At 43.5% G+C, this 139643-nt stretch overlaps 7 protein-coding genes across 17 annotated transcripts; 3 read left to right on the plus strand and 4 right to left on the minus strand.

Moving 5' to 3' along the window:
* Window positions 1–36787: 36787 nt before the first annotated feature.
* rspo3 (R-spondin 3) lies at window positions 36788–48570 on the plus strand. Of its 4 annotated transcripts, none has more exons than XM_076971663.1 (7): window positions 36788–37332; window positions 37447–37477; window positions 42065–42247; window positions 42333–42476; window positions 43445–43591; window positions 43888–44061; window positions 47658–48570. In XM_076971663.1, exons 1-7 carry the CDS (start codon window positions 37150–37152, stop codon window positions 47870–47872), a joined length of 1077 nt encoding a protein of 358 aa, XP_076827778.1. In that variant the 5' UTR covers window positions 36788–37149; the 3' UTR covers window positions 47873–48570. The 4 variants fall into 4 exon arrangements, with proteins under 4 accessions (XP_076827778.1, XP_076827779.1, XP_076827781.1 ...); XM_076971666.1 differs by lacking the exons at window positions 36788–37332; window positions 37447–37477 and adding exons at window positions 40324–41000; window positions 41544–41606; XM_076971664.1 differs by having other exon boundaries at window positions 37191–37477.
* A 1698-nt stretch (window positions 48571–50268) lies between these two features.
* Window positions 50269–55020, minus strand: fez2a (fasciculation and elongation protein zeta 2a). Of its 3 annotated transcripts, none has more exons than XM_076971662.1 (9): window positions 54200–55020; window positions 53093–53201; window positions 52863–52979; window positions 52623–52740; window positions 52284–52390; window positions 52005–52085; window positions 51757–51832; window positions 51616–51681; window positions 50269–50906 (listed from the first exon to the last, which is right to left on the minus strand). In XM_076971662.1, the coding sequence occupies exons 1-9, from the start codon at window positions 54505–54507 to the stop codon at window positions 50890–50892; spliced, it is 999 nt and encodes a 332-aa protein (XP_076827777.1). In that variant the 5' UTR covers window positions 54508–55020; the 3' UTR covers window positions 50269–50889. The 3 variants fall into 3 exon arrangements, with proteins under 3 accessions (XP_076827777.1, XP_076827775.1, XP_076827776.1); XM_076971660.1 differs by having other exon boundaries at window positions 52284–52549; window positions 54200–55016; XM_076971661.1 differs by lacking the exon at window positions 52005–52085 and having other exon boundaries at window positions 52284–52549; window positions 54200–55016.
* Window positions 55021–55768: 748 nt separating this feature from the next.
* On the plus strand, window positions 55769–58593 carry cnih4 (cornichon family member 4). 2 transcript variants are annotated; one of them, XM_076971673.1, is made up of 5 exons: window positions 55769–55903; window positions 56409–56477; window positions 57122–57234; window positions 57342–57482; window positions 58365–58593. In XM_076971673.1, the coding sequence occupies exons 1-5, from the start codon at window positions 55835–55837 to the stop codon at window positions 58390–58392; spliced, it is 420 nt and encodes a 139-aa protein (XP_076827788.1). In that variant the 5' UTR covers window positions 55769–55834; the 3' UTR covers window positions 58393–58593. The 2 variants fall into 2 exon arrangements, with proteins under 2 accessions (XP_076827788.1, XP_076827789.1); XM_076971674.1 differs by lacking the exon at window positions 56409–56477 and having other exon boundaries at window positions 55823–55944.
* A 2292-nt stretch (window positions 58594–60885) lies between these two features.
* Window positions 60886–69872, minus strand: wdr26a (WD repeat domain 26a). Of its 4 annotated transcripts, none has more exons than XM_076971670.1 (14): window positions 69162–69872; window positions 68486–68585; window positions 68074–68130; window positions 67840–67976; window positions 67245–67342; window positions 66607–66763; window positions 66314–66452; window positions 66008–66148; window positions 65801–65920; window positions 65549–65694; window positions 65357–65435; window positions 65126–65255; window positions 64583–64777; window positions 60886–63683 (listed from the first exon to the last, which is right to left on the minus strand). In XM_076971670.1, exons 1-14 carry the CDS (start codon window positions 69443–69445, stop codon window positions 63643–63645), a joined length of 1824 nt encoding a protein of 607 aa, XP_076827785.1. In that variant the 5' UTR covers window positions 69446–69872; the 3' UTR covers window positions 60886–63642. The 4 variants fall into 4 exon arrangements, with proteins under 4 accessions (XP_076827785.1, XP_076827787.1, XP_076827786.1 ...); XM_076971672.1 differs by having other exon boundaries at window positions 60886–63873; XM_076971671.1 differs by lacking the exon at window positions 60886–63683 and adding an exon at window positions 64245–64401.
* A 758-nt stretch (window positions 69873–70630) lies between these two features.
* Window positions 70631–86006, minus strand: adcy3a (adenylate cyclase 3a). Of its 2 annotated transcripts, XM_076971667.1 has the most exons (21): window positions 85653–86005; window positions 83798–85048; window positions 81633–81782; window positions 79502–79632; window positions 79289–79400; window positions 77845–77972; window positions 77550–77708; window positions 77293–77458; window positions 77061–77180; window positions 76646–76788; window positions 76298–76459; window positions 75736–75823; window positions 74376–74492; window positions 73872–74143; window positions 73519–73600; window positions 73255–73413; window positions 73015–73161; window positions 72757–72873; window positions 72484–72610; window positions 72276–72400; window positions 70631–72120 (listed from the first exon to the last, which is right to left on the minus strand). In XM_076971667.1, exons 2-21 carry the CDS (start codon window positions 84470–84472, stop codon window positions 71938–71940), a joined length of 3363 nt encoding a protein of 1120 aa, XP_076827782.1. In that variant the 5' UTR covers window positions 84473–85048; window positions 85653–86005; the 3' UTR covers window positions 70631–71937. The 2 variants fall into 2 exon arrangements, with proteins under 2 accessions (XP_076827782.1, XP_076827783.1); XM_076971668.1 differs by having other exon boundaries at window positions 77061–77177; window positions 83798–86006.
* A 2244-nt stretch (window positions 86007–88250) lies between these two features.
* On the plus strand, window positions 88251–92399 carry preb (prolactin regulatory element binding). The gene is made up of 10 exons (XM_076971675.1): window positions 88251–88386; window positions 89195–89355; window positions 89489–89684; window positions 89892–90124; window positions 90216–90296; window positions 90455–90582; window positions 90700–90873; window positions 90969–91041; window positions 91161–91320; window positions 91514–92399. Exons 2-10 carry the CDS (start codon window positions 89221–89223, stop codon window positions 91606–91608), a joined length of 1275 nt encoding a protein of 424 aa, XP_076827790.1. The 5' UTR covers window positions 88251–88386; window positions 89195–89220; the 3' UTR covers window positions 91609–92399.
* A 16620-nt stretch (window positions 92400–109019) lies between these two features.
* On the minus strand, window positions 109020–113638 carry lyplal1 (lysophospholipase like 1). Its single transcript, XM_076971676.1, has 5 exons — window positions 113523–113638; window positions 111928–112027; window positions 111405–111574; window positions 109651–109766; window positions 109020–109337 (listed from the first exon to the last, which is right to left on the minus strand). Exons 1-5 carry the CDS (start codon window positions 113605–113607, stop codon window positions 109092–109094), a joined length of 717 nt encoding a protein of 238 aa, XP_076827791.1. The 5' UTR covers window positions 113608–113638; the 3' UTR covers window positions 109020–109091.
* Window positions 113639–139643: the final 26005 nt, after the last annotated feature.

The raw sequence follows: 139643 nt of genomic DNA on the forward strand, positions 1-139643 counted from the left end.
AACTACTCCGTCCATTCCACCAGGAGATCACTGGTCACTGCACTCTCTAGGCCATGTGGCTGTGTATTGCCACGACATCATTTGAATTGGACTCTTAATGGTATAATGCAACCCTCACAAGCCAGCTGACACAACCTTGACATTCTTTATAATAAGAAACTACCAAATTCCAGAAACTCAACCCTGAACCGCCAGTAATTCCAAAGTAAAGCTGCTGTGCTAAACTGCTGTGTGCCTGGGTGGACCCTGTAGACAGGAGAGAGTTGTACTTCCACATGTGATATTGTTCTGGGTAAAGTAAAAACTCTTCCACTGCTTTTGCAAAGTTTTGATTCTTCGTCCAAAATGGTCTCCAAAATGACTAAGTGTTTATCTTAGAAATTAATCAATACTAACCTCAACTACCTTCAAGCAATTTTAACGTGTGTAAGTTAGTGGTAAGTGTGAATGTTCATTCGTGTACGGAAAAGGCGTTATCTTCAAAATACTTACAGCACAGCTCTGACTATGAAGATTTCACTGAGTCTTATGCTCAGGCTATTAATTATACAAACTGCTGTCCAAATGACAGCAATGCACATGCACATATGATCAGATTAGCTCAACGCGTCACACTTACAGCTTAATGTGTTTCTTTTCTTAAATGCTTTCTGATCAGAGGCAAGTCCACTGATCCAAACCAGGGCTCGGGTAGCTGAGACACCTTCACAACATCTGCAGAACAGCTGTGCAGGGAGAGGTGAAAGCTCACCGGGGACAGAACGAGAGTTCTTGTGCGCCGTGCGCATTTTCTTTTCAAAACGGTGTGTACAGTAAGTGAACTGTGTGAAGCATGTGGCTGCCATTATCACCCGGTTTTCCAGCAAAGCATCCTGGGCAGTTAAATGGAAACACTTAGCAGCACCTGTGATGTGCTTGACTGCAGCCCTAATGTTCCCTCAGCGCCCACCACAGCAGCAGATATATGCTCCTGCGCTGCCACAGCAAGAAACGGCTCTACGCCACATTTTAAAATGAACATCTTAATAGATTACAACACTACATTATCATTGATTTTCCTTAAGTGTTTGTTAATTAAAGTCCAATCATCTTCAAGAACCTGTTGTTAGTTCCTTCCTGTTAATGGGAACCCCTGTGGAGGTTGGTCACGTTTTTAGAGACTACGCACTGACTCTTTTCTAGTCTATTACTCATGCTTTGCTCTGTTTATTTGTGCGAGGAATAAAGCATGACATTTATAGCTCACGCTGGTTCCATAATCCTAAAAAGAATTTCAAGGCAGTTAAAGATTTCACTATCCCCGTAGCTCTGTTTGCGTCCAGCCTCAAATGAAACCACGCTTTTCCGTTAATGCAGGGGAGGGTGGTTATTGTTATCACAGTGACAGCTTAATTTGCTTCATTAGACAGTAAGATTCTTTGAGCTCCTATGGGGGGGCGGGGTTTGTGGTCAAGAGAGGGCGTGTGTTTACGAGAGAAAGATTGATGACTGAAGACATCACCAAACCAGAGCTCTTTATTGCGGGACGTTCAAGTACAATGCGGGCGATTTAATTGACAGATAATTCAAATACTAAATTATTACTGTTCATGAGAAAGGGCAGTGTCTGAAGATGACCTTATTCGACTGGTACTAAAATGTCCTGCTGCAGAATCAGACAGTTAAACCCTGTAGTGAACTGAGTGATGTGTATGTTGGACTTGTGATCCTGGGACAGCTGATTTCACCACTGGGCTCTAATGACCATGTGTCTTCCTATTAACAGCACTGGCCATTTTGTTTTCATTATTTTCATGGTTGGAATCATTACAGTTTATTTCATGTTTGGTTTGTTATAGTCTCATTTTGGCATCACCAAAAAGTCCTATAAGTTATGAATATTTCATTCTGGGAATATGTTTGAACTGCAGCTATTGAGTGTAAACTTTAAGAAAACATATGGGTATGCATTAGAGTTTGATGGTAAACATTAAGGCACACTTTTATTTAGATATAATTTAAAATTTATATATTGCTTTTTATGCCCATCAGCCAAATCCCCCACCCTTACTCCCCTACACACACACACACACACACACACTTCTTTTTCATTCTTTTGTCTAAGCGTGTTTGTGAATTGACAGGGCCTTTTGCGGGCCCTAAGGCGACAGACCATACCCAAAGCCCTCACCATTATCACTGAGGAAAAAGACTCAGGTGATCCCACAGCTGTCGATAAGATGTTTTGTTAAACGTTTCATGTGGGAATAGGTAAAACAGTTTCCCCCGAAGCCTTTGTGCTAAGATGAAATTATGGTTTATTCATTCCTGGGGAAAAAAAGGGTCAAACCCAACATAACATTACGTTTTTAATGGTCCCAATAGCAAATAATTGGAAAACATTTTGAATATCCAGATGTGTTCATCTGAATTTTATATCAAACATTTAAATCTTTTCATGATTTTATGATTTTATCTATGCGTATGAGAAGGTGGTGTGGGTGAATGTATCTGTTGCCAGCCCTGGCAGTTTGGTGCAGCAGTGTGCAGTGATGAGACCATGGTGAGAGCACGGTGAGAGTTTGGTGAGAGCATGGTGAGAGATTGGTGAGAACTTGGTAAGAGCACGGTGAGAGCACAGTGAGAACTTGGTGAGACCATGGTGAGAGCACGGTGAGAGCATGGTGTTTGGATTTGGCCCATTTTTTTTTTGAAAACACGACAACACTAGCATGAACTTATTTTGAAAACAAGATTATTAAATTGTACTTTTCTCCCAATCTTACTGTAATACAACATAGTTTATGTATACGCTGAGGGCCAGATTTATTGGCACCCATTGTAAAATTCCTCTGGAAGAACACTGCTGATTATGTAAGGTGCTAAAAGTGATGTTTCCTGATAAAAATGACAAAAAAAATGTTGACTTATTTTTGCAGTGCACCCATTCAAATACTAACTAATCATTTTTTCTCTTTGCTCTTCCATCATAAATACAAGAAGATATGAAAAATGAAAAACTGTTTGGGTGGTTTGACAATGTGACATACCTGTTACTTCACCTGGCCTATAATTTAATAAGGCATAAACCTAATGGATGAGCTGCAATAAAGTGGGTATTTCCTTTCCCCACGACGAGGCTGTAATCCAATGCAGCAGAGCAGTGGAATTTTAAGAGCTGGTCTGGGCCATGGGCAGGATATACTGCCCTGTGGCCTAATGACTTACACTTCACCAAGTCACCTAGGACACAGTGGTCTGATCTACTCACTACATACATATGAAAGAGGAAATGTTTCTTTTGGGAAACCTTTCTTAACAGACATGTGAAAATGTGTTGATCAGAGGCTCTGTCATTTATCTAATGTATCTATATAAAACATGCTACAAATGTAAGTACATGTCTAAATGGTGCTTCTTTGCAAGATACATATTACAAGAAAAGAAATGGACAACATAAAGCATCTCATGTGTTCTTGTAATAAAAGAGGAAAATGTAAATTAAGTTTAATAGCATAATTTTGACTTGAACGTACACCCCTGGGCATAAAACAAAGCCAATAATTGCATAATAAGATTTTAATAGACTTAACAGTTAAATAATAGTTTGTATTTTATATCAAGCATATTTGTGTACAAGAAGAATTTATGGAAAAAGATGCATCTGTGTACAAGAAGACTGTAAATGCAGTCTCTGTGTACAAGAGGACTATGTAAGTGAAGTCTCTGTGTACAAGAGGACTATGTAAGTGAAGTCTCTGTGTACAAGAGGACTATGTAAGTGAAGTATCTGTGTACAAGAGGACTATGTAAATGAAGTCTCTGTGTACAAGAGGACTATGTAAATGAAGTCTCTGTGTACAAGAGGACTATGTAAGTGAAGTCTCTGTGTACAAGAGGACTATGTAAGTGAAGTCTCTGTGTACAAGAGGACTATGTAAGTGAAGTCTCTGTGTACAAGAGGACTATGTAAGTGAAGTCTCTGTGTACAAGAGGACTATGTAAATGAAGTCTCTGTGTACAAAAGGACTATGTAAATGAAGTCTCTGTGTACAAGTGGACTATGCAAATGAAGTCTCTGTGTACAAAAGGACTATGTAAATGAAGTCTCTGTGTACAAGAGGACTATGTAAGTGAAGTCTCTATGTAGAAGTGGACTATGCAAATGAAGTCTCTGTGTACAAGAGGACTATGTAAATGAAGTCTCTGTGTACAAGAGGACTATGTAAGTGAAGTCTCTATGTAGAAGTGGACTATGCAAATGAAGTCTCTGTGTACAAGAGGACTATGCTCAATGAAACAGCAGTAACTAATAAATGGTGGCACCAAGTCTCAGTATGTATGCTACTTCTTGTATTTGGTTCTTGTTCATTTTTTTTTACCAATTGTTACATTACATGTAATTTTGGGTTTGCACAGATGTATATATAAAAATTATTATTATTATTTAAAAAATAATATTTTAATAATACACACATGTAATTCAAAGTGCTTAAATGATGATAAAATGTATATTGAAATAAGTTTAAAATAAAAAATTAAAAAACTAAAAATAATTATTACGATAAATAGAAGAAAATAAACATAAAATGTAATTGAATTACATAAAATAATTTAATAAAATTATAAAATCATAGAAATTCTCTAAAGAGACGCAGCTCTAAACAGGAAGCTTTTGAGGCTCTTCTTGAAGGTATACAGGGATAAAATATCTCCTCAGGAAGAGAAAGTTTCAGAGCTTTGGGCCATAGTTGCTAACTAGGCTTTATGAATCACCACTAGATGTTTGAAGACCTGACAGAACATATCTAGCAATCATTTCACTAAAGTAAAGGACCAAGGACATGAAGTCATTTAAAAACCATCACTAGAACCTTAAAATCTCTATATGAATATATCTATGATTAATCAGTGCTGTTGTTGATGTTGTTGGTGGCGTTGTTATTGTTGCCACTCCCTCCTTGGTTGTCTGTCTATGTCTGTATCACTATCTCGGCTTTAGTGACTTCCCAAATTAATATCAAACTGTCTATGATACAGCTTTGATCGAAACCAGCTCAGTTTAGTGATGGTCCAGCCTGTGCAAAATAAGGTTCTCTCTCTAGATAAGAGTGTCTACTAAATGCCATAAAAAGGTTACAGTATCAAAGTCTTCATCCAGCTCAAAAATAACTAGAAGTGTGATCAGAACTAGCTCTCAGTCACAAATAATGTTAATCCTCTGTGCTGTGACAATATCAAAATCCATATTGAACATTTTCAGACACATTATTTGAAATCAGAAAGTCACATAGCTGAATAATAACAATGTTATAACTACTTTAAAATAAGTTAGAAATGGGTCTAAAATGATCACAGAAAGCTGTAAAGGTCTGAACATACGTTTAGAACGTTTGGAAATCACACAACTTTATATATCAGTGTTACTGGATAATGCTGCGCAGTAACTGAGAGGACATGCGTCAATAAGGGTAACTGTTCTATGTGTATATTACCATGTTCCCATGAAGGATAAATCCAAGCTCATGGTCAAGGACTAGTTCACAAATATGATCTGTTTTGCTGGTAGTAGACTTAATATGTCATGAGGTCTGTTAATATAATGAGGAAAAAGCTGATCAGGGTTTAATGTGAATCAAAATCGATTTATTTTTCTCTAATGAGGATTCTTTGTGTGTATGATAGTTTTTTTACTAAGATGTATAGAAGATCTATTTGTCAAAGGTATACATTAGGATATATTGGGATATATTTTGTCTGCTAAAATCTGTGGACCAAATCTGCTAGGCTGAGTACCCAAATTTCTAAAAAATAATCTGTGATGCCTGTAGATTAAAACTGTCAATAAAGTGGTCTTGAATGCAGTACATGTATACTGAAGACCGCTTTGTAAGCTTAATAACTTACTAAAATAGCCAGTGATTCCCCACATGGGAACTGGGCCAGAAATCAAAACAGAAATGTACCCCAATCCTAGAGAAACCTGAGAAGAGAAGCTGGCAGTTCTGATGTTTGGTCACAGATATCATTACGCTCAACACAGACAATCATTACATACTGTGTGAGATTTTTACCACTGTTAGACTGATGCATTAAGGAACCAGGTGAGTTCATTCATCAATGTAATACTGATTCACATTATTTGAGATCTTAAATGAAATGCCTAATCACATCATTTTGAGCTATAATACTTTTGCCCACAAGAATTCCTAATCAAATAGGCTCTAAAGGGAAGTGGCTCTAAAGTGATGGACCAGATGCAGACAGCATCTACTCTTCAATCTTCTGTTCTCTGTCATCAGTAGAAGACACAGGTTGTTTGTTTGTGTATGTTGTCACAGCACAGAGAGGGGAGGGGTATTGTGAGTGGTCAGCTCCCTTTTCTCTATAAGCCCCAGTCTTGCGTGGTGACTTCAAGTCTAAAGGTCACCATGCCACTCAAACAGCTAAAAGCCAGACAGGTCTGTATGGTTACTGTTACCAGGAAACCTAAATGGGCTTCGGATATGGTCCTGTGTCAGCCAGCAAGGAGCAACATTTCCTAAGAGCTCCTTCCTCAAACGTGGAAGATCTCCTTCCTAAGATCTGTTTGTAGTTAATGTAGCTTGCCATCAGCAGTGTTAATGTCGAAATGCAATGGAAGGATTTTTTTTTTCATTTTTTTCTGCCTGACCTTCTACAAACGTGCTGCAAGTAGCAGAGGATGTTTTCTTGGTCCTTCTAGGTTATCTTATCCTGCACTAGTGGGCCAATCGCAGGCATCACAGAGATATGTGTGCTTTTTCAGCACAAGATGCTTCATAAACATTCTTTGGGTAATATCAACAAACACTCTAAATAATGCAACGGTCTTGCCAGCATTATTACAGCTCATAGATCTGCTCGTATTCGTCAGGATGTAGGTATGCATGCATAATTCTTCTGGCATAACATGTTTTAAAATCGTGGTATTTATACATAAATAAGGAAAGCCTAAATGTTGTTTTTAAATATTATTTCATTTGTAAAAACATATTTCAAAACCTATAACATGGAATTATGTAATCTTGCTTGCCAAGAATCTAGACTTCTGGAATTCGATGGCCTGAAGCCCGAGAACGTTTCTCCTGCCACAGATCTGCGATTAGGCGTCTTTGTTTGCATAGGCAATCATTTTTACACGCATTGACTGACAAAGGAAATAAAGAGCGATAAGCTTCATTAAGAGGCAATCTAAGAAATCTGAGAATTCTGATGTTAGCAGCCTCATACACAGTGTGGCTTAATTTTCAGGAATAGAGTAAAGAAAGCATACACCTCATCATGTACTAGATAAGCTGACTTTGATATGTGTTTAGCTTTTTGCCAGCACAGGAACTAAATGGCCTTGCTGAGAGAAAAGGGGAACACATCAGACAATGAAGCTGAACTGAGTTTGTAAAACATACACAAATGGAAAGAAAATAGTTATGTAGTATATGTTATGTATACGTTAAGTTTCTATATGTTATATTACAGAGAACCAGTTTGCAAACAACCGAAAAGTACAGTTGACTTTTCAAAGTAATGAAAAAGTGTTGTTGAAGATCATGAGCAGTTTCTGAAACTCAGCAGGATTGTCAGGAAACTTGAAAAGTCAGACTATTGTTCTTGCCCATTCTTATACATAATTGAGAATTAATAGAAAATATTTAAAAGATTTTTGAAAGTCTTTTATAATTCCACATATAGTCAATTTTGATCAATCCACTTTGTCCTGCTTTGTCCCATCCTAAGACACACATCTTGCAATAAACTCACCTTGTACAATTCCATCTGTAAAAGTTATTCATGCTTATTTGCCATCTGACTGTTATTGATTTCTAAGTGATTTGACATTTTTGCATCCCCAACTACAGTGAAGCAAAAGGCAGTTTTGCAATCCATCAATGTAATAAGATCTGACAGCACGTAAAATACACGTTAGCCTAACCAGTCACATTTACCCAAACGCCATATCTGGGCATTCATCTCTATACCACCAAACATACATTTAGAGTTTAAAAGAAGAGGTTTCGACCTCTCTGGTGGACGCTCTCACATACCAAGTGTACTTGTAAGCTAAAACCAAGTAACGTGCAATGTTGGACCCATATATGTATAGGGAACTGATTTGCAGCAGAGGTAATCTAACGTTTAAAGATTCCTTGCATATCACACATTAAAATTGCCATAACAACTTAGCCAGACTGAAACAGTAGAGCTAAACAAACCAAAAACTCCAGGGTGGTCAACCAGGCTTTAACTGCAGATCAAGAAACTGAGAAACCCACTGAAAATCCGTCTAAAGCATGTTTATGTGAACAAACCACCGCCGCCCCCTTGTGAAAAATGAATTATGGTGGGTGATGTAGAAGTTCAACTTTATTTTATCGATGGTCCAGTACAAATGCCAAGCTGAACGAGCGTGGGAAGGCACATTTCTTGGTTGATCACACAGTGCTCCCCCCACCCACCTGGATTTTATGACCTAAACAGCTCCAATTACCCAGGCACTGACAGACAGACAGATGAGACGCTGCTCTGGGGGTCTGCAGGTAGGGGACAGCCCGAGAGAGGGGCCGTAAGGAGACGAATGAAGGATAGGGGGAGAAGAGAGAATGATGGAGAATGCAAAGTTGATGGTGGAGAGCGAGCAGACAGTGAAAGACTGCACTGACGGAGCTAAAATAAATCTCTCAGCAGCCAAGATGGAGCGAGACCTTCGTCCACCCTTTTGCCCAGACATCGTCATCAGGTGTTCTCTCCACCTTGTCAACAGGCATGCCTTCTTCAGTGGCAGTGTCCCCATCAACCTGTCGATTTCTGCTGACAGTGAAGCCCTACAACCCTTCAAACCATGCTGCCATTATAGGCCAGGGTTAAACTTACCTTGGTACAACATATTATCACACCTGAGTCAGTGGTAATGCAACTCATATACCCCAGCAGCCAGAGACACTGAGAAACAAACTTCCTGTTTCCAGATAAGAGCTCCCCACCAAATAGCAAGATAAATGGGAAAAAATATGTATCTAATTTTAGTCAGAAGCCACGCATACCCATGTTTTGAGAATTTGTTTCTGTTAGTAGATACCAGTAAAAGACAAATCTACTGCAGTACAGGAAAATAGAGATTTGTCCAGCTTTTATTGTTTTCTAAATGCATTCATCCTTTTTTTCTGACTTTCAAAAAAATATTCCTAGACTTTTCAAAAAATAGAGGTTACAACTGGAATTTGTTTCAATTAAGCCTGGGTTTCAATAGACTGTGGATAAGGTGATGACAGAGGATACCATGTGTTGGAACATGGAGAAAAGTGAAGCCTCATAACTCTTTGAGTAGATTAAAACAGTAACTCCATTGTCCAGCATCAATACGTGATTCCTATTAAAACACCCCCTCCTCTTTTCTTAGAACTCATATAGAGCACCAGAGGTTTTCAGTGCAATATTCTCTCTCATTACAACCGATCTCGTATGGACCCTTGGTGCTTGTCGTGAGACAAGCCGGAGAGAATTTCTGAGACGAATATTTAATGTCATGAAGATATTTTGGGCATAGTAGGCTGATGAGAATGATTATAGTCATAGATGGCCCCTTTCCCTTTATGTAAACAAACAGATATGAGAGGTGAGTTAAGTACACAGTCTGGATGAAACACACTTGGTGAACCCAAAAGATTTGCTACTGGTGTTGTGCTACTATAAAAACAATGCACTTCTATTCTGAATGTAATTCCTGGTTAATTGGTAAAGTTCTTATTGGGTTTATATCACCCCAACATTTATTTTTCATCAGCAGTGCCAGGACATGGATAAACGAGGACACTAATTAGCACTCCGTTAGCAACAGGACTAAACTCTGTAGTGTCTGTAGAGCAGAGTGGTGAGTGAGCGCAGATTCCCGCCACTGCTTCCTGTCCTCTTCAAGCATCTGGTTACAAGGCTCTCTTTCCTGTTTATTTAGAGAGCGAGAGAGAGCTTGGCAGGATGGTCCGTCAGCAAGTTCACCAATCAGAGAAACGCTCCTCATTGGAAACAGATGACAGTTCTCAGCACAGCACCAAGAGTCGGATGAAAAAAACCGCGGCGAGCCGAGCGGCTCAAAAGCAGAAGAACCTCATTTAAGCCAGACGTCCAGCCATTGTCGCTCCATGCATTTTCGAATATGAAACCTTTTGTTTTGGTGTGTTTACTGAAGCATTGGAGTTTTTTCAAATCAAGTCCCAGCTTTCAAATGAATGATCCCACTGTGTGGGTGATTGATATGACAAGCTGTGATGATGTTCTTGGCATCTGAGACATTATCAGTCAGTCATTCATCAATGTCTGCAGTCTCTGACCAGTATAGACTATATTTTCTATTTCCGTTATATATATACTGTCGTTTATTGTCTCTCTGACATATCCTAAACTTTTTATATCACTTTATTTTATATATATTTTTTAGTAAATAACAGTTAAATCATATTTAAACTGAAGAATTTTCAAAAACAACTGCAATTTATTTGACATTTTTAATATGAAACAGTGGAGTCAAATCTCACTTTGACTGGCCAGATCTCACTTATCTGCTAGGTTAGAGTAGAACACTAATGCATGACAACGGGAGTGCATGTTAATGTCAACGTACTGTAAAACAGACGTGCACATAGAGTTATACTACTAATGGCACAAACATTGGCCTCAAGTGCTATTTATATTGCTATTCATACCTAATGATTCATAAGAATTCATAAGAATTTTCATGACCCAACTAGTATAAAAGTTATGAATGGATAAGGTTGGGGTAGTATCATGTTCTATGTTTGAACCCTTATTTATGGATTTATTTGTATGCCATGCAATGATGTCTCTGGTTGTTGGACCTAATATGAATTTTGGTGAGATCCCACATGCCAGAAAGCCTGGAACTGTTTTTTTCACTGTGGATATAAATATTAAAGATTCACATAAGTTACAGAATATCTAGTTTTTTACATATCTGAGATGCTGTGATGTTTAAGGTAATATGTTTAAATGATGTAGAAACATGCTAAAGAGGACCGTAATGGCATCTTGTAAATGGCACCTCACCGTTTCAGTTTTTTATGTGAAAGGTGAGCTTGGGTGTTGAAGACCAGCTTGAGAAACATAAAGAGCTTGAGGTCAGTTAAATATTATACACATGCCTGCAGTTTACCCAGTTTACCCAGTGTACCCAGTTTACCCAGCTGCCAGGCACATCTGAAGCAAACGGAACATCTGCTTTTACTTCATGTACATACAAGGGGGTTGAGGACAATACGCAGAAAACAGTGTACTGTTCGTGAAACGTGAACACTGGTTTCTCCTAAATGGCACAAGCACGGAGGATTTAACACTAGAGCTCCTGAGATTTCAAGATCACAGAAGGAGAGTGATGCTGGCATTGGGTTTCTGTGAATGGAAACATCTCACTGCTGTGTGCTTGATTCTGCATGATTGGAATGCATTGAGGTTGAAGACCACAGACACGGTCAACAGGGAGAAAGTGCAGTCTTGACCCCCCCCCCCCCCCCCCCCCCCCTCCTCCTTTTTCTTTTGTTATCCCTGGTGACAATTCCATGGCGCTGCCACCATGGCGATGACCTTTCCTTCTAACCGCATTACTGACTAATCACCCCTGCATTCACCAACATGCCAGGAAACGATGGATGGTCTGTTTTTCCATCATTCTCTTAAGCTCCCTCCCTGCTAATTACTCATCTACAGAAAAGCAAACAGCGCATTCACGGTGCTGTTAACAGTTTTGCCACTTAAATCTCCCCTGCTGTGTGATTGTTTTTTCTCTCACTGAGAAGAATCTGATGGTTTGTGGTTGTAAACATTCAGCCTGTCTGGTCCATCGTGGACATGATCGTTACCTCAGCTGTAGCTGTTGTACTTGTGCTGTTACCAGACGTGACATTCATGCACGCCCTAATAATAGCCCTAACAATAGGGAGGGTGTTAATGATGAGGAAGTGTTGACAGTGAATTTGACAAAGTAATGTCCCTCCTTTTCTTCTGTAGTGGTTGCAGTGGTGTGTCAGAGGGAGGGTGTCTCAGACCCCCAGGCACAGGTGTAGATTAGCAATGTTTGTTTGGAAAGTGATCAGCACTCCTCCACATCTCTCTCTCTCTCTCTCTCTCTCTCTCTCTCTCTCTCTCTCTCTCTCTCTCTCTCTCTCTCTCTCTCTCTCTCTCTCTCTCTCTTCCTCTCATTTTCTCTCTCTCTGTCTTTTACTCTAGAATGTCTGGAATCCCTTGCTCCATCCGATGTTGTGTTCTCCTGCGTTGTGCATGTGTTTTTCATGTGCGTATGTGACAGAGAGAGAGAGCTTTCCTTAACTGCATATTTGCTTCGACTGCTGTCCCAACAACTATGCATTTAAAACGCCACTTTTGGCTGTTGATGGAATACTGTAAGGCGGTGGGATTGTGAGCGAGGAGGTTGAGCAACTAGAGAAGTCCCAAATCCAGACATGTCTGGCATGGCCATGCTGGAGCAGAGGGCTGGGCAGAGAGGCTCTGACAGGACTGTGTGGATGGCTGCTCCTGATGGAGATAAGGGCGGGTTTGGCCCTGACCTGCTGAAGGTAAGTCAGCTGTGCTATGGAGTGAAGAGGGCAGATGGAGCTCACTGAGCCACACCCCCTCTACTAATGAGCCACACCCCCCTCTACTGTTGAGCCACACCCCCTCTTCTTCTGAGCCACACCCCCTCTACCCCTCTACTACTGAGCCACACCCCCTCTACTACTGAGCCATACCCCCTCTACTGTTGAGCCACACCCCCTCTACTTCTGAGCCACACCCTCTCTACCCCTCTACTACTGAGCCACACCCCCTCTACTACTGAGCCATACCCCCTCTACTGTTGAGCCACACCCCCTCTACTTCTGAGCCACACCCCCTCTACTGCTTGTGGTGTGGCTTGTGCCAGTGCTGCTATGTCTTTCGCTGACTACATTACTAGGCAGAAATGGTTGTGGGTAAAAAAAAAAAAATTCTGAATAATTGTCTGAGAGAAATGGAAGAATGTTGTTTATACCTCATGTTGCATGACTTTACATATTGGTCTTACAGTAACATCGCTGTTTCTCACATCCCAGCTATTTGCATTTCATTTATTGATTGTTTGTGTTGCCCAAAGGAAGTATAAGTGTTTCTCACAGCCTTCACCACTGTCCTTTTGGTCCTTTCTGTAAATACTAACTGAAAGTGACGTTTGATATTAAATTATCCTACAATAACAAAGCACATATGCATGTGTGTGTATCAAACTCCCTGCAGTTGACAGGGCAACGTTTTATGGCCCTGCTTCAAAGTTCCATGATGTCTTCTGAGAAAACAGCATCAAAGCACAATTGGGAGCCCTGCATTATACACAATGCCTGCATTATAGCATAAACCAGATGCCATCCCTATGTCTATGACAGCCTTAAATACAGTCATCTATATGTCTATTTGATAGCAGAAAACTCCACCTCTTTCTCTGTGACAGCCTAAAACCACATGCCATTTGTTAATGAGAAACATGTTTTTCTCTGACTTTTACGTTAAATGCATTTTGTAACTAAATCTGCAATATTAATTTAATTGTTTGTACATTTTTTGAGTTTTTCAGAAAACATAATGCAACCCCTGAACATTAAGTGAACACACAGGTAAACGCTGTGTTAGCCCTCCCACATTTGGAGGTGATGAAAGGCTGCATGCGAGCTCTCTTTTATCTTTGAAGTTCACCAAGAAAGGTTGATTTTTGGCACACAGATGAACACCCACTGACCATGATGACTACAGCCATGTTTAATGGTAGAAGAAAATTCCACCCACAACCAAAAATAATTACAATAATTTACAAGACACAGGAAATAGAGTTGTTTCTAAGAACCTTGAGGAAAATTCTATATCTGTAATCTGTTAAAGTGCATCCAGAGATGGATGTCTTAAGTGAAACTAATTTTTTTACTGTTCATAGCCAGCTTATAGCCTAGCTACAGCTCATGTTTTTGTGTAAGATACAATGGAATCTAGCTAGCCTCACGGTTTATGATAGCTAGCTAGCAAGCCTGCAGTTCATCTAGTCTGTGCCAAAAAAATAAATAAAAATGCTCCACTGTAGGCTGTGATTAAAAGTGGGTTGCTTGCCTACTGTATAGCTAGCTAAGCTGGCAAGCTTGCTGTCTGGTTTGAATGAATGACATAACATAATTGAATGACAATGGCAGGTTTGCGCCAATTTTGGCCGTACGCAGTTTTGAGAGTGACAGTGCAATGTCACAGGACTTCAAAACTAGAAATGTATGTTTGGCAGGAAGGATTATTATTATTCTACATACTTGTATACGGTTTTCTTTTTTATTGTGTACATATTAGATTGCACATTGAATCTAGGCTATATGTTTGTGACTTGTAAACTCTGTACAGTTAGATATATTTTGTATTTTCCTGTGATGTTGCAGAAAGTAGTTTTCACTAGGGGACAGGCAATAAAAGGCTTTTCAATTGTAAAAAGATTCAATAAAATGTTTTGATGAGGGGAAAATGATGAAGTATTTATTGCATATGATATAAATTCCCTGATAGTTGATTGAATGTGTCTTAAATTTAATAGGACTAGGTTAACAGTTCAGTATAAAAACTGATTTTAAATCGTCTCATCCTGTGATTCAATGCATAAAAAATCCACACAAAGCAGGAAATTAAGTCTGAAATGTACATTTGTCTGGTTGTGATCACCTCTACTGGAACCTGATGCCACCCCAGTTAAAACTTGCTAAAACTGCCACTATTATGTTATTATGTTTCATAGCCTTGTGAAGTGTATATCATTGCAATACTAATGTAATTACTAAAGTAATAAGCTGCAAGTACTGCTTTGAGAACTGATAGGAGAAATATGAAAAATATGTCTTAAAATGTCTCCAAATCTCCACTTTCATGTGTATTGTTTCCCAATAGTTTATTTAATAAAATATCAGGGTTCATAAAGTCATCAAGAAACTATTTCATCAGGATACTTTCTCATCAGGATACTATCTCATCAAGAAACGATCTCATCAGGATACTATCTCATCGGGGAAGCAGGACAGTGGTCCTGATCCAATTATCTTATCTAATAATTTAGTGATTATTCAAAATTTGCTTTGTAACAAACAACAACAAAAATGTTGTTAAGAAATCTGCAATTTCTCTCATTTTTTCTGAAATAGTTCATAGCTTGTCAAATTCCTAACACTAGGAGCCACTTGCTTCTTGAAAAGCACTTTCAATAAAAGTTATGTGGCTATGTGAGACTGGTCAAAGGATTTTGGGCCACTGTGGAAAAAAAAATTCTTTATGCATTCAAATCAACATGCATATCAAATTAAATCAACCTATATGAATCCAAAACAACTGATAATTCCAAAGATTGCTTGGTCAATACGTGAACTGTTTGAACATAGTTTATTAAAATATAGTAAAATACCAGTTAGTAAGTTAATATAACTGCTGACTTTCCAACAATGGTAGTTGAATAGTTCCGTGTCATATTGTCCCACTTTTTGCTAATGATCAATTATTATCAGGACAAACAAGGTACCAGGTATGAACCTCCATGCCTTACATATTGGCCCTGCTGCTGTGGTGTGCAGTGCAGAGGGCCTTTGTGGAAGTGGTTTCCAGAGTGACACACCAAAGCTAAAGCACTTAAAGCCGTACATATGCCTGCGATTGCGGCTTGACTGGAGAGCAAGTTGGGTGCACTGGGGATCCTTTTGATTTTCTCTGCACTTGCACTAATTTTCCATGAGTAAAGGCATCACTACACTACGTTTGCCTGGTTGGTTTGTGGGTTTAATTAACCACCCTTATTGGCCATTAGAGGCAGTTCATGGTCCTCACATAGACAGTCCTCAAAACCAGGGTGTACTTTAAAACAAACCATCTGGCACAGTTTTGGCACAATCACTTTGGTGAACATACTTTTTGAGTTTTTGGAAAGAAAACATTGATCAGGATACACATTGATATTGGAAGGGGTACAGAGTATTTAACTGTTTTGCTTGGTTTTTTTTTTTTTTTTTACTGATTTTGGCTCCACAATGAAATGCTTAGCATGCCTTTCATGACAGGTGGTGGATAAAAATGCTTTGACTGAGCTAGTACGGCAGTAAAAGATTCGCTGGATGGACTCTTGTCCTATGGGGTTCAGAAATCTCAATACCAGTCTGCTGAAGACATAATCTCTCCCATTGTGCCTATAAACACCTGTAAGCTCACTGAGCTGCTTTCACATTCAGTCTGCCTGAGACAGTGAAAGTGTAGCCCGTGAGGAACAGGAGAAGCCATGACTGTGGTCGAAAGAGCTGGCAGCTGATATAAAAACCAGTACAAATCTGGTTTATATTCCTAACTATGACACGCAGGCTTTTGTGTTTGAAGTGGCTTGAATATCCAGATCCTGCTGAATATCCTGAACAAAGCATTGTAGCAGTAGACCTCATTACCCACTGTGATGCTGAGAGCCTGCCCATTACTTAAGTCTGGTGTTGCTGGCTACAATAGCCATGGATTAGACACGTAGATGGAACTGATATGACTCACGAGGCCGTGTATTTGTGTTCAGTCTGAGCACAAAGGCGGCCAAAGCACAGTTTTCTAACAGTGCCAGGTGCACACATTTTGAGAAAATAACATCCCTAGGTTGTGTGCATTGAACGTAATGGATTGAATGTCTGATTGAGCAGCTCTGGTGGGTAAATGAAATCCAATGGCACACACCGTCATTAATATTCACCCTGTTGGAGAGAATTCCTAATATCTATATACATCAACACGCAATAGGCCTTTACAACTAAGTATATTAATAGACTATTATGTAATGGTTGATAAACATTATTACTTTAGGTGTTTGTGTATTAAGTAGACAAGGCTTGTGGTTTATGATTCAATATGGTTCCAGCAACAAGGCCTATGGGAAAATGTCTGTGTTGTTTTTGTCATTAATCTTACACCATAAATTTGCAAAAAATTCACTGAGGTCAAATTATTCAACATATTCGTATAAACATATTTTTTTTCCAAAAAAAACGTGTCACTGTTACTGGCTGCCTGGCATTTAGTACTTTGTGCAAACTGCCAAAATAAAAGCACGGAGGCTTTTAGTGCTGGGTGAGGTAGGAAAACACATATAAAGTGATATTAGACTGTTCCTCCATTTAAAATGTCTTTTTCAGAGTCCTCACTGTTCACTCGTGTGCTCTGCTCCTCAGCTCCCAGGGTTTCAGTGGGGCTTGGTGCAGAGCCTGGGTGTGGCACTGGGAGACTTGGTGACGTCTGATCTGCTGCAGTTCAAACCGCGCATCAGAATGGGGAAGAAAGGTGATTTAAATGACTTTGATTGTGGCATGGTTGTTGCTGCCAGACGGGCTGGTCTGAGTATTTCAGAAACTGCTGATCTACTGGGATTTTCATGCACAACCATCTCTAGGGTTTACAGAGAATGGTCCAAAAAGAGAACATATTCAGTGAGCAGCAGTTCTGTGGGCACAAATGCCTTGTTGATGGCAGAGGTCAGAGGAGAATGGCCAGAATGGTTTGAGCTGATGGCAACAATACCTCAAATAGCCAGTCGTTACAACCGAGGCATGCAGAAGAGCATCTCTGAATGCACAACACATCAAACCTTGAGGTGGATGGGCTACAGTAGCAGGAGACCACACCGGGTACCACTCCTGTCAGCTAAGAACAGGAAACTGAGGCTACAATTCACACAGACTCATCAAAATTGAACAATAGAAGATTGGAAAGACGTTGCCTGGTCTGATGAGTCTCGATTTCTGCAGCAACATTTGGATGGTAGGGTCATAATTTGGCGTCAACAACATGACAGCATGGATCCATCCTGCCTTGTATCAACAGTTCAGACTGGTGGTGGTGGTGCAATGGTGTGCGGGATATTTTCCTGGCACACTTTGGGCCCCTTAGTACCAGTTGAGCCTCGTGTCAACTCCACAGCCTACCTGAGTATTGTTACTGACCATGTCATAAAGCACGAATCATCTCAGACTGGTTTCTTGAACACGACAAGAAACACTGTACTTGAATGTCCTCCACAGTCACCAGATCTCGATCCAATAGAGCACCTTTGGGATGTGGTGGAACGGGAGATTCACATCATGGATGTGCAGCTGACAAATCTGCAGCAATTGCGTGAAGCTATCATGTCAATACAGACCAGACTCTCTGAGGAATGTTTCCGGTACATTTCCAAACACACTGTATACCACTAATTGCATCATACATATCCATACATATCTGTATCAGGTAGTGGAAGATGGTTTAATACAAAACCCTGTTATGTTAATCACTTATAGTGTGCTATGTGTACTTCTAAGGGTGCTTGTAGGAGCAGTTTCATGTGTTCGTTCTAGCGGTTCCATTATTTCTTCTGAAGATCAAACTCTAATTCTAACAGCGCAGAACATTCACCGAGTCACATGACTGAATGATGTAATTTTACAGGGTGTTAGAAGTCTACACTACACGGCACTACAAGGAGTCTGGGCAACAGGAGGATAGGAGAGAGGCACGGTGGAGTCTTAAATGCTACTTAATCACACCAAGCAGCAGGCCAGCACTTAAGCTTTCCTTTTTAATAATTGAGAGGTGCTTGATGAATGCTTCAGTAACTTGAGGAAATGAGAGCACTTATGTGGCCCATCACTCTAGCTGGAGAAGGAGAGAGAGACACGGGTTCCCAAACGCAGGGGCTGAAGCACCACTTCTCCATGAACTTTCTCCACATCTGAGGAGACAAATTGAGGAGGTAGAGACGCGTTTGGGGGTCTCTTTACCATAGAGACGGGTCCACTTATCTGAGAGCAAAGGGGTCATCGTAGGCACAGGAGAGAACACTAGCTAGGCCCTGTCTGTCTGCTGACTATCAGAACTTCAGAGAGCTGGAAAGGCTGTGAAACTGAGTGGTGGAATTAAAGTGCGACTGCAATGAAATCACGGAAGATTAAACAGGAGGAGGACCGGGGGATGGGGAGGCTGGGAATGTTGTCGTCTCTACTTTAGCACCGCGCCCCGTGTGTTCAGCTCTCTGGCTATCACTCTTTGCATGTCATCTCAAGGCTTCACACCTGGTTGTACATTTGTCAAATAAGCCTGAAACACCTTGTTCTTCTTTTTGTGGATAGTCTCACTTCCCACACTAATGGCCCAGAGTATTCTTTCCAACAGTCGAGGTGATCTGTACACTGCTTGAGTGAATCACATTGAGAATGCAATTCAGGTTGCACTAAGATCTCCACGGTCTGGCCGCACAAGACTGTGCCCTGGTGAGGACACAAGACTGTGCCCTGGTGAGGACACAAGACTGTGCCCTGGTGAGGACACAAGACTGTGCCCTGGTGAGGACACAAGACTGTGCCCTGGTGAGGACACAAGCCTGGTGTTCTGAGCTCTCTTTCCTGTCTCCTCCTGCTCTCCTCTTTTAGAGCCTGTTTAGCAAGGGCTCTGCCTTTCTGTACCTGCTTGGAGACTGAAGTGGTTCCCCCTGGTCTGGCCCCCTGCTCAAAACCTGCATCGCTGTGCCCTCAGTGTTCAGGATGAGGGCAGGATTAACCCTTCTTAGACACTCTCAAAGATGCTCGTGTACATCTTTAACATATTTTCGTGTTATGTTTGTGTGTGTGTGCCTGTGTGCATGTGCATGTACTTGCCTTTGTGAGTGCATGAGTGTGAGTGTGATGCGAGTGTGTGTGTGTGTGTGTGTGTGTGTGTGTGTGTGTGTGTGTGTGTGTGTGTGTGTGTGTGTGTGTGTGTGTGTGTGTGTGTGTGTAAGAGAGAGACAGATAGTGGAGAGCACAGAGTTTTTACAGTAAAGGCAGGGGAGAGTTTACGGGGGGGGGGGGGGGGGGGGGGGTTAGCTGCCTCTCATGTTCCAATTCCAACTGTGTGTTTTTGTTTATGATCAACAACATGGAGCAAATGCTTGTGGTGTTTGGGGAGGATGAACAGTGACTTCACTACAAAAAAGAGTGTGGTAGAGATGCAAGAACAGAAAAGATGGATGAACACCTGCTTGCAATTTTGGTAACAGAAACTCCAGAGTCTTAACCTAGCTGGACTGTGACTTCACATCATTTTTCAGAGAAATCCCTTATAAGTGCGGGAGCAATGAGACACAGGGATGGCCTTGGACCCTAGCCAGTGGAACATGAGATTGTCTGTATGAAAAGAAAAACATGATCAATACCTTTTCGATCTCTAATTCCATGAGACCTCTCCAGTCAAGCTGAACTGTATTTGTCATGCAGTAGAGCTAAGATGTTGGTATGAAGTTCTTAAATCTTCTCTTTACGAACAACTTGAGAAAGCTCTATGTAGGACCGCTCGTAGGCGTACAGGTTAGATTCAGAGTTTAACTGTTCCTGAGTCTGTTATATTCAGCTGGTTTTGCTTCTTGGCTTAAAAATTATGGCTAAAATTTGGCTTGGCTAAAAATTATTAGTTTTGTGTAATGTATTGAAAGAAGACTTTATTATTTATTAAACTGGAACATGTTGGAGAGTTATTTTGTTATTTCACATAAATCCCATTTTTATCCTTTAAAGAAAAATGAGGATATGAGAGTGGCTGGTGTGTCAGTGGAGGACACTCAGGACAGGGCCAGATGGAGGAGTTTGATCCGCTGTGGTGACCCCTAAACAGGAATTGCCGAAAGAAGAAGAAGAAGAAGATCCTTTAAAGAAAAATATAGACCCCAACACATAGGACACTGAACCGAATTCTTTCTAGAATTCAGCTCACCTGTACTAAAGGAACAATAAAGAAAATGCAGTCTTGGAATGAGAATTCCCAGACCGTTCCTCTGCCAACATAGTGAGACTAGTTTGGAATCCAGGCAGGGACTTCACATGTATTTAACTTGTGCCTCAGAGCAAAGAATTTTTTCTTTCCATCCTGATTCAAATGTCTTACATTTGAGCATTCAGTTCTGATTTCCTGAGTACCTTCACTGAGCCACACACATTTTGCAGCTGGTTATTAGTTTGGTATGTGTGACTCTTTTTCTCTGTGCAGTACCTGCTTTGAATTTGATGCAGATATCCACTTACCCAACCACACAGGCCCCTGTTGCCCCGGTATGTGGCTGGGAGCTTTTTCTTGCCTGATGCAGAGGAGTATCAAAGAACACACGACTGTTTCTCCCACTACTTTTCCTTCTGTCTTTTCCCAAGGAAGGTAGTTCTTGTGGTCTACTTACAGCGGGAATCCTCTCTGAGGCCTGTGGGTTTGTGTGCAAGGCATTAATGCCGGCCTTGTGCTGGTTATTTAGGGGGACACACGTATGCTTCCTCTGAGAGCTGGCATTAGGTTGGACAAGTGTTTGCAATATAAAGTAAAGAGGAAATGGATATGTAGTCAGTGTACTGCAGTTATATATTGTTGCTTGAGTTCATGTGTGCTTGAGGGTTAAACCATTGATGTGAACACACACATAGAAAACCAAAAAAAAAAAAAAAAAAAAAACCCCAGATCCGCAAAGTAAACACAGCCAGTGGTCTTAGCCTGTGAGTCTGAATCTTGTAGGACTCACGTTATGGTCGTGTAGGTCTCCTTTCCGACTGTGGTGAATCTTTCAACCTCAGGAAAGGTGATGATGTCTCGGAGGTGATAAAGGCGAGGATGGATGCCAGCGTGAAGCGTGGGTGACTGGGAGTTGGGGAAGACATGCCCATAAGGCAGCAGCTGGCACGGTGACGGGGCTGACACGCTGGCTGAACATAGTGTACATTTCAGCCACTGGAGAGGAGCTGAGGCTGGGCGTCGATAAGTGAGATGGAACAGTGCTTCTGTTTGTGCTCCACGGGCACCACGGCTGAGTAAGGAGCCGTGCAGGAATGCACACAGCCGGCACAACTATGAAAACAACCGCTTCTCCCGTCCCTCACACCCCGAGTGTGTCCTTAACGAGGGGCGCCATTATCGTCCGGTCAGCCCAGCTCTCCTGCCTTGATATTGAACCAGATCAAACGCGCTGCCTGGAGACAGCGAGAGACTTGCGCATTAATTATCTCCACCACATGCTTACTAGTGAGGGAGGAAGCTATGGAGATCCCATCTTCTAAAAGTTGTGCCTCACATTCAGAGGGGCAGATACTGCTATCTTATCATCCCAACGGCTTAGCATACAGGCCTCGTGGCGCACATTGCTGAATGGGTGTTTGTAAACTTTCGACAGATAAAGTTCAGCTTCCTCTGTGAGAACAAACCTCAGCATCAAGAACCACATAAAAGATGCTTTCTGGGGATTACGTAGAGGTCATCAGACAGCACCGTAGAGATCCATGCACTCTGTAATTGTACGTGCACATCTCTTATTATTGAAAGTTTGTTCCATGGAGACTCATCCAGCCATAATGGCTGAGGGAGATGATATCTTCCCTGACACAACAGGGAAATGCATAATGACATTTAAAGTTTAAATAAATGAAGTTTAAAGTTCTGTGCTCAGATGCATCAAACAGCACACATCAGTAAAATGGAATAACTCTTCAAGATCTTTCCTAGTTTGTGCCTAATGAAGCTGTTGTTATCCTGCTGTATTAGTTTACTCACCATCATTGACCGAGCTGCCAGAAATTCAAGGGAAACAAATGAGGTGAGGGAGGGAGATAAGAGGATAGAAGAGCGGAAGCTGTGTGCTGAGACTATCAGCTCTGCCAATCAGAGACAAGTGTTTGGCCCAAGGAAGTGTGGGAAATGGGGAAATATGGGCAGGGAGTCCCTGCTGATTCACACCATAGAAGACTCTGTAAAAATCTGCATCCATACTACAGTCTGTCGACCCTTGAATTGTACATTTACTATTAAAATTATGGCTAAGGCAGCATTTTTCTTGCGATAAGGATATGCAAAAACATTTCACTTGCTTGTGATAGGAATAAGAATAAAATAAGAAATACTTTATTCGTCATGAGGGAAATTTGTGAGTACACATTCTTAAGCTGGTTGGGAAGATTAATGTGGAAAGTAATGCTGACAGCTGGCAAGGCTTGAAGGCAGCATTTCTTATCTGCAGACTTGAACTCATCGTGTATGACACTGGAGGACTATAAACTACACCAGCAGTTCTCACCTTAAAGACATGGAAGAGTGCACAGTAACTGAACTGTAAAGAATTTCAATTGTAGTGTGACTTGACCAGTAGCACTCCAATTTACTCCAAGAGTACGCTTAATCTCTGACACTGTACCCAAACGTACTGCATGTTTTTAAAAATCTTGTCATATTAACGCAGTCTTTCACTACGCACCAGTGGAAGACAATACATTACCATCTCTTCCAAGTCTTGTGTCTCCGTGGTAAGAGTGAGCAAACCCGGCTCAGACAGCTGCTGGTCCAGCTGGTGGCCCTGACGTGCTGCTTCACAGTGGCTTCCTGGGATAGTGGTGAGTGCTGAGAGCTCACCCTCGTTCTCCAGTATAACTTCTCAGGTTCAGAGCAGATGAGGCAGCTGCAGAGAGCAATGCAGGCACACGCTGCAGGAGCGGCCGGTCCGCACACACGGGTCACGCACCGCAGTACGCCTCGCAACACGCACAAAAGAATTTTGGATCTGTTGCAACTTTGCTCAAGATGTTTAGAAAAAGAATGCAAAAGAGCATGGCGGAGTGAAGACAGTCAGAAGCCTGATCAGGGTTTCACAGCCCCCTCCTATGGGCAAAGCACTGCTTCCCCAAACAAACACACACGCACACACACACACCTGCACAAACTCCTGGGTCAGAGAGTGTTTTGTGCAATTAGGCCACATGATATGACTCAGGAATATAATATGAGCTTTGCTGTGTGGATCTGTGTTTCTGAAATTATCCGTTTTCTTAGAATTACATTGTTTTTTTTTTTATGATGTTGAGTGCATGGTCACTTTTTCGCAATGCAGACACAGTGAAAACTCCACTTAGTATTGATTTGGTATTTTTTTGAATGTTTGGGTTTTTATTCTGGTGTTTTTCTGAGCAGTCTCATCAGTCGTCACTGTTGCTAACATTTCCTTACTGCTCTAAAGCATTCCTTGAAGTCCCCCAACCTCCTCCACTGGAGCCTGGCCTACATGAGATGACGCAGATAGACGGGCAGTGTCGCAATGTACAGTGTGCACAGAGATGTGTATGCTCGTGATTTTAACCATCTGCTTTCTACTGAGATTGTCATTTATGGGGGCAAACAGAGGATTCTCTTCTTTTAAAAAGGATAGAGATAAAGAGAAAGATAGAGAGAGAGAGAGAGAGAGAGAGAGAGAAAGAAAAAAGGTGCTATTTCTCCACCTCCATTTCCCTCCATCTCTTATGGATATTCTCTTTAGCCAAAGGAACAGCGTGACCAATCCGCTTCCACCATCCTCTCTCTCTCTGCTTATCTGCACTTCTGATGATTGACACTTCTCCACTGACCAAGGACACTCCCTATGAGGCGGCTCAGCCAGCATGGAAATGCTCTTCATCCAAGGAAGATGTTTGGAACCCATTCCGGAAATGATCTGCACGCTGGGTGCTGGTGGCGTCTCGGTTCTGATGCACAGCGGTGATTACGTTCACCAGTTCCTGGCTGTGAAGAGCTTTTGGAGGCAGCAGACATCTCCCTACAATAGTGTTCTCGTAGCTGGGACGTCATAGGTCTAAGCTTTGTCTGCGATTCCTGCTGGTGAGGGATTACTCGGACCTACACGGGACACAAGGGGAAGATAATGACACAGATAATGACGAGATAATGACCTCAGATCCTATATGACACGTTCCTGCTCTTAATTTGATGTTGCCTTCCATTGTGCTTTCTCCTGCTCTGAAAATATGCCTTAAAGGCTGACGTTGATGAATGCCTGTAAGGGATATGCTGCAGGTAGTGTATGGTTACGGGGCTCACTAGAGGTGAGCTGGGCAGAGGGGAGAGCAGATTAAAAGCTGTGCAGGGAGGGCAGGATGTTTGTATTCCAATGAGGCATGACCCTGGGAGACTGGGCCAGGGTTCGACATCACGGCCGCGTGGCCTTTGAACACAGGTGAGTGCAGCGGACCAGCCCTCTCCTGCCCCCCAACAGCCCCACCCCTGCCTGCTGGCCTCTTTGATCCCTCCCTCTCCACGCCTGCCCCCCCCCCCCCTCCTCACGCCTGGCCCCCTCCCTTCTCACGCCTGACCCCCTCCCTCTCCACGCCTGCCCCCCCCCCCTCCTCACGCCTGGCCCCCTCCCTCCTCACGTCTGGCCCCCTCCCTCCTCACGTCTGGCCCCCTCCCTCTCCACGCCTGCCCCCTCCCTCTCCACACCTGCCCCCTCCCTCCTCATGCCTGCCCCCCCTCCTCACACCTGCCCCCCCCCCTCCTCACGCCTGGCCCCCTCCCTCCTCATATCTGGCCCCCTCCCTCTCCACGCCTGACCCCCTCCCTCTCCACGCCTGCCCCCTCCCTCCTCATATCTGGTCCCCTCCCTCCTCATATCTGGCCCCCTCCCTCCCCACGCCTGCCCCCCCCCCTCCTCACGCCTGGCCCCCTCCCTCCTAATATCTGGCCCCCTCCCTCCTCATATCTGGCCTTTGCTCTTGTTTAGTTCCATCTCCCCGGTCCCTTCACCCTCCGTCCCGTCGCCCTCTCCCTTCACTCCACATCTTCCTCACTTTCACCCGCTCCCCGTCTATCTCCTTCCTCCGGGGAACAGAGTGTTTCCTCTCCGTGGCCCCGCGTGGTCAGCTGCAGAGCTCTGGGCTGCTGACAGGTCTCCGTGGACACTGAGACCATGTTATCTGCTGCCATAGAGGCTGTCGTCGAATGTCCACACACCCTAAGTTTAAAGGAGAGAGTATGAGAGAGGAAGGAAGAGAGAGACAGAGAGACACAGAGAGAGAGAGAGAGAGATTGGGTGGATCTCTCTGCCCCCTGCCACCCTTATTTACTATTGCTCTCTAGCACTTAAAACAGGAAGGGTAGACATCCATGTGTCTTACTGCAATCTTCCTGGTAAAGAAAAATCATTGGTCCTATTCCAGAAGGAGCATAAGTTCATCCCAATGAAATGATGGAGATTATAAGAGACGTAAGCACACTTTTCCAAGCCATGCAGCTCATACGTTGGGTGATCAGAACCAGAACTAGAGGCTGTGAGATCTGTAAACTGTTCCTTCACATATAAACCTGCTCATAGCTGAGTTTTGCCCAGCGCTGTAGTTGGCCTCTGATATATTTAAAATATGTCTTCAGTTCCTCACTGTCGTCATGATTTTACATTACCATTAGATAGGATTGCCACTGTGCTACACACTGGTTCTGTCCTGAGATGTATCATACTGAGGGTTATTCATTCTGACTCAAACTGACTTCAGCCTGCATCCCCAGGCCTGCCTGTGTGAACACTACGGATAAAGGATCTGAGAGAGATCTCAGGCTCGCCTGGGAGTGCAGGTCAGAGAGCCGGGTCGTTTGCTGGAGGACTTTGCATGTGTTGTGTGTTTGCTGTATAGGGCAGCAGGCAGAGGACTGTGGGCACGAGGCAGAGGAAGAGTGAGCTTCAAGCTGTGTTTTTCCATCCTCATGCAACACCTCGCAGCAGTCATAAATCGCCTCTTCTTAACAACCAGCATTAAAACGTCGCAGATTAAATAACTACAGGATGACTCCATTGTTGATGCAAGGGAGTGGAAATCAGTCTTTATGGCTGGTCAGGCTTTTATCGGGAGTGTCCATGAGATCCCAGAGAACGTGCTGTAATATGTGACAGGGAGAGGCAGGATCTCACTAAATAAGGAATACCTTCAAGGTCAGTTCTTGTTAGCGGTGGCCTTGGTTTTCTAACATGCAAGGATGGTGGACAGTAGTTTTGGAGCTGGAGCTGACACAGTGCCTGTTGCAGTTTAGAGCTGCTGTGGTGCAGAAATGTCCTAAGAACTCAGGCATTAGTGCTACTACATTCTGATCTAGTAGGAGATCAGTGCTCAGATCACACAGTAGAGCGCAGCAGGGCAGAACTGGTGGGTTGCTGCTGTAATGTATCAGCATTGGCTCAGGCTCCGGACTGCAGGAGGTCCCTGTTATGAGGAACACTGCCAACTAGAAGGTGGCTTTAACGGAGCCAAACCAGTAGTCATGCAGTTGCAGTATCGCTGTTAGAGACTGCTGGAAAGCCCGTGACATCTGCAATAAGAATCACCATTGGATTAAGTTGCAGCCCTGTGAGGAAATAAATAAAACATAAGTGTAAAACATGGACTTGTGTAATTCTGTCCTCTTGTTCTGTAGTTGTTATCTGAAATCCCATTAAATGCCTACGCTTACGTAAGAGCACACGCACACGCTGCATCCAGTGCAGTGAGTACAACCTCCTTTGAACAATAACAGAGTGGCACTGACATACAAAAAACTCTGATGTCACACTTTGAAGGGTAACATAACATCCTATATTCTTGATATTTATGTATTTTGGCAATTTCTTGCCTTGTTGGGCCATGCAGTGTAGGTAAAAACAACCAGATAAATTCGTCTTAATTAAAATCAAAGATTAAGGCAGCCATGACACAATAAAGGCAGCGGGCCAGTTCTGACTTGTAAAACGATTGCAGTACAGTAGTTTTAATAACAAACACATTGGTTAATATGCCTCCCTGAAGTGAGATGGCTGTAGTGGTTTCTGTAACACCTCAGTTTGTTTTGTAATGTGGTAAATAGTTACAAACTACATTGCCAATTGGGGGAACGCAGCCTTTCCCTTGTTTGTGTAGTGGAAACAGGAGAAGGAAGCTTCGGGAATCACTTGTTGACAGAACACAACTAGCTTCAGTGTGTGTGGACCCCAGCAGTGGAAGTTGCTGTTGGCTGGGTCACAGTTACCACGGTTAGGACATAAAGGTGTTACAAATGGCCTGAAAACATAAGGGAGTACCTGCAGTGTGAGACGTGAATTTGACTGTTGCGCGGGACATCCTCAGACTGACCAATAATCCCAATCCAGTGGTGCCTTTGTTGCTGGTGAAGGCTTGAATAGCAGTGGATTAACAGTTGGATTATGCAGAATGCTAAAGTGGTGTGAATGATGACCGCGTGTTTTCCTGCACCGATTGTGTGTGTGGTGAATGTGTGATTTTCACTAGAGGGTCAGAAGGCCAGAGCATGTTTCCCATCATGCCACAATTCACAGGGCTTGCCCACACGGCAGGGGAAATACCCTGCTGATGGAATCCCACACACACAAAATCATGTTCAGGCTGTACTGTGACAGACGACTGGTTCCACATTTTAGTTTCTACATTTGAGTTGCATTTGTCTTTAGTTTCCTCTTTGTCCTTCTTTCTGTTTTTGCCATCTGTTTGCCATTAGAAAATTCCAGTAAGTTTCAGAATAAGAGAAAAATGAATCATCTGTGTTGAAGTCTGCTGATCTGCAGACTGTACCTAAAGGGTGCCCCCAAACCTCAGATTATGGTATTAGATCATCTGAACTGCTTCCACTGTAATGGCTTTTCCACTCAGCAGACCTTCTATTTCACAGGGATTTACCTCTCCCTCCAGTCAGGAGACACTGCACTAGGTGACTACGACATTAATTTGCTGGTGAAAGCTTGTGGTTTATATGCATTTTTTTTTTTTAGACGAGTCATGACTTTTTAAGTCAAATAATTTGATGGAGTAAAAAAATGCTCCATATCTTGCAGCTGCTGCATGTCAGGTGAATGGTCATTACTATAGTGTGGAGATGAACTGTAGTTGTAGGGGTTACAGAAAAAAAGCAGTTGTATTTAAGCCAGGGGTGCACAAACGCCAGTGCTAGAGGGCCGTGTACAGAGGTGGCTCACTGACTCAAACCAGGTGTCTGAGGACAGAGAGGACAGTAATGTGTGCAGTGATACTGGCCTGTAGGGCCGGAGCTGCCTACTCCTGATTGAAGCACAGTGACCCTGACAGACCCTCAATGCAACCGCATAGATTCACACGCAAAAACCAATGAGTTTACTTGAAAGACTTCATGACAGTCAGGGTTTGAAACAAACCAAGCACCTGAATTATTACACACAAGAGCATTTTCATGATTCTGTGATTGAGGTCATTAGAAAGGATGTGGTGATTTTACAAGATTTCAGAGTAGTTCAATGTATTTATTTCCGGAATTCCCAGCACATATATGTACATACTGTCTATGTACCTTCATCACCCTGCAGGTACCTCAGTGCTCAGCCATACGAACACACAATGTCCCGGTGCTAGCCAGACCTCTCCAATGTCCATTAGCTTGAAAAAAAGCATTGGTTCTAATTATTCATTAAGCTTGGTAATAAAAATCACACTTGGAATCATACTGTTTTAGAGCACTTTGCCTTTTATCTAATTGCTTTTCGTGGCCGTTCAGTGGACATATCTAATGTCTAATTAGCATAGTTAAATTTTTGTCCTTTCATTGTTTCTCTCACTTTATTTTATTAATTTTTTTAACAAAGGTATTTTTCCATACACTTCAACTGTGGCATTTTTTTGGACTAGGAATAGCTGATATGCAGTGTTTGATTCTGGCAATGTGTCACCATGTTTTGGTAATAATCTAGATCTGCCAGCTTTCAGTGTGGGAAATGAGGATTTGTGAGATATATTTAAACTGTCACAGACTTGCTAGTAACAGCACTCACTGGAACAGTTGTCAAAGTCTACAGTGAAGTAGCTGCACACACACTGAGACCACTACAAAAAAAAAATGGTTCAAAACACGGGTCTCAGTGGCTGATTCTGACTAGACTTGAGATTGGAAAAGAAGGACAACCAACACATGTACCTGTATGTAATTTCTGAGGGGGTTCTGTCTGTCACGCCTGAATTTTAATATGCCAATTAATATGCCAATTATGTACAATATTTTAAGCTATAATTTAACTGTAATTTAACTTTTGCTGTATTAGCAAAACATAGTATTCATAGAAAAACATTAAAAAGAAACATAAACATAAATATCCCTGATCATAACCATATGAAACAGCTGGTATAGATAAATATGTTAATGGTGCTAGGAAAATCCTGAAACAATGTAATGTTTATTGATCACCACATAGGTATTCGATTTAGCTTATGTACTATATAATATGCCTATGTAAATGGCTACCAATAAACACAATTATTTGTATTATATAATCCCTGACTAGCGGTATTGAAGTGTTTTTCTCAGAGCATAAATGCCACTAACAAAAATAAGGTTTGTGAACAGTTATGCTGACAGGACTGCGGTATGCACCTTCAATTAAGCGTAGTCATGTTAAAGTGATGACAGGTGATTTCTGAATAGCTTTGCTCTTTGGTTTCTCCTCTGTAGACTCTGAAACCACTGAAAGCATTGTGACTGTCTCACCATCAAAAGCAATGTTAGGCTAGTTGATATGAAGACAGTATGAAATCATTGTTCTGGTCTCCACTGAATATCTGCTGCCAGTTCAGATTCAGTGTTTATCTGAGCTGATTACAGAGTCATATATATTTCCAATTTTTTCATTTGACTGTCAAAACATTTTGATCAAACTTTACCATAATCCCTTGCATCAGCCCTTACAGTACACAGACGTTAGGTCACAACTGGTTGATTGATGTGCAACTGAGACCTTGGAAGCTCACAAGGTTTTCCAGTTCACACATTTCCAGTTTCTTTATAATTCTGATTCTTTAGCCCACTGTTTTAGTTTAATTACATTGACACAAAGCTGACCTCAGGTTTTCAAGCCTTAAACGAGTATTCAGAGGGTTTGCATTTGGCTGGAACAAATAATGAAATGCAGTACTATGAAAACTACTAGAAGAAGATATTTACGGCTCTAGGGTTAGGGTGTTAGGGTTACGTTAGGTTAGGGTTAGGGTGTTAGGATTAGGGTGTCAGGGTTAGGTTAGGGTTAGGCTGTCAGGGTTAGGTTAGGGTGTTAGGGTTAGTGTGTTAGGGTTAGGGTGTTAGGGTTAGGTTAAGGTTAGGGTGTCAGGGTTAGGTTAGGGTGTTAGGGTTAGGGTTTTAGGGTTAGTGTGTTAGGGTTAGGGTGTTAGGGTTAGTGTGTTAGGGTTAGGGTGTTAGGGTTAGTGTGTTAGGGTTAGGGTGTCAGGGTTAGGGTGTTAGGGTTAGGGTTTTAGGGTTAGTGTGTTAGGGTTAGGTTAAGGTTAGGGTGTCAGGGTTAGGTTAGGTGTTGGGGTTAGGTTAAGGTTAGGGTGTCAGGGTTAGGTTAGGGTTAGGGTGTTAGGGTTTTAGGGTTAGTGTGTTAGGGTTAGGGTTAGGGTGTTAGGGTGTCAGGGTTAGGTTAGGGTGTTAGGGTTAGGGTGTTAAGGTTAGTGTGTCAGGGTTAGATTAGGGTTAGAGTGTTAGGGTTAGGGTTTTAGGGTTAGTGTGTTAGGGTTAGTGTGTTAGGGTTAGGGTTTTAGGGTTAGTGTGTTAGGGTTAGGGTGTTAGGGTTAGGTTAAGGTTAGTGTGTCAGGGTTAGGTTAGGGTTAGGGTGTTAGGGTTTTAGGGTTAGTGTGTTAGGGTTAGGGTGTTAGGGTTAGGTTAAGGTTAGGGATAGTGTGCAGGAACAAATGTGGCCAACAGTAGCTTTCCCTGCTCTGGATAAAGTGAGTTTTAGTGAGGTTATTTCATGTGCGCATGCATTCATCCAAAGGACACATTCCCAATTATATTCATTAGTTCCTGCTTCCTGGACTGGAGTTCAGGACACTTTTGGATTGGTCGTCAGAATACTAATCTAAGACTTATTTAAGTCTTTCCTACAAACATATAATGGAACCGGCAAGTCAGATGTGAATACCTTCATTACAATGTAAGGTTGAAGAAATGTTTATTTAGAACTCAAAATCAACTCATTTTTAATTTGACCATTTTTCCACTTTGAGGTAATTTTTAAAACTTATTTTAAAACCATTTTAAAAATAACACTTAAGACTAGATTCCTCTGGCATCCTCTCAGGGATTGAGAGAAATTTGAGTTTATAGGTTTGATTCAGGGATTAAATTAAGTCATGAGTGGAGAGTGTATCCTCACAGAAATCACAGCTGTACTTTTATTTCCTTGTCTCCTTTAAATCTGTACTGAATTAAACTGCTTTATCTACTTTCCTATTCTTTTATCAGTTAATCGTTTTAATGCATTTATTTTTCTTTATATTAGAATTATTTTTCTTTATATTCATTTTAATCGTATTCTTTTTTTCCACTTGTATTGTCCTCCATGTTTTTCTTAGTTTTTTTTTTTTTTCATTTGAAAGGCACTTTGAATGACAGCGTTAAATGAATGGTGCTGTATAAATAAACCTGCCTTGCCTTGTCTTGATTCAGCATGTTAATCACCTCAGTGTAAAGACAGATAGGTCAGAAGGGGATTGAAATGCGTAGACCCTGATAACAGTTTATGTGTATTCATACAGCCATTGATTGAAACTGAAACAAGACCAGCCACTTCACCTCCAGGCCGTCACGTGATCTAATTGGAGACCGTGTTTTCTAAACCCGCTGGATGGCATCCTCTTTTCCTCCAGATGTCTCTCTTCTCTTCCGCTCTGGCACAATAAGAGCCATGTATAAAATCACGGGTGGCTTCATAAAAGTCCCACTGTAATGAGGGGCTAAGTGTAAATAAACAAACTTAGAGAGGACAAGGTCCCATAACACAACACCCAACATCCCCTGCTTTTACAAGGCTGGCAGAAAAATTGTGAGCTAACACAAGCAGGGGGGGGCATATCCCCATCCCTTCCAAACTTGGCCAGGTCAGAGAGTGATTACTCGGGGACAATAGCTCGGGCTAGACCAGACAGACCACCTGTGAGGAGAGATTAAAAAAAGCCTTAATCAAAGTAAAAGAATCTCTCAGCATCATACCGATTATTATAAACCGCCAGACTCTTTATAGACCCCTAACCCCTCTAAGGTTGGGACACCTAAGGTTGGGACCCAAGTTGCTCGGCAACAAGAAGCTGAATGAGGTGCTAGAATTCCCTTGATTAAATCTGCAGGGGGGTTTGTGTTCAACTCCACTGTACTGAGCTGCTGGTATAGTCTACACGTACTCAGCAGCTCTCAAATCCTGCACAAGTCTGCCTAGGGAGGGACTCACTGGGTTTGCTTAGATTAGAGCAATTTCAGAGACTTTTTAGCCTTTGATTCAGGACATGTGTTAACTGATGGTCACACAATGGTCAAGCTAACACAGATAATGGATAACTGATGTATTTCCAGTGAGTAGATCAGCTTTCTTTTAAACTCATGTTCAATTTATTCAAAACTTCAGTCCACAAACAGAAAGCACGACTAGGATGGAATGCGTGTATAATGCCACAATCATGCTCAAATTAGGTAGGGTCGCCAACATACTCTTCAGTGTTCTTTTGAAAGTGTGTGTGTGTATGGGGCGGATGGGGGGGGGGGGGGGGGGGGTGTCTGTTCTCTTTGCCTGTTTCAATGTCCACTGAGTACCTCAAAAATTTCAAAGATGTCTTTCAAAAACAGTTGTGCAGCAGATGTTCTGGGAGGGACAAATCATGATCATCTATAAGTTACAAAGTTACACTATTATAAAATTGTCATGCACTGAAGGCCACACTTTGTTTATCTAGAGGTCAAGCTCCAAGCCTTGATTTCCTGTTCTTCCTCCATCTTCCATGTCCATCAGTCCCAGCCACAATCGCCAGGCCCAACATCAGTGTCACCTCCATCCAAGGTGGTCCCGCTCCATCTTGATTTGATTTGACATCAAAACCTGTCTCTTCCACCATATCCTCTCCTGACTCTTTGTATGAACAATGTGAAAGAGTCATAGAGGATGAACACAGGTAGAATGACCCACTGCACAGTGACACAGCCGAGGATGGTTTAGCCTTCCTCGCCTATGGCAGGTGTCTGATGCTCAGTATGCCTCTCTGCACAGGAAGGTATGACTTCACTTTCACAGCTCTGGACTGTCTTGACTATGTAATACAACATTGCTGGTTTTTTTGTCCATTTCTATAACCACATAGCAGTGTGGTCGACTGCAATTTTTCGTTACCTTTGCTCTGTGCCGGAGAGGTGCACCTGCCCCATTTCATTTCGGGCTGCTGACGGCTCCTCTCATCAACCATCGCATAGAATGACCAAATGACCTCACCTCCTCTCCTACGTTCCTGCTAGTGTTCTTCCCTGGGACTCACTTATCAGAGGTGGGGGGGGGGGGGGGGGGGGGGGGGGGGGCACAAAGAGGGGCTTTATTCTACCCCCTGGAATTCCTACCCCCCACATTGACATCTACAGACTTTTAAAACTTTTTTTTTTTTTCGCTTGTAGCTGAATTAACCGAGTTCTTCCTAATCATCAAATTTAAGGGTAGAAAATATCTCCTTTGAATCTGAGATTGCAGTTCCCTCTCCAGCATTTATAGGGCACTAATGTCTTTGCCCTAAAAGATGTGGAAGTGGTCCTGCAGTATTCTGGCATTTTTCTCTCCGCCCCCAGCGTGATTGATAGAGCAGCCACAGAAGGGGAAACATTGGTCTGCCTCATGTCTTTATAAACATCAACACACTGCTTAGGAAAAGCAGGCCTCTGCTCCCAGTGCCAGACGTGTAAATAAGCTTCCCTGTGGGAAGAGGGAGGATCGCTGAACGGCGCGGTGCTCTCACGTACATCAGTAATCATTACCATTGTTTACGCTCCAAAGCATGCACACAAAAATGCAGCCGTTTGTCTTTATGTGGGCCTTTTGCAGCATATCGAATGAAAACGAATCTCAGGCCTTCCAGAAAATGAACGGACCACAGATTTCTTGGGGACCCGGCCTGCAGCCTCATGGGACGCGCTCATAGCTCTGACTCCCTCTAGAGGCAAAGAACGGCACCACTCGCCTCCTCCGTCTGAGTGTGCTGTAGCTCTTCACCAGAGTGCATCTGTATGTACATACTGGTCAATCCTCCCATTACATGTAAAATATAAAGGTGCTGTTTTTTTGTCTGGAATTCCACACTGCTGAGAGATGTAAGTAGATGAGTTCGTGTCAGACACTCTCATTGTACCCTTGAGCCAAAACCAGTTCACAAAGTTCTCCAGTGGTTCTGCAGCTTGACCAACCTGATCTGCGTTGTCAGTAACCCCCAGTGCCTCTTATTCCTTCTCTCTCTTAATCTCTGATATACTCGCTATGTGATAGACAAATTTCCAGGTTAAACGATTAACATTAAAGGTCTAATTATGTATATGTTTATCTTCAAGATCTGGTAAACATTCAGTTTTTAACAGCTTCTAACATCTTAGGCTAATCTGACCTTACAAACAAGCGATATAAGCAACTAACCACAAATCACAAAATCAGAGAAGAAACAACTAGGGTTACGGGTAGAACAGGGTGGATGTGACCAACACTCTGATCTCCAATGCTGGACCCATATTGTATGGCTGTTGTGGGGAGCATCACTAGGAGTGTTGGGGGAGAACGCTCTTGGCTGAACTCTGGCGCGCACAGAGAGAGAGAGAGGGGGAGAGGGAGAGGGAGAGAGAGAGGGGGGGGGAGAGAGAGAGAGAGAGAGAGAGAGAGAGAGAGAGGGAGAGAGAGAGAGAGAGAGAGAGAGAGAGAGAGGAGAGAGAGAGAGAGAGAGAGAGAGAGAGAGAGAGAGAAGGCATGTGTTTCTGCTAGATTCCTCCCAGCAACCACATCCATTCTTAGGCCCCCCAGATAGTGTAGGTACTGTAGGCTGCAGTGCTCTTCAAACACAGTGTAAGCCCCCTGTTTGGGTTGAGGTGTTATCTTACACCATATGAAAATGAATGGCGTGTACTAGATACTTGGAACACACTGCACATTTTAACTTTGAGTCAAACCTGCCTGATTATGTTATCATTTCACAGGCTTCAGTCCCACTGTAATCTAAGCCTTGCAACCTTAAAGCACATTACAATTGCTGTATATGAGGTATTCCTTTCTGAGAATACCAATATTACTGTGTTATTATAAAGATTATAATTTCTGATACATAAAGCTTTTATGTATTCATGGTGCTTTGCCATAGGGTTGCTCAGAGTACCTCTCTTTAGATTTGAGAAAGTGACAAGATGCATTGAAAAGCAACATGGCCTCAGGAGGATCAAGAAGGTTCTTCAAAACACAGCAGCACAGTGTTTAATTATCCTCTTTTATTAATTTATTTTTATTGATTTATTAACTGATTAATTTGAATGTTAATCGGTTGTGAGGTAGTGAACACTAGTTTGATATTTTGGCTTGGTAACTACCAACCTAGTTCTAATAAGATATGATGCAAAGGTATTAGCTTATATTTTTTCAACTTTATTCATTTTCTTTCTGGAATTTATTTTGAATAACTTTTGTGTCTGTGTTTGAACACATTTAGCAGTTTTACTGTCATGGATCTCAAACGCAATAACATTTTTTGTGGAACTTCACTTTTTTACATTTGTAAGAAGGTTCTATTTAATCGCAGTCTGTCCTAGAAGGAAAAAAAATGTGTTTGATATTTTATTAGTTAATCTGCAGTTATTTTGTCTGAATTAGCATGTAGAATATTCCAGCCGATTGTTAAGGTAGTCAGTACAAAGATAAAGAACATAACAAACCCCATTCTATGTTGGTAAGGTTGCTCTGACTTGTTTTAACATCTTTAAATGGATGGATGGATCATATGATCATATGCTCAGGTTGTATTATTTCTGTGCTGGTAGAGAGGCGCGGGGTGTGTGTGGGGTGGAGGGGGGGGGGGGTCTGACGTTGGGGGCTCGCCCTCTAAATAAACTTTCGAGTTCAGAAGGGGGGGAAAGGGACGGCATAGAGCTGAAGTCATCAGTTATCCAACGAGAGTGTGTTGGTCGGTGGACAGACAGCGAGCGCGAGAGAGAGTGAGTTGCTCAACCTAGAGATTGCGTCAGTAATTTAAAAAGTGAATTTGTAATGAGATTTCAAACAGACTCGCAGTGAAAGTTGCGGTTAATTCAGTGAGATGCTGCCGAAGCGAGGACCCCCTCCTGCGTGCCAAGCACAATAAAGTAGCGTTCACACCTGGACCCGCTGCCTTCGTCCAAAGAGGAATACGTGAAGAGGATTATCCACCTTTATTGTCATGCCAAAGTCGAATTTCCATCCCCACCTTTAGTCTTTCCTTACAGAGCGATGGATGGAGGACTAAAACTTTGATCGTTTCTATGAGATCAGTACCACTTTGCGGATACCGCCCTGACTCCAGATCTTTAAGTGGCACGTATGTGGACTGCTTTCAGGATGTTACTGCCGACACGGCCCAGGTGTTGTTGGGCCATTATAAATTCTGCCTTCTGCCCGGTGTAGGAACTTATATTGTATTGCACAGTCGGTGCAACAAATCACAGGTTTGTCGAAGACATTAATATTGGCAAGACAAGCATCATCCCTTGGTTACTATGCAATTGCAACTAATATCCATTGTTTTGATCTTGCACTGTATGGAATACATAAATTGTCAGCATCACGCGTCCAGGCACCGGCAACATAAACGTAAGTAGTGCGCTCTTGGTAAGATGCTTTACGCACACCTGCACATTGTCTTAAAGCGAATCCTGCACGTTTTATAACAGTGCTTTTGGCATTTTCTGTTTGTAATGTGCTTAAAAGTAAGTTTAGTGAGATTTGCTCTTGGTTTCACTTGACATTTTTGACATATTAATCATGCGCACATATCCTATGTCTTTTTTGCTTTCTCCTTATTGGAACACACAATACGAGTGTGTTCAAAACCGTAAATCGCATTTATATGTTTATAACACCGCATACAATGATTATTCGTTATAAAATATCTGCGTAATTACAATAAAAAAGAAATTATTCTCAGAAGACTACACTTGGATATTACTAAATTGGATTATAAAATAAGATTTTGTTTTTTAGCACAATCCTGCATTTCCATTTGTTGACGAAAGTTTGAAGCATGTCTGTAACCAAACATTACAAATGCCATTAAACTTCATTAATCGAGTAAATTAACCGGTTTGTAGAGACTCCTGTCTCCCGTACGTAATTAATAAAGTGGTAACCCACAAGTGCCTGTATTTACGATGCTATATCATCACTCAGTTACAAGGTTAAAAACTACACGCGTGAAAACTTAGTATAGGCTATTCACAGACGGCAGTCGCATTAAACCTTGTTTGCTGTCCGTCTCTTGGTTGTTTTCTCCGCTGTCGGGACTCTTCAATCCCTTGTTTGTGTCGCCCCTTAGCGGTCAGTGCAAACTGTGGACTAGGCCCCTTTCACGCGCTCTGGAGTGAACAGGTATCCCTTAGAAGTAGGTTAGGGATGTAAACGCTGCATATTATTAAAGTCATAAAGTCATAGATCCAACACAGACCGTTACCTTCGTTGATTAAAGCAAATTTATTTTGTGCAAAACATGAGCCCACATGAACAGAGTGGTTTAAAGCGTTAACGGATCTAATCCCTAATCATTGGGATTTGTGTGCAGAATGGTATTCCAAATTAATTTCGCAGTTGTTTGAGCGTGTTTGAAAACCTGAGCCTGTTTGTGTAAATATTGTACATTTGTCTCGACTTATGTTGTTAGAATATTAAGTTCTAGTCTGGGCACTCTGGCGCAGGCCTGGTCTCCTGCATATGTGGTTTGTGGTTTTATGTGCAAGGAAATATCCGTCTATCGGGAAAAACAGTAAGTTCAATAAGCCGCATATTTCAAATTTCTTTGGCTTTAGTTTTCGTACTTTTGTTTCACACTAATAAAAGATGAAAATAATTTTCGACACATGGCATCACATTTCTTTTGATCCATGTTGCACGAAACTTGGAGAGGTTTTCTATAAATTATACAACAGTTGGCATCATTCAGACTAAGAGCATTACAGCAGACTCTGCTGAAGTTTAATGCAATTTTGGTCACAACATTGATCAAATCAGCAACGGAAAAATATTAGTCTGTGTCATATATGTCAACAACGATTCGAGCGTGTTAATTGAGGGAGTCAAGATCAGCTGTGGTAGAGAGAGAGAGAGAGAGAGAGAGAGAGAGAGAGAGATGGGTGAATGACCTTCTCCGCAGAATGAGTTCACAGTGAGTGTCCCAGCGGCGCGTGACCTCAAACGCTTCGTATCTCCTGCAGGAGCAGCCGTGTATCTATGTGCAATTATATGCTATGGAACTGATAGTTAAGACTATGGTGGATGTATATTAATGCTCTTTTCTCACACGTGGCAACTGTATGAATTGATTTGCTCTAATCCCACTGAAATATATCTGTACTTAATAAATGAATAGGTATGTGTTTGGTACATGAGTATGTAAATCTGATTACATTCATCAGTGTGTCAAGTGAAACGTGTAACTGGTTGTTCAGCACATAATCAGCCTCCTGAAATGGGCTTCGTTTTTTTTTGTTGTTTTTTTGTATTTTTTTTTTTTTTGTTTGTGAAAGTATTACATCTAGTTTGCGGCCTGCTGGACATTAATCACACAGTGTGAATTAAATAGATGAAAAGATGCTCCAGCAACATCAGTGCATACAATATTCATCGATGTAAATAATTTCTCATGTTTGTGTGTGGCCGCCTCATATCATGAATGTGTCAGGAAATGAGAAGTGTTCTACGATAACACGGACTCCTGCTCTCTGGACGGGACTCAGATCTGGCCCTTTATTTCTGACTCTGAAATATTGCTATTTAATTATCTTTTAACCGCGCCACTAATCAATTTGTTTCTGCGAATGCCTGTGTTGCTGTCATGGCTTGAACCGTGGCAAAACAATGGGGGAGTTTAGGGTGCAGGAGTGCTCACGCTTGGCTGGTGCAGGTCGGCCGAGGGCCTTTCGTCGGGACGAGGGCCTTGGTTGGAGCGAGGGCACACAGCATTCCTCCATGTTAAGGGCTCTGTGAATTAGAGGCCTTGGCAGCAGTGCATGTGGGCAAATGGACAGCAGTTGTAAAGATTGCAGAGATATGTCAAACAGAATATCCATGATCTATTGCAATCTGGCAGCCAAGGCTGAACTCTGAGAAAAAGGGGAGAGAGAGAGAGAGAGAGAGAGAGAGAGAAACAGTTGCCTTAACACAGTTCAGTGGCATGGAATGCAAGGGCAGAGAGAGAAGAGGTTGGAAACCCCTCTGAGCTTGTGTGGTACGGAGAGGATCAGCCTCGTGTTTATCTCCATGTGTTTCCATGTAACAGGTCGAGTGTGGAGAGTACAGAGAAGGTTGTTCCTGAGGTTAAAACTCTGAGAATTATTCATGTCGTGCAGCTATCAACTAGAACTTTTAGAATGAGCTAATCATTTCTTTTTTTTTCATTTATGTTTAATGGGATCTCTGTTAGTTTCTGTGAAAGCATTTTTGCATTTGCTAGCTTGCGTCCCTTAAACATGACTCAGAGCGCAGGGACTGTCCACAAACCTCTCCTCAGAGAGCGTGTGTGTTCAGAGACATCTACCAACTGACCTGCGAGAAACATATGGAAGCAGTTGACTTTAATCAGTAGTCCTCTTTCACACAGCCAAGGAGCACAATCCATTTTTAGACTTGGGAATTCAGTGAGGTATTTAATGTAAATCATTTTGGTATGACTCTGTGGACGCCGCTATAGAGCTGATGTAATCAGCAAGTGTATGCTTTGTTTACCTGACTGCCCTGCTGGATACCTGACCAACTGTTTGACCGTCTTTCAACCGAAACAAAGCGACTTCACAGTAGACTTTGGTTCCAAGTTCACACTGTCAAAAATAATACACAAAGAAGTTAATAAACAAACAAACAAACAAATAAAAGGGTGTGATCATGTTAGAGCAGTGAAATGACTGAGCATGAGGATGACAGCATTAAGTGGATGTGGTGAGAGTGTTTCCCCATCATGTCTTGTTGGCAAGGAGAAGCTCTCACTCATGGCGTAATATAGGGCTGCTCTGTGGCCCCCCCGCTCTCATGCAGTGGGGGGGCTGATTTCACTGGTATCGCTGTCACCAGGGCCTGTTATTGCACTGAGGGACACCGCTACTGTCCTGGTGCTTGCGTGCAAGGCCCGGTATGCAGTGTCTCTGTTGATTAGCTTCTCTGGCAGGAGGATCCACAGATTCACAGGCTTCCTACGATGTTTATTATAATGCTACGTTAGGCTACGATGTTTATTATAATGCTACGTTAGGCTACGATGTTTATTATAATGCTACGTTAGGCTACGATGTTTATTATAATGCTACGTTAGGCTACGATGTTTATTATAATGCTACGTTAGGCTACGATGTTTATTATAATGCTACGTTAGGCTACGATGTTTATTATAATGCTACGTTAGGCTACGATGTTTATTATAATGCTACGTTAGGCTACGATGTTTATTATAATGCTACGTTAGGCTACGATGTTTATTATAATGCTACGTTAGGCTACGATGTTTATTATAATGCTACGTTAGGCTACGATGTTTATTATAATGCTACGTTAGGCTACGATGTTTATTATAATGCTACGTTAGGCTACATTGTCGCAGCCTTTAAATGATAATTCTGCTCTCTCAGCCAAACCTGAAACCATTTAAATGTTCCCAACATTGTGAGTTGTGTTTCAGAATGTAGAGGATCCAAGGTCCGGCTTGTTGGGTTCGTTTGGAACCATTTAGAAAAATACTGAGGTATATGGATATTATGAACAGTTGACTCATTGCTAATGTCCCGCGGCTGGTTTTTTAAGAAGTAATGTGAATGGCAGCCAATGAAATGGCTTGATTTCAGATTTTGATCCAAACCAGAACCCAAAACAAGATTAGACAGATTTTTTTTGAAGGAGAAACCCAGGAACTTGAGCAAAGAATGTATGGTGTGTTGGCATATTGACTGACTTTATCATGGTTTGAACTATGTAAAGGAAATGTGAAGATGGTTTGCAGTGACGAGTGTGTTCTTCAGTTCTAAATTGTTCCATTTTGTTTGTGGAAAAAAAACAAAATCTCATATTTTATGGAATATAGCAAGAAAGTCGTTCCCCAGATGAAACAACATATGTCTAAGGAGCACAGAGAAGTTTTTGCAGAACTCTGTGCTAATGTACTGCTAACGTAAAGCAGCTTTGTCTTCTGCTGTGTGAGTTCAGGAGGGAACCCAGGATGCATGGGAGGCTGCCTGACCTGCTCGCTGTACAACGGGTGCCTGACATGCCTGCCAAAGCTTTTCTTCCACCTGGAGAGGGACGGCATGAAACAGATCGGCGTGTGCCTGGCATCCTGTCCCAAGAGTTTCTTCGGAACCCGCTCCCCTGAAAAGAATTACTGCTCCAGTAAGCGGTGCCATTGCTCATTAATCAGAGTGTGTCTAAAGGCGCTGTGGCGTGAATGGTAACAGGTGTGTAACCTGTGTCCTAGAGTGTGACTCTGAGTGCGACACGTGCTTCGACAAGAATTTCTGCACACGCTGCAGAGCAGGCTCGTATCTTCACAAGGGGAGATGCCACGACAGCTGCCCGGACGATCTAGTCCCCAGCGACACCAAGAGGGAGTGTATACCTCGTGAGTATCCTTCCTCTCCCTTCGTAAATGTCTGGCAGCAGTGCCTAAAAGGGTATGTGGGGTTGCGGGGGGTACAGTAACACAATAACGTCATAATGGGGGGAGGGGGGGGGGGGTACAGTAACACAATAACATCATAATGGAAGGTGGGGGGGTACAGTAACACAATAACGTCATAATGGGGGGGGTACAGTAACACAATAATGTCATAATGGGGTGGGGGGGGTACAGTAACACAATAACGTCATAATGGGGGGTGGGGGGTACAGTAACACAATAACGTCATAATGGGGGGGGTACAGTAACACAATAACGTCATAATGGGGTGGGGGGGTACAGTAACACAATAACGTCATAATGGGGGGCGGGGGGGTACAGTAACACAATAACGTCATAATGGGGGGCGGGGGGGGGGGGTACAGTAACACAATAACATCATAATGGAAGGTGGGGGGTACAGTAACACAATAACGTCATAATGGGGGGGGTACAGTAACACAATAATGTCATAATGGGGTGGGGGGGTACAGTAACACAATAACGTCATAATGGGGGGAGGGGGGGGGTACAGTAACACAATAACATCATAATGGAAGGTGGGGGGGTACAGTAACACAATAACGTCATAATGGGGGGGGTACAGTAACACAATAATGTCATAATGGGGTGGGGGGGTACAGTAACACAATAACGTCATAATGGGGGGTGGGGGGTACAGTAACACAATAACGTCATCATGGGGTGGGGGGGTACAGTAACACAATAACGTCATAATGGGAGGTGGGGGGGGTACAGTAACACAACAACGTCATAATGGGAGGTGGGGAGGGGGGGGGGGTACAGTAACACAATAACGTCATAATGCATGCCTCAGCTGGCCTGCAGGTGCCGGAAGAGAGAGCTCGGGCTGCTGTGCGCCTAGCCGTGGCGTGACGGTGGTGCTGTGTGTTTGTGTGCTGGTTTTGCAGCCTGCCCAGTGGACTGCGACGCCTGCCTGAGCAGTGAGACCTGCGTGCGGTGCTCGTCAGGGCACTACCTACTGCACGGCCAGTGCCGGAGCAGCTGCCCCGAGGGCTACGAGCCTGGACCGCAGGTGCTGGAGTGCATCCCCACAGGTGAGCGTGCCTAATAGCAGCAGCAATGCTCTCGTTAGCAAAACAAGCATTTTGTGTGTATGGTGTGTGTGTGTGTGTGTGTGTGTGTGTGTGTGTGTGTGTGTGTGTGTGTGTGTGTGGTGTGTGGTGTGTGTGTGGTGTGTGTGTGTGTGTGTGTGTGTGTGTGTGTGTGTGTGTGTGTGTGTGTGTGTGTGTGTGTGTGTGTGTGTGTGTGTGTGTGTGATGGTAGTGGTGTGGCTAAAGGAAAGGAGAAAACTCCGATTGACTTTTCCTGACTGGTCCGTCTCTTATGGTAGTCCACTGTGAGGTGGGAGAATGGAGCGAGTGGACACAGTGCCCGCTGAGGAGGAGAGCGTGCTCACAGCGCACCCGGAAGGTTCTGCAGGAGCCCACCGCCCAGGGCAACCCCTGCCCCAGAGGGACAGAGGAGAGGGAATGCAACGAAAAAAGAAAAGAAAGAAAAAAATGCGGTAAGTTTAAGTTTAAGGCGTGACGGTGGGGGGTGACCTGCCATGTGAGGTAAGGCCAGCGCTCGGACGCAGCCCAAGGTGGAGACCTTTTCATTCTGACATGTTTTTTACCGACTGCTGCAGCTGTAGTCCTGAATAAAGACCCTCAGCTGCTCTAAGACTTGTGCGGTGGTGTAAACTGGTGTAAACCGTGGGGAGCCCGGGAAAAGAAAGCGCTCTGCTTCAGTCACATAAGCAGCTCCAGGGACAGGAACGCGAGTGCCGTAAACTCACTGACTTTCTCAGCTCTCGTGCTACAGCTGGTCCAGTTGTGAGTCTGTTTTTAAAGAAGTAAGGGCACTGCGGAGTTAGTGGGCAGTCATATACTTTTTTGTGTAAACACGTGCGTTCAGTTTAAGAATACAGCTATGAGTTTGCTCCAAATGTCAAAATGATTTTGATTTTGAGAGTATCAAATGGTTTCATACCTCATAAAAAGTAACTTATTTTATGTAAGGAGCAGAAATACTTTCTACTTTCTGAGTAAATCAAAAGAAATGTTAACTTTAAAGAGGTGGTCGTCTTGTTAAATGTTTAGGTGGGGAAGGTTTGGCATTTTTGTTAGTTTGGATAACAGCGGCTGACTTGATTGTGATTTGTGATAGATGGCAGGCTAGCTCCGAGAGCTCCCTTCATTAACCTGCAGGATTCAGATTTTTGTGTTCTGAGATCATTAGTGTTCTAAGATCTTTAGGGTTTTAAGTGATCTGCTAAGACCTCAAATGCCCTTACATGGGATATTGAAACAGATAGTGATCTAATCCCATCTAATCTAATCTAATCTAATCTAATCTAATTTAATCTAATCTGAAGTCAGGAATAATCATAAGCATTTTTCTGGGTCACCACCTCCCTCTGTCACCACTCGTTACATCTCATACACTAAATAAAAACACATGCACATACACACGCACATACACACGCACACGCTTCTCGCCTGAAGGGGTTTCCACGGTGCATTGATGTGCAGTGAGGAGGCGGCATGACGTCGATCCTCTGAGGGGCTGAGGGGGCGTTACACACTGCAGGCTCGGATATTGACCTCACCCCTGACTGTCATTACCCAGCTGCCCTGGCTCCTGGAATATCAACTGAGCACTAATGATCTGCTTGAGTTCCGTCCCATCCGTGTTTATGTTCTGTGTACACCAGCAGGGTCAGTGGTCCGACCCCCCGCCAGCTCTGAGTGATCCCAAGCAACCCACTGACACTGATACATCCTCCCCCTCACCCCTCATACACACACACACACACACACACACACACACACACACACACACTTTGTTTGTCATCCCTCCTTTCTCCTCTCTTTCCCCCTACCTTGTTCTTTTTTCCCTCTAACAACTAGCTAAACCTTTTCTTATGCAGCCTGTTCAAATCTAGTATCAGTTCCCTGGTAAGCCACATTTTAACTTTGCATTTTTATTTTACATTTAGCTTCACTTAACTTCAGAAATTCAGGATGATACAGTTCTCAACTCAGTCTGAACAAATGCCCAGATCAGTGGTATAAAACTTAATCAGTGGGTTGGAAACATAAAATTTGATTTCATGGTAATGTGGTCGAAAGTTAAACAAGGTAAATTTCTAAATTTTTACCTTTCCACCTGAAATTCTTCACCCCAGGCACACGTCTGCGATGCGATCTACCAATCCCAATGTATTATGGGTAACTTTAACCTCGGGACTCCCCCTTTTAGTTCCTGCTAGGATAGTCAAAGCAAGGCTTCAAAGCCCAGGTCACTTCTCCTGTGGGACAAACCTGATCCCATAATCCCTGCCTGGCTCCTGCCAAAACTCCTGCACCAAACACCACCATCATCATCATCATCATCACCATCGTCATCATCATCATTCTCATCAGTGTAATTGTGACCACGTCATATCTAATTTGACCCTTTTGTTGAGTCAGGTGTGAGGACTATAAATAAACGATTCTGTTTGTTTTTAGAATAATTTATAAGTGATGACCTACAGTAGTTACATCAGGTTTGGTATTCCCACTACTGATCCTTCTGTGCTCTTATTGTGAACACTGAGACACTCAGAGACAGAAGCAACTCCTCAGAGACAGAAGTACCTGGCAGTGAACTTCTTTCTGGGATTGCAACATGTTTACAAGAATGGCACAAATCAGATTTTGATCAAGTTTGTTGATGCACACGATGACTAGAAACCACTTTCAAGCTGCCTGTTGTGATAGAGAGCCTGTGATGCTGTCTTTGGTGCCAAATGGACTCCTCCCTGACCTCTAAAATGAATCATCTAAAAAGATCTTCCATCTGGACTAGCAGAGGTGACCAGAAATGTGTTTCTGTCCTAAAGAAAGTGTCTACATAATGATTTCCCATTTGGAACCACTGCATCGCCTGATAGTTTATAGGAATGGCAGACAGCCTTCCAGCTTTGAAAGGGCTCCAGTAAACACATCCATAATGATCTGAACAGCACCCTGATGATGTTATGGCTTGGTGTGTAGGAAACACAGAGATTATGACTAATCCACTGATCTCCAAATGGTTATGACAAAGAAAACACTGTGTGCAGAGGGGACTTCCTGTCTATAAAGAGCCGGGATGGGGAGAGGGCGGAGGTGGTGGTGTGGCTGAGTGATAGGGCTGGAACTAAAGCGTGTGTGTGTGTGTGTGTGTGTGTGTGTGTGTGTGTGTGTGTGAGAAAGAGAGAGAGATAGAGAGAGAGTCGAGGGGGCAAGAGGTGATTTGTCACTGAAGTGAGACAGCTCTCTCAGTGGGAGGAGTACCAGGGTTTGCCTGGTTTGCAGTGAGAGAAGGAGACTGGTGCTCACACCCTCCAGTGGTGCTGCTGTCTTCTACACAGCCGTGACTGGTAGGGCCCCGTATCGCCCTGGCTGGACCCCAGGAATGTACGGGTCAGTGTGGGCTGCAGCGGGCAGGCTGCCCTGATCCCCACAGCACCAGGGAGAGCAGCGCTGATTAATCGAGTCGGAGCGCAGGGCTGAGGGGGGAGCCGGGTGTGTGCCCACCTCAGCACTTTCCCAATCCTCCACACAACAGACCTCAGCCTTGCTCCACTCAGCCGCTGATAAGCTCCCGTCAGGAATTGAAACTGGCTGGTTGTGAACGTTGAGCAATACCAGATAAAGTAACATCAACAGGATTTTATTTTAAGTCTCTCTATTTTTGACAAATACAATCAGAGAAAGAGGAAGTTTTGTTTGCCAAGTGCACTGCTAAATCAAAAAAAAAAAAAAAACATGAAGAAAAATAATTGAACAACACTGTCACCTTGTGGTTGACCTGAGCACAGCAGATGCAACGATTTTTCACAAGTGCTTATTCTAAATAAATTAAATTGCATGAATTATTCACAAGTACCCCATGAACTGCTACCACTGTGAGGATTGTAAATGTGAAATTGCACTTCTTAATCCAATTGTAACAGATTGATTAGAATATAATCAGTTTTGTACTGTTTGAATATCATTAGAATGATCAGACGTTTCTATGAACTAACTGGAGATAAGGGCTATAGCCAAGTCCCTCCAGACCCAGCTAATGTTTGCTTGTGTTTATCAGGAAAGGAAGACAAAAGCAAAGGAGAGCGCAAGAACCGCAACGGTCGTAAAGAGAAGGAGAACGGCGAGGCCCGGCGAGAGCGGAAGAGAGAGCGGAAACGCGAGAGAGACCCGGCCGACCGGGAGGACTCGCAGAACGGGAACAAAACGGAGCAGCGGCGGCGCAGGGCCCAGAGCGGAGATCCCGCACACGTCCAGGAGGGGGCGCCGGCGTGACGTCCCAACACCCCCCCCCCTCCCCCCCCCCCCCAGCCGAACCCCACCCCCACCCCCCACGGCCCGGCCCGCTCCTCACACCCTACAGCCCAACCCACCCCTGGCTTTAGGGGTGCTGCTGCTACCTGTGTAATTTAAAATGTATACTGTATATGCACAAAAGAGAGGAGGCGCTGTTGATCTAAGAGGCCATAACCATTGCGGCCAACCCAAGCCCCTGTGTATCCAGAGTACCGGTGCACCTGCCGCTTGGCCTGCACAGACGGCCTGGATCATGGCTGGATTGGGACGCTTTGAGTGTCGCAGGACCTAGTACAGCATCGCTTCATGGTCGAATGTAGGTTTGTGTGACATGTAGAGTTGCTGTTGTATAAACGTATATATATAAGTTTTTTTTTCTTTCTTTTTTTTCTGAGTAAGTTAAAAGTGAGCATTGCTGGCATGGTTGACATTGCCTGCCCGTGGGGCCACGCCTACATGATGGACTGGCGTAGACGGACCAGAAGAAAGGACAGGCCGCCATTGCACTGGATGACGACGTAGTGGCTCTCCTTGCAATGTTCTCTTAATCTTTGTTCAAGTGTTCAGAACAAAGGGTGCATTTGCCTGCCTATAGGAAAAAGAATCGGAGCTTTCAATTAAGCCTTCTTACCAGAAATCAAACGCACCTGTATGTCCAATAAACAACAACATTTGTATGTTTTCACTGGTTTTTGTTGTCTCGCCTTAAAAGTGAGAAAGACATTTGGGTGACCATTCGGAGTCAAGCCCAAAAACCAAAGCACTGCTAGATGTTGTCTTCTGATCTTCTGAGCTTGCCTCCATACATACGTCTGTTACTGTTCTGTATATATATATATATATAAATCTAGACCTAGAACATGTGGTTGAAAAGCAACACGCTGCAGCCTCAGTATGAAACGCAAGGCAAGTTTATATGTGTAACACTTTTCTTACACATTGGCATTTCAAAGACATTGATATAGATTAATTTGAATATTAAAGTTTATCACATTCCAAGATCACCTCAGTAAGGTTTTTGTCAAAAAAATAAAGATAAAAAGGAAAAACTACATGAAACAAATTATATAAATTTAATTGAATACAGCTGATTTAAATGGAAAACATAACATTCTGAAATGTTAATTAATTTTTAATTAATTAAAAGAGGTAGCTATGTTAACATGACGGCTAATTGAAATCAGAGTCAATTAGAATATGTACACTGTGACCTAGTCCTTTTGATTTGAGGGCTATAGAGTCATAAACAGAAAGGAAGTCTACATCTCTTGTCTTTACTTACTAATAAATTAATATTGTTTTGCACATTTAGTTTGTAGATGTTAATTATAATTGATATCATCTGTATTTCAGTATCATCTGCATAGCCATGGTAAGATGTTCCATGCTCTTGGAAGATTTAGCTAAGAGGACGCATACAAAGTCAACAAAAGCCAGAACAGAACCCTGGGGGATCCCAGAGGTTATAGGCAACAGATCAGATACATATTTGACTATTTCAACAAAGTAGGTTCTGCCATACAGATTTCCCCCAAAGCTGTTTAAGACTGTTCCTCCAACCTCATTCTCAAGTCTAAGAGTCATTCATGATCAGTGGTATCAAAGGTAGCACGGAGACCAAGAAAAAGAAGTGCAGATGTTTTCTAGCATCTATATTTAAACAGATGTAACTGATAACCTTTATAGGTGCCGTCTCAGTGCTGTGGTTTGGATGGAAAACTGATAGAAAATGGTCAAAGACAATGTTTAAAGATAAGAATATGTTATTTGTTTGAAGACAGCTTTCTGTTTTTAATGCACTCAGAAAAGAGTCTGACATAAACGAAACATTTACTATGTGTAATATATCTGTTGCTATATAGATATACAGTATATATTTTTTTTTATTGGAAACTGTAGTTAAATAATTTGGGGTGTTTCACCGTTTCAATTATGGTTTCATAATCAATACCACTGAAGAGTGATTTTTTCACCTGTGTTATCTACATGTACTATTGAGACAGCTAAATTGCTGAACAAAGAATTACTAAGTCTGTCAGATGAAACACAAAATGCATAAGTTATGACTCACAAGGAGAAATTATTCATAGAAAGCAAAAGTGCTGGGAAGTGGTTCAAGTAAAGTACAGGTGGTCCTACACGAGGTCCTACATGTGCTCCTACAGGAGGTCCTACAGGTGTTTCTACAGGTGCTCCTACAGGTGGTTCTACAGGTGACTCTTGTGACAGTTTGCCTTATGAATGACTGAGGGGAAAGAATTTCATAGGCAACTATAATTATGAACATCAGTAAATAACAATAATTTGTAAATACAAAAACGTTATCTGCCACATACAGGTGTGTTTGTGATTTAAACAAGCTGTTATACAAACAATGATTCAACAGTAATTTATTTGATTTACTCAAGCATGATTCAGTATTAGATGTACAACTTTGCCGTTATTGTTACTTCAGCCTAATTTTCTTATTTGACATAAGAGTTTGATGTGCTGAGGTCTAAATAAGTCACATAAACAATAACTTGTGACAAGTGAATTATATTTATCTAAGGAATGTAATGAGAACAGCAATACCCATATAACACAGGCAGAGTGTATTATAGGAATACTAGTCAACCCTTAGGATTGGAGCTGCAAAAGCCCTTGGAGCGACGCTACAGCTAAACAAAAGAACGGTGTCAATTTCACAGCAAGGCAAACTCAAGCGGCCTATGGAATCACACAGTCTTTGCATTATCAGTACATCAGTGCAGACCCAAATGAAACTTACATTTTAACCAGAGGTGGTTATAAGAGCACTTTGATTTTTTGTTGTTTCATTCTGACATGAAGCGCCATCATCTGAGTGCTGCATGTCGGCGTGCTGCCATGACAACAATGACAGTCCTTATGAGGTGAAAAGCGAACTTTGGGTGATTAAAGTTGGAGTGAAAGCACTGAGAAAGCCCACTTGGAAATCCTTCTCTTCATGGAAACATTGTTCTTTTCCTGTCCTCTCATGTGGGGCAAAGCACTGTGAAAGACAGCACAGGGAACACCCTTAGCTTGATTTGACAACCTTGATTACATACCTGTCGTGATCATTTAGTATGAACTCAAAATCTTTCACTGAGATCAATGGCCATTTTCACAAAAATGTCAAATCACTCTGACAGACGATTAAATAGGAATGGTCCATGTAGGAGTGAACAGAATGATGACAAGGAGGTGAAAACTATTAACATTTAAGGTCTTGGAATAAGACTCTGCATAGCTAAAATTGCGCAAACATGCAGAAAAAAAAGAAAAACACTTGAAAGCCATCCAGGCAGAGATTGCCTAATCACATCTGTGGATGCCAGCCAAGTGAAGGCATCACAGAGGAAAAGGTGCTGATTGTGAGTGTAGGCACAGCTGCCTGAACTCTGCTGAGCTGTGCACGACTCTTTGCGAGTGAGGGTGTAGAGACTGTGACCGTGCAGCCTCTTACAAACCTCAGTCCAGCTAAAACTGACAATCCCAAGAGGAAAGAGAACAGAGGAAATAAAACAAATAGCAAAAGAGATGGATTGATTTTATAGTTAATAACCCTGTGTTGTTTATTAAGAGGTCTAAAGCCATATGGACTAAATTCCTTGTTTATTATTATGCAATAATTATGTAAAACCTATTAAACATATACAGTACTTGTAGCATAAAACTATCTACTGTTCCAGTTATGAAAGATAAACTGAAATGTTCACCTTTAAGGATGTAGTCTGTGAGGAGAGAGGGGACTTTGTCACTGTCGTCCCTCATGGCTTGAAGAACTTCGGAAAGAACAAAGAAATCATGAGATGAAAACGTTATTAACTCTCATATAGGACTGAACAGGCAAAACTCACTTTTTGTGAGAATCTGGAGATCCCCAACTGAGGGAGGTCCTCCCTTCTTCTCATAAGGAATGACTGTAGTGAGATTCTGTGAGAGGGTTGAAGACACAGGTTAAGACCAGTAATAGCCGTAGTTTTGATATGGCTGAAGGTGGAGTGGACAGTCCCTTGCAAAAAGAAACAGTCATACTTTAGGTTCCTGTTGGCCTTACATCTGTTGATGAAATCTGAGAGGGAAAGGAAGGGAAGACAATAGCCACCTGCTTGTTCCCGCCCACGTTCCCAAAGGTTTGGCGCAAGCTGTTTTGAATGGCGGTGGAGATGTTCTCCATGCTGAAGCGCTGAAAGAATCAGAACAGGTACAGAAGAGCAAAGAACACTAGAGGAACAGGACTGAAGAACAAGAGCTGAAGAATTACACCCAGAGGCGAAATAAGAAAAGAAGCAAACTACTGAATGACTGTAACAGCAAGGAGCCATTCAGATACTTTCAGCCTACGCTTTAATGAAGTAAATGAATGTAAATCATCGTTACTTACGTTTGTGGGTAATCTCTCCGCTCGACTGTGCTGGCCTCCCGCTCCGGTCTTCACTTTCCTCTTCTTTTTCAGGAATTCTCTGTGCTCCTTCTGACGGTTCTGCACATCTATTAGCACAGAGATGAAACTGTTCTTCACCTCCTTTTCAAAGTCCAGCTCATCTCTAAGTGCCAAGTTCTGGACCAGCTCCTCAGAGTGTCGGCGGATGGTCGTCTCCACCTCCTCCAGTAACTCATTTAGCTCTGCGAGACTAAGGTTCCTCACCCCTGCACACATACCTTTGGTTAGACACAGCCTAAGCACGTGCTCATATGCACACGGCTGCGTATGGGCACTTACTCTCCTCAGAGCTGTGTTTGCTACTGCTGGCTCTCTGGGTCAGGTCTGACTGGGCCAGGTTCTGTTCTGCTTCCAGATCTGGAGAGTACTGCATCATTTCCTCAATCTCCTCGATGACCTTTTAAGAATAAGGGAATGGAACCATATACTCAAAAGTGACCCCCTACATTAAAGGGCTACTATAGCTCAGGCAGGAAGTGCAGCTTTGGGCAGTAGTAAAGTGAACCTCTATAAAGGCACCTGCTCTGCGGTGAAGAGAGGCTCCTCATTGATGCAAGATACAACGATGGAGTGCATGTCCATCTGTTCCCTCAAGTCCTCATCATCAGAAACATCCAAATTCACATTATCCTTCCTCTGAAGCAACACAATAAGAACAAACATGTTAGACCATTCAAGAGCTACCATGTTCTCCTGACACATTTCACCAGGAGTGCTCAGGCAGAGAGGGATGTGGGTGTTTGACTCACTGGCCTGTCCTCAATCTTAAGGGAGGGGAGGTGAAGTGACCGAGTGCGAGAATGTCTCCAGTCAACGGGCATGACACTGCCATAGTTGTCTGTCAGGGCATTCCAGATCCTACGACAGAGGGAAGGTGCCTATTGTTAAGCGTCTGTCCCAAAACAGTTTTTCCTTCAACGGGGATGTGTAGAGTAGCAGTCATGGCCTGGCGGTTAGGAAACTGGTCTTGTGACCGGAGGGTCGTTGGTTCAATTCCCAGACAGGCCATGACTGAGGTGCCCTTGAGCAAGGCACCTAACCCTAACCGCTCCCCGGGCGCCGGGCTAGGGCTGCCCACCGCTCTGGGCACGTGTGATCCACAGCCCCCTAGTAATCACTAGTGTGTGTGTGTGTGTGTTCTGACTGCACAGATGGGTTAAAAGCGGAGGACAAATTTCGATTGGGGTGTAAAAATCACAATTGACAAAATATGGCACATAAAAAATATATATTGACATGGACAAAAAAAAGTGTAAAATGTTTTATCCTAAAACCGGACATTACAACTTGTTTAAGGGCAAACTGGTTTCTTCTAACACCTTTTGTAGACCCAGAGCTATTGGGTCTACTACCGAAGGATTCTTTATACTAATTAAAATTATTAATTAGTTCTAATATCATTACATCCAGACAATACTTTTTTTTTTAGACTGGATAGATTAAAATCACACTGCACAGTCTATGAACTAATTAATCAGTGCTTGAATATTCCCAGATAGGATACTACGTCACGTGGTAACATTTACAACGGGATACACTTCTCGCTTGTATTAATGGACAATGTTAAGAAAAATAATACACGTGAAACTTTTCAAATGCAATCATATATTCTAAATAGAATACTTTATTGATGCCGAAGGAAATTAGGGTATCTAGGGTAACTAAATGCTTCGTGTAGTATTCATTGAGGCGTTTATAACAGTTTGTAATGACGGTCGTTGGAGAATGAATGTAACCTCGGTCCACTGTAAACGTTATTGGACTGTTGGTATCATATATCCCACTATCATGCACTACAAACGCCTCAGACACCAGAGAGCCTCAACCATCTGTATTATAATACACACTTTACTTACTCGTCATTTTTTAAAACGGTATCTTCGGATATTGGTTTGACTGAGGTGTTTACTCCGCTGGTTGTATTGTTGACGTTTCTGAAGCACACGAGTAAGTGTTGGTCGAAATCCTCCACCAGGTCCGCCATAGACGTGAACCCGACGGTCTCGCCACACAGGCCGTTATCCGGTTCGGAGAAACTCTCCAGCAACTCCGATACTTCCTCACAGTTCAGGTTAACACGGTCCAGCTGCTTCTCCCTTTCCACAACATCCCTGAATCCGGCCAAATCTCTCCACTTATCGAGCTGGGCTAGAGGCGCCGCCATCTCTGCAGCACGGAGGCAGTTTCACACCACCAGTATATCCAGTATCCAATATCCAGTACCCAGTATCCAGTGTCCGGTGTCCAGTGAATTCTTAATGTCAGCACAGCATCCCATGACATTCCCACTACCCCTTCCCTCTTATTTTGTTTGTTTTTGCTCTTCTATCTCTTCTCATCTGTTTGTTTCACCGTAACTACCCGTGTGGGCTACACTGTAACCGTGACTGGAAATCAAAAAACATCAGCCGGTTATTGTAGATCTTCTCGGCCTGTAAACCACATTCATACTCGTTAATTCTCATTAAAATGCCAGTGTTTACCGAGCTTGTAAAAGATCATATCCAGTTGGTTTAAGTGGACACCCTATATGTTCATGCTGTGCTTGAATATTAATATGTTTTATCTAAGGCTTTAATACCGACTGCGGTGCAAGAAAGAAAATTATTTTTTTCCGCCTGCTGACATCAGTGAAGTAACTGGACTATTCGAGTATTGACCGGTTTTCTAACTATTGTGCTTAAACTGTTTAACTCGCCTCTGATAATTTTATTATTTGATGCGTAAAATGTGCAGCAAAACGACGAAGGAGTGCTCGCCAGTGTGTGGGAGGTACTGGTCCCACTACCGTACTGGTCCGGCCAGGTCCAGTTCTGTGACTGTACAGGTGATATCAGGAAGCTGTGAACCTCCCATTTCTCTCCCTCAAACGTTTACGAAGTCTTCTTACCTCTGGTTCCACCTCAGTCACTTACTAAGTTAAAAATAGCAAATTATGTCATTAGAAATTTGGAACAACCAGTATAGTGTTAATAATGTTTTTGTTTTGCTTTATTCTGCTTTATACACAAGTGTAAATTCTTGAACACGCTCCACATATTGCATGTCCTTGATAAATCACACAGCCTTAGTGTGACTCATGACTTTATTTCATTTTTTGAAGGATGTCCGTGTATATTTTTATAGCCATAATAGCCATACAATTCAATGCCCTGGCTTTATTAACTTGAACGTTTTTTAGAAGATCTATATTACATAATTATACACTAAAGCAAAAACCATCGTATCAGAAATAATATACGAACTATTAAATGAAATAAAATATTTTTTAACTGTTGGTGTCGAACTGAACTTTGCTCAAATATCACCTTCTCAAGATTGTCAATATATCTTAGTTAAGAGTATATCACATTTTTCAATTCATTTCAATCTGGTACTTAGGCGTGACAACCACATAAATCAGAAGCGCGGGCGCGAGCGCGGGCGCGAGCGCGGCCTTTACACCGGAAACAGTTCTCAGACGGGTCTCGCGATGGACTAGGAACTTGAAGATGGAAGCGGCGGTGTTTATTCTGTCGCTTGTCGACTGTTGCGCGCTCATTTTTTTGTCTGTGTATTTTGTATCCTTCCCTCGTATGTCATCTAAATGTAGACTCAAACGGTACTCTTCTGTTTCCATATTGCCTTTGCCTTGGTATTCTAGGCCGCGGCTCTGAATCGGTTTAACCACCGCTTGCCCTCAGTTGATTAGCTAGGTGGCTAGCTCGTTAGCTCGCGCAATCACGGAAACACCAACCGAGATGATGGACGCGCTTATTTTACTTTCTGTTAATTATTGTCTTTATCCGCTTGCAGATTTGAAACAAAGACTTTAAACACGTAGCCAGTTACCTAGTTAAGGTGTTTTTTTTAATCAGTGAGGGCCTTTAATGTGTAGTGACCTAGCTATGTTAATGATATGTTGATGATATGTTAATTAAATCTGAACATGGTAGAACCTGTTGGCTAGGTTGATGTTAACCACGCTGCTCGCATGTTCTGTTACTTTAGTCTTCTGTTTGATTTTGCTTCAGTTTTCCGTGGTAAATAATTCTAGCCATGAAATAACCTTAACTCCTTATGCAGATAATCACTCTGTCGGATCTTGAGTGTGATTATATTAATGCCCGGGCTTGCTGTTCAAAGTTAAACAAAGTACGTGTTGGTTGTGTTGCCTGTAACATGTGAATATAGAGGATAAACGCACCCGTTACTAGTCCAGTCTTACATGTTTCGCCAGGATGTCTTCTCTGATTGCATTTAATGTGTACATTCAAAAGCGTGCTATTTTCGTGTCAAACCCTTGTAACAGTTTAGCTTCAGCTAAATTCGTCAATAGGACACATTTTGTATTTTTCATCACATTATTCAAGTCCTCGTATAATTATCCATGGGCGCAGATGGAAATTCTGAAGTGAGGGGAACCAAGCTGTACAACATATATATTTATATTGTAGATGCTAGATTTCGGATGGGGTCAATATAAATCTGGAGGGGACATGTCCCCCCCCCCCATCCCCAGTGCCATCTGCGCCCCTGTAATTATCTGGGTCTTATTGATCTCAGATTTGCCTGTTGATGCACAAATTATGCTTGATATAGGATCCCAGAAACTGAGAAATAGGGATATTGCATAAGACCTTTATTCAAATTGTGTAGGATGCTTCTGTCTTTGATGTTCTCGTTGTAGATGTGCAGTTTTATATCGAGTCTTGAGTTTACCTTCATCAGTAAATGCTGTTCTAAATTTGATTGTGCATAAAGTGTAAATGGAACTAATCATTTCTCTGTGTATGTAGTGGGTCATTCCCGAACTAGTTGGCCAGGCTTTGGCCGCAGTATTGATGCTAGTCTCCATGCACTGGTTCATTTTCCTCCTCAATATACCTGTGGCTGCATGGAATGTTTACAGGTGAGCATTTCTAAGCCCTATAATCAGTATGCCTTTTAAAAGTTTCATAAACAGAATGTTGTAAGATGCTGTATGTCTAAATCTGTTCTCGCTTTCTTTTTCACAAGATATGTAAAGGTTCCTATGGGTAACATGGGAGTATTTGACCCAACGGAGATCCATAATAGGGGTCAGTTGAAGTCTCATATGAAGGAGGCCATGATCAAACTGGGTTTTCACCTCCTTTGCTTCTTCATCTACCTGTACAGGTAAAATATAAACCATGGGTCTTGCATGTAAGGTCTTTCAAATTCATTATGGTGAGTGAAAATAAAATGAAAATCTTAAGGTGGCTTTTAGACATTGTAAATAAAGGTATGAAGAAGAAACTGAAGCTAAGCACTCATTCACCAGCCACTTTTAAATGAACACTATCATCAGTGTCCATTATTTAGGTTTAGTGGTCAGTCTGTGACTTCAGGATCACTTTTGGCTGGCTGCTTGAGAAGTGGTCCACAGTGTAGTGATATTATTTAATTTGTATGTATATAAAAATCCCACAAACACTACCAGCTCGGTAGTCTCAACCATGCCACCGTCATGTCAGTGTTAATGCTGTGTTTATTGTGGTCTGCTATTCATGTAAAATCTGGTTAGTAATTGTCCACTAATGCCTAGTAGAAGGTGGCTAAGGACTTGTGCATGGCAAAAGATAGGCTTCAGTGTAATTATACAATTTATTGTAGGTACCTAAAAGATACGTGTACCTGAAAATGTGGATAGTGAGTGTAGGTACAAGGGTTCCTAATAGCCTGATGAATGTTTGAAGAATATCTTGTTTTACTCCATGCAATGTTTATTATATCTGAATGCATTCTTAACATTATTTTACAGATTACCTAACTTTGTAAATAGAGCTGAATTGGTAATAAAAAAACAATTTGGCAATGTGACACTATAAAATAGATTAAATAACTTGTAGAAGAACATGGTTTATTTTTCAGATTAAACGTTAGACAGTACCTAGCCAGAAACTGGAACCAGTTTGGTCTGTTTAGGGTTTCTACACAAACTGCCTCCTGTTTAACCTTTGTCTATCTATCCCCTTGCCTGGTTTCAACCATACTCACACTCTCTGGTTTCACTTTCAGCATGATCCTGGCATTGATCAATGATTGATGTCCTGCAGACGTAAGAATCATAAACTGTCTGCTCTGTGCTGTGACAATACTCTCATCTGTCACAGCCTGAACTGCATCAAGAAAGCACCATCGACCAGACATTTAATTCCCCAGCATAACCTTTCCCCGTTCTGAAAAAAAAAAACCCAAGACACGCAACCTGAAAGTTGCCCTGGATCAAATTGATAGACAGTTGATCCTACGTGTCCGCTGCTTGCGTATTTGCCAAGACGTCCAGCTCTGTGTAGTTGTTTTATTTAGCCATTTGTTCAAGTGGCTCTAAAGCCACTGCAGTGTTCCGCCATGCACTGCGTCTCAGGACTGAACCAACATGACAATCGCACTCATCAGAGTGATTGATTGGCTTATAGCTTGTGAGCATGTCATGTCGTGACAGACTTGTCTTAATTATGCTGTAATTTCTCTCAAAGACCCTTGTTCACCTGTCTTCAGGATGTTTGTTTGTCTATCATCAGTAGTTGCTAGAATACCTTTTTATACAATGTTTTATTGATCAATACTTGAGTAACTCTGGATAGGGGATGTACAATACTGAATGCCACATTACAGGCTTGTCCTACATTTGTACTTTCTAAATTACAATACTACATCTGTTTATGGTTCAAATACAATATCTTGTTTAATATAAATAAATAATATAATTCTTGTTTTCTAAAGGACTATTACAAAGTTTTCAGTTTGGCTGGGAATGCAAACTACAATGATTACCTCTGTGCCTTCTGGTTTTCATTTTAACAATTGTCAGATACTTTGGCAAGCTTATATTTATTGGCTTAAGAGCCATTGTTTCACTGTAGTATTGTTTAAAAGGTGCATCTTAAAGTTAGAATGAAAAACACAATGCTCAGGGGTAATAAACTGAGGAACTGTTGGTTTACAGAACTGCATGGCTTTTTAGTGTTAAATGGCAGTCCACACAGGTCTGTCCAAGACAAACGGGACTGATCAGCTCTCGTTGTCTGGTCTTCAGGTAATAGTTCTGCATGCGTTGCATCTGATTCTCATTAACGTTATCTAGATCATGGGTTTGAATCTAAATGATCAAGAATTGGTTTGAAATAGAAGTTTGTCTATACAGCTGGAAATATGCAAAGTATCACATCAGATTTAGACGTAAGCATATTGTTGTAATTTTGTTTTAGGAGAGTTGTTAAGTAATGAGCCATGACGACTGAGTGGAGCTTTTCCTTGCAAAGACAGCTGTGGAGTCCAAACTTTTCCAAACACTATATACCTACCGATATGCTTGAAATGGTGAAAAAAGGCATCCAATTCAGGTGAAGTTAGCCAAAGGGCCATTGAAATGGATGTAAACTATATTTGTCTTGCATTGAGTTTTAAATGTGATTATGGCAGCCTGTGCAGTAAAGTTAGTCTCTACCTATGCCCACACACCACTGCTGGCATATGCCTGATTGCCGCTGTGTTCACTTGTTTTAAACAGTGTCTACAAAGGGTTGAAGGAGTCACACAGATGTTGGCTAATGCAGACCTCCTTTTGCTTACACAGATTTAAACTCATTCAGTTACATGTAGGGAGTCCTCTCGTCAGTGGAGGAAAGTGAGACGCAGATATTTTGATTGCAAACGATGGTAGAGTATATTATATATATATATATATATATACATCCTAGCCCTAAAAATGCTTCGGCGCACTACCATTTTGCAGGGTAGTTATTTCTACAGTCTAAATTAGCAGTACACTTTTAATGCTGATTAATACCTTTTGTGGCATATAGGGTTATTCACAGTAACTCCAAACTCCATTAAAAAAAAGAGTTCACTAAGATGGTCATTGTCAAGGTGGATATGTTTGAAGCAAGAGGATTACATCACATTTAACATCTAGTGGGAGATCTATATTTTATGGTTAAAGTAAATATTTATAGTATTCAGTGGTATTTTACAGTATTTGCTGTGCTCCTCTTCCTAAACAGAGATTCTTTTCACAATGTATATAAAAATAAAAAACAGGAAAATAAATCTGTGCGTGCCCTTTTTTCACCCCTCTGCCCACTTGGATACATATCTGCTATAAATACTGCTTTTCACACCTGTAACCATAGTGTGGACATGTAAAGACTGGATTACATGTAGGATTAGCAATATTTAATTGGTATTTGGTGAAATTAAGATTAGTTTTGTTTGTTTTCAAATTGTCAATAATGTTGTAGGAGAAATACCAGTGACAGAACCTTTAATTCAGACTCGTAGCATTACATGTTCTAATAAGCAAAATTAAATTTATAATTGAGTAAATTTTCTTTGATCATACATTTATGGGGTAACACTTATGTACAAGTGTGTTAGACAAGAGAATCCAACTGAGTTTTACAGATATGCATCAATAAAATGTCAATGAGAGAACAGTGCAGTTTGATTTTTCAAGTATATGTACAGCACTTCAGACTGTGCCCTTATTATTGTCCCAATAGAAAGCTATAGCTGAATAAAACATACTGACTCTCAATGCTATTTTAAAACCCTGAACGCTTTATTGAAAATATGCATACGTAAGACTTCTCCTACACATTACATAACAGTACAATCACTTAGAATATTAACACAGTTAAATGCAAAACAGATCCTTCAGAACCTGATGCAAAACAAACTGAGTGTTTGCCTGGTAACTCCACCCTGGGTCTCTGTGGTTACTCAGCTGGCACAAAGCCATGCTTTCACAGCACAGGAAAGCAAAATCAAGCCTTTTAAACCAAATATGAAGTCACCAAAGAAAACTAATTTGCATAAGCAGAACATTGAATGTAACACTGGTGAGACGTCAGTGTTTTAAATGGTGCTAAGATGTGTCTCCCTGTGCGTCACTCCTCAGTGACAGAACAGGTTTGGCTGGTGAGGGTAGGGATAACCTGTACAGAAGAGCTTACCTGATGCAGGTGGGAAAAGATACCATTTGGGGAGGGAGAGGGGAGGCAGGGGTCGCTCAGCCTAAATGATATGCTTGACCAACCTTATAATACATGCCATAAAATACACACACTTACATAGCACATATTACAAAGCAAATTATAATGGGCAAAGCTCCTTAGGCTCGGTAGCCAGACTCAACACTCTGAATGCCTCAGTTTTGCACATCACCCCTGTGTGTACAAACAAGATGAAAAGCAAGGGTAAAAATGTCACATAGAAAACAAAAGGTAATAGGCCACTTCCCAAGAAATACTTTATATATAATAATTCAAGGAAAAGTAATGAGTAAAACAAATGATCAATAGAATTTTAGACAAACATCCTAAATCAATATCTGACCTTTGTGATGAATATCTTAAGAGAAAGCATAAAAACACAAAGACTAAGAAAATTTATAAAAAAAAACAGGACAACAGCATTCTGACATAAGATGATGGATTTGGGGGTAAAAAAAAAAAAGTTCAAACATACAGTGCTGCTTGAAAGTTTGTGAACACATGGAGTAGTTTATATTTTTCTGTTTTTCCAGTGATTCTCTTATTTTATCATTACCAGTTTTTGGGCGTGAAATGTCAGGTTTATGTTCATCAAGTCCATTTACTTGTTTTTAGATTAATTGAGTTGCCAGCAGACATGAAACATGGAATCAGAGCATGTTCAAAAGTAAATGAAAGTCAATTAGGTAAAAGATTCAGGTGGAACACGTGAGTGTTCAAGTGATCAATTAACAGACCAATCAAATGAGACATCCTTGGGAAAAGATTTGAGCCACACCCGATTGAAAGGGAGAGCAAACCAACCAAATCACTGTCGTGCCAAGGCGTAAAGCACACAGATCAACAATGCTAAGAGGAAAGGAAGCATCTGAGGATATCAGGAAGAAGGTAGTGGCAGCCGATCAGTCTGGGGAAAGCTACAAGACCATCTCCAAGAGACTCCAGATTGAGAAATGTAAAAACTGCATATAAAGAACCTCGTCCCTACGGTGAAGCATGGTGGTGGAGATGTGAAGGTCTGGGTCTGCTTTTGTGCTTCCGGACCTGGACGACTCCATATTATCCAGGAAACCATAAATTCCCAGACCGATCATCAAATTCCTGACTAGAATCTTGGGGAGTTGAAACTGGGACGGAAATGGATTATGTAACAAGACAACGACCCAAATAATTTCAGCAAAACTATCAAGGTATGGCTTAAGGGAAAAGATTTGCACTCTGGATTGGCCCAATCAAAGTCCGGACCTCAATCCCAGAGAACTGCTGTGGCAAGTTCTGAAGGAGGTGGTACAGGACAGATGTCCCTTCAACCTCTCAACATGTGGACTTCTCCAAGGAGGAGTGGCCAAAAATCCCAAAAAGCAGATGTGAGACACTTGTTTGTGGTTACAGACGACGTTTGGTTGAAGTAATGGCTGCAAAAGGAGGTGGCACAAGCTTCTACGTGTTCACATAATTTTGTACGTGGCAGAATTTCTGTTTGAGAGAGAAATTACTTTTGTTGAATAAAACATTTTATTCTGTGTCCCTTATTTGGAAGGTCTGCTTTACAAAATGAGATTTGCATGTTTATTTCATAAGGTTATTTCATGACCATGTTGGTGTGGTTCACAAACTTTCAAGGAGTACTGTGTATATCTATGTAAAAGGACTGGAAAGCTTGATATGACCTAGTTTATTTATGTTACCTTTAGACTCTATTCTTCTTTGTCCAACAGTACTGAGAAAGCCACCAAAACTCTACCCTATATGATAACTTATCTTCCGACAGGTCAGCAGCCCACTTATTCACTGGAGATACGTTGCCTTTGTGCTTACTACAATAACATAATCCAGATATAACCAATATTATCCACATACAAAGGGAAACGATTCCTTGCATTTCTTGCACTAAACATGGTATTTACATGTGCTCAAAACCTTCAAATATCAAAGGTCAAGGATCTTATGTGGTGCTAGCAAAGAGGATAACAGAGGGCAAGAAACATGCTGATGCGTCAAAATGGCCACTGGGGCCTAATCTGAAATCTTAAGTCTCGTTGTTGGATCTAACAGATTAGAAGATTCAAGTACAGAGCATTAAACTGCCTATTTGAGCTTCACTGATGGTAAACTATGATGTGGAGATAAATGTGCCAGTCCTGTCCCACTGTTCCTCCTCTTGCATGCTTACCAGTCATACACAAATTATAAACGGCGACTTTAGAAAACAAAGTACCACAATCTTTGATGGAGGAAAAAAAAAAAACCGGGATCATTTTTAAGATTTTCCTCAAACTAAAATGAGTCCGATCCCACTTTTAAAAATTGACGCTAAATTCAGTCAATTGCTTCCATAGTTCTAAACAAGGAAGAAAAATGACACTGTTACATTTTGCTGGTGAAAACACTTTTTTCAGGCATACATTCACACAGATAGCTGAAAAGGTCAAAGGTCATGCAGTAAAGGGTGTGATAGCCAACTTCTATGACCCCTCCAAAATCTCCATACCCCCTGCTGCCCCTGCAAACTCATCGACGCAGAGAGGGGCCTTGGAGATCATATCAACAGAACGAATTAAAATAATCATCATCATATAAATAAAAAAAAGAGAGAGTTAATATTGTGAGGAACAGAACACACCATCACTACAACTCAAGCCAGATGCCTGGACTGATTCACAACAATAAATAATAGAAGTAATAAATAATGCTTTGATTTGGTTTGTGAGGCTGCAGTGTGGAGGGCCGGAGACAGAAGTCACACTGAGGTCAGTAAGCCTCCTTGGTGAGGCCATGTGTTGCGACCAAAACAGGGATGCCACGCAGGTGTGTGGTCGCAGGGTAAAGGTCAGCGGCTGGGTACGTTTCATTCAAGTGGTCCAGCATTTTTGTTAGCTCAGCCTCTCCATTGCTAGGGGGGGGGGGGGGGGGGGGGGGGGGGGGGGGCGCCTCCAGAAAGTGTGTGTGTTTTGTTTGTTTTACTTCATTCATCCTTAATTTCTTGCAGTGTTTAAAGTGTGTGTCATTCATTTGCCTTCAGCTTCAGAGTCAATATCAACTGTCCATGCTACAGCATTCTATAGAGGGGGAGAGGGGGAGCCCATTCGTTTAATTCTGCACGTCTTGTTCTCTGCCTTTCATCAGCTACATCACAGCAGGACGCTCAGGTACTGCCCCGATAAACTAAAACTACGTTATTCTCACAATGTCCAGATCTTTAGACAGTTTGGTGCTGCAAGTCGCAAACAGAGCTCTTACCGCTTAACCCCTCCGCATCTTGGGAGTCGCTGAAAGGGGCAGGACCCCAGACCCTGACAGTGCCGTCGTCCGAGGCGCTGGCCATGAGGCCCGGCAAAACAGGGTTCCAGCTCACACAGTTCACAGTGCGCGTGTGACCCGTCAGCTCAGCGATGGGCAGCTCACTGCGCTTGTGCCAGATGTACACTTTATGGTCTGCAGATAAAGAACAGGACATGAACACTCCCTCTATTCAACTGGACCAGGAGGCATGATGGGAATAATGAGTCACGCATTACAGCGTCCTGTAAAATGGTGGTGTATCTTTTTCAGATTTAATTCTGATTCATATTTTTAAAATGTTAAAGTCTTGATATCTGAGGAAATAAACTTAACACAAGACAAGAAAGTACAAGAGTTATGCACTATAAATCAACTATAAGCAGAATTTGCTTATGGAATTTGCAGGTGGTATTTCAACGTCCTCGCGTAACCAAGTGGGAAACAAGGCCCCAAAACAGAAGTCACAGTTATTTAATCATTTAGTTCATCAGGTGTTCTTACCTTCACTCCCACTGGCGATGAAGTCCTCGTTATGGCCTCCAAAGCAGGAGTGGATGGTGTAGAAGCCCTGCGTCACACCCTGGTACTTTCTTACCAGTACCCGGTCCTGTAGGTCCCACAGATGAACTCCCTACACACAACAAGAGAGGAGCCGTGAGATATTAGTATTTTTAACTCTATATAAAAGACAGACACGCATTGGAATGAGTCGTTACAAAAGAAAACAAGTACCTGAGTCGCAACGTTTAATAGCGCTAATCTGCCATTCTTTGACACAGTAAAAGACATTATAGGGTGATCTTCCTGGACACTGGAACACAACCAAAAGACAGCGGTAAAGACTCCAACACTACCAGTTAGACGGGCTGTACAGGTACAGCCATTCCGTTCAGACCGAGTCTACAGTAATGTCCATGTACTTACATGTTTCTGTCAGTCAGATCTTCAAAGTTGTATCCGCGGATACGCTGGTGCGTGTCTGAGGCCAACACGGTTTTGCTGTCACTCAAGCACCACAGGCACTGAACACGAACTCCTTCCCAAGAGTCCAACAGGTTTCCATCTAGATCCTGATCATTGGCACATTATTAAAGTGTGCACAATAATTAATAGACTTTGTAGTTTTCAGTTAGCTAGCGTGATTCATGAAACACCTAGAATACTGAAGACACCTACACACTGGTAAAACTGGCCTCTCTGGCCCCCGGTGACAAAGCGTTTGCCATCTGGGTTCCATGCTACACTCGTCAGGCTGTCTTCGTGGGACTGACTCATTTTTGTCCTCAGTTCCCCTGTCTGAAAGACAGCAATAGGTGTTTAGTGCAGGCAAAACAAAGCTGAACCCGGACAGATCAGTGGTGTCTGTGTGAGGGCAGGTTGCACCTGAACGTTCCACAGCCAGAGCTCTGAGCAATCGTCAGGGCCGCAGGCTATCAGGTACGCATCGTCTGGGCTCCAGGCCAGGTAAGACACCCCGTAAGCATGGCCTTCCATAGTCTTCAGCTGCTTTAGCAGGTGTGTCTCCTGGCAAGCCATAGCAACACTAGTCAGAGCCACAGCCAAACTTCCTTCTCTTTTCCTCGCTGTCTGATAAAGCCCTCGTATCTCTATCAGTTTATTACTGGTCACTGAAATAACACTTTGCCTGTAGTTAATTTTTGTTGTCAGGAAAAAAACAGAAGCACTTACTGGGTCAACCTGCCAGACAATGACTGTAGTGTCTTTGGACCCTGAGGCCAGTTTGGTGCCATCGTTGGAGAATTTACAGAACCAGACCTCATTGCAGTGCTCCGTCAAGATTTGCTGCGTGTAGCATGGGAATTGTTTCCTGGAGACAACGGAGAGAGCGTTTATTAGAGAGGCCGTCTGTACAGCCTCCATGAGTCCATCAAATTAACAGCAGGAGCCATAAAAATGCTAACGAAGAAGAATCACTGGAATCTAAAGTGACGTGTAGGTCGGATGAAAACGGCACATTTCACCTGCTGCACACATGGTCCACCAGCAGAGACACAGACTCCAGGCTGCTGTCCAGTTTGGTGTTGTGGTACAAGCAGCGGTCTCTCTGCAGCTCCACCGCCTGACGCAACAGTGTGTGCAGACGGCGAGGGGGCAGCATCACCGAAGGGGGCAGGTACGCTACACAAACGGGAGAGAGAGAGAGATGGAAAAGGATGGAGTGGGAGGGGCAGATTGCCAAAACAGAGAGAGCGGGGAGATGAAGCTGATTAAAGATCATAAGCAGGGTTAGGGTATATTTCATTTCAGTTCAGCCACGTCAGATTTACTGAATTCAGTTCACCAATTTCACTACTGCAGCTCAGTTAGTTTATGTCCTGAATTCATCTGCTGAGTTGGCCGAATTAAAATGATACCAATCCAAACCCTGAATGTGAGAGGCAAAGGGGAATTACATGACACTGATAGACAGATAAGAAGGTAAAAGAAAGAAAGAGAGAAGGGAGTAAAATGAATGAAAATAAGGTTGGGTTGTTGGGTAGTTCGGTGTAAGGTTTTAAATGCAATGCGTACAGTGTAATATGTATTTTGCTCTCGCACATCACGTGAGGGGAAACGTGAGGGACACACGTCTGCTGAAGCGTGCGAGCACTATACTCACTCTGGAGTTTGTCGAGCAGCTTGGAGCGAGAGGACATCCCTTTACCCTCCCACTCAGCCTTGGCTCGGAGATCATCAGAATGACTGCACATCAGATACCTGAGTACATGACCAACAAGACCATCCGCATCACCAAACGCTACGTGATCTACAGCAGGTTCACTCCATCCCAGAAGAGAGAGTGTCCACCAAAGCATCAAAGCTGTCTAGTTTCTTGGGTTTTATCCCCTGCATTAGAACAATGTGTCTGGCAGCCTCTTTAACCCTGTTGGTTCAGCACATCTCACAACTGGCCACAGAAACATTACTAGCATCTCATTGTTATGGTTTTTAGGGTTGCAAGTTATTTCTCAATTCTGCTAAAATGAATTGACATCAGTATAATTCATTTATTATTATTGTCATCATCATCATCATCGTTAGTAGTAGATGTAGTAGAGGTAATTGTTTTTTAATTACTTACACACAACAGCAATCCATTACACATCGACTCATGAATAAGCAAACTGGCATCAAACGCAGAACAAATACACACTCTCCGTCCCAGAGAGATGAAAGGGCTTGGGTGTGAGTTAGAGTGAGCAGTAGCACTGTACCCGCTGAGCACATGAATGCGCTCCGTGTCGTACTTCAGAGGGGTCAGCTCCGCTCGCAGAACATGCAACGCCTCCAAAACCTTCCCGTCCTCCAAATACTCCAGATACTTTTGCTGCAATAGTAAGAACTTCATCCGCTAAAAACAGACAGAGAGGCGCATACGTCAAGCAGGCATCTGGGTGAGACGAAGTCCTGTATATATACAAGCACTTGTGGGGATAGTGTTGACTTACCACAACAGCATTCGGTGAATGCATCAATGTTTTCAACTCATTGAGATCACTTTCAGCCTATCAGGAGAGGGGAGAGAAGTTAATGCAGTTCATTCACAAGGACGTTATACCCAGTGCAGCGATTTTGAACACGCACCACCACCAAGTGGGACAATTATCTAAGGAACTGACTTATGCCTCCCCAGCCCACTCGCTAAAATTGAAAAAGGACAAAGTTCACACAGCATATCTAGAGTCACCTGACTGTGGATGACTTCGTTGTAACTAACACAACAAACAATAGATCCCGTACATCGGTTAAATGTGTATTTTCTTCCATGTAACATAACCAAGGTAAGTATAATGTGATATAAAATGACGTCAGGCACAGGTCACAGCCTGGGGAAGGTGTTGATGAATGTGGTCTCGGTACCTTGCCCCACTCCCCCTCCATTACGTGGTTGCGGAACTTGGTAGCAGCAGGATGTTCAAGTCTACAACCCGACTCCTGCATCAGTAAGTCCACTGTTTGACTAGAGAAGGCAGGAACATGCACGTTGAATTCACCGATTCCAAAGTTATCAATATGCCACAGGCAGCGTGTTCCTAATAACAACTCTAAATTGTTCAGTACGTAAACCAATGGGTACACAATGTAATAAATATATTGATTTCTGCTAAACAGGCACCAAAGCAAATTTAAAAGACTGTCCATTTTAAACGTGAACCTGAAGGACCCATTTTTAACATTTCTAAACATGACTTATGTTATATACGAACAGAAATAACACAGACGAGTGACAATTTCTAAAATTACATGTACTTGAAAAACTGGTATTTTCCACAGACTCATCTGGACATAAAATACTGCTGCTGACAGCCTTTTTTTTGCATTCTGCAAAATGGAGCCCCTGCGTCCTCCTCCCTGTGTGTGTTGATCATCCTCCTGTAGTCACTTCACATTAGAGGGCTTTGCATCCCACATAAGACCAATGTCAACACATGAACATCGCCACTAATAAAGTGGCAGTTTCTCCTGTGCTGACATGACATATTCATATCAAATATTATTATTATTTTATTTATTATGACTCTAAAGAACGACTTACTCGAGCCCCAGCCCGTGTAAATGCTGCCCTATTAGACGGATGACATCTTCATCTGACTGAGACAGGCGCTTCTTCTTCTTCATGCTGGAGCCCGTCTCGGTGGACACGGCAGGACTCCCCGCCGCCGGGACGCCGTTGTCGGTGGGGACGCCGGTCCCATTGTTCGTAGAGGATAACAGCCCGTTCGAGTGCGCTCCTCCGGCGGCGGACGACTCTCCGTTTTGGGCGCTATTTAGGCAGGACAGCTCCGAATTTTGTCCCTGTCCTGCCCCGTTGGCCTGCATGTTATAAATGCTGATGTCGGTGAGTTTGTGAGGGTTTCGGCAAATGGTAGAAACGACGCGGGGGCTCGGGGGAGAAGAGGGTCCCAACACCACCGCAGAGAGGCCTACACGCTCGGCGGAAGCCCCGGTCTCTCCTGCTCCCTCCGCCGCCGATGCTCGGTGTTTTTTCCGCGGTGGCGGCGGCGACGCTCCGCCGGTATCCGAGTCGGAGGTGGAGGAGGAAGCGGAGGCCAGAGTTACCTGACTAAAAAAAAAAAAAAAAACGACAGTGACAAGACGCCCGCGGTCTCAGTTTGTGCTGATGGTGGTGTTAAAATGGAAGTTGGACGGCTCGCCACAGTTTTCGCAGTTTTATTTCGCTGGGTGAGAGGCGCGCTGCTCTTGTTATTGTTTGTCAGAGAACAGCTGCAAGTCCATTACGGACGTCCTTGCGCGATGACGTCACAGGGAAGACCTAAACAACCTTGAGTTTAGATGCGGCGTTCAAGTGATCCCCAGGAAAGTTGAATTTTGAGTTTTCAAATTTATCAAAATATCGTTTTAAAAGGTTTACTTTTCGGCTTGCTGTTATCTTTGTTTTGTTTTTATTTTATTTTTTAAGTGTCACTGTTTTTCTCACATCGGAGGCGGTATCTTGCCTTTTTTGCCTGTTCACAACTATATAATGTTATATAGTAGGAACATGCAGAAAGACATACAGCTTTAAGCAGCATTTATAGCGAGGAAAGTACTACAAAACAGTGTTTATGTCCCACAAACAGCGAAATGTATTTTAATGGTTCTGATTAACTGAGCACTTAATTAGAATATAGAACTCTAATGTTGCGTTGGCTTGACTAAAAATTATCTTTTGAAAAATACTGTCCTCAAAATTTACATCCTAAATATTCAACATGACATGTCAAAAGTCGTAGCCAAATTCTGTACACAAAATGTAAGTGTATATTGTATGTCATTCCTTTACACCGCCTCTGTTAAAAGTTCAGTCACATGTCACGTAGAGGCACTAACATAACACAACATTTGATCAGTTTATCAGTTACCATTTATATATTGAAATATCTCGGCCTTGAAATTATCTTATTTAAACAAATAATGCATGTGATTTATTTTAATTGTCTATACACACTGTACGTAACAATTCTGGATAACATTACAAAGAGGTTACAACCAGGAGACATCTACTGTTCATTCAAAGTGCCATTTTATTCCATGTCTAAGGATATTTCAAAAATACAAATCAAATGTCAGTAAAATTCTTCATCAGTCTATAAAGACCAATTCCTGTACTGTTCCTTCATAATCCATTACAACATATGGGGATTCAGAAACAACAATTGCAATGCTGAGTGTGGTTTTTTCATACAATATCCCTGACATCTGCAGTAAATTAACAGAAGGAACTGTGAGAGGTGTCAGCCCCACCACTCCAGTGCTATATCTGCTCACACTACACAATACTCTGTAGCTAAAATGAAACATATACAATCATAATATAAAAATATGACTTACAGGCAGAATAATGTTTTTGCAAAGGGTATTGGAGAACAGAGCATCGTAAAAGAATAAACTATTGCACATTCACCTAATCTTTTAGGAAAAACTTTAGGGGGAATGAAATTTGAGCTAAGAAACACCCATTCTTCCAATACTGCCAAAAAGTCTTTAACCTAGATGCACTTCAATGGAGTGCATGTATACTGTACACAGACACTTGCATTTAACCTGCTCACAGTGACATGTCAGACACCCCAGGGTGGCATCCATACAGGACACAGAATGAGGATGTGGCACTTTTAGATGGCACATGAAAAAAAAACCTTTTTATTTGGGTAGAAAAATGCAGGTAGGTTGGAAATGGCCGTGAAGTTCAAAATCACAGAAAAATAGGGATACACGGAAGTTGAGGACGCATACACACCTTTACATGCATGCATCTGCACACATGATAGCAGCCCCGCTATCAGTGAGTTTTCTCATCCACATTTTAAAATGTACTCCTCAATTCCCTAAAACATTTAAATAAACTATAGACTTTCAACAGAATGTCTGATACTTACAGACTCGCCATATAAGTCTCAATTTCAAAAGCATTGAAGTGTGTAATATTCAATGCTGTATTTATATCCACTGTAAGTACTATGCGTGATTGGCTTGATCACAAGAGTACTCTTAAATAATATTTACTGATTGAGCATAAAGATTTTTGAACATTCATTCATTCACCATTCACTCACTCACTCATTCTTTCATTTACCTATTAATTCAATTACTCGTTAATCAAAAAGGTCCAAATTCAGCATGACCCTGTATTTCTCCAGTGTAACCAAAAGGAATCACATTTTTCACACCATTTCTGAGGTCTACCTCTACGTCTCAGTTTGTAACACAAATAAATTTGCTTTAGGAGGTCTTAGTTTTGTGTGAATAGTGCATGAGAATGATGGAGTTAAATGAATGCCAAATGAGTGTGGCTTTAATACGCATGTTGGTCAAGAACTGTCTACCACCTGGTGAGGCAGGGTGACGGAGGAGCCGTTGATGAAAGAACCCTGTTTTTCCCGTCCTTTCAGGAAATAGGTGAGCAATTCTCCTTTGCCCTTTACAAAAATGGGTCCCCTCCTTACAAAACGGAAGCCATAGTCCTTCAGGATGCTATAGCAATCTTCCACCACCTGAGGGCAATAGGCATTACTAATGTTACTGAAATTCTAATAAGAATTAATACAAATAATTTTCGTTTCCATTCACAATATATTTGCAACAGCTCTACAGCTGATCATGCCAACATTTTTCAAAAGATTTTTTTTCAAAAGCAAGCGCTGTTCACCTGTATATTCCCCATGACCCCCGTAGACTCCATGCGACTGGCCACATTTACAGTGTTCCCCCAGATGTCAAAATGAGGCTTTCGCGCCCCTATCACCCCAGCCAGAACTGCTCCTTTGTTCAGGCCTACAGGGAAAAGACATACGGCAATGTCTGTATATTCTGCCTCAGTTATATTGCACACCCTAAAAGGCTGTCTGTCCACTTACCAATGCGAAGCATGAAATTGTTAAAAGACTGGTAGTTGATGTTCATGAGAGTAACTTTCATGGCCAGAGCAAAATCGGCCAGATCTGCCAGGTGCTGCCAACGCTCCCTATCGGACAGATCTTCTCTCTGTTGGGCAGCAAAAAGATGTCAGGTCTTTTGATGGACATTAGCTTCATCATCTGTGACATCAGTACCAAGTGTCATCATCATCATCATCATCATCATCATCATAAGTGCACTCTGGTGTAATAACACTGTTGTTACTCTCTTACTTTCATGCAGACATAGCCATTAGTGCTAATGTCAGGAGTGACTCCCGATGCTGCCATGTAAGTGCTGCCAATGGTCTTAATCTTGGTGATAAAACGAAACTGAGATTCATCCAGGAGCTATAAAGGACACATGAGAAGACAGAAATGAGAAGACAGCCATTCAGTCTTATTCTTCGTGTCTTCAGCATCATAGTTCTGTCAAATGTAAATGCATGCAGAGACACTGATAGGTCATTTGAAAATAATCATATTACTTACACTATCAAAGTCAGAGATAATTTCATTAAGGAACCTCAAGCACTCTATGCCCCCATTGTTGATGCTCTCCTCAGTGTAGAAGTCAGAGAAATTAGGAATAGAGGCAAACATGACTCCAATCTCATCATAGGATTGGCTGTATAGCTCCTGTTAGGGATAAAAACACGTTGTATGTAAAGACTGTGCTGTTTTTACAACTGAGCTCCTCACATCCAGGAGGTGCCAGAAAGGATCTCTCACTTCGTCCCTCTTCTTAGAGCCCAGGAAGTGACGGGCGACGTGCTCCGGGAGCATGTTGGTGACCAGGGCTTCATTCCAGCGTCGCATCTCATACACCTTCTCCTTCTGCTCATGAACCTCGATTTTCCACAGAAAGAGCGTCCGGGCCAGTTTTTCCACCTGAAGAAGACAGAGACAGAAGTAAACATAAAAGAGACACGTGTAATAAAGCAGAAATAAAACGCCAGAGGTGATGATGGGTGGGGAATCTCGGTGGTCACATACGTGTCGGGCAAAGTAGTAGAAGCTGACCATCATAATGAAGATCATCACAGTCACAGAATACTTGGAGGGTACAAGGTATACTCTGTGTAAACAGAAAACCATCAAATGCTTTGTCATAGTTCAGTCCTGGATTAATTGATTACAGAATCATCCACTTAAGACAGTATATTTAGAGAAGAACACCATATTATAAATTACATTGTTATACTCTGAGATTGTGATATGTTTTGATGCATATTAAAAACACAGGGGTGGCACCTTGATTTCATATGAAAGAACACTGGCCTACTTGAAATCAGTATTGGTGGGTCAAAACTGCAATACCAGTTCACAAACCTTATATCAGTGCCCACCTGTATTCCTCATAGCGGGATAGATCATACTGGTCAAAGATGTTTCTCCAGCTGTAGATGTTAACCACGCCCGTGGCCAGTGTGATCAACAGCATGAGGGTTAGCTTCACCATGTGGCTGACTTGCACCAGCATAGTAGTGGCTATCAGTGCTAGCACGGCGACATAACTGTAGTATTTAGGGTTCTCCACGCAGCCCCCCTGCCCAGCCGGGGCTGGAGAAGCTTCCTCCACAGGGTTTGAATCAAGGGGCGGGGCTAGCCGACAGCTCAACTACGAGAGTGACAAACCACGTGTTAGAGTGCATGTGTTAAATCACAGATTTTTAGCCAATAGCTTTATACCAGTGCTTAATGCCAGTAAGAGTTAAAATAATGGGTAATTACCTGCACTGGTGTCTAACTTATCATATTTTAATATTCAGGACACAGATAAAAAAAATCTCAGCAGAATTAGTCTAAATCTCAGCAGAATCAGTGTGCCCAAAGACACTCAAGAGTCTCACCATGTCTATTATATCTGCCAGTGTAAGGATGAAAATGGCAGCCATGGCCCATGTGTTGCGAGCCCAGCGAGTGTGATCAATCCACGTAGAGAACGACACCAGTCTTTTAGGAAACACCTACAAAAAAAAATAGAATTTCACATACACAAGGATTTTTAACACACACAAAAGACAGAAATATCAGACTCCAGGACACTGGAATACGTTGAACATGTACTGTAGCTGTTAGCTGATGGTTGAAGTCTAATTAAAGTGACAGTGTTCTAATTATGTTCTGTGTCCTTGTGCCACTCAAGGGGAAATTCGCTTCTTTATTCATTTGATTTATAGCTGTACCGTCTGACAGTATATCATCTTTTACTGTGAGTGTTGTCATCCACAATATGATGTAATTTAACAGTGATCAGAGCTTAATTCAGGAGGATGTGTGTAATATATAATATGGGTATATATTTTTTTTATTGGCCAAAATATGAAGAAAAAAATTTTTGTGACCTATTGTAACTATTATACACATACTGGTTTCCCCTCTTTTTAAAAGGTGAATTAAGTGCAGGAATACCATAGACATAGAATACACATAGAATTAAAGACACATTCTTGTGAATCAGTACACATTCTTGTGAATCAGTACAAGATGGTATTTAATACATTGTTTATGAACAATGTTAACATAAGTAAATAAATACCAGCCTAAAGAATGTTCATTTTTCTGCCCATTGGACAAGTTGGCTTGGAAAGTCACCAATCTCCCCCCGAATCCATGTCCAAATGTCAGAGTTACCGCTTTGTTCTGACAGCAAAGTGTACCCTCCGGGCATGGACAGCAAACTGTGTAGAGATCTTAGAAACCCACTGTATTTCCATTTTATTGGTATGTGGTGCGGAGTCTTTTTCTCTTATTCTTTCGAACCCTCCCCATCTCCTGTTTCCACTGGACATTATAATACCTTCAGGCAAAATTTGGTTTCACTACCAGTCAATGTACTGCATACATATATTAGTGGGTTGGAAATGTGCTGACTTAACAAATTATGTAAGATTGTTTAAACATTAAGCATTACAGCATGTTTGAATAGCAGTACTAAAGACACAAGATCTGTTGTCCTCTACATTAATATTATCTCATCAGTACACTTAAGTAGTACATGTGTCAACATTAGACAGACCCATCTGTGTGTTGATACAGCAAAAGTAGTCTCAGTGTGCCCCAAAATAACATAACTGAGATGAAAACACATCACATCACCCCTTCCGAAGCTCTCCAGACCCCATGAGCTCTTGACTGGTGTGTGTGTGTGTGTGTGTGTGTGTGTGTGTGTGTGCTCGGCTAAGGGAGGTGACAGGAAGGGTCACTCACCCGTGGGAAAATGGCCGCCAGGGAGCAGATGGTGAGAATGAGCAACAAGACTTCCCCCACAGCTAGAGTCGCGTAGTTAGCGATCATCCTGTCAGAACAGGATCAAAGTGACATTCAGATGCAGTTAGCATGGGAAAAGGGGAAGGGGGAGGGGGCACAAAAGAGAGGGGGTCTGTATGGACGACATAAATAAACAAACAACAACAGCAACTGGGAGGGGATGGATGGGCTGACTGCAGTGTTGCAGACAAACACGTCTTCCTGCCCTGCTCCAGTATATCATCCAACCTCAGCCCAGTATCAGAGATAGGACATGGCACTCATAAAATAATCATCCCTCTGTGAGAATCCAAATGTTACATTCAGAACACGATCCAAAGAACTGTGGGCAAAAACCTGTCACAACTATCAGGATGGTTTATATTTCTCATGGATATATAAAGCGTGAAAAAGCAGATCGTTTAATGAAATCATGTGACCATGCGGTCAGCGGAGGAAGGAGTGGAAGTGTGCGTACTCAAGTGTGTGAATGTGTGTGTGTGTGTGTGTGTGTGTGACTCACCATGGGTCTATAAGTGCCTGGATGACGGCAGTGAAGAGCAGCACCACACAGGAGCAGCTGAAGGCCGCCCCGCTCTGTTTCTCCTTCTCCACTGAGAAGCGGATCTCCAGCTCTGGGTCCACAAAGCGCAGAGACAGGCGGTTTGTGTACTTTCCCTTTAATCTGAGACAAACACGTGCACACATGGCCAAAGGTGTCAGTGCCACAGTAACAAGCCTCTACATCTCTATGCCATTATTAATTATGTGATTAGCCACGCAAAGGTTGAAACTGACAATCATGTCATGCAGTCATGTATGATCCATAACACACACACACACACACACACACACACACACACACACTTACGCCTGCACCGTCTCTCTCTCCAGCAGTGCCTCATTTAGCAGTTTATTCAGCTCCTGCTCATTTTCCTGTGCATCGATCACCCTCTCGGCCAGATCTCTCAATCGCAGCCGTCGCCGGGGGTTGGGGAAGGAGGGATTCACCACCTGAACTCACACATACACAAGACTGACCATTTATAATCCATCACACTAAAACCAGCGCTTTTCCCAAACACAGGCATATATCATTTACGTGTGACAATAAATCTGCAACAATTTTGCACAGATATGAAATAGATTTACCTGTGTTGCAGAGTCTGGCCACAAGCAGGACCTAAGTTTACACTAACTGTAATCTAATCTAAACATTACATTTACGTGAGGGGGGGGGGGGGGGGGGGGGGGGGGGGGTGATTACTGAAAGGCGGGGCAAGTACCCGGGTGTCCAGCTCCTCGGGTTCCTCCGGTGTGGTACAGCCAGTGTGCACACTGCCGTTGCACTCTGTGGTGTTTATCAACAGGGGTGAGTTTCCATTGGACGAAGTCATCGAGAGCTTCTGGTTGAAACCAATGGGAGGAAAGTGTACAAGCAAACCAGAGTTTGATTGGGGAGAGGGGGGTGTGGCTAAGATAAGACAAGCTGAACTGTAAAACGAAAGCAACACTCACTACTCCATTGATGGCATTTTTGCTTACAGGGCCCTTGGGAACAACAACCAAATAAGTCTCAATGCCCCTCTCCTTCAGGTATTCACAGCGATCGCCTCCGTGCCCTGGCTCCACATCAAATTCACCATGAAGACACTCCAGTGTGCTTTGTGAAATGTGCACTCTCCTACCACCCACAGAGGACAGGACACGCCCACATGTCAACAACGGGAAGCACATAATAAGCAGTGAGCAGCCTCGCAGGGTCACAGACTCACCCGGGTATGCCTCCAGCCTCCATTTTGTTAGCTACAGTCACATCTGTGGACCACACATCATACTGCCAGCGCTTCTGTCCCAATACTCCCCCCAGAACGGTTCCGGAGTGCACCCCCACACGCATGTCCACATCTGTCTGGGTCTTTTCTCGGACGTAGCTGAAACAACAGATGCACATAAACCCCACGTGAATAGATACGAGCAGACATCAAACCATGTGGCATCATAAGACAGACTGGCAACTGCTACATATGTGACTGTAGTGGGTTAAGTGTAGGACTGCGTGTCGCTTACGAAATAGCCTCCACCATGGCCAAGCCCATCATGATGGAGCAGGCTGCATGGTCCTCTCGGTAGTCTGGAAGGCCACAGATACAGTAGTAACAATCCCCAAGGATCTTTATCCTCAGCTGGTGGTTTTTCTGGAAAGTGAGAGGAACACACCAGGATGAATTATGCTCTGAAAATGTGGACATGTAAGCAGTTTGTACACCACAGCCCTTATCTGTTTTTGTGAGAGTAATGGCAGACAGGCACTGTGCATGTTGAGTAATAGTGGACAGATACAGTACACGTTAGAGTAATGGTGGACAGAAATACAGTAGAGGTTAACAGTAATGTGGACAGATACAGGAGACGTTAGAGTAATGGTGGACAGACACAGTACACGTTAGAGTAATGGTGGACAGATACAATACACGTGTTAATAGTAATGGTGGACAGATACAGTAGACGTTAGAGTAATGTGGACAGATACAGTAGACGTTAACAGTAATGTGGACAGATACAGTAGACGTTAGAGTAATGGTGGACAGATACAGTAGACGTGTTACAGTAATGGTGGACAGATACAGTAGACGTGTTAAGAGTAATGGTGGACAGATACAGTAGACGTTAGAGTAATGGTGGACAGACACAGTACGTGTTACAGTAATGGTGGACAGATACAGTAGACGTGTTAAGAGTAATGGTGGACAGATACAGTAGACGTTAGAGTAATGGTGGACAGATACACTAGACGTTAGAGTAATGGTGGACAGATACAGTAGACGTTAGAGTAATGGTGGACAGATACAGTAGACGTTAGAGTAATGGTGGACAGATACAGTACACGTTAGAGTAATGGGGACAGACACAGTAGACGTTAGAGTAATGGTGGACAGACACAGTACACGTTAGAGTAATGGTGGACAGATACAGTACACGTGTTAATAGTAATGGTGGACAGATACAGTAGACGTTAGAGTAATGTGGACAGATACAGTAGACGTTAACAGTAATGTGGACAGATACAGTAGACGTTAGAGTAATGGTGGACAGACACAGTACGTGTTACAGTAATGGTGGACAGATACAGTAGACGTGTTAAGAGTAATGGTGGACAGATACAGTACACGTGTTAAGAGTAATGGTGGACAGATACAGTAGACGTTAGAGTAATGGTGGACAGATACAGTAGACGTTAACAGTAATGTGGACAGATACAGTAGACGTTAGAGTAATGGTGGACAGATACAGTACACGTTAGAGTAATGGGGGACAGATACAGTAGACGTTAGAGTAATGGTGGACAGATACAGTACACGTTAGAGTAATGGGGGACAGATACAGTAGACGTTAGAGTAATGGTGGACAGATACAGTAGACGTTAGAGTAATGGTGGACAGATACAGTAGACGTTAGAGTAATGGTGGACAGATACAGTACACATTAAGAGTAATGGTGGACAGGCACTCACAGCAGCCAGCTTGTCAAAGCGGGCGAAGAGCTCGTTGAGCAGCTTGACCAGCTCCTGTGCGCTGCAGGACGAGGAGAGCTGGGTGAAGCCCACGATGTCCGCAAACAGGATGCTGCAGCAGAAAAACGTCATCAAACTCCAGCGTGGACACACGGTTCACCTTCAGCAGGTGTTTTTGTTGCTGTTTTTGTTTTGTCGAGGCGCCGCACTGACCTGACGTTCTCATGCCGGTACATGTACATGGTGTTGAACTGCTGCATCTCTTTCTGACTGGCCTCCTTCTTCATGTCCTGCAGCATTTCATCTGCTATGTGCTTGGGCAGTATGGACAGCAGGAGGCGCTCCTGAGCACAAGTGAATACCGGTGCGGAGAAGGTGATTGAAGAATGTCAGTGATTTGTGCATGACACAGAGCCATAAAGTATAAATCGAAGCTATGTAGATTAAAGCATGACAGTAAAGTTATTGCATTTACACATACAATTTTAGAGATAGATCATGAGTAAATGTCTTGAATAGCATGGAAAAAATTTATCTCACAGATTCTGACGGTGGAAATAATTAATGTTTCCTTTGTTTATCTTTAGTGGCTCTCTAATAGAATGTCCATTCCAAGCCAGAAAAGTATTTTTAGCATAAGCATACATACATGTATCATACACAGCAGTATTAAAGATGGCATTCGGTCTGCAACGACTCTCTAAGCTGCAAAGTCCTAACTAGAGGAATTATCATAATATGCCATACAAATGGCAATCAGGACCCTCCTGCTTCCTCAGCACACACACCCCGATACTCTCACTCCCAGGAGGGGGGTGGACTTCATTACAGGTTTGTATATTCAACTAAAAGTGTGACCATAAAAGGGTAATAAAAGGTGGAAAAAATCAAGAAGAGACAGTCCACAGTGTGATTACAGCTGACATCGTCTCAGGAGGCTGGTCACCATGGTAACCTGCAGCAGCCGGATGCTTTTTGATTGGCTGGCAGCCCTGTCTCCCAGCAGCCCTTGTTTCTCTATTAGTATTCAGGGAGTTTCTCCTGTTATCAGTCCTTTTGCTTTCTCTCACTCACTCTCTCACTCACTCTCTCTCACTCTCTCTCTCTCCCTCCCTCACTCATACATACATGCGCATTCACACACTAACACACACGCATGCATACAGATACTCCTCAGCTCCCAGTTCTGCATACCGTTCTGATCTCCTACCCCTTCCTTATCTCCTCCTACCCTCTCTGCCCCCTTCTCCTGCAACACCAACCGTCTGCTCCATATATAGCAGCAATCAAGAATGCCCAATGGCCACAGCTGTGAGACCAGAAAGAGAGAGAAATTGACTGCTGACTCTGTAAACACACACACACACACACAAATGTGCGGCCATAACAGATTGCGCACATAGACATATACACACACAGAGCATACAGTCGCAACCCCAGAACAGACATGAGACCACATGACTCATGGTTAGCTAACACACGCTCTACCTCTAACGTGACATGGAAGACTCACTTTGCCCAACAGGTTTCAACACTTATGCCAGACCGTTTGCTCAGGACCATGTGAACTGCACATCACACTGAGTGCACAGTGCTCTCCGATGACCCATCGGTCCTGTCAGTCACTCTTGACAACCAACAACACTCAGCCTACACACTGCACACAGAGCAATTACCCTGACAGGAACTATTATCAGTCAGGCACTGTGTAAGGCAACTAAATGGCTTGAAATCCCTTTTGACTCTCTTCGTCTTCGTGTGAATTCTAAACATTCAGGGTTTCTTCGCTGCACTTGGACTGAAATGAATAAATATTGCAGCTTCTGAATGGGGGCCAACTTGTTGCTCCCAGTGACTCATATGGTACAACAAAGTGGTACAAAGGACAGAGGGTAATGGTTTGGCCCATATTCCGCAGAATGCACCAAAGGACAGAGGAAAATGGTTTGGCCCATATTCAGCAGAATGCACCAAAGGACATGTAAAAAAGACTGACAGAAAGAGGAGTAGAAACATAAGAAGCCTGCACAACTCCACCGTGCAGCAGAGACCACAGAGATCTGTAGCATATATGCAGCATCACCTTCTTCATAATTTTATAGTAAAAAATTAATATGGTCTCAAGACTTCTCAACCAACGTGAAGATTCAGAGTGACTCGTCAAAAGATTACCACAGCTTCAACTGCCCCTCAATCGAGGTAGAAACGCACACAAACTGAACAGATTATATTAATTGCACCAACATATGACCAGACATGACTCTTAAAAAAAACAACAACAACACTGAGATTCAAACATGTATGGAGCAAACGTTCTGAAAGTCCTCGTGCTCCTCGCACTGACCTGCTGCTGACTCTGTTCCTCTAGATTCAGCTTGACTTCCAGGGACTGTCTAGCCTCCAGAAAGGCCTTGCGGTGTTTGCGGTCGGCCATGTAGTACGACATGACCCCCACTGTGATGGCACATAGGTAGATCAACATGTTGGCCAGGAGCTAAAGAAAAGAGGTCAATATAGTTACCTATGGATAACATATCTCTTAGTTGTATAAGTGAATACATACTTTATTGGAAGAATACATATTATATTATTAAAATATCTGCCTTGTAGCTATTTAACAAAGTGATTTTATGGTTCTATCATTTTGATTGCTATAATGTGAAGTGGAGGTTCTGGGAACCCTATACAGAAAATAACCTGATGAAACATTTTTTCATCAGTATATTATATTTAAACTATTTTTTACAATGAAATCCAAAGCATTTGCATTCTGGTTCATTAATTAATAAGGTCAATGAATAAGGTCTGCAGAACATTTCTGACTTCATAATCACTTTCACCGACTCTAAAATGAAAAACTGAAATTTCTCTTGCGGTTTGTTGTAATCTGTTGGTAGATTAATGCAGGAAACGTAATCTCACGACTCTCACACTGCATTCTGTTCTCCAGCTTTGTGCACCACGTCTCAAAAACCTGCTGAGTTAGGACCCTGAGAAACCAGCAACCACCTGTCTGTCTGTCTGGCCCCCTCTGACACCTCAGCACTACCCAAATCTAACCAAATACCTAGACTACATAGTGATATACTGTACTTAATTCTTGACTGTTCAGTATTGCATAAGGCAATTTGCACTCCTCATAATGTACAATTTGCCCTACTGACAATTGTTGAACTATTCTACTATTTCACACTTCTGGTTGATGCTAATCGCATTTTGCTGCCTGTATGTATACTGAACAATGACCATAAAGTTTAATCTATCATCTTATTTATGCATTTTCATTTTTTTCATTTATTTTATTCATGTTTGCAGGCTTTTGTAAAGTCTTGGCTGTTTTAGATTATGATGATACTGTAACATTTATTTGATTTTATGGGCACAACAATTCTACTGTACTCTACAATTGTGCGTCTAGATCTGATTATTTCTGATTATCAATGTTTTGCACATGTATTGTGCACATAACAGCAAATGGCTCCTGTGTACAGGTTAGCAACTGTCAGTCATTCCGATATTAATTAATAAATGAATAAAAAATGAATTTATAATGAATCATTGACTATTGATTATTGAAGTTTCAAAGCTTTACAACGATCAGTGGAAGCGTTTCATTAAATGAATTACTTCATACAGGGGCCACCTTGTAGGTTAGCTAACTACATCTTGGAGATGCTTCTCCAGTGCTTCGTAGACAGTGACTTATTGTTTCATACAGTAGTTTAACATATTACATGTATTTTTACTGAACTGTGTATGAACTTTGACACAAGTTTAGCAAATACAAATGTAATGGAATAGTAAGTAAATGGCAGTTTCAACATGATCACCTTCATCACCATCTTCAACATGGTTTGGGACATTTGGGACAGAAACATCTCAGGAGGCCACTGATTTACTAGGAACAGGGTGTTTGAGAACATAGTGGCCACTGCCTGCTCTGAATGCTCATAATTGCCATTATTTAGTGATGCTGTCAAGCTAAACAACAACATTGTGGCTTCAAAAACAATCTATTGTGTAACAGTCTCTCTAGAGACTTTGTGTTTAGCCCCATTACAAAAAGCATAAGCTTTTATTTTTCAAGGGCTGTCACCCTAGTTGAATCAGTATTTGGTCATAATCCCCTTGAGGTGTGTATGTGATGAGAAAGAGATGACTGGATGACAAGAAATTTAAGAAACAAGAATCTTTTAGAAGTCTTTATATCCTGACACGCTAATACCTGATGCTCACCTAGTATCTCAAAGCTTGAAAAGGGGTAACTTTCCCTTATGAGAATCCTTAAACAATAGCTCTATGCAAATCAGCAGACCAACACTTCAGACCAAGAAGCTGAAAAATAGAGTAACCAAATACCAAAGTAATACCAAATTTTGATGCCATGTCTTTCAAGATCTCTCCACAACCTCAAATAATGTTACATTTACTGCCCCAATTCATGCCCTAAGCCCCGACCCACACACCCCCCACCTCCACCAAGCCCCTCCCCTTTCCCTGACCCCTAACCTGTCTCCCAAGTGCAGCTCCCTGGATGTCTTCCTGTTGCTGCTGAGCGATGGTGACCCCCAGCACCAAGGTGTGAACCCCACAGGACACGGCCGTGATGAGCACGATGGGCGTGAGGCGCAGCGGCAGCGTCAAGAAGAAGGAGAAGCTGAAGAAGGCTTGCCACCCCACCGTGTCACTGGGCTGGTGGTAGTGGGCAAAGTTCAGTCCCAGGTAGCAGAAGATCTGGGCCGCTATGAGCACCCACAGCGCATAGGGCACCAGCCTCCGGGAGACGCGCTCTGGGAGCAGGCCGTATCGGCACAGCAGGTAGAGCAGGACGTTGGCGGCCAGGCCCACGGACGCCACGGCCACAGAGGCCAGCTTGTCGCTGGTGTAGACCACAGTGCACATGACGATCACGTAGCAGTCGAAGAGGGCGGCGAACACCACCAGCACCAGCAGGGTCTCGTGTCGCTGCCGGCGGAAGTAGGTCTGGTAGAGGTTCTCCAGGGACTCCGGGGCAAACGTAAGGCGCATGAAGCGGGGAAGACACAGGCAGCACCCCGAACTGCGCACGGTCACCTCGTGCGTGCGCCCAACCGCTTGGCCCGGGTCGGACGGCAGCGTGACGGAGCAGTCTGCTGAATACTCTGCAGAGTACTCCGGCTCAGAGAAGGCCCGATTCCGAGGCATCACGAGGAACTGAGATATTACTCGCAGAAAAGGGGAAAAATAGAATTGTCGTCCCTGCCAATCTTTATGTAACAGAATCTTTAAAAGTACATTGTGCTTGTTTGTCTAGTACCCTCTTGACTCCTGTGTCAAACAAGCTTCCGACCTGAGGGGAACGTCTGATGACTGGATTTAATGTGGTCTTCTGATTGTCATGTCTTGCTTTTTAAAACACTGAACTGGATATATAATTGATTCTACATGGACACCAAGAATGAACCCGGTAATGACAATTAAAGTTCAACACACTGGCAGTTGTAATGTGCCTGTACAAAAAGGTGTCTGTGCTGTACCCAAATAAATTCTCTCAGCCCCACATCTTTGCTGTCAGAAATGTGCACACAAAAAAACAGGCTCAGCAAGGCCACAGAATGCTCGGTCGCAGGCAGAAATGCCAGCTAAAACAGATTTGTCCCTGTCACCATTGCTGTTTACATATCTGTCACTCTGCCTCCTGTCCAGGATCCAGTCGAGGTCGCCACCATCGCGCGCTCCAGGTTTCCATGGTGAACCCTCGCGTGCACAATGAACATGGGACTCAGGAAGGAAGCGATGAGCACATTTAAAATAGATTATTATAAATTAACACCACATTTCTCGGTGTAGATTAAATTAGACACACAAAAAAACAAGTGATGCTTTAAAATGCTTACTAAAACGTAATGGTCTAATGTATTCCACACCTTCTTAGTTTAGAATGAAATGCAAATTCACAGTTTGCAGTGATCTTGTTTTTTCATTATATGTATATTGCACAGTCCTCGGTGGGAAAAGACAGTTACAGGAAATACATGTTGCGCCCTCGTCGCAGATGGAGAACGTGTCTCCCTCGAAACGTTAACGCACACTGCTGTAGGCACGGATTAAAACGGACAGTTTCTGTCATCTAGCACAGTTTGGATACATATTGCCATCTTAGGGACCGCTGGTGTAAAACGCACTTAAGTTACTAACCGTCCTCATTACATTTGCTGCACTCTGGGACTGAAAACGTAGCTCACCTGAGCAAAATAACAATAATAAGACATAGAAGAAAAAGCACTTTCCTCAATTTGCTGTACGAAGCCTGTGCCACAGTGGCATTTAGAGAGAGCTGCACGGCGCAACATGCCTAAATGAGAAAAGGTCTGTTTCCAGTTACCAGTAACTCCGCTTGGCACCGATGTCGTTTCTGATGCTGTCGTCTTACATTAAAGAATCGCACAGATCCCAGATGCTGCGTACCAATCTTCCGCAGGACAGACACGACACAACAACCGATCCTTGAAAATCCAGCCCATGCTCATTATTCGGAAGCGCTCCCACTTTCACCAATAAAAGTCATCGTTGATTTCGCCGCTAAAATGGGCGAATAGTGGATCAGACTTCATTTCCTCCCTGATCGACATCAAGGATGTCTTGATTTGTAAACCCTAGGTTAGATATGGAAACGCCGATCGCCTTCCTGCCTTTCTGCCTCTCGACCCGCACTTTCTATGTTCAAGCCCGGCCCTCTCACCCCCTCCTGTTCACACGCGTCTCCAAGACTTGGGGAGATGACCAAGGACCTAAAGCCAGCTTACTCATCACCAGCTGGAGACGTTGGGCTTATGTTGACCATTAGTGTTACGAAGGCCATATTACCCCATTTACATTCGGTTCAGGTGAATGTAACCTAATGAAATACAGGCAGCTGTAACAACGCTAACATTTTAGTCCAGATGTTGTTACAATTGCATACAGATATCCTCTTTAGTAAAATCAGTAATATCTCTCTCTCTCTCTCTCTCACACACACACACACACACACACACACACACACACACACACACACACACACACACACACACACACACACACACACACACACACACACACACACACACACACCAGTAAGTGGCAGGAACAATAGTGGTGTTTGGACAGGTGTGATCCATTGACACTAAAACTATACAAAGTGTGGTTATGGTGAAACAATGGATTGACCAAACTAAAATATAAAGAGGGATTGGGTGTGTCACAACCAGAGTGCTGACCTCACTGAAGGAAGCTGTTGGTAGGGTCAGCAGATCAGCAAAAAGCAGCTAATAAAATTATCTCAAGATAGATGGAATGACCACTTTATTAATCTTAGAGAAAGAGAGCCATGTGATGAGATAGAGTGTGATGCAGAGGAGGATGGTCAGGGCAAAAAGCAGATGGCCTGTATAACTTAACTAATTATTCTGCATCATTTATCATTCAAAAAGAGAAAAAAACTATTGTAACATGAAAGTACATTTAAAGAATATGAAACAAATGTTCTGACTTTACAGTTGATTTTCAAAGATGTGCTGCATCCATACTAAACAAAGATCACTGCATATTAGGCCATTTGGTTTCCATACAGTAACACTGCAGAGGAAGATGAGGCAAATTAAACTGCACTAGGAATTGCAATAAATGTCCACTATTACTAGGACTTTACCAAATGACATATCTCAGGTTGTTAGAACTGTGAATTTCAATATTCTGTTTATTTGTATGTTATACTATCATTGATGAACATAAGCAGACATGCGTTCACACACGTATACACAGATGAGACATGTCCACACACACACCCATGCACACACACACGCGCGCACACACACACACACACACCCATGCACGCGCGCACACACACACACACACACACACACACACACACACACACACACACACACACACACACACACACACCCATGCACACACACACACACACACACACACACACACACACACACACACACACATACACACACACACATGCACACACACACACAATCTACAAGGCCGGATGCTTCCATTGACACCACCTGAGGCTGTTATTGATTGTTCCACTGAAGACCTGTAATGACCCAGTAATCAATAGCTGGACTGCTGGTTTTCATAATCCAACACATTAACATTGTGTCATTCTTCCCATGCCGTTTTGAGCAACACAGCGTGCTTATCCAGACATGAATGTGACATCGCAACCTAATACTAACAACCAAGCAAGTCTTACCACTGATAAAACTGCCTGGAGGTCTGCCCTTTGACTCAGTTCATTGATAAGTGTTCTACTGATTATGTTTCGGTGAATTTGATATTGGGACATGAAGTGGCACTGCAAGAGTAGTGACATCGACTTAGGTGACATCCAGTTCTGGGAGAACATGATGTTAAAAGTACCATGAGGGTCAGTTTACAAAACTTTCACATGTGTTTTTTTCAACTGTACTTATTTCCCACTGACTTTTTTCTTTAACAGCTCACCACATTGCTCAGATCCTGCTGTAATGGATTAGAGGTTTCAATGAGAAGTTTCAGTCACACACAAGGAATGCATGACATGAAATACACTGTTTTCATATCACCTTATGCTCCATTTAGACCTAACAATTATATTTATATTGGGTATTCTGTAGCTTTGTTTGAGCATTTGATTATGTTATATAACAATAAACAATGTAATTTATAGAGATGATAATTGTGCACTGAATGATGCAGTGAAACTAGCGATCAGCGTCGTAAGTCGCGGAACCCCCCCATAGGACTTTCTGCCCCCCCTATAGGACTTTCTGCCCCCTATGGGACTTTCTATCCCCTATAAAACTTTCTGCCCCCTATAGGACTTTCTACCCCCCTATAAAACTTTCTGCCCCCTATAGGATTTTCTATTCCCCAATAGGACTTTCTGTCCCCCTATAGGACTTTCTACCCTCCTATAGGACTTCCTGCCCCCCTATAGGACTTCCTGCCCCCCTATAGGACTTCCTGCCCCCTATAGGACTTTCTGCTGTGCGTTTGTATTATACACATTACGGTTGACGTCGCGGCTGCGTAACAAGTAGTTGCGCCGTGTGCGTGAGATGCTCGTTGCTGACGTGTAGGTAAGGAAGTCGGCAAACGTCGCCGTTATTCCTCTGTTGTGTTGAGTTTACAGCGGCACTTTCACATTATTTTGTGTAATAAACGCAGTCCCGGTAGTTCAGAGGTAGAATATGTAGGTAGAAACGCCAGGCGTGTGTTTTGAATCCAGCCAGAGCCGGCTTACTCTCGCTAGGGGGCTAGCTGACTAGCTAACCCAGTTAGCTTGCTCCAGTGCTCCAGTGCTCTAGCCAAGCAGCTAGCTAGCAGTGATTAAACTGAAATAAACAACATTTACAGCCTTGGACGTCAGCAGACATATCGTTATGCCAGCAGTAGATACATAGATGAACGGAGAAGCTAGTTGGGTAGAGAAATAAAATGTGGAGATCTTAGTAACCTGATGTAGCCAGATAACCCGATTAAAAGGTTATCTGTCCAAAGTTGTCCTGACCAGTCATTTGTTCTTCACAACATCCATTAAGATTGTCCATCACGTTATTTAAGTGCTGTTATCGTAACTAGTTGTGTTTTGTAGCTAAGTAGTGGTGATCTAATCACCATGAACTCTTGTGACATACTGCAGAACTGTCAACATATCTCACTACAATGCTCTACTGTTACTGCCACCCTGAGTTTATTGCCTTCTCATCATGCTTATAGTATTATTTCTTTAAAAAAAACTCATTCTCTTATGCTTCTCATACTGCACTTGAGGCCGTGTAACATTAACATGCATATTAATATGCACATATGGGTAATGAAAATGCATTTAAATTGAATTACATTTTTAAAAGAGCACCTCTGAATTGAATTTGCAATTGTGTTTAGTGATAGTCCAGTAAACACGGGGCACCATGGGCAAGCGGAAAGCTCCAGAACTATACCGGGCCCCCTTTCCTCTCTACACTGTTAAAATTGATCCCAAAACTGGACTTATCATTACTGCTGGAGGGGGTGGAGCGTCTAAGACAGGAATTAAGAATGGTGTGGTAAGTGTCTGGATTAATAATAAGTGGTTACCTCGTTGAATTATTGATTAAAGCACTTAAAAATACGGTCTCAACTAGTATTGCATGTTTACTCTTTATGCGATAATGATGTGCTTTTGTTTGTTGGCTCCAGCACTTCCTGAGTTTTGAGCTGGCTGGCAGTCAGCACGGCGCAACTCTCCAGCACTGCCACGACACGGGTACCCGCGCCACTATGAACATGGCGCTGGGAGGAGACGTGCTCGCTGCAGGACAAGACGGCTCCTGCAGTCTGATTCGCTTCAGACAGCGCACACCCAGAGAGTCGCGACCGGCTGCCACAAAGGGCGGTAAGTAGAGGATCCTTTTCTCCACAAGATGGCAGGCCAGATCTCTGCACACCGCTGAGCTCCGTAACTGATCCTTCATGCCTTGTTCTTACGCTGCTCGCCTGCTTGCTCGTCCGTGCGGTTGTTTACTTCCTGGAAGCCTTCGTTTTGCTAGCCAGTGAAGCGGAGCGTTCCTCTCATTGGGCGTGTCTCTTCATGCTGACTTAGGTGCTGGGGAGCAGGGCGGAGCCAGGAGGCGAGGGGGTAAGGGCCAGAATGGTGGCAGGGGTGGTGATGTGTCGCAGACGAGGGCCGACTCCCTTCAGGTGTTGGTGGAGGACGTTGGGGCGGTGGAGTCGGACCTCAGCCCTCAGGACCCGGTGCAGAAGTGCGTGCGCTTCAGCTCTGACCTGAAGCTGCTGTTGACGGGAGGGGCGGACGGCTGTGTCAGGGCGTGGGAGGTGAGCGTGCTTCAGGCAGGGCCCCCCGCGTCACTTCAGCTGATTACTTGCTTGCAGCTGCATATTAACATCAGTTGTTTGTCTCTTTCAGTATCCTTCCTTGAAGGAGAAGTTGAACTTCAAAGCTCACAAGGATGAAATAGAAGACTTGGACATCAGCCCCGATAACAAGGTATTGATGTGGTAATAGATGTCAGGTAGAGAGGGAGGGAGAGATAGAGAGGCTTTCATGAATACCAATATAATCTTCATACTTTGCAGTAACTTGGTGCATAAAGAGTCCTACGTAGAAAAGTAGACAACAGGCTACTGTGCATCTGTTTTGTTCAGCACATCGTGACGGCAGGACGAGATTTTGCGTGTAATTTGTGGAGTGGTGATCAGCTGGCACTGGGTTTATGTTGGCATGAAAACATGTCCCATATCACAGAGAAGATGTATCGCTACCAGTCATGTCGGTAAGGGCTTTTCACCCTTGTCCATCCCAAAATACAACCGTGTACGGAGAAATAATAAAAGGGCTCGCGATTATTGTTGCCAGACAAACATAGTTTGAGTTTGGAATTCATTTCTAGGTTTGCCAAGGTGGAGGATCAGAAGGACGTCTTAAGGCTGTATACAGTCCAGATTCCCTACAAACGAGAGCGGAAGCCTCTGCCATGCTACCTCACCAAATGGGATGGAAGGAGTTTCCTGCCCCTGCTCACTAAAACATGTGGCAATGAAGTAATATCCTGTTTAAATGTGAGGTGGGGTCTGAATTTTTACCTTGTACTCATTGATCATTTTGATATAGTTTTGTGTTATCTGTTGTAACGTCTCGTTTTTTATACATTTTACACAGTGATTCTGGAACATTCCTTGGTCTTGGCACGATTACAGGATCAGTGGCCATTTACATTGCGTTCTCCTTGCAGGTAAATTCATATGCATGCTGCGTTAGGCATTAGTAATATATTCCTTTAATAATCCTGTCATCTAATCAGAAAGTTCTGGATAATGGAGTAATTCCTCCCTTGTCTCTGGTGTCCTGCAGAGGCTCTACTATGTACAGGAATCTCATGGCATTGTAGTGACAGACCTGGCCTTCCTGCCCGATTCCCCCAAATGTAAACCCATCAAGGGAGGAAACGAAGTGGCCATGTTAAGCGTGGCTGTGGACAGTCGCTGTCAATTGCATGCGGTGGCCAATCGGAGTGAGTATACGTATACAGCAAGTTTTACGATCGTCTTCACACCAGCGTGGGCTACTTTCATGATTTATATAAGATATAGATCATTGTACAAGGCAATGATAATGTCGTTAATGAGTTTCTTTGGAAAAAACTGAATTGTGATCACTGCAGTGCCACTGAGGGTTGAATGTGTTCTTGTCTCTGCTGTGTCTAGGATCTGTTCCAGTGTGGCTGGTGCTGTTTCTCTGTGGCCTGTTGTTGCTGGGTGTCATGATGCTGCTACAGCATCTCTTCCCAGGGTTCATTTAGTCAGGGGGGGGGGGCCCAAACTCTCTCACCACCACACGTATCTTCATCAGCAGCTCCGTGTTCACAGTGTACGCACACACGGCTACAACGCAGGCTGCTTCACTATGGAACGATTCCACTAATAAGGACAATTCTGACATTTGACAAATAGGAGCACCGATATTTATCATGAGAACGATCATCTCGAGCGTATGTTTGTGCTCTAAGTATTTATGGATGAAGAACGGGGGGTTGTACTCTATGATGGAGCTGTTTACGTCCTGTTCATCTTGATGTCGCATGTTTGCCAGAGTGAACGGGGAGGAAAGGACATCGTCACTCTGCTCTCGTGGACGTCCACTGTTATTCCAGCAGACACTGTGTAATGCCCCTAATGTTGAGTTAATCTAATGGACATGGAGGGACAAAAAGACAATATTTTTAGCTGGGAAAATGTATTGATTTATAAAAACATTTTCTCTTACTGTGTCTCAAGTGGCTTTATCAGTGTAATGCTGTGTGACCCAGCAGATGGAAAAGTGTTCTCGGTTTCCCCTGCATAGCTAGAAGAACATGCATGATCAATTTAAGGTTTCTAAAGGAATATAATACAAATACACCATATAAATGTAACTATAATTACATTATTATTTCATTCAATTAAAGCAGAACAAGTGAATTATTGAGCTCTACTTGAGCATAGTCACAACAATGGATGTAAAACTCATTTGGTTAAAACATCTTTCTAGAATTGTCATAATTGAGACAAAATTGAAATAATAAACAATGAATTGCATTAAAAACAAAACAAATTTTACTTAGTCCTTGCATATTTTCATTGAATAGATCATTAATGTCTCTACCCAAGTTAGCAGTATAGTGAACAGTTTATGGGATAACCGCTTGAGATCAGTACATTTTTGCCCTATTTGATATTTTTTCTGCTAGAGGACAGGAGCATATCACTTAAATGTCACAATGAACAGGTCAGCTATACAGCACCATACAAAACGAATGCCTGTTCAGAAGGAATAACAGATAAACATATACTAAAAGCATTAGCCTCTTAAGTCCACCAGCTAGCATTTGAAAATATTTTCGCCAGGCTCAGTAGCCTTTCACTGAAGCATGTTGTGTCTGACTACCCTTTGAAGGAAAATGTCACCTTCTTGAACTGACAGCGTTTCACACAGCTTGTGCTATGGCCCACCAGGACTGGAGTAAATACATCTGAAAAACTTGGTTTATATAGATTCCCATTTCTTTGTTTGTGTTTTGACTGTTGGAGCTGATGAATGTTGATGAGATGTTTCAGTGAAAATTCAGTGAACTCCTGACCCAGCAGGAAATCATACTGAACATGTCTGTCCTAACAAGCGGAGAGCATTCACTGTGCTTTCACTCAGGGCAGATAAAGGAAACATTGTTCCTCCAATTAGACTGAATCATTTGAATAACTCCTCCAAACAACCCCAGACACCTTTGCTAAAATTCCAAAAGCTCACCGCTTTATCTTGTACAAAAACAGTCCTTGTAAGTTTGACATTCGGTTTTCTAGGTTGGAGAACAGCGTTGACGTTTGTCATCCTTGGCCCTATAAGTTCAGCACATTCTTTCTACAGTTGAAGTGAAAAGGACAATAAGAGCTAATCTGGCCGTTAATCCCTTTGTGAGGACTCGGTGTAGGGAGCCAACCTGATGAATAAACCACCATTTACAGTATGGCGGTTGAGTGGACAATGCTGTATAAAGTGCTGGATGTGTTTTACGGCACTCGGCTGAACACTGTTACCTTTGCAAATCTTAATTTGTTCCATTCAGTTGAGCACTTTGCTTTTGCCTTTACTGGAGCTTAATGGCCTTGAAGTGAATGGGTTGAGGTTCCTTTCATCTCCTTAATAGAACCACAGATGCAGCCAAGTACCTGGTTGTTTATTTTGGTCATCTGTAGTTCCTCTTGGGTTTGTTCCCCTGCCCCTGTGAGTTACTCCCTTTAAAGAGAGTGGCATGGTTTTAAAGGTGGCCCAGATTACTAAGATACACAAAGATGCTCTATGCTTACACTTTGGTAAGAGTTAGAATAGGTTGTTGCATATTACGTATGACAATCTAGCTCTCATTGAAGTGTAATCAAAGACCATTTTTGGCTATCTTATGTGGCCAGTTGGGGTTACTGAGTCTGTGGTAATATGAGAATGAATAAGATCAGTATATATAAGTGCAGAATATACAGAAGTGCATGGAGTTAAACATTTTAAACCACCAAATTCAAATACATAGATGAGTGCTCTTTATAAAGGGTACAAGAAGAATAATGAAAGGACATGGGAAGGCTTGATCATAGCACTGAGGGAACAGAATACTAAAACAGTTGGATCTCACCCTCCAAGAGTACTTTACACTGAAAGACCTCATGAGAACAGTCCTTGATGCTTGCATTTGTGAGGTCTGCAGCTTCAAACGGGATTTTTGCAGCAGCTAGGAGCCGGTGCAGAGATGTTACCAAAAGGAGACACTCAAGAGGATTCTGGGAAGATGTAATGCAGGCCAGCATTGAGGATGCTTTGAATGGGAGTAGTGGTGTGTGAAAGGTAAACCATCAAGGATGGAGTTGTTTTGTAGGCTAGCACGCTATGGCTACATTGGGGTCAGGGAGAAGAAGAAAGCTCCTACTATATACAAATTGTCACAGTGTTCAGAGACATTACAGCCACAATAGACGGTAGGCACTGGGCACTGTTGAGACCTGCTCTGACACACTCACAAAAGATATAGGTTGAGCCAACAGATGGCGCTGTGTACAAGCCCAAGGGTTGTGGGCTGGAGGAAACTGTTTTATTGAACTCCCAGTCAAATGCACAACCTCCTCGCACACACACTTTCAGCACAGACAAGGGAAAAGTCCCTTAAGACTCGGGGTTCATGGTTTCTGGTGTGGCGTCCAGGTGTGGTTTCTGGTGTGGCGTCACTTTGCTAACGCAGGGTCTCTCTGTGAAACAACTTCACTGCTGAATGCCCTGTTTGAAAACGAGTGAGTTAGTGTGTGAGAAAAGGTGAGCCAGTAATCAGTGTGTAGGTCACTGCACAGAGCTTTCGACTCGTCATTCTTCTCACCAAACAGTGAAGCGGATTGAAATGCTTTCTAAATGCTCTCTAAGTCCGCCCTACTAGCTCGGCCAGCCTTGGACTGCGGGCAGGAAACGAAGCACCCACCTCTCATCTACACTGGAGCCCAGCAGGAAATGAGCACCCCAGACAGAGCAGTGCCCCAGACTCCACAAGGAGAAAACGCTGTCCCCATATATCCTTAAGGCCCATCAACCCGCCTGTAAAACGGGTTTCAGTTTTAGTTAAATATGTTGGTCAGTTCGTAGGAGTGAACATGTGAAGGTTCAGACGAAACATGTTAATTTTCGTTGATAGGACAGAATACATCATCAATGCATGTGCTGAGAAAATATGTGAGAAGTTGAATGATGGCTAGTTTCAGACTGTCAGTAATGAATGGTTTCTATCACAGGTACAGTGCAGTACTACAGGTTTTTAGACAGTCATCACAGCTCGTCACAGCCAATGAAGGGTGTCCTGCCCTGTCAAAGCAGCCACTGGTCAATATTTTCTCCCCAGGCCTTTAGAAGATTAATTGAGCAACATTTTTTCACCTGGATTTTGAAGGTGAATATATATATATATATATATATATATATATATATATATATATATATATATATGTTTTTTTTTCACTGCAAACACCATAAACACCGTAAACATGAGCATCTTGTGCTCAAGCACACGAGCACAAGATCAAGCATGTCAAATTAGGGAGAGAAAAAAATCTGTTCAGCCAGATGAAAAAGGTTTCCTGGGGTCAATTTCACATAAAATCTCCTCTTAAATGTAGAGCAGTTAAGTAACCATGAAAGGTAATGTAAAACAGGCAAGGCCCTGCAAGCGTCCTCTGCTTTTGCCTATGTCAGCACCACAAACAACTAGGATATCAGAGAGAAGCATCGTTACACCCCCCCCCCCCCCCCCCCCCACACACACACACACACACACACACACCCATCGCTTTCATCTTCACTCTTGACATTACACTCCTCTCTCCCACTCCTCTTATCCTCGCCAGCTCAGTTTAAACATGGAAAAAGTATGCAGAGGGCATGGCATGATAAATATCCAAAGGCCATTGTATTTGAGTCTGACATGGTGCTTTCCTTTCAAACTTTGCGAGCTGGTCAATAATATTTGTGGAGCAGTTTAAAATAGTACATTTTTAAAGTATTTTTTTAACTTGAAATAAAAAAACTTGCTTTTTTGAGTGTGTTTGTACAAAATGTGATGTATTGTGTAAGCAGTATGATTATGTTTGAGAGCTATGGGGCGATTGTGTGTGAGGGTGTGTGGGGAGGAGGGTTATAGTGGGCTTGCTGTGGAAAGGTATATGAAAGCGCTTACATCCGCTAGAGCTGAGGTCAGCGCAGGGCACGGGCTGCGTCCGCATTCGTGTAGGTCTATCAACAACCCCACCTTTCTCACACACTTCACCTGCCAAGCCGGGGCCTTCACACACACTGTTGTTTGTCTTAACATGGCTGCAGATCACTCTAACCAGCTCATCCCCAGAGCAGCCTGGAGAGAATTCATCACAAACGCTTCTGCTCTTTCTACCAAAGTTGAAGTTTTTATATGGATAATATGTGACTGCTTGGATATGTGATCACCAACCATTAGCGTTGTTTAAAGTGTGGCGTTCCAAAGAAATATTTAAACACATCGCATGATCATATAGACTCTGTTATCATATTCACACTGATTTCATCTCCAGTCAGTGTGTGTGTTTGGAAGTTTCGAGTAAGTGTATATGCCTGAAGGAGTAAACTTATGTCAAGTCTCATACACTTGTGTATATGGTTTTGGGATTTCAGGGAGCTTGTCTGAGTGTGGGGAGGGGGTGACTGTGTGATTGTATGAGGTGGAGGGATAGCCAGTATGGCACCAGGTACAGCATTTCAGGAGAGATGGAACACATTAGAGAGTATTATTGCTTCAGCATGTTTTAACTCACACATTATTTCACTCCCACGAGCTCCTATCACAACCACTTTGCATTGGAAGGGTTAGGGGTTAGGCTTAAATTCCACAGATAAAAACTCTACGTTTATTTTCATTTGTGCTCAAGTCCATCTAATCTGTGTGTCTTTGTGTATATCGGTGTGTGTCTATGTGTGCTTGAATGAGTGTGGCCCTGCTGTACACATGGAAACTCAAGATAAACAGAAAAATACTGCTAACTAGATTGTTGGTGGTCGCATGTACAGTTAAACATGATCCATGCAGCTTAATTTAGCGGTGGGCAAAAGCCTGCCTGGGGGAAAAAGAGAGAAGAGTTTGTTTTTGACGGAGGGCTGTGGGGATGGGATGGAAGAAAATAGCAAAAATGTGGGTCAGGCAGTTTAATTGCGGGGCCCCCTAATCTGAAATGATTCAAGCCCACGTCTGTGAGGCAGACAGTGACTCAGCCCCAGCTCTGATTGTTCTCATTTGGCCGAGTGTGGGAGCGCCCCGGGCCGTCCTGACCACCCCGGCCACGCCACTACCTGGCTGCCCCGAGACGTGGTTCTCTGGGGCGATGTGGCGAGAGCGAGGCGAGACAGCCGAGGGGGGGGTCACTCGCCCCCACGAGCGTCTGCTGCGGCCCCTCCGCTCTGACGTCAGTCTGCGGGTCGCCGCGGCCCACGCGGAAAGCAGCAGCCACGCACGCGGCTCCGAGCAGCTCGTAAACGCGGCGGGCTGCAAAAACACAGGCTTACCAAAAATACAGTAACAGCCCCTCGTTCACTTCTCCGTGAACCCTGGGACGCTTTATAAAGTAACAATGACGGCAATGTTCAAGTTTTACCCGAAAGGACTAAAGAGATAAAGACGACATGTTCTAAACACACTGCTTACATTTGAACAATGTAAAAAACAGACCCAAATGAGTCATTGTTTCACACCATTTGCCTGTAGCTGTATGGACGCGGCGCGCTGGCCCTGACAGATGTGGCATTGTCAAAGGAGGCGGCTGAAAGCCGTGAACATGTACTTTCCCTCGCTGACATGATGTTGTTTCCGATCTGGTCTGCGGCGGCAGACACACTCTGGCCACAATAAAGAGACAAGCAGCGGCCGGCGTCTCCGCCTGCGTCTCCGTGCTGCGTCTCCGGCCGTCTGGTCGTTCGGCCCCAAGACGCCCCTTCGTCTCCCCACCGGCACTGCGCCGCGGGCGGACAGGGTGTTCTGTAGACACGCACCCCTCAATTTGTCTGTGTTGACTTCTATTTCTGCTAACGAGTCAGAATCACAAAAACAAACAGAGTAAAAAGAAATCCCCCCCCTGTAAAATCGTGAAACGTCACTATGGTCACCCTTGTGTGGGAGTGCCAGGGATAAAAATGACTAAACTACATGAGCGATGAGCCCATATGACATTTTAGCTAATAATATCCATTTGAAACACAAACATGAAGACCAAAAACATTCATTTTGTCTGAGGTTCAGGTTTTTGACAAAAGGATAAAAATACAAAGGAAATGGCCGGGGCGACTGGAACAAGTGTATGTCTGACTCTCTCTGCATCCCTCGTCACTCCACACTTCCTCTCAAAAATTCAGAAAACATGGAAACATCAGTTGGGGTCCGTGGTTATGAAATTATTTCATAGGACAAACAGTAAACATGCCACGTCGACATTCACATGAGTCAAACAATAGAAACTCGTACAGATTCCAAAACATAAAACAAACCTGTTTTTATCAAAATTTTAATCGACTTCCTGCTGTGAATTAAATTTTTTCCAACTCCCAGTATGAATGTTATAAAGAGAACTTGAGTATGAGAAAGGCACGGTATAAATGAAAGCTACAATTATTGAAATTCAATGCATAATTTTGCAAAAAAGGTGGTACTGTAACAATTGATCAATTTAGAAAAAAGCAAAAATTACTCATTTCTACACGTTTTGTAAAATAATAAAACTTTGATAACAGAAAAGAAGAATCATTCATTGTATCTTTGTTTTCTTAAAAACTGCAAGCTCCAAAGATAACTTTAGGAAAGCATGACGTGAGTCATAAAGAAAGCTTAAATAAAGGGTGTGTATGGTGAGATGGTGGTTGAGATAGTACCAGTCACAGAAACACCCAGCGACAGCCAGTCTGGTCCCTAATGCTCCCAGCGGTGAGGGGGATGTTTTGGGGGGGTGGGCATCACACACTGGTGTGTAGTCTCTGTGTTGGGGGCTCCTCTCTTGCTGACGGCATTACTCTATCCACAGCCCGGTCCCACAGACACACACACACACGCAAATGCCTCAATAAAATTATATGTCTGCCCCTCAGAGCAAACACAGTGTGATACTGTGTGGCATGTTTTGCCCCACCAGGAGGATTTAATGTGCATATACTACACGTGTGAGGGAGGATTGCTAAATGTGAAACAAAACTGTTATGGTGGGTATGTGTGTGTGTGTGTGTGTGTGTGTGTGTGTGTGTGTGTGTGTGTGTGTGTGTGTGTTTTGGAGGGGGGAGCACTCCAGCCCTCATACCACTGAATGGTTGGTTGAGAAAACACGGACAGGGGCCATTTTAAGTGGAATGAGGTGAAATAAATCAGGGGCCCCGTCCAGCTGTTTTCTGCTCCATCCCAGTGTAACGCAGTCCCAGATGGTGACTGCTGCTCTCTCACTCACATGTGGGCAGCTTCATTATCATGAGGTGAATTACAGTAAAACATTACCAATCTCCAGTCCGTGATGAGCTCCACAGCTGTGCAGCTGGACTCCACACATTAGGTTCGGCTTTATACAGTTGTGAGAAAACGTCTGTGGATCCTTTGATTCGTCTGGCTTTCACCATAAATGGTTCTTAAATGTCATTTGATTTCTATCTATAATAAACAATGACCACCAAACAGTTTACATTGCCATATCTGTAGTAAATAAATGGTTTAAGCAGTTTGTTATTGATGGAAATATGTGGAAATCTTGGACAATGACTTCTTGAAAGAGTGTAATTGAAGTCAGGTGGTGTGGTCAATTCAGCTGTAGGTTTAAAATGTTAGCTGCTCTTTACAAGAGAGTTCTGATTAAGTGCAACACCTTCTAATCAAAGGAGATGCAGAGAAGGAGAAAAGCTGTTGAAGCCCTTAAGCATTCCACACACTCTCAGAAGCTCTGAGTCTTCATTGGTCCACAGCCATCCAGGTGTGGTCACTTTACAAACATGAGGACAAGGATATATGCCACAGAATACATAAACAAATAATGAGTTCCTGGTCCGCTACTGCGCTAATCTTCCCAGATTTTGTGGTAAAGAACCATCAGGCATTAGACTAGCGTACATGAACACAGACCCCACAACAAGATAAACACAAGCAGAAAGTCAGTCAGCAAGCTGACTGGACGTCAGAAGGGTGTAATGATCAAGACTGGGAGCTGGGAGCTGTGCCCTTAACTAACAGAGGCTTGGGGATCTGGTAAACAAAGCCTATGACAGCCAGACTTCAGCGATGCGTTAATGAAGGAAAGGCCAAAACACTAAGATATCTAAGATAAAACACTAAGATAAGTATTGAGTGTGGCCTTCAAGTTCTAGACAGACTTGTAAATCGACCAGAAAGATGTGAGGCTGTAAGCAGATGAGGATGTGATGCTGTAAGCAAGAGAGGATGTGAGGTTGTAAGCAGGAGAGGATGTGAGGTTGTAAGCAGGACAGGATGTGAGGCTGTAAGCAGATGAGGATGTGATGCTGTAAGCAAGAGAGGATGTGAGGTTGTAAACAGGACAGGATGTGAGGTTGTAAGCAGGACAGGATGTGAGGTTGTAAGCAGAAGAGGATGTGAGGTTGTAAGCAGAAGAGGATGTGAGGCTGTAAGCAGGAGAGGATGTGAGGTTGTAAGCAGAAGAGGATGTGAGGTTGTAAACAGGAGAGGATGTGAGGTTGTAAGCAGGACAGGATGTGAGGTTGTAAACAGGACAGGATGTGAGGTTGTAAGCAGGAGATGATGTGAGGTTGTAAACAGGAGAGGATGTGAGGTTGTAAACAGGAGAGGATGTGAGGTTGTAAGCAGGACAGGATGTGAGGTTGTAAGCAGAAGAGGATGTGAGGTTGTAAGCAGAAGAGGATGTGAGGTTGTAAACAGGAGAGGATGTGAGGTTGTAAGCAGGACAGGATTTGAGGTTGTAAGCAGAAGAGGATGTGAGGTTGTAAGCAGGACAGGATGTGAGGTTGTAAACAGGAGAGGATGTGAGGTTGTAAGCAGAAGAGGATGTGAGGTTGTAAGCAGAAGAGGATGTGAGGTTGTAAGCAGGAGAGGATGTGAGGTTGTAAGCAGAAGAGGATGTGAGGTTGTAAGCAGGAGAGGATGTGAGGTTGTAAGCAGGACAGGATGTGAGGTTGTAAGCAGAAGAGGATGTGAGGCTGTAAGCAGGACAGGATGTGAGGTTGTAAGCAGGAGAGGATGTGAGGTTGTAAACAGGAGAGGATGTGAGGTTGTAAGCAGGAGAGGATGTGAGGTTGTAAACAGGAGAGGAGGTGAGGTTGTAAGCAGGACAGGATGTGAGGTTGTAAGCAGGAGAGGATGTGAGGTTGTAAGCAGGACAGGATGTGAGGTTGTAAGCAGAAGAGGATGTGAGGTTGTAAGCAGAAGAGGATGTGAGGCTGTAAGCAGGAGAGGATGTGAGGTTGTAAGCAGGACAGGATGTGAGGTTGTAAGCAGGAGAGGATGTGAGGTTGTAAACAGGAGAGGATGTGAGGTTGTAAGCAGGACAGGATGTGAGGTTGTAAGCAGAAGAGGATGTGAGGTTGTAAGCAGGACAGGATGTGAGGTTGTAAACAGGACAGGACGTGAGGTTGTAAGCAGAAGAGGATGTGAGGTTGTAAGCAGGAGAGGATGTGAGGTTGTAAACAGGAGAGGATGTGAGGTTGTAAGCAGGACAGGATGTGAGGTTGTAAGCAGAAGAGGATGTGAGGTTGTAAGCAGGAGAGGATGTGAGGTTGTAAGCAGAAGAGGATGTGAGGTTGTAAGCAGAAGAGGATGTGAGGTTGTAAACAGGAGTGGATGTGAGGTTGTAAGCAGGACAGGATGTGAGGTTGTAAGCAGAAGAGGATGTGAGGTTGTAAACTGGAGAGGATGTGAGGCTGTAAACTGGAGAGGATGTGAGGTTGTAAGCAGGACAGGATGTGAGGTTGTAAGCAGGAGAGGATGTGAGGTTGTAAACTGGAGAGGATGTGAGGCTGTAAACTGGAGAGGATGTGAGGTTGTAAGCAGGACAGGATGTGAGGTTGTAAGCAGGAGAGGATGTGAGGTTGTAAGCAGGACTGCCCAACCCAATCTCCCATTTCCATGTAATGACACACGGCTTTTACTTGCTGACAAGGAAAGTGTCAGAAGTCAGAAATGTTTCAACACAAAGTAGAACTGAAGAAAAGCTGTGCTGTTGCTTGACTGTTGAAGGACATGTACATATTGGCATGTCCATACTGTTACTGCATAGGGGTCATATACAAGCACATACCAACTTATCAGCTACTTTAATCAGTTTGTCACAGTGCACTAACAAATATAAAACACTATTTTTATAAAGCACATTTTCATGTGAAACGTTTGTTTTGAAATCCAGTAACTATTCAGTGAAAGTACTTCAAATTAAAGTGAAATGTTATCATTCTTTTTCTCCTAGACATTAAAACCATTCATGCTGAATTAACATCTATATTATTCAGTAATATTAAACACAAACAAACAATGTATTACCACTCTTTAGTGACCAATCCTTGACCACACTACACAACATCGGTGTAATTTTATAAAAATAATAAATGTTTGTTGGACCCATGAGCCTAGCAGACAGCTGCTAAACACGGGGCAACCCCTTTCTTTATTATGAATGTTGACATCCATAGTATCACATAATGAGGGAACTCTGAATATGACCATTGGAACTGGACTTTTAGATCAGTATGCGTAAGCCACTCCATAAGTGAAAATCAAAATGAGCTTCACAGCCCAGTATTGAGTGATCAAAGAAAATACACATAGCCATGTGGCTATTGCTGTCAGGAAAGAGTTTGAATGCATATATGGTTGGCCTCACCCATTCCACATCACATTAATAAAGATGTCAGTAATCATCTCTCAACATATGAAATACATTAAATTGCTTTTCAATTCTTTAGAGTTAGAAAAACTTAAACAACTGCTCACTTTTGTTTTACATAAGAGGTCAGATTTTTATGGCAGTTCTATAAATAAAGTGAAATAAAAAAAATAAAGATTTCTGGTAAAACAATCAGTGGTCTCATAAATAAAACACCCTTGAACGCCCTGTGAATCTGGCAAAAAAATGTCACAGCTCAGGGAACCTGGCAACAGATGGCTATCAAAATGCATGACAAATACAAGAACAGTCTGTAATGCAATGCTGTGTATCAACCACTGGATGGATTCAGACTGGAATGCTCTCCAGAATGTCTACTACTATTGGCCAGATACTTCATTCTATTAGTCAGACATTATATGATTGGCTCGAGACGTTTTACCAATTTTTTCCTGCCAGCCACTTTTTAATATGAGGATCATTCCAGATAGACAGGTCATTCCATAATTTCCTTAGAGCATTACTCAAGGGAATGTTTTAGTGTGTAGCTGTTTGAAATGGCTGAATTTTTTCATGAGTCAGTACAAATATTTCACAGGAAATGAAGACGTTATGAGGAAACTCAGAGGTGGATGAAATGAGAATGTGCACATTTTGCATAACTCTATTCCGTAACTCTAGTCTGTGTCTACAAGCACAACCCACTGACCTGACTTTGTGGCTCAGAGATCAAATAAATATTTTTACTGAGACGTAAGATGTGTTAATTTTTTTTCAGCCAAATGTTCATGGCATAAATATGTGACAGAGGTGGAAATAGTGCATAACGAGCCAGGTAAATAACAAATGAGAGAGAGAGAGAGAGAGAGAGAGAGAGAGAAACAAGAGTAGGTGAGTTGGTGTTCATAGTTCTTCAAAGGATCGTTAAAAGGGCCTTGGTCCAATTGTGTACCAGTCACTCATGTGGTGTAGGACTACCGAGCATCATAGCATCATTATAGCATCCCACAGGCCTTACATGGGGAGAGCCACGGATGGCATCTTTAAATACAGTAGACAGTATGTCATGGCAGTACGGACGTTAGAATAATATGTGTGTTGGATGTGGGCCCACTATTAAAGATGGAACCAACTCAAGGCATCTGTTTAAACCTGGGTACTGTTACTGTCTTACTCTGATGTCAAAGGGCTTTTAAAACTTTAATCAAATCACTGAAATGGACAAGAGGGAGGTTCTTAATGAAAAGTTATGAAAAATTAGATTTCCTCCTATTAAATTTAAGCATTAAGAAGTGAAAGGGACCATCCTGAAGCTAGGGTAAGGGCAAAAGACTCATATATACCATGATTTGATCACACTTTGAAATGTTAATGGGAAGAAATTTGAATGCGATCCCACTGCAAAATAAGCAGCGTCAGGCAGTGCATATTGTGATTGGAGAAAGGAGTGTTTATCCTTGAGCTGGGCCTTGCACGCAGCACTGAGAGGTTTGCTCTGGCAGTGATGACCCCATGCAACCCAAATGAAGCCCCCTAGCCACCCCCCCACCCACCTCCGCCCACCACCAACAAGAAAAAAAAAAACAAAAAAAAAAAAACTGAAAGGCTAAGTGAGTTTCTGTCACTCCAGCTGCCCGGCCCCTGAGCCCAGAATAAAAACACGAGTGTCCCTCTGGGGCCCTGAGTCAACACCACCGCCTTCCGCTGGCAGACGCCTGCAACTGCTTTTCTAATCACAGGAAAACGTATCAGGAGAACTGTGAGACTACGTGGGCGTGTGCAGGTGAACCAGCCGACTGAACACATGCACACAATAAGTGCTTACGATTACACTCAGACAGCCCCACCATAACACAAACAGCCATAAATATTTACAAATTCATGTATGGTATCCTTCTATCTCATTAACATAGGAAACTGCAGACTCAATCAGTGATCCACAAAAATGGTGATGTCACTGAGTCTAAAAGACGGTATGACTAATCTTTTTAGACAACAGTGCCATAGTGACATCATCATCGTGAGACTAGACTCTGATCTGCAAATTATTCAACGTCTTAATTCCAAAATCTTATACCACGTGTTGACTGTCTAGAGGGATGAGTGTTCTTTTGGCAAGTAGTAATGCTTTCCAGATAAAACTCACATAAACACACAAGAAGGGATAGTGTGTGTGTGTGTGTGTGTGTGAGAGAGAGAGTCAGACAGACAGACACAAAATGAGTCATAGTGCAATGACATTACCACATATGAAATATATGCAGTATGACTAGTAAGAAAGAATTGTCTGAAAGTAGACATGAGTTGATGAGTGAGATCATCATGTAAAGCAAGTCTGCATTTATCCCAGTGTGTGATTCTCTAAGCAGTTAAATCATTCTGCTCATAGAAATAGAAAACTTGTGGACAAATGTTGTGGCATGTGGGTGACTAGACAGATAGTCTTTCTATATTTCTTTGTCTTCTTCCTGAAATCAGTATTTAGAACAGTATTGGTGTTGTTACAGTGAGACAATAAAGCTGGCTTGTGTATGTGGTTACTGTTTAATGCAGCAAGCAGTTTTTTTTAAAGAGCTTAATGTTTGGTTAACAATTATAAAGCCTGTCTGTAAGACACAGGAAAAGTTTAATGAGCTAAGCTAAAGTTTCCTCTTAACAGTCACCTCCAGCACAACTGTCTCCAGGGGAGGGGGTCTCCAGGGGGGAGGGTCTCCAGGGGAGGGGATCTCCAGGGGGGAGGGTCTCCAGGGGAGAGGGTCTCCAGGGGAGGGGATCTCCAGGAGAGAGGGTCTCCAGGGGGGAGGGGCTCCGGGGGGGGGGGGGTCTCCAGGGGAGGGGGTCTCCAGGGGGGGTCTCCAGGGAAGAGGGTATGCATAGGATGTAACTATTGAGATCAGCCAGCACGGAGGTCCAATGACAGTGTTTACAACCACCCTGGAGGCATCAGGGTGTAGTAAGTTCCCATCATGCCTTTGTCCACTCTATCACATCACTGTCCACAGTTCTGAGAAGCCATGTGAGGGCATTATTAAACAGAAGCTGAAAATTAAAACCTCTTTGAACTCAAGGGTGGCCAGATATTCTCTTAAACTGTCTTGTTACCAGTCAGGATGAGGAAGGAATAAGGAAAAATAGATGACAGAAAAGAACGATAGGCAGTAAGTCATTGGTGAGCTAAGGCATTACAGTCGATGACCTATCATATAGGCTTAAAGGCATGTGGACACACTTACTTAGTCTAACAGAAACAGCCAAGATAACAGTGCTGATCGTGAATTCCCCTAAGGATTGCGAAAACCAGGCAGGCCAAATTCTATTTCAGACTGTGTCATATGAGACCAACAGGGAAAAACGTAATTTATGATCCAGATTTAGTAAAGCAAATAATTGCTACATAAACTTGCATTCTTAATATATGTTTTGCGGTTCTTTATCTTAATACAATAACTCTGACCTATGCCAGACAGAATCAAACAAATTAGTTGAATGGGAAAATTCTATTAGGGCTTCAGTATCGTCTGCCTCTAGAGGTCATGGGTCATGTAGGCCAGTATTTATTTGCATTTTACAAGTGCAAAAATAGTACGTTATTATCCTGGAGTTTTGTTAGAAATGTCATTCAGAAGGGAGGTCCTGACGAAAGGTCATTTTACTAGCTCTCTAGCTCACTACATCACCAAAACCACAGATGAAATATCATATCCCATTTCCTTCCAGAGTGAAGAAAACGGGAAAGGGCACAAAGTTAGGCACAACAGAGCAGTTCAAGCGGGGTAGACTTCAGTCGCAATCTGACAGAAGACTTACAGACTCACAGAGGACTTTTGTTTGGGTTACAAACCTCAGCTCATGGGTGAAAGCCTGGTGATGGAGATCGCAGTGTGCAAATGTCTCACTCATTCGTATGATCTACAGTTTGCTTAATGCACTCTTGGATTCTGAATTGACAGGCTAATATCTTCTGTATGTAGCCTGTCATTTCCACTCATGATTTGACAGAGAACTGCTGTCAGGGGTCGAGGGTCAGCTGTCCAGAGCAGTTGTGACACTCTAATGGGGGTGTGGTCGGAGGAGCAATCTGGACTCTGTCAACACCTTTGTTCCCAAACAGGCTTCTCCAGGCCTCCGGATCAGCACCACATGGAAAGTAGTGTGCAGTGGAAACTGGCTGCCAAAAAGCCCAAGCTCAGCTTCCAGATTAGCATTCCTTCCATCTGACACATGCGCTGTGAAGCAGATTATCATCTAAGTGGACGAAACGCAATTTAGGGAAAGGTGAGTTCCTCAAAGAAAAGAGTAGATTTCTTATATTATTTTGAGGTAAAGAGTTTTGGGTGAGAAAATAGAAAGTAATGTAATTTGGGCAGTTTGCTGGATTTAAACAATACAGTCATAGAATGTATGAGGATACATAGCTATGAATGATGGAAAATAAAAGATTCTGATATCGCTGTTGACATTATGCCTATATGACACGGCTCTAATCCAACAACTTCACTGTTTCTCTACTGAAAAGGTAATTTTGTTATTATGAATTACAGCTTTTAAGGACACTGACATTTGTTCATTTCCTCACCTGATTTCACCTCTTAAGGAGGAGACGGAGAGGAGCCTTCTTCAATACTCCCATCTATCTGTGCCGTTAAATCATAAAAATGTCCAAAGTCCAATCTGGCCCCAGCTCCCTAACGGTAGGAATGAAGGGAGTGCAGGAGGTGTGGTGAGGGAGGGGAGAAATGCGGCATGGGGTGGGGCCAGGAGACATGGGGTGGGGCCAGGAGGCATGGGGTGGGGCCAGGGGGCATGGGGTGGAGCCAGGAGACATGGAAGAGTGGGGCAGGCTGGAAGGCACATGAGGAGAGAGCTGCAGATTCCTGCTTTACTGAACTTTCTCTAACGGTTTCTGAGAAGTACTCAGGAGGACGATATGCAAATTTCAAGATTTTTCATTTTAAGAGAATTACTGGTATTCTGAAATATGACATTTCTGTCAACAGATGGATATTTAGTTTATACCCTGGAATGAAAGAGAGAGTACAGAAGTGATGTAATGAAATACAAAATATTTTCTTTTCAATTGGTGAAACAATGTCGGTAATACTTTTTAGGGTATTACTGACTTAGTCACACTGTTGTTTGCATGTTTTAATCAGCTTCAATTAAAAACTGAGAAATTAAATGCATAGCTAAATGTATAGTGTTTCTGTTTTAGCGTATGTGTTTACCATTGGAATCAACAGAGCTAACTGCTATATGATTACCAGCTATATGTATACGTTTCAGACTATATGTAACATTCTTGAGCTTGAAAGTTTTCAGTCTTCTCAAACATCTAATTTCCTCTGTACATCGTAAGCTTTCTAATCCAGTTATATAATGCTACTATAGTACCCGACTACCAGTACATGATGCCAGAGACTCAACTGGACTTGAACCAGCGTGTAAAGGTACAAACTGGAACCTGCACTACTTGCAAATCAAAACCATACCCTGACCAAGCGGTGGTAGCAAATCCCCCTATTCATGTTCACATAAACATGCATTTCCAGTGTCCTTCTGAGCCTTTTTAAACACATCTGTGGACACTGATTAATGGGTGGATGGGTGATTACATTGGCTTCTAGCCCCACTGCAAAACCCCAGTGAAAAATCCATGTAAAATCACTAACTCACTGACCACTTTTCCCCAATAACCATTAATGAAGCAATCTGTGTTACAGCTTATGCCTACTGAACAAATAGTCCAGTCCTCCTAAGATCTGAAGATTTTAAAAGAAAGAATGAAAATGGTGTATTGGGATGGGGGAGGCGTGGTGGGTTTGTGAGGGAGTCGCTACACTCTGCAGGAAACGGAAACAATGTCAAACAGGTCGGAATCCCGCTCTGGACCACAGAACGGAGCAGCATTCCTGCTCTCCAGTGTGAGAGCTCTACCTGCCTCTCTAACCCCAACCACAGCTATAATGAGCCAAAGCCGGCTCGGCAAAATAGCCCCATCCCTGCAGTGCGATGTCGGCTGCAGCCAGGACTTTTAATGTGGTTAGTGCTGCCAGCTGTGAAATGTGCACAATAAGAGCATTTTTATTTTTTGAGGAGCCAACACGTGTGGGCAGAACAGAGTCACCACAGAAAGGTTTTACAGCTATATTAACCCATACTTATAAGCAAGCACATTTGCAAAAACTGTCAGTGTTGCATAGTAAACAAATTAGCACTAGCAGGTGCAATGTCCTTTCCACAGTTTAAGAGGCAAGACACATTTTATAGACTACAAACAAAAGTGAACATGATATAGTATAAATAATCATTTATTATAAATCCACCAGCACCAGCTGCACGTTGAAAACAGTGGCGTTTGCTAATATCAGGGTGCACCACCTGAGCAGCTTCCAGGAGGGAGTTTCTTCAGGATCCAGGAACGAACGAGCTCCATCTCTGGCCGGCAGAGCTGGTGGTTGAGGCCTGGGTAGGAGTGGAAGGAGGCAGTTACGCCCACGTTCTTCAGCAGAGAGCTCGTCTCCTCTCCCCAGGCGAGCGGCACCAGCTCATCACCTGTCCCATGACACTGCAGAAGCTCTGGCAGGGGTCGACCCGTTGCACCTTCCACAGCCTGGGGGGGGGGGGGGGGGGGGTAGCTTTGAGGCTTGGATGCTTACTGCAGACATTGGAGCCACCATGGGTAAAACTATACCAGCAAAACTGTAAAACCTTACCACTTGATTCTCCCAAACTGGACCAAGCTCAAAAAAATATGCTAAAACATCAAGATATGCTTAAAAATACTAAGTTTGGTTATTCATTATGTAATAAAATAAAGCAAACAAAAGACCAAACAGGGAGGCTAATCTATAAGGAACTCAGGTTAGCAACATTCAGTGTCCGCATTTCAATATTCACAGAAGTTACCATAAAAACGCACTTGCCTGATATACAACCGAGCCCCTATTGAGGAAGCTGGAGAGTGCGAAGACTCCAGCCACATCTTGGTGGTACCTGCACGCCAGGTGTAATGCCATGGCTCCGCCCATAGAGAACCCACCTTGAAAAATGCAAAATATGTTCATCCTATGGTAACATTGATGACAACTGTGGATGTGACAAACTTGTATTGTAAAGATGCATGCAGAAAAAGTAATGTGCACAGGAATCCATGCAAATGACAATTAATACGTTATGAAAATAATGGAATACTGATATGGAAGTCAATGCATATTTTGGCAATTATGCAAGCAATATATAAAATGACTCTAATCCTAAGTGAACTACAGTAGCTTAAGATGCATTGACAGTCCAAGTTGACTAAAACAGAAAAAACAAAAGAAAATGAAAGCTAGTCCTTAGTTCCACATCATCAAACCTCCATTTCTCTGGAACCCTTTCATGAGCCTGTCCTTAATCTCACACATCTGGACAAATTTGGGCACATAAGTGCACATCTGGGAAAGTGCACAAGTACCCATCACTCTGTCGGAGTAGGTAGGTGGAGCTGTGCTTAAGAGAGGATAGATGGTGCTCACGTGTTCTTTAACCATCAGACGCAGATGACATGGGCATTTGTGATCATTTGTGTGTCAGGAACTCTTCCTTAATGAACTACAGCTTAAATACGACAGCTCTATTACTTTCCCAGTGCAAGTGCTTTGACCTCCATCTCTAGTGTTGAGCATTATTTCTCCTCCACAAGGTTTCTACCTCTTGGTTGCTTGGCCAGAGTTCTCGTGCATGTGTTTGATACCTCATTTCTACCTCGTAGTTGTTTGGCTGGAGCTCTCGTGCATGTGCGTTTGATACCTCATTTCTCCAGGGCTTTTCCCATGGATCAGTACACCTAACAGACTGAAAAACATACACAATAGCCTACGGCCGGCCTCTTGAAAAACGCTTTCCATGGAAAGTTCTGGCGCTTGTCAGTCCGTCAGCCCGGGAAGTGGACTCAGGGTACAGACCACTTCGTTTCTCCAGCGTGCGGAGTGACTCCAATGAGTATTTATAGTTAATGACAAAATGTTATGATTTAGGAAGATAATATTTCAACAGTCTCACAGGAACATGTGTTTTTTGAATCAGTTTCTCTGGAACTGAGTTCAGGGGCTTTTCTGTCCTTCCACACAGGGCCTTTCACACAAAGCTTTGTTTTTTCCCTCCCTTTTCACATTTTGCTCAACTATTTCAGAGTATTTATATGTTTATTGCCTTGACAGTTAACCATTCCCCAACTGTTGTCATTTGTTTTACCTTTGGCAAAGCTTACATGCATAACCTCTGTGTGACTTTTCCTCCTTTTGACCCCCTGCACATTTCCTGAGGGAACTCTACCTGGACTGGACTATGATTCTCTCTTACTGCATTATTTCCTGCCACTTTTATTTTGTAGTGATTTATGTGTGAACCTGATAACTCAAATATTTTGAGATAAAGCTGCGTAGAAACCTGAGAATCTTCCAGAAATTCTTTTCAAGCACCTCACTGGCAACATATGAAAGGAATAAGAAATTTGATAAGATTCATTCTTCACTTACATCTCTCCCTCACAACGAGAAGGAGACGTAAGAGCAGCAGCCTGAAACTTAAATTGGAAGGAGTGATGTGTGAGAGTATGTAAGACTGAGCAAAGCAGTGAGAGAGAGGGCGTGAAGGGGAGAGAACAACACAGGCGCTAATATAACAGGAGCCGTACCGATAACCATCCTGTGCTTGGGAACTCCAGCTCGGATCTCATCATGGATTATGGCTCCAAGATTACTGCACATTTGTTCAATAGACTCCAAATGCTCTGGGCAATCATGAGAGATTTTGTAACGGTCAAACCACACATGAGATAATGCCCCATGCATTGGAGTGTATGGCCTGAGAAAACACACACGTCAAAAGGTCAGCGTGCCTGTCTTGGATGAAAGTGGTAAAGTGCTAGGAACTTTTCTGAATGAAAATAAACAGCTACCAACATGGGCTTTTTTTAGGCATCTTTTTAGACCATACATTGGACAAATATTTTTGACCTATCACACATGATCAATACATTTCTAATTCAATTCAATTAAACTTTATTGTCATTATGCTGAAACAGGTTTGCACAGCACAACAAAACTTTTAGGCTAGGCCTCAGTGCAGTTTCATACTACAAAATATCACAGCAGCAATTATAATATTCATAATTACATGAATACTTAGATATATAAAGTTTAAATATGATTCTATACCTTGCAGGTGCAGTGGGGTAGATCACTCTGATATGTTCAAACGCCATGTCCTGTGCAAGGACATCATGGACCCATGCTCGTAATCCCTGCCCTGTGTCTCCTTACAGAGCAAACACATGTAGAGGCTTTACTTAACTGGTCTGTTATAGCAACACAGAGAAGTCCAAACAAGAACTATGTTAAGCATAACTGTCAAGCACAAAAATAAACATTTAACATTTAAACCTGTAAAGTTAATCTTACAGCACAATTCAGTGGTGCAGCTACCAGCTATCAAGTATATATATTTTTTATATTCATGCCCTATTCACCCCAAGCACAACTACAGACTGTAGTTCATCTGATTAAGTGTCAGCCACACTATACCTCAATAAACACTGGTGGGTTTATGACCACAGGATCACTGCTGATCAGAAAATAGATCTGAGTAGCACACCATTCTTAACACAACACAATAGAGTAACTGACATGATAGTGGATGTTGTACTGGTATGAGTCAGTCACAGCAGTACTGCTGAGATCTTTACACATCTTGCTCACTGCTACGTTGAGATGTGCCTACCACACAAAGATGTCCAGTCAGTCAACGTTTCCTGTGGCCAGAAACTAATCATTCTTTAAGAGATGGGGATGTGCCTGGCATCAAATTGACTATCTATATGCACTAATTGCACTGTTGCAAAGTTTATAATAAATGAGTGGATATATCAGAAAAAGAAATGCATCATAGAAAACATACAATATATTTTTAATATGTGCAGAGAATGCACATATTATATATGTGTGATTTGTTTTCTTTCTCTAGGTAGCCATCTATATACACTGAAATCTGTGAATCCCGAAATCTGTGACTGTGCTGCTGACTCTCTACTGATGCCAGGCACGAATACTTTGGTACAAATTATTGCGCAAGTATGACAACACCTTGTGATTGGTAAATTAATTTATTATGAAAGTACAGTTATGAACGTTTGGGGTAAAAACTGGGACCTTGGGTTCTCAACTTCGTTTCACCTCATGTACCACATGTGATGTGAATGACAAAGTCTCCTTGAATCCAGTGGAGTCTCATATTGTGATGTCTGCACATAGGTGCTCAATCAATTACTGTTTGTTTCTTTACAGTAAAACGTAATGAAACAGTAAATGGTCGAGTAAGTAAGGCGGTCAGACGGAGGTTGTCCAGTCTACGCTCGCGGTATTTGGTGGTCACTACGTAATATTCTAGTAACCATAGAAACCAACTCCCCAGCTAGGCTAGTTAACGTGTAGCTAGCTAGCAATGAAGCGGCTTTGCGGTAATAAACAAGAAAACAAACAAAACACGCGAGCAGTTTCACCGAGTTTTATCACATGTAGCCAGCTAGATCCGTGAGGTAGCAGACCGAATGATCTCGATTCTGTATAAAGCATTAAAATCAACGGATAACTAGCTAGCATGTTTGTTGTTAGCTAACTAGCTATACAGCCAACTAGTCAATCACATGCTAGCGAGTGATATAACGCACTCTGATACAGTGAAGCAAAAAAATATATAAGCATTTAGAAGAAGATATTTCACAGCTCTTAAATTCCGAAAACAACATGTGTGGCACCTGAACCATGAAGAAAGATGACAGACGCAGTGTGCTTTCCAGTTTGAGATACAGCACATCTCTTTAATGTCTGTAGAGCCGCCATACCGACTCTCGGACATCTCGCGAGACTTGCCCTGAGATTTGCACGGAAATAAAATATTTTTTTCCTCGTAAATGTGGCCTGTATATGCCTTGAATTCTTTTCATAATACAAAATTTGCAAACTATATATATATATAATCTATCAACGACCTGTTAACAGCGACATCAACATTAACAGCGTTTTTTAATGTTGTGATGTTCTACAGAAAATGCGACAAGTCTTATGGGCCATAATGTTATCATGATTATTTTTATACATGTAACAATCGTACTGTAACTCTTAACCACATTCATACTATATTCTGGAGTGTAAGTCTTTTTGCTTTGTTCTGTCTTTTATTTAGCTTATCTTTTATTTTTGGTGCCATTTGGGACTCTGGTGGGCTGAGAATGAACTGCATTGCTCTATAAAGAGTGTCTGTGATAAGGACTTCTCCAGGTCTGTGCTTCAGTGAGCCCTATCTTTAGCAGAGATTTAGTGGAATGTCTGGATCTGTAGTTTAGTTTAAACACATTCTGGAGTCTTATCTTTAATAAACATAGACCTGATTTACTTTGTTTCTGGTATATTTCAGTTGCTATGCTCACCCAGACCACACATTCTGTGTCCTTAGCCTAATTCTCCAAAAATGTTGTCATTATAAGACATGGGTCAAAACACCAGTGTGTGTATTTGTGCACCTCTGCACGCATGTGTGTGTTTGACAGCATGTGTGCTTTGACAGCAGGTGTGTGGGCACACAAACAAATGACCTGGCTCCCCTTCCCTCCGTCACCAAAGACGATCTCTAGTGTTTGTTTAATCTTATTCTCTGCAAGACATTGTGTAATGCAAACTTTTTCAATTTGCCAGAGAGCTTTTAAAGTTTGTGGTGATTGGCAGAGCCACATTCTCAAACTTGTGTTTCCACACAATACTGGCAGAACTAACAGTATTAACCTTTCTGGTTTTGAGGGCTAAGCAGTAATGTACTGATTTGTTTTTCTAGGGATATTTGGGGTTATTGATTCTTCAGAGAAGGTGGATTTGTCTTGTAGAATTTGAAATGCAATAAACATGACTTGTATAGTATGATAATCCTAAAACAGCTTCCTTGTCTGTGTGAGTGTGCAGTGTTGTCTCATATGTGACTTGATGTATGCCAGTCGACTAATGGCTTTACATATGTCTAATCTATTTGATCAGATACATGCTGTTAATTTTCACAGTAGTGGATCTAAACATGTATTTTTTTAATGAATGCATATATTTATGAACACAACAGTTCATTACATTGCTCTGTACAATTACACATGCACTGTCAAAGCATTCTCCTAACCTGACTGCATTCCCAAACACTGGCCGCCTATGTCAACATGATTATGTTAGAATTTAGAGCTCCATGACCAGAAAATTCACGTAGAAGTTTCTCCAGTAATCTCCTGTATGCTGGACTGTATGCTTCACAAAATCAAACATGCCAAGCAGGAGACACATCACTTTCTTTTTAATGCAATGCCATTAGATGGTGGTTTTGAATAAAGTGCTGAGGTATTTATAGGCTGGGGAATTACACAGGATAGTAACATAAAACCAGAGCTGTAAGTGTCTTAACTCCGAAAAAACCCAGGATACTGAACAGACAGCACAATGCTTTATTGAAGCATTCACCATGTTTATCTCTGGAGGGTGGGAGAGTCTGCCTGTGAGTTTATGCAGTGTGTATAGCCTCTTTTTAATGTGCTTCATTCTCGTCTACTGATGGAGTCACAGGTTGATTTGTGTTTCGCCACAACTGCTTTCTATAAGACTTTATGTCTCCAGTGCTGCCACTGGTTCCTCTTTATAACAGCAAATGTCTGAGCATGAAATGTTTGCCAAAGTAAACCAGCACTTTCCCTTTAACTCCACTACCTCTTTGTATTATCTTTAATTTTAAATTCACACACACACACACACACACACACACACACACACACACACACACACACACACACACACACACACACACACACACACACACACACAGGTTCAGGTTTATTACTTCTACCTAAAGCTACTCTGATGACTAATATATACACCCGGTGTGTCATGGGGGCACCATGGACCCAATCTGTCTCCATTTAGGGGTCAAAATTGCCCAATGACCTAAAGCAACACTCAGCAGCTTGATTTGCTTTTCTTTTCACTGGGGGAGGAAAAATGGTTCAGTCAGAGAGGACAACGATCGCTTCTGTTAATACCTGCTTCTGGTTTTATCATATTGGAAATTGTGAGAGGGGAGGAAGACCACTGTGACGGCCATGATTTTTCACCACACTGTTTTCCTTTGACTTTCTTTTTATGTTGCCGTTAAAAAAATGATCTCACTGGTTAGTCCCAGGGAGACTCTCATGGCACACCAGTTAGCACTCATCAATCAGTGCTGATGAAAGACTTGCCACATTCGCGCTGAGAATAGCGATGACTAAAACAACGAACCATTCTGAGTCAGGCCACTTCTAGGTGATTTAAATTCTTTATTTACAGAGGGAAGTTGGCCTCTAGATGAGTTCTCATGGTTCACTTATTGTGGAGAGGGTACTTATGGGTCAAACTACTTATTCAAATCAAGGGAGACTTTCCTTACATTTGTTCTCTCTCTCTCTCTCTGCACACTACATAATGATAATTGCATAGAGGCATGTATGGAATGCAGCAGTAAATCAAATACATATTTAAAATAAGCGTTAACTCTTGATTAGACAGGATTTAATGCTACGTTTTATTCCTGCTTCTTGATTGGTAAAGCATGATTCACATAATCAACTAAACTTGTTTAATACCATAGGAAAATTGTACCTAGTCCAGAAATCTCTCGATAGCCAAGTAAGCACACAGCACCACACCTGGCACCATTACCTCCAGCCAGAGCTTAACAAGCTCCAGCAGCCCCTACAGTCGCTTAGTCCACGCTCCAGCAAGAGAAACGTTAAATGTCAACCACATCACCTGCCTTTTTTTTTTTCTTTCGCCCTGCCATTTCTTGCATGGCACACTCTCTGCCCAGCCTACTGGCTCCTTTCAAAATGCAGGCTACGCTTTCATCTCTCATGTGGTCCGCACCAGCGTGGAGCTGGCCGCCTCTCTGGGAGCTTGCAGCTCGGGCCTGTGTCCCGCATCCACCTCCGCAGGAGCGCGCGCTCTTGGCCGTGCGCTCGCGCCGTTTATGGCGGCACTTCAAAGCCCCCCGCCGCAGCGCTGCCAGAGAGCCCCGCATAACTCAGCCAACATGAAAGTATGGCCCGTCGTAAATTTCGCGAAAGCCTAAAACAAACACACTGAAGCATAACGAGCTTAATAAGTAAGGAACAACGCCACAGCTTTAGTACGCCCGTTCACGCTCAGTTGGACCACGGAGGCAGCTGTCAGCTGTTTGTGTCGGTTTAATATGTTTAAGTGTATTTTCCGTATACAAGCGGCCCGTAGTTTCATACACCTACAGCACCGAGGTATTGGGTTTTTAGGAATGCACGTAGTGGGGCCAAGGAATGTTTTGTCGATGTGATTTTATTTTCTGGGTAGACTTTGATGTGGATCGGCACATTCTGTGTTCTTTCTTTTTCTGCGGAAAATTAGAAGCATACATGTCAGCACAAAGGTCAAGGGCAAAACGAACTGTTGCAATAAAATTAAACTTTAATGGGAAGGTTTTACTCAAAGCAGTAACAGAGAATGGTTAATTAAGTGGCAAAGTTACACAGACCTCTTTAATCAGCTCATTACCTCACTGCACTTGACAGTTCAGTAAATAAAAATCCATACTCTGTGTGAAATGTATCATCTGATAGTGCAGCTCAGTTAGCTGCAGGGCCTACTGTATCATAAAAAATAATGAAGATAAAACCCACTTACTAAATATAAAGACATTGTTTAAACACATTAATACTCAATTCTGATATACTGAGTATTTTCAGCTGTGGCTCCTCAGATCTGTGAACCATTTTATAACCACAAATGTATTCAGAATCCTGGAGCTGTATGTGGTAAAATATTGTAATTGTTCCTGTAACGGGCAGTGTACAGCAGGCCTGATCTATGTCACGTTTGCATGACTCCACAGTGATGTGTACGCCCATGGCCCTTCCTGGCGACCTCTGCGCTCCTTAAAGTAAACGCTGGCCGTGAGGGCCTGCTGGCCTTCATCCTGCATGTCACCGCGTCACTTCCATGACCTCATCCTCCCTCGTTCATCCTCCCTCGCTCACCCTCTCACCCGCTGCCCAGAGAGCAGCGGTGCAATTGGCCAAGCACCTGCTTTCACCTGCTTTCACTCTGATTAACAATAACATGGTCTCTCTCTCTCTCTCTCTCTCTCTCTCTCTCTCTGTCTCTCTTTCTCTCTCTCTCTCTCTCTCTCTCTCTTTCCATTTTTTTCTCTGCTTCTCTGCATCTCTCTATCTCACTCCCTTTCTCTCCTTGAGACAGGTTTCCATTACACTGGGAGGGGGAACCTGTGTTTCCTGTCCTCTGAGCCTTGACTCTCTCACCCCTGCCAAGTCCACTATTTTTGGAAAATGGAGGGCCAAAAGCAAGCGTTGCTGGGACGTTTGCACGACACACTCTGACTTTGAGGTTGACTTTGGACCGCAGGAGCCCCCTGGAACCGATCCGCACACTTTGTTTTGATGGACCTGCCATGTGGAATGAAGGGAAAGAAAGAATCAAGAATGCAAGAACAAAGAGACTGGAAAAGAACAAAAAAAATTATGCAATACATAACCAGCAAAATACCATAGTGCCACGCTAATGTAATCCATTGTAATTGTAAAAATGCAATACGACGTTTCAGAGCCAAGTGAGAGACACGATCAAGTCAGTGACTCGTTGAGATTTTTCTTCAAAACGTTCAACGTTGTATGCCATTAAGGAGCGATGCAGTTTAAACAAGACGTGCTGGCCCACATTTATTCAATAAAAGCTGCTTTAAGTCCATGTTGAAAAATGATTTGTCTTCCTTTTGATTCGGATTTCACATGAAGTATGCCCCGCCGTATGGAGATGCGTGCGAGGGGATTTGGGCTAGGAGGAATGCCACAGCCTCCAGGACAGGAGAGGCCGTGCGGCTCCTCGACCCACTTGCTGGACCCCTTTCCCCTCCACCCATCCTCACATTTGGTTCCCAGCTCATTCCTTTGTGATGCCTCTGCCCAGGGGTCCAGCTCTCCTTCCCTCAGAACATCTCGGAGCTCGTGTTCGCCTCGCTTTGAAACCAGACACCACAGTGATGAAGTTATTTATTATTCTCTCTCCTCCCCACTCATTCTTCTCTAGAGGAAAAGACACGGAGATAGAGAGCAAAAACAAAATGGAGGTTTTGTTGGATCCAGTTATTGAAGTTACTAAAACTCTCTCTCATATTATATTAGTTCTCCTCTGTTACATGTAACCCAGATCTGTGTTCCTGGACACACAGGGATCAAATGTTTATTTGGATTTATGCAAATTCAAACCACTGAAAAAGGACAGACTCAGTTAATCCCACAAAAATATGAACACTGATTCCAAGGAGGTGCTCTGGAAGAAGTCAAATCAGCAGTGGTAGTGACGCAGCAGGAAGATGCCTTAAAGTTACAGCTCCATTAAGAGCTATGAACTCTGGGTGAGAGTTGTTCATTGATACTTAATCCCCGAACCCAAAACCAGACTATTACTGAGCAATTACTTCAGCTGTTTGATCAGGGTGTCATCATACTTGACAACAAAATAGAAACGTTTCAATTGTCCTTGAGGGTGGGTTGAGTAGCTTTGCATTAGTACAAGGTCTCTCTGAATTGGCCTGTCTGAAACATAAAAGGTAACAGCAGTTACTTGTATACCAGATTCTTTCATTACATTAGAAGTAAGTTGCTAAGTCTGTAATTCTACGCGAACTCCCCTTTTGTAGTTTCAATTGCGTGGTATCCTTGTTGCCCTTTGGTCTTTATGCATCAAGTGAAGAGTATCGGTACAGTGGGCCCAGCAGGGCGAGTCTCACTATCACTTTCATCAGTGCGAACAGCAGCTGGAGGTTTCTGGAATGATCCTGCAGCACTCTGGGATACGCTGACAGCTTGGAGCTGCTGCTCTCGTTGTCATGCTGAAGCGGATGCTGCTAAGTGAGTCTGGGAAGCGGACACAAATATGAAAAGGACACATTTTTCATAAGTGCCTGAAAATATCCTGGAGAGAAAGGCAACAGAGTGCTGAACAGGACCGAATAGCCGGATAAGAAAGTGTGTGAAGGTTTTTTTTTTTCCAAGTAAGCATCTCTTTAGAATTCGTCGACTTTGAACAACGTGTCTAGAATTACATGACCGGCTCTTTTCGAAAAAAAGCACCAGCACACTGTAACAGGAAAATGAATTAAGCCACCATATAATGGATCAGAGTCTCTGTGGCGTGAGAAAAATATCGAACTGACATGCGACAAACTCAAAGCTGAAACCTGAACTTCAGGGTGGTTCTGAAAGCCAGGGTTGTGTGTGTGAAGTTTGGGCGGTATTCGCAGAACATCCTTTCCCTTGAGCTCTGTTCGGGGCCACTTTAGTTATTTCTTACAGGTTGAGATTAGGGTTTAGATAGGGGGAACAAGGAGCATGTGTGTGCAGGGTGAAGGTGGAGAAGGTAATAAATCTCCAACCTCTCCATGCGGTGGTAGGAGAGGTGATAAATCTCTGCTATCAGGAAACCAAGGACATATACAGTCCCCGAGGAGCTTTACACTCAACTGTGCATGCTCAAATTCAAATTAATCACAGAGAGCAGAGGTCAGAGAGCTCACTGGAAGGACAGAGAAACACCTAAAGTAGATAATCACACAGTCTACAGGTGCAGAGTGATTGCTTTTCTTATCTTAGTTCAGGGTGTTCCCATTACATGCAAATCCTATAGAAAAAACATTTGAAATGGTGAAAAATTAATTAATTTATTTATTTTATTCTCATCACTTCAAATCAAGCAAACAACTCACTCATCCAATCTGTTCAAACTAAACGTGAATCTTAAACATGAAGTGATATGTAAGTCATTAGCACACACTTTCTGTAATATTATTTTATTATTTAAAGTGATTGGGCTACTGAATAATTTTTTGTACCATTTTTGATGTCCATCGATATTTTATCAAGGCAACAAATAAAGTTGCCTGGGCCCATTCATGAGTACTACTATATTATGACAAATATTATGAAGTGCATAACTTTTATTGAGTTGTTTTGGTGCAGGAGTATTGACTGGGGCACTGGGGTAAGATATATAAGGGAGGAAATATGTACTCTGGAATAAATGTATCAAGAGGTATTTTGGCAATACTTACATGGATATGGATGGCTTCAAGGTTAGCACATTAGTTGCTGTCAATGGTAATGGTATTAAGTTGTGAATATCAACTCCAGGTGAGTGTCCTTGGTTATTGAACGTGTTCTCACGGGAAAGTGCAGAATGTGTGTTTTCTGTTTAGTGAATAAATGTAACGTTTAACAATCATTCGTAAGATAGCTGTGCTTTTGCGAAATGTACTCAATGCTCCTGCTCTTGGCAATAATCTAGATTTGCTGTATGATGAGAAAGAATGCACAGAGAATGCAAATCTTGACTAAATTAGTACATGCCTGGATAAGAACTGGAGGAAGTGATTAGTTATTGAAGTAAGATGAATGGTGCTACCTCCAGACCAACAAACAGCATATGCTTCTACTTTATATATGAGAGAAACATGATTTGGCAAAGACAGAAAAACTTTCTTGGTAGGAATGAATATTCCTGTGTGAACAAGGCACTGACTTGAATTTCAGGTTCATTATTTTCCATCTTGTGAGGAATCAGAAAATGTGTAAAAGCCATCTCCTCAGTGTGGAAAATGTGCGTGTTAAGTGAAGAAACAGACATTGGTATTGTTCCAGAGTCATATAGAACATGATCCTGGATGAAGGGATTGGGCTGGGGCTGGCGGTGTGTGTGTGTGTGTGCTATATATATATATATATATATATATATATATATATATATATATATATATATATATATATATATATATACACTTTATAGGTATGTGTGGGCTTTTGTGGGTTTACATAGTGTGAGAGTATGTGCACGCATGTTTATGTGTGTATGCTATACGCTAGCTGTGTGTATATATACTGTAGTTGGAATCAACTCTGAGGATTTGCTGAATGTGGCAATATCTACATTTGTGGGAACCAGGAGCCCTGCTGGGCTCTCATGATAGGCTTCTATTCAATGTACCTCACTTGTGTTGCCAGGTGCTCTGAAAACACTGTTATTGTGAAGGATCCCTGAATTCGAGGTCTGTTCAGTGACCCGCATGGTCACAGAGGCCTAGTTGAAATGGACCATAAAGTTCCACAGGTGGGCAGATGGGCTTTCATAATGGCCACCCATGTGTGCAGTATACGGACCTGATGTTCCTATATGCCAGACTAGGGAACGTTGACTTGGGAATTTCTTCATGTTAATGTAATACAGTATGGTTACAGATCATATGTTGAACACTGGAAAACAGCAGTTAGGTTGTGACTATTCAGTTACATGTACTCAAGAAAATATTTTAACCTACTTGAGTATTGTTTTAGGACCTGAAACATATGTGCTCTTGACCAAATTTGCTGTTTTCATTTGACGTGGGCCTTTTGAGACACATTCTAAACGTTCCTCAGTTTTCTTTCGCATATTCCCGTGAATATAAAATGCCTTTGTCTATATTTGTATATATTTTTGTCTTGTGCTGTGATCTGTCACCTGTGCGTTTGCTAGATAACATTCCCACGCACCTCTGTCATGGGTGTAGTTACACATCACTACACCGTCTGCACAGGTTGCAGTGTAGTCTGGTGCTGTGAGTATTCTTCTTACCTTTTCCTCCCTTTTCACACACCCTCCACGACACTGAGACATGATTCTGATACAGAAACAAAGCTAGTTGCAGGAGTCTGTATTCATGTAGACATGCTCTCTCAGGATATGTGTACCGTGGGTGTCCATGACAGCTGTGCACCACTGCGTGAACATATGTGCGGAGCCCTTGAAGACTGGAGTGAGTCACGGGAAGTGTGTGTAGTGTTCTGGCGGCTGTCTCTTGGTTCCTGGACATTCCCTTTGATTAGGTCCACAGCAGCATACACCACCGAGTCCCCAGTGTGTCCATCCCAAGCGTCTCCCCTTATCAGCCCAAAGCAGTCAAGGGATCAGCCTCATTGTAACAGCCTGGAGGACAGGGCATTGTCCCTAGACTTTTCACTGCCAGTGGTGTCCCCCTGTCTTCCCCTGTCTCCCCTCTCCTGAGCTGTGAGCTGGGAGCTGTGGCATCGGCACGGGTGGCCTGATCAAATTTCGTCGCCTCTCCTTGTCCCAAGTTCGTTCGGCAGCGGCACCATCCCCCGCTCCGACCTTCCCCACGAGGTTCGGGCAGGTGCGGTAAGCAGGTCAGCCCACGCCTTCGGAGCCGCACGAGCCGGGGTCAGGGTGCAAGCGACACGGGGTGCGAAGGCTGACCTCTGACCTTGGGCCGACTTCCTGAAAGATTTCGCCGGCGTTCTTAAGTCATGGCCTGCACGGTGCTGCACAGCTGTGGCGGGAAACAGGACGATCCGCCCAGCCGTCGCAGGAATGTTGGACGTCTGTACTGAAGCACTGAAGCAAAGACAGGACTGAGCTCATTTCATAGCCAGCGTGTTAAATAGAGCAAAAGAAATGACACAACAGTGCACTCGCGTTTCAACCGTTTAAGGTTAGTGTGTTTGAATACATTTCCTGTCTGGCACTGATGGGTTTATATTGATCAAAAATGATTTATTCCCTTCTGATTTCTGTTGAGAGATTTACATGGTGGCTTGGCGTGAAAATGAGAAAGTTTGGTTTCACACGTCTGACACATATGGGGCCTGCACAAGCGTCTCCTTAACACCTGTCTTTATCAGTAAATGTCATTCTTATTTCTCTTGGATTACGCCCAGACGATGATGACTCATTTAATTATCTCAATCTTGTTTCTCCCTAAAATGGCGAGAGATAACAACAATCTCATTTCCTGCAGAGAGAGCAAAGGCAAGCAGGGGAAGCTGGAATATGGAGAGAGTTGGAGTGATGACATGACACTGATTGTTGCAACACTGGGGGAACCAAACCAGGGGGTGAGTTTGGCTTGTTCCCCCACGCCCCACACGTGGGCCCTGGGGTGTGAATCTATGATGGGGGACCCCATGAGGGAGTGTGTTGTAAAAGCTCTGGCACACACACAGAGGCCCGGCAGCATGGGGGCGGCACCATGCACAAACCCCCACCCCGCAGTGCCCCGTTCCACCGTCCTCCCGGCTAGCAGAACGGCACGTTCACAGAGCAGCCCTGACATTAATCACCCCCACACAGGGCTTATGGTGCCTCTGCAGGCTGCCCTGTGTTCGGGGCAGGCAGGTCAGCTAATGAGCCCTCTTGCCAAATGGCAAAATGACCATCACCGGTGAAGCTGCTTTACTGCGGCTTAGGGCATCCTTATTACGGATAGCAGAGGGCAGTCCAGCTCCGCCCACAAAGGGAAGGATTGTGATCTGATGCTGTGGCCTTGCGATGAATATGAGCTTATAAGTCACCATGTCACTTTCATGCTTGCTTATACTTTGTTATTCACGATTTGTATGTTATGGCTATAATCAAAAATGATAAATGTTTATGAATCTACTTTTAGTGGATGGACAAAATTAGAGGAAATCAAAATATTGGTCCAAAACCAAACCTCCTTGGTCTCATCTCAAGTCTTAATTCATAATTGTAAACTTTGGCACCATTTTCAACACAGTTAGGCTATCGCTAATGCTCTGTGCTAGAGAAACAGAGGCACTTGAGTTTAACTGGATAATGTAGAACACATGACTTATGTAAATGCAAACAGTGCAATTAATGTCTTGTTAACAATGTGGAAAATGAATGTAAAGCTACTTTTCATTCCTCTAATTTAATGGTACAGGGCCACACTGAGATCATTTTTTTCTGAGCCGTAGAATTACCCTCTCTTCATACGGAACAGAAATGTCCCTTAAATCACAAAATCTGCACTTCCCTGGTGAACTGGCCTCAGAGCTAACAACAATAACAAACATGTTATTTTCAAATCAACTTAATTAGTGGTTATTAAAAAGCTCCCTTCACACTAATGATTGGTTTAATGATTTATGGCTTACAGGAGCAGGGCCTGCCAAACACACTGGTGGGATTCACTAATGGTTTCTCTTTCTTCCCCTCTACTTTCCAAGGCGATTGCTTCAACCTCATTTGATCTGATGTGTTCTGGGAGGAATGAGGACAATATGAAGAATGCTGCAATATCTTTACATCACTGCCTGAACCCCCCCATGGGAGGATCTGGAGGAAAGGAAGAAAACCTCTATGATGCAATGTGTGTGAGTGTGTGTAAGCGTTTTGTGTGTGTGCATTCATGCCAGAAGAGTTGAGCTGTGAAGAAGGGGAAAGGGCAGTGTGAATTATTGTCTGCCAGCACATTAATACCATAATCATACATAAATATCTACACAAGGCAGAGAGAGAGCAAGAAAGAGAAGTGTATCAGAGGGGAAGGAGAGAGAGTCTGTGTGTGTATTGTTTGCAGAATGATGAAACAGAGTTTCTGTGAGGTACTCAGCAGGAGAGAGAGAAAGAGAGAGTGACACACAGAGAGAGAGAGACTCCATGGCCCCAGTCTTTCACGAGTACTGCTGAAGGGGTCTGAGAAGCTCTGTTTTCTGGGGCCCCCTTGCAGATGCCCCTGGGGTCGTAGCATGCCCCAAGGAGCCTCGCGTGTCATGGCCACTGATGTCATCTCTCAAGGGAGATTAGGCAGCATTCTGGCCATGGTGTTGTCTACAGGGAAAAGTGATGAACAGAGACATAGTGGACACACCTGTGGTATGTCCTCCTGAACAGAAGAGGCATGTGAACTGAGATTGCAGCTGATGACACGTTGACAAGATGATCCATGATATTCCCGTATTGTTTTAGTTAAGAGAGTGTGTGTAACAGAGTGTGTAACAGAGTGCAAAAATTGAGTGTGCAACAAGAAAATAGTGAGTACAGCAACTCAGTAACATACAACAGAGCCTCATCTGGTTTATTCCAGTGATACGTATGACCACATTCTCACTACCGGTAACAGAATTTAGAGTCTCAGGCTGGATAAACAAGGCATAATACCAGATCAGTAAAAAATTACATGAAAAATCACCTCTGTCTGACCAATTGCTGATTGCAAAAACACGTCTTCCTGCCATGGTGTAGGTTTGAAAAAATGAGAAACCAAGGTGTTTTTTATGAAAATGCCACTATTTCATCATCAATTAGTGATGAAGTAATAAATTACCTACTGAGTCATTCACAGTAATGATGACATCACCACAGGGTCCTATGCTGCCTGGCACTGAGGTCATATATTTCCACAATGGTAAAAACATTTTTAATGTGTCTTCCTTGGCCAGGATGCAGACATATAGAGTGAGATGTGAAACGAGTGTAAACGCGACCACCCGGGCAGGGACCAGGCAAAACAGCTCCGATCTGTCTCTTGTATCAAATAAAGTGCATGTTCACGTCCTGGCATGATTACTTAAATAATCTCTCTCTCCTTTTCATCACCACACACAGTGTAATCATAAGCTGTTTCATGAAGGCATGCAAGCCTCACTCTGAACCCCCCCACATCTCCTTCTCCACCCCCCACCACCACCACCCTTCCATACATGCTCCTGCTGGAGATGACACCTCCACCTCCCCCTCCACCTGCGTGCTCTCGCGTGCGTCTCCCGTCGTCATGCGGAGGAAAGGTGTATATCAACAGAGTGATTACCTTCACCGGCCCTTTGGTTCACGGGACGACCCGAATCGAACGCGCTTCTGCGTGTAATGAAGGGCTTTGTGCTGATGGGCTGTGAGGGGCTGGGTAGAGGGATCAAATGGCAGCAGAAACAGCAGAGACAGCCCCTCAGGCACTGTCAGCTTTACACAACTGCCTGGGCATACGGGTCATGCTGCAGGGTGTTAACGGGACATACAGCGTGAGTAGAGCCTACAGGGTGAATGGCATGCAGGGTGAACAGGACTTACAGGACATACGGGGTGAAGAGGGCGTACAGGGTGAACACACAGCACCCTCTAAGAGCTGGAACACTGCCCTGATCATGAATGACGGGCTTGGGAGGGTAGTGCCAGGTGCTAAATGTGACAGACACATACTGGAGAGAGGACACACCTGATCCAGTCTGCACAACACACACACACACACTCACACACACACACACACACACACACACACACACACACACACACACGCACACACGCACACAGACACACACACACACACACACACACACACACACACACACACACACACACACACACACACACTTGCAGCTGTCTTACTACAGAGATTAAATTTTCTCTGAAAGGCAGAGTTTCGGAATTTATAATAGCCTACCACCCCCAGCACACACACCAAATTCCTTGGATCCATAACGCTGCTGTGTAATTTGTTTGAATCTCTATTGCATAAAAAGCAAAACCAATGAAAGCTGTGGGTGGTGTCACAGAGTTCAACATGGCTTTCCCCCTTAACCTGATTCCACTGAAGTTCAGTGCTGCACTACAAGCAGTTTCAGCATTTATTTATGCCTTGAAACTGAAATACTGATGCAGTGTCGTGTGGGAAAATCTCTCTGGGCCTTGGCCACTTTTCTTCTTTTCTTCTCTTTCCTTTTCTTTTTACCATCGCTGGTTGGAAATATGGGCCGTGGGCAGTGTGATGGGAACATCAGAGGTGTGGAAGGCGAGGAAAGGTCTCCTGGCGGTGGAGGAAGTGGTGGGTGCTTCTCACGCGCGGCCTGCGCTCCAGCCAGTCCAGAGGAGTTCCTCGGCCCGGTTCAGACAGTCGGAAAGTATGGCCACCGTGGCCAGGGGCTTCATGTTTGGTCAGATTTAAACGATCGCCAACATGTTAAATTCATCATAGTTCGAATGAAAGGAACGAAAGCGCGAGGACACTCACTCAGTTTTTCCATTCCCTCAGTTGTACTGAGCTCAGTTTGGAGAAAGCGGGAGCAATGTCGTGCTGAGAGAGAGAGAGTACAGTCTGGCCTTACAGGCCTACTGTAAAAATGTCTGCTCGCCGCAGGCTAGGAGTAGCAGCGGCGTTGGTTCGGCTCGCCCCGGCTGGGCTTGGAGCCGCTCGCAGCTGTGCGCAGACCACAGGGTCTCACGTCTAGCTATCATCTGAAAGGGCAGCACCTTTAAAAGAGGCTTGTAAACATGCAATCCATTCACTCATTATCCTGCGTCTGACACACTCCTCCCTCTCGTTCTCCCTGTCTCTCCGCACTAGGGGGGGATCTCAGGTGACGTGCCAGGCCCTCCTGTAGCCCGTGTTAAAGCACAGACAAATAAAAAGGGGGACCGGGTTCGTAATGCTGCACGTGGTAATTGTTTGAGGTGATAGTATCTTGGGTGAGGTGCTCAGAGTTTCCACAGCAGGCCGGGAAAGGGGGAGCCCCGCGTGGGTGTTTCTGAGCCAGAGCCTAAGGAGGAGGAATATTTTACTGCTTCAACTATTAGGAGAGGTAGACAGAGGAGAGAAAGAGAGAGAGAGAGAGAGAGAGAGAGAGAGAGAGAGAGAGAGAGAGAGAGAGAGAGATTAACAGCAACATCTTGAGAGACAGAGACAGCTGTCTTTAATTGAGAGAGAGAGGATAAAGAAAGAGAATAAAGGGATGGAGAGAAAGGCGTAGAGAAGCAATGTGATGTGATAAGATCAAATAACCTAGAAGAGTAAAGAGGAGTTTCGTGCTTCTTCGAGCTTCTTAATCTCTACAGTGAGCATTAGTGGTTAATGTTACCCGCCTGTCAGAAATAACTGAGTCTCTCTCTCTCTCTCTCTCTCTCTCTCTCTCTCACACACACACACACACACACACACACACACACACACACACACACACACACACACACACACACACACACACACACACACACACACACAGGTGTACACGCAAGCCCCTAAATTATTGCTCAAATTAACACTTACAAAACACCACCAGTAATTTGGTGAAATTATGCTTGAAAGTGCATGACATAAAAAATACGAAAAACACATCTGTGAAACCATTATTATTCACTCATGTAGCTCTCTGAGGCCTCTCAGCATGTCCAAACATATTTCCACACCTGCTTATAAGATCATTTATCCATATTTCATGCAAAATGAGGGAACAACAGCAAACACTGTGGGCCCTGTAGCAGCTCTGCAGGACGATGAGGGGCTGGGGGATCAGGTGGTGTCTGGGGCCCCTGAGGGGGTACCGTGTGTGTGTGTGTGTGTGTGTGTGTGTGTGTGTGTGTGTGTGTGTGCGTCAGGGTTGGTGGGGTTGATGTATAGAACCTCGACAGGTGCCCGCACGTCGGACAGTGCACTGCGGAGAGGAGACTGATCTGGTGCACAGATAGACTTCACACGCTACGCTGGGCCCGGCTCCTTTCAGCTGAGCCGTTTGTCACACAGAGTTCACAACCCCCTCTCTTTATCTTTCCCTCCTTTGTAGTGCTTATTTTCTGGGGAGGCTTCTGGTGCCAAGGCTGAGATACTAACCCATCACTGTGTTGCTGCTGATCTGAGACCTGTATTGAGGTTTCTCATTGTGAGAGCCCAGGTGAATGGGCTGGTTTCAGATCAAGACTAAATCAGATCTCACCAACTCAAGTGAGAAAGAGAAGACAGAATGAAGTTCCACAGCTCAACATCAGTCAAGAAACTGCTGATAATAATAAAAATGCCTTTATTGTTTTCTGTGTGTGTGTGTGTGTGTGTGTGTGTGTGTGTGTGTGTGTGTTTGTTTATGGAGTTGAACTATGTTATTATGTTAGTAGATAAATCTTTCAGCTACAAAAGGAAAATGTGTAGAAGATTTAAAGCTGGATTTACTACAGGCGGTGCCGGTGACTAACACAGAAGCCAGAGCAAAGCACTTCTGAGATGGTGTCTTACCCCCAGCAGGGGCTGTGGGGGCAGCAGTGGTGCATCTCAAACCACCGATCAAAAACGCCAGCACCAGCATGCACAGGTAATGTCCATGAGATACATCTCCACCCCCACCAAAACACCCAACCCACAGGCACTGGGAGGTTTGGATCGCTTGCTCAAGAGGCCGAAGAAGAACGGAGGAGGCCTTGTGCTGTCAGAGGGCTGCTGACGAGCACCGTTCACATGACGACGTGCTCGAACTAACTGGGAATGAGATCTACAGCGCAGAACATCCTTGACCCCCACACACTCCGCAAGTGAACAGCTTCAAAAGTCATATACGACCTCCAGATCGGTCCGTGGGACTGGGGGTTGGTCACTATCCAACATGTGGAATCAGTTCCGATGCATAGCAGTTCTGACAAGCACCAGCTTTGCTGGGTTTCAGGACTTCTGACCCCGAGTCTGAGTTGCTCACATCAGTGTCATGCTATTGTTCTTTTGATACACTGCCCATTTGTCCAGCTTGGGAAAGTTACCACAAGTAGGAGTCTCCTCTGGGGAGCTGGGCCAGAATCCCTCCTCGGTGCTCATCCTGAACCTTAGATGCTACTTTGAGTAGTTGAACCATTCAGAATCTTATCAGCCGCTGAAGAGTGTGTGTGGAGGATTTGGCTGTGGTATTGCTGATGCCGAATTTTCTATACTACTGAAAGAACGGCATGGGGGCACGTATCTGTGATAACACTCAGAATGTTCTGAATGTCAGCAGCTAATGCTGTTGCTGTTAAGGGCCATGTTTAGCTCCTTTTCTTCACCTGCTGGAGCAGACAGAAGGAGGTGTTAGCAACATCAGGGTCCTGGGTCTGATTCCCAGGCTGCACACGCAGTGTTGTCCTGATAAAGATGTAAGTTGAGCTGGGTTGGCACGTCTGCTGAACATGCAATGAGTGTTTCGTAGAACCAGGCAGCTTCTTTGCATTCTTCAGTAATACGGCATGCCTCAACCCTAGTGGTTTTCTCAGATTGGTGAAACATAGTTGTATTGGGAAAATGAGACATCTAAAGGTTATTAATCTTGAGAATGAAGAAGAAATATATGAAACAGTCAAAGCTGAATTACTGTGAAGTTCTCACCGGCTTTCTTGTAACCTCTCTGCACACTTTTACACTTCTGTTCTCTTTTGAGTTTATGATTGTCAAATTATGCTTAAGCAAATGCACATATTACATTTGCAGTGACATAAATCTATTTTAGAATAACTTTTAAAGTTGAGGATTACTACACCAATACACACATCTAGAAACATAGTTTAAAAGATTTAGGTTTTGTAATTTACCAAGGTTGCTTTCTGGCTATCGAGGCTGGACCTGGTGTGGCCACTCTTTGTCCTGTGGAACTTGACTGCAACGCCCTTGAGGCTGATTCCTGCTCAAACTGATCCTGATCAAAGCTGCCCCACAGGAACACACCGTCCTGCGACAAGCTTCACAGATCCACCTCGAACTCCTCAGGAGTCTCTCACCTCAGAAAGAGGGGATGAAAACTGATTCTGGGCTCTAATGTTGTTTCGAGGGGGAGCATAGCCAAGCTGGACTGCACTCACACACTTCCAGTCTGGAGTAAACCCAGTCTGGAGTAAACCTAGACCAGAAGATGGTCGTTGCCCATTTTCTCTCATTGATACCAATTGCTGTTCGTTGTCTCAAATCAAAACAGGTCCCCCTCTGTCTCGACCAGCTCAAAGGCAGCGTGCTGGGTGAGTTATGACACAGACACCTACTTAACTGAATGCATAGTGCAGATTCTTCCAGCGTGGATGGCCGTCTCCATCGCCCGCACCCCCGTCATACCTGGGAGATTATTGTCTGCTGCCGAAACGTGGTGGATTTTTCACATTCTTTCCCCCTGTTTTCATAAGGCTCCGGAAAAGTGATCCGGGAACCACTGGCTCGACCGGGCCAGGAACAACCTCTGAAGTTACAGGGTTCACCAGTGGTTCAGTGTATTTGGTCGGAGGTGTGTGTGTGTGTGTGTGTGTGTGTGTGTGTGTGTGTGTGTGTGCGCGCGCGCGCACGCACGCGTATGTCTCTGTGAGTACTTGTGTGTGTTTGTGTGTGTGTGTCAGAGCAGAGGAGGTCTGTTCTCAAAGAGGTCTATTAATTTATGTGGGAATGTGAGTGTGTGCGTGTAAGGGAGAGAGTAAGGTGATTTAGAGAGTGGGGGGTGGAGAGATGGTTTTTCTCTGTGTGGGAGTACGAGTGTGTGGGGGGGCTGTGAGCGTGAGAGGCTGGAAGTAATGACACTATTAACCTTCTATGCACAGATAAGCAACGAGAGAGAGGGGGCAGTGCTGGGCTTTTTACAGTGTGTTACACCCTTCTGGATGTAATGAGAAGATGAAACACATCTTTAATAGGCACAGAACCTCATCATTTCCAAAAATGGAAATACTGTAATGTCTAAACTTGGAGCATGAGCACATCATAGAAATACTTGTGCTCGTACGATTGTCAATGGAGCAACACTTATTACGGATTGTAAATTACCCCCAAAAATCCAGCGTGGTGGTCATTATGTGTATGGCACTTGGCTGCTGGGTTCATTCTAAAAAAGGCTTTGGCATGTGGTGACTTTACTGAACAGGCTGGACGCGGAGGCCATCCAGAGGCGTACGAGCCACCGTGAGAAACATGGCATCGCAATAAAGCAAAAAATGAGCTATGCTGGGGTCGTGGAAGGAGTATGGAGTGGGAGGTGGAATGGGGACAAAAGGGGGGGGGGGGAATACAGGCGACACTGGGGTCGCGTCACGTCTGGCATCTATTGACAGATAACCTCTAACCCTCAGCTTCTGGTGACCCGAGTGCCGCAACCCCTCAGACCCAAAAAACCTCTGGAACAGAAGGTCTGGATGGGAACTGTGTCTGGATGGGAACGGTGTCTGGATGGGAACTGTGTCTGGAGGGGAACTGTGTCTGGATGGGAACTGTGTCTGGATGGGAACTGTGTCTGGGTGGGGAACTGTGTCTGGATGGGAAATGTGTCTGGATGGGAACTGTGTCTGGATGGGAACTGTGTCTGGATGGGAACTGTATCTGGATGGGAACTGTGTCTGGATGGGAACTGTGTCTGGAGGGGAACTGTGTCTGGATGGGAACTGTATCTGGATGGGAACTGTGTCTGGGTGGGGAACTGTGTCTGGATGGGAACTGTATCTGGATGGGAACTGTATCTGGATGGGAACTGTATCTGGATGGGAACTGTGTCTGGATGGGAACTGTATCTGGAGGGGAACTGTATCTGGAGGGGAACTGTGTCTGGAGGGACAGCAAGGGCAACACCACTAGGTCCCTGGGGACCTTTCTGCATTAGGCAGACATGGGAAAACAAAGGGAGACAGAGACATTCCCTCAATTCCCCATAATTCCTATGCCACTCTTGAACATGTCTGCGATGGGATCATGGCGCTTGGCTCCTAACACAGGAAAGAGAAAGGCCTCAATGACAGTATAGCAGACACACACCAGCAGTTCTGCGCAAACACACCCACACACACAAGGTCTATCACATGGCCTCTCTTTCTTGTCTGCCTGACTCCCACGCACTTTGAGGCAGGCTGCAGCACAGATTCAGACACACACACATTTGGCTCTGTAAGTTTGTTTAAGATAGGTGTGAGAGGGATTTCACCCACTGGAGTGATACTCATCAGGCAGTGCCAGACAGAGAACCCGCGGTGATGTGGTGTGAAGAACACAGAACATGCCTGATGTACTGCTAACACAGGCCCAGCACGGATCGGTCAGAGACACCAGCGGCATTACAAATCTGACCATTTCATATGATTATGGTCCGGCCACATAAACAAGCAAAGACAAACAAAACTCCCCACAATAGTTATCATCCTCAGATTGGCTTGGCTTGGCTGCAGAGAGAAAACTTTGTCTCATACTCCCTCTCTGTCTTCCTATCTTCATGCACAAATGTACCTCCTCTGTCTTTCTCCTCAGACCCACACACCACTGTTCTCCCCCTGTGTCTTGCCACAAGGAGGAGGAGGAGGGGTACAGGGGTACATCACCCCCAGGAGGGGTACAAGGGTACATCACCCCCAGGAGGGGCACAAGGGTACATCACCCCCAGGAGGGGTACAAGGGTACATCACCCCCAGGAGGGGCACAGGGATACATCACCCCCAGGAGGGGTACAAGGGTACATCACCCCCAGGAGGGGCACAGGGGTACATCACCCCCAGGAGGGGTACAAGGGTACATCACCCCCAGGAGGGGTACAAGGGTACATCACCCCCAGGAGGGGCACAGGGATACATCACCCCCAGGAGGGGTACAAGGGTACATCACCCCCAGGAGGGGCACAGGGGTACATCACCCCCAGGAGGGGTACAAGGGTACATCACCCCCAGGAGGGGCACAGGGGTACATCACCCCCAGGAGGGGCACAAGGGTACATCACCCCCAGGAGGGGCACAGGGATACATCACCCCCAGGAGGGGTACAAGGGTACATCACCCCCAGGAGGGGCACAGGGATACATCACCCCCAGGAGGGGTACAAGGGTACATCACCCCCAGGAGGGGCACAGGGGTACATCACCCCCAGGAGGGGTACAAGGGTACATCACCCCCAGGAGGGGCACAAGGGATACATCACCCCCAGGAGGGGTACAAGGGTACATCACCCCCAGGAGGGGTACAAGGGTACATCACCCCCAGGAGGAGCACAGGGGTACATCACCCCCAGGAGGGGTACAGGGGTACATCACCCCCAGGAGGGGCACAAGGGTACATCACCCCCAGGAGGGGTACAAGGGTACATCACCCCCAGGAGGGGCACAGGGGTACATCACCCCCAGGAGGGGTACAAGGGTACATCACCCCCAGGAGGGGCACAGGGGTCCATCACCCCCAGGAGGGGCACAGGGGTACATCACCCCCAGGAGGGGTACAAGGGTACATCACCCCCAGGAGGAGAACTGGGGTACATCACCCCCAGGAGGGGCACAGGGGTACATCACCCCCAGGAGGGGCACAGGGGTACATCAGCTCCAGAAGGGGCACAAGGGTTCATCACCCCCAGGACGGGTACAAGGGTATATCACCCCCAGGAGGGGCGGAGGGGTACATCAACCCCAGGAGGGGCACGAGGGTACATCACCCCCAGGACAGGTGCTGTCAGGCCAAGCAGGTGAGGACAGGTAGAAACCCTAGAACAAACCGCTCAGGACAGCAGAGCTGGAGACAGAGAGTTCTGCGGTGAGGGTGAGTTATAGTGCACGCCAGACCTCAGAGAAAAAACACAGAACAGGTACCGGAGGAGAAGAGCTAAAGACCAGCTTTCCTTCCAAAGGCAGCATAATCACCCGTCATGAAAGCTTGTAGAAGTGCGTGCGTATTTGTGGATGAATGAGTGATGCTGCTAAAAACGTGGAGACACATTTTCGGACAAAGGACAAAAAAAGAAAACCCAAAACAGAATGCGTAGTGAATGTTTCAAGTAAAGACCTGCTAAGCATTCAGCTGCAGTGTCTGATTATCTACACATGCGGAAATGGAGCCGGCAACTCAACATCACATTACTGGACGAGCGTGTTTGTTTTCATTTGTGTGTGAGTATCTGTGTGTTGTGCTTACTGCCCACATATTTGTTAAAGGGTTTCTCTCCATGAAGGCCATTAGTGCCAGACAGCCTCGGAGTGTAAGTGTAAGCTGTATCCTGGCTGAAGGCACCACACACATTGCTCTGAAGACATGCAAGCTGGATTGAGGCTTCAGCAGACCTCACCCACCCACACTCAAACACCGGCCCCTCCTCAGCCCCACCCCCAGCCCCTCCCCCAGCCCCTCTGCGGCCGGGTCGGTGGGTTTACCCTCGATTAGACTCATCACACTGATAGACAGAGACAGTTGGCCACAGGCTGCCAATCTGATAGGCGCTTTGTTCAGTAAAGAACGAGTCTCACGTGTGAGCTTCCCTCCTCTCTGTACGGCGCTGGCGCACGTGTGAGCCCTGGGCCGGGCTCAAACGGCCCAGCACACGTGGGCCTCCATGTGTGGTTGTGCCTGCACGTGCGCTCGATGTTCCTCTGACCCTACTGCTGGGCATGTGACAGTGGGTTTGTTTGGCCACTGGATGTGACGCTCTGGGCCTGCGTGTGCCGGAGGGCAGGAAGTGAAGGGGTAGGGGCAGCCCAGGGGCAGCCCAGGGATGCTCTTCTGAAGGCCAGTCAGTGTGATTCCCAGAAATGTGCCACACACAGCAGTTACCATGAGTGCTGTATGTCATAGTGACAGCACATCGGCCTGCTGATTCTGCTCCCTGCAGGAAACACGGGGAATCAAGGCAGCTGTGTGCAGGACGTGTGGACCCTGTAGTCCTCTGGAACTTTCTGTACCCAGCCGTCATTTTAGTGTCCCTCTTCCTCCTCCACAAAGAACCAAATACCAAAAAAAGCACACAACATTCTGCGCTTGCTTTTATAGGCTGGGATTTGTGTTCTCTGCGATGTTATCGGCCACGCAGAGCAACGTGGACGGCTTCTCGAGACGTATGTAGCCTCAGACACACTGCTGAGCGCTCCCGTAAGCTGCTAACGTGGAGCGCCACGGACATGAGACCAAACAGCCCTGTATTGTCTTTGGAGACAAAGTGTCCCACACAGAGACACAGAGACAGAGAGGCACATGTCTGCTCAGACACAAATGCAAACACAATCGCAACCTACTTGAAAGATTTCCGTGTCTCGCTGGCACAAGCTGAAGAGCGTGTGCTCTGACTGATGGAGAGCATACCAAGTGGACCCAGCTGAGCTCCACTGGAGACCAGCCGCTCCCTGGAGACGTGGCTGAGACTTGGACCGCCAGCATGCAGAGAAGGAGGAGGAGGAGGAGGAGGAGGAGGAGGAGGAGGAGGAAGGTCAGTGGGTTTTTAGGGACATGTGAAAAATGACGTTGGCCCTGCTGTTGCTCACAGCAGCCAATGACAGCTCGATTACGCTCAGCATTACAAACCATTACGTGCCATTAATCTTCCGGGCTGGCGCGAGGCATAATGCACTATTAATCTCTGCTCACTGGGTGCGACTCATTATGTGGCATTAATCTTTAGGAGCCGGCCCGCACAACCAGCGAAGCCGCAAGACAGAGCGGGTCCTGGGGTCAGCGGCAGCTCCGTTCTACCACCACCACCACCCCAAAAAGCCACATTCATCAGCTGAAAAGACAGAGTGCTATTTTAATCGTTTCCTTGCCTGGTGAAGGTAGCACGGGGCACAGAGAGAGACCGTCCGATTCCCCTTCTGGCATAGGTGCTCGTCCCCACGCACAATCTGTCTCCAATACCGGGACACGATGATTCCCCTCCAACGCCATGCTCCCTCATTGGAGACAGCAGTTTTTCAAAGTGAAGGTTTGGGTAATGTGCGATGGTGGAAAAGATACTTCTAAAAGGATCCTTGGCTATCCAAACATATGCACGTGTGATAATAAAACACAACCATCTCTGACCATTTAGTCATTGAATCTCACCCTCTCAGCACTCATAAAAAATGCTGTTGATTCAGCACCTTAGACAGAAAAAAAATTCTTATAAAACCGAACCAGAAAACTGAACACAGTTCTTTGCTGTCTAAAGAACATTGCCAACTAAGCAATTTTAAAGTTGTCGCAATACAGTAATCAATTTTGTGTTCAGCTGCAAAGATCTCTGCTTTTCCAGACACAGCCGTTCCTTCGTGGTTCTCAACTTGGAAACTTCAATCCAACTGCAAAAGATCCCTAAAGTATTCATAAACCCTAAAACAGCTCTCTCCAGAGTCCTTGTGTTTTTCTCACATTTTCTCACATGAGACACAGCTGAACCCCGTGGAGACACTCGAGGTGCTTCCAGGAGGCCACAGGACACCTCAGTCCTTGTCTGCTGCCTGGAGAGTCGTAGGAGACTCCTGGGTGTCTCGTCAAGGCTGAGCACTGTGTGCTCTTCCTGCTCCAGTATCTACACATGTTCTACTGAAAGGTCAAGAAAGTAGTTTGTGTAAAAAATTTAAAAAGAGTGAGGAAGAGAAAGATAGAGAGAAAAAGATAGAAAGAGAAAGAGGGAGAAAAAGTGTGGAAAAAAGCAAAAACGTTGTTGCAGGAACTGCTGTGGTAAAGTCAGGAGTACATGAGGAACTACGCACATAGTTTCCATAAGCCTCTCTCTCTCCCTCTCTCTCCCTCTCTCTCTCACTCTCTCTCCCTCTCTCTCCATCTCACTCCTCTCTGTCTCTCTCACTTCCTCACTTTCTGTCCCAAGCTGGAGAACCAGGTGGACCCCCCACCTAAGCTGATCTTGGTTATTTAGGAAGTCCCTTCACTAGAGGAAGATTAAACTCACATGTGTGCACAGTATAGAAGAAATTCTAATAAAGAAGCCAGTCTGACCTACAGTACAACTTTCTCCCCACTGTCACTTACGGTCAAAATGCATACTCCATGAGGTATACACACACACACACACACACACACACACACACACACACACACACACACACACAGTTGTAGTGCTTACATGTGGCGCTAGCTGAATCACACCATCATGAGGAATGTCTCAGAGGGTACAGTGAGAGAGTTGGTTCCTGCCAGCAGCCGTCCTCAGTCCCAGTCTAGGTAAGAGTTCAACCTTACACAGACTTCTCTGGAAGTCTTGGCTATCTCCCCGTAATGACAATACCACATTGCTACTATCAGGTAATATGAATACTCAGCACCGCCCCCATTCCTCACCCATACACTTCTCCCCTCTCAACCTCCAATGGGAAGCCTGCTTACTTTCAGGGGCCATTGCATTTTTATTGTTATTTGCTAGTATGGTGCGTGTTGTTTTTATATGTGAAGTTGGAATGTTCCACAGGGATCCTAACCCTCCCTCTCCTGAGCGGTGGTCACTGCTGCCTGGCTCACACAGTGTGGATTTTCCCTTCAAAACAGAGTGAAAACTGAGAGCCTGGGTTTCCCACAAGGCCACAGTGCACCGCTGCTCTACCTGTACAGCGCGTACCAGAGAAAGGGGGCGACAGAACGCTTTCAGATAAGATTGACACTTCATTTGTGTGTGTGTGTGTGTGTGTGTGTGTGTGTGTGTGTGTGTGTGTGTGTGTGTGTGTGTGTGTGTGTGTGTGAGAAAAATCTCCAGCATTGCAAACCGCACTATGCAGAGAATTGAGAAATCACTGTTTTTTCTGTGCAATAGAAGCCCCACTGTGCTCGCAGTCTGAGCTTTTACACTCTTCTACAGTATTCTCACACTCTTTCACTCTTCAACAGTATTATCACACTCTTTCACTCTTCTACAGTATTCGCACACTTTTATACTCAAATCAAATCAAATATATTTGTATAGCACAAAGCGCTTTACAGGATTTACAAGGTTAACAATACTATGGGTCCAAATCCCTAATGAGCAAGCCAAAGGCGACAGTGGCGAGGAAAAACTCCCTAGATGGTGGGGAATAGAAGGAAACCTTGGGAGGACCAAGACTCAAAAGGGAACCCATCCTCCATTGGGCGGCCCGTTAACACACAAATTACACAAAAACTAATTATACAGACAAATACACAAGTTACAAATAAATCACACAATCAGGCTAAGTATAAGGTAACTAGAATGAAAGTTCTGGGTGTTGATATTGTCAATGTAAATGTCTTGAACGCCAGGTTTCAGTTTTGTGCTCTTTACTACTGGGGATCTTCAGGTTGGATGTGCATGGTGTGTATACACATGTGTATTTTTCAAATTGTGTGGGTGGGTGTGCATGTATATGTTGGCTGTAAATATTTTTGTGATAAGGCAGAAATAACTTTATATGCATTATGTGTAACAGTATGCTAGATGAGATGAGACTTGTATATTTACCAAGTTTTGTCAAGTACTGGATAAATATAAAAGCACAGGTGACCTTCTCTCTTCAGTATGCTGTTGTTATGTAGGAGATTTAGGAGGGTTGTGTCTGCATGAATACGTTTGGGAGCTG

Source organism: Brachyhypopomus gauderio, chromosome 13 (assembly GCF_052324685.1).
Source record: "Brachyhypopomus gauderio isolate BG-103 chromosome 13, BGAUD_0.2, whole genome shotgun sequence".
NCBI classification, from domain to species: domain Eukaryota; kingdom Metazoa; phylum Chordata; class Actinopteri; order Gymnotiformes; family Hypopomidae; genus Brachyhypopomus; species Brachyhypopomus gauderio.

Coding starts and splice junctions, on each gene's coding strand:
- rspo3 (XM_076971663.1), top strand. CDS start 37,150: ATGAGATCAGTACCACTTTGCGGATACCGCCCTGACTCCAGATCTTTA. Junction 42,477..43,444: donor CAAGAGGGAGTGTATACCTC/GTGAGTATCCTT, acceptor CTGGTTTTGCAG/CCTGCCCAGTGGACTGCGAC. Junction 44,062..47,657: donor AAAAGAAAGAAAAAAATGCG/GTAAGTTTAAGT, acceptor TGTGTTTATCAG/GAAAGGAAGACAAAAGCAAA.
- fez2a (XM_076971660.1), bottom strand. CDS start 54,507: ATGGCGGCGCCTCTAGCCCAGCTCGATAAGTGGAGAGATTTGGCCGGA. Junction 52,741..52,862: donor CTCTCTTCACCGCAGAGCAG/GTGCCTTTATAG, acceptor TATTCTTAAAAG/GTCATCGAGGAGATTGAGGA. Junction 51,682..51,756: donor TCTCCAGATTCTCACAAAAA/GTGAGTTTTGCC, acceptor TTCTTTCCGAAG/TTCTTCAAGCCATGAGGGAC.
- cnih4 (XM_076971673.1), top strand. CDS start 55,835: ATGGAAGCGGCGGTGTTTATTCTGTCGCTTGTCGACTGTTGCGCGCTC. Junction 55,904..56,408: donor TTTTTTTGTCTGTGTATTTT/GTATCCTTCCCT, acceptor CTCCTTATGCAG/ATAATCACTCTGTCGGATCT. Junction 56,478..57,121: donor GCTGTTCAAAGTTAAACAAA/GTACGTGTTGGT, acceptor CTGTGTATGTAG/TGGGTCATTCCCGAACTAGT.
- wdr26a (XM_076971670.1), bottom strand. CDS start 69,445: ATGCAGGCCAACGGGGCAGGACAGGGACAAAATTCGGAGCTGTCCTGC. Junction 68,586..69,161: donor TTACACGGGCTGGGGCTCGA/GTAAGTCGTTCT, acceptor TGCCTTCTCTAG/TCAAACAGTGGACTTACTGA. Junction 66,149..66,313: donor TTGTCTGGCAGGTTGACCCA/GTAAGTGCTTCT, acceptor ATGGCTTGCCAG/GAGACACACCTGCTAAAGCA.
- adcy3a (XM_076971667.1), bottom strand. CDS start 84,472: ATGCCTCGGAATCGGGCCTTCTCTGAGCCGGAGTACTCTGCAGAGTAT. Junction 77,709..77,844: donor GCCATGGTGGAGGCTATTTC/GTAAGCGACACG, acceptor CTGTTGTTTCAG/CTACGTCCGAGAAAAGACCC. Junction 72,874..73,014: donor TTATCTCTGACTTTGATAGT/GTAAGTAATATG, acceptor TGTCCTTTATAG/CTCCTGGATGAATCTCAGTT.
- preb (XM_076971675.1), top strand. CDS start 89,221: ATGGGCAAGCGGAAAGCTCCAGAACTATACCGGGCCCCCTTTCCTCTC. Junction 90,874..90,968: donor ATATCCTGTTTAAATGTGAG/GTGGGGTCTGAA, acceptor CATTTTACACAG/TGATTCTGGAACATTCCTTG. Junction 91,042..91,160: donor ACATTGCGTTCTCCTTGCAG/GTAAATTCATAT, acceptor GGTGTCCTGCAG/AGGCTCTACTATGTACAGGA.
- lyplal1 (XM_076971676.1), bottom strand. CDS start 113,607: ATGGCGGCTCTACAGACATTAAAGAGATGTGCTGTATCTCAAACTGGA. Junction 112,028..113,522: donor CATCTTTCTTCATGGTTCAG/GTGCCACACATG, acceptor TTGCTCTGTAAG/GAGACACAGGGCAGGGATTA. Junction 109,767..111,404: donor CAAGCACAGGATGGTTATCG/GTACGGCTCCTG, acceptor GCATTTTTCAAG/GTGGGTTCTCTATGGGCGGA.